General features: G+C 40.2%; 4 protein-coding genes and 2 long non-coding RNA genes across 7 annotated transcripts in view; 1 reads left to right on the top strand and 5 right to left on the bottom strand.

Moving 5' to 3' along the window:
• Nucleotides 1–21,770, bottom strand: part of bahd1 (bromo adjacent homology domain containing 1) — a 41,625-nt gene extending 19,855 nt beyond the window's left edge. The window contains exon 1 of one of the 2 annotated variants that reach the window (XM_034674254.1): nucleotides 21,349–21,770. The gene's annotated coding sequence lies outside the window, so the exon portion shown is untranslated. Of the gene's footprint in view, nucleotides 1–2,188; nucleotides 2,488–21,348 lie in introns of those variants that run through there. The other variant, XM_034674255.1, reaches the window with a different exon arrangement.
• Nucleotides 21,771–27,883: 6,113 nt separating this feature from the next.
• Nucleotides 27,884–36,392, bottom strand: ivd (isovaleryl-CoA dehydrogenase). The gene is made up of 12 exons (XM_034675440.1): nucleotides 36,074–36,392; nucleotides 34,348–34,437; nucleotides 34,103–34,154; nucleotides 33,843–34,012; nucleotides 33,095–33,188; nucleotides 31,661–31,791; nucleotides 31,418–31,514; nucleotides 31,195–31,288; nucleotides 30,504–30,585; nucleotides 30,305–30,409; nucleotides 29,947–30,019; nucleotides 27,884–28,929 (listed from the first exon to the last, which is right to left on the bottom strand). The coding sequence occupies exons 1-12, from the start codon at nucleotides 36,203–36,205 to the stop codon at nucleotides 28,796–28,798; spliced, it is 1,254 nt and encodes a 417-aa protein (XP_034531331.1). The 5' UTR covers nucleotides 36,206–36,392; the 3' UTR covers nucleotides 27,884–28,795.
• A 2,996-nt stretch (nucleotides 36,393–39,388) lies between these two features.
• Nucleotides 39,389–51,971, bottom strand: LOC117806498. Its single transcript, XR_004629674.1, has 3 exons — nucleotides 51,541–51,971; nucleotides 50,592–50,666; nucleotides 39,389–40,335 (listed from the first exon to the last, which is right to left on the bottom strand). It is a non-coding gene; the product is annotated as an uncharacterized LOC117806498 (long non-coding RNA).
• itpka (inositol-trisphosphate 3-kinase A) lies at nucleotides 39,717–54,376 on the top strand. Its single transcript, XM_034675451.1, has 7 exons — nucleotides 39,717–40,401; nucleotides 46,804–46,900; nucleotides 47,355–47,568; nucleotides 49,096–49,300; nucleotides 50,043–50,144; nucleotides 50,583–50,654; nucleotides 53,470–54,376. Exons 1-7 carry the CDS (start codon nucleotides 39,985–39,987, stop codon nucleotides 53,722–53,724), a joined length of 1,362 nt encoding a protein of 453 aa, XP_034531342.1. The 5' UTR covers nucleotides 39,717–39,984; the 3' UTR covers nucleotides 53,725–54,376.
• A 1,665-nt stretch (nucleotides 54,377–56,041) lies between these two features.
• ltk (leukocyte receptor tyrosine kinase) lies at nucleotides 56,042–93,952 on the bottom strand. Its single transcript, XM_034675442.1, is given in 30 exon segments — nucleotides 56,042–57,841; nucleotides 57,928–58,018; nucleotides 59,381–59,515; nucleotides 60,817–60,918; nucleotides 61,148–61,240; nucleotides 61,914–62,011; nucleotides 62,331–62,460; nucleotides 64,856–64,920; nucleotides 65,455–65,545; nucleotides 65,633–65,819; nucleotides 69,458–69,568; nucleotides 69,670–69,831; nucleotides 71,940–72,038; nucleotides 72,712–72,897; nucleotides 76,548–76,704; nucleotides 77,004–77,132; nucleotides 77,307–77,457; nucleotides 78,607–78,734; nucleotides 78,736–78,779; nucleotides 79,171–79,245; nucleotides 81,363–81,457; nucleotides 81,602–81,762; nucleotides 81,896–81,996; nucleotides 82,538–82,687; nucleotides 84,187–84,321; nucleotides 86,043–86,182; nucleotides 87,683–87,911; nucleotides 88,169–88,318; nucleotides 92,606–92,704; nucleotides 93,949–93,952. Coding segments are annotated over 30 exon segments (4,545 nt in total). The 3' UTR covers nucleotides 56,042–56,794.
• Nucleotides 93,953–127,820: 33,868 nt separating this feature from the next.
• LOC117806629 lies at nucleotides 127,821–129,577 on the bottom strand. The gene is made up of 2 exons (XR_004629710.1): nucleotides 128,098–129,577; nucleotides 127,821–128,006 (listed from the first exon to the last, which is right to left on the bottom strand). It is a non-coding gene; the product is annotated as an uncharacterized LOC117806629 (long non-coding RNA).
• Between the last annotated feature and the right edge of the window lie 14,602 nt (nucleotides 129,578–144,179).

The raw sequence follows: 144,179 nt of genomic DNA, 5'->3' as shown, positions 1-144,179 counted from the left end.
GCACTGATGGTGCGCACCCCTCCACCTCCCCATCTCCACCTGGTCTGTGCAAGTCTTCAATTCCTGGAATTCATCAACCACCACCACCAGTGTCTGGACTCTAGGGGGATTTCTTCTGCTGCCAAATTCACACATCCTACGCTCACAAAATGATCCCCATAGAGTCCTTACGCCAAAGATTTCTGTCAAGTTTCATTATTCATTAAGTTGTAATAAATAACATATATGTCAATATATGCTAATAACAATAGCAACATCACTTTCCAGGATTTTGGGGTGGCCATTCTCAATCCAAGGGGGCCATGGCCAACCCCTGGACCCGCCCCTGTGAGAGGGGAAAGCCATGTGAAACTTTAAAAACAAGAAAAATCCACTTAAGTTTGGAAACCATTAATGTTTCAAATGTTACATGACATTGCGGTGGAGATACAAAGTTCCCTCTTTAAAACTTTGACTGTGTTCTTGAAGTCTGAAACATGTAAGTCCCTATTCCAATTTCGAGCAACAACATGTAAATGTATGGTAAGTTTAACAAGCTTGCGTGCAGGAATGACGGCTCACATACGCTCAGAGTGCTGCTGACTACACTTGGAAATGTTGTGCTTTGTTTAGACTCGTTCTAGGTTTTCCATGAGCTGAAAGCACAGAAAAGTTATTCTGTATTTAGAAAGGAAACGGGGATATCACTTGATTTTGAGTGCAAGAAAGACACATTTAATTATCTTTAACCCTCCTGTTATGTTGCGGGTCAAATTGACCCTTTTTAAAGTCTATTTTAGGCAATATATGCTTTTCACACCAGCTAAATGCAGCATAAAAATCTGAGCAGCATGTGACAGAAGAGGTGTCGTGTTAATTTATCAACATCACTTCATAAAAAAAAAAATTCAAAATGTAAAATAAATCAAAAGAAATCTAAGTCATGTTAAACTACTGTATTTATATTTAGGGCTTTCCAATGTACATTGAAAAAGTTTTAACATTCATTTCAATGAAAAACAAGTGAGCTATCCTCATTGAACCACGGTCTGTGAGAATTAAAGAACACAAATGGACTAGATCTTGATTTAAATGATTAGTAACGGAGTCAAAAATTAGATTAAAAAAATGTGTATTGGGATTTTTTGGGGGTTCTGACACTTTTGGGTAATTGAATATGCCCCTGGTCAAATTGACCCAGGAACATTATTTCTGTTCCAGAGAAACGAACATAACAGGAAGGTTAATAATCTTGTCATCTTGAACATGTAGAGCTAAAAATGGAGAAAAGTTTGAAATATAACTAGAATTGTATTGACCAGAGATATATCCTTCTCCTTTAAATACTGTAATCCAGCATCCTTTTATTTCACACAGGAACCCCTGGACCCCGAGGTTAGGAGGTTCTGATGAGACCCATCTCCAGTTGTGAAAATGACAGAGGGAGTTACAGAATAACACATGCTGTAATATAAGGTAAGTGGAGCATAACTGACACATAAAAGCTACTTAATAATGACTGAGTGTGTGTCATGCACTCCTCTCTCTGATGGCACATTAAGTGACTGTAGTTTGATCTGAAGACAGAGGAGGAGGTGGCTGAGCTTCCTCTCTGTCACACACACTCGTTCAGAACAAGGACATGGTGTAGAGCTGTCATCATGAGGGAGAAAGCCCCGAGGCAGGAGCTCGGAGCTGCTGTGTGTAGCCTATGTGTGTGTACGTTTATGTGTGTGTTGCTTCACATATCACCAATAAGTCCACTTTGGATGAAGTAAATGACTAACCATCCTCCACCCCCAACACCTCCATTCACTTCCATGCAGGTTGAGGCGCAAACACACCCGCATCCACTCCTTCATGCAGAAAAGACAATTTTAGAAAGGCAGATTAACGCATGCATGCAGGAGAAGGAGACTCGCCTAGTGGAGCTTTTTAGTTGGCCATGGTGGTGTTGGTGTTGGTGGAGGATGTGTTAATCTGACAGCATGCCGGAGCAGGAGTGCTGTGCAGGCTGAGATATGAGAAGTAAAAAAGAGAGAGCTCCTCCGCAAAAACCTCCTATATCGTGCTCGATCAATCCGCTCCTTAATATCAATATGATCACAATTACTCGTGTTGCAGGCGAGTTGCACGAAACAGGCAACACACCGACCCCATCATCATCCCCCGACTGTGACGGGGATTACATTCGCGATTCAGCGTTTACCTTGTCGGAAAACAGACATCAAATCCATTGGAAATAGTCCCGCTTCGTTTGGTTCCTATAGTCCTTAGTTGGTCCTCGGTCGGGTAATGGATCTGGTGCACGATCCACGGACCGAGCAGCCCACTGTAGCCGGAGACATGGTGAACAAATCGGTGAGCGGTGACCTACTTCCGAAGTGGCATGCTGGAGATAATATTCATGCGCTGCCTGCATTCACATTCACATTCACACTGCACCGGGACATCCCCACAACACGCCAAATCACGGTGCATGTTCCAGTAGGGTCTCAACTGTGTCCACAATCTGCACCGGGGAATTTCTCCTCATTTCACGGATTATTTTTTTTAAACATGAATCTCTTGTAGCTGTGTGTGCACACGTAGTTTCTTCCTTTCACTTTAACACTGAAGTGCACGTACGGCTCTATATAAAGCCTGCAGTGTCTACAGCAGAAATATCCAACTACAAATGACCAAACTTCCTCCATCTGAGATCACCTCTTTAAATATAAAGTCAACAAGAAGTTATCACTGGAGGAAATGAGAAGGGAATTTCACTCTGAAATAAATAAGGAAAGTAAGGACAAGTGAGAAATGTGTGTGCTGTAAACACAGAGAAAAATAGTTCCTCAAAAACTGCATCAGGGCCAAATATCTGTAAACTCTCTTTGAAAAATTTGAAAAGTAAATATAGAAACAGGCTACTGCAGAAGCAAAGATAATAAAATATTGTTAGAAAACAAACTCAGCTATAGCTATAACTGTCATAATAAACGTATCTATAGTGCACCCGCAACATAAATATCATTAAAATCAATTGTCGACTCATAAATGAGCATTACAGCAAAGATATAGATCACTTACTGAATATTCTCATTGATTTTTTTATGTCAGAGGACTGAAAGCAATAACAAACCACCATTCTTCCCTCTTTATTTGACTTGATCCTTTCAACATTAAAGTAAATAGCCAGTAAACTTTAAAAAATACCAATAAAATCAATCAAATTTAAATCTGATGAAGGTAGACGGCATCTAATAGAAATCCTTGGTTTAGCCAATCTGGAGATCATTTGTTCAATCCCCAGCTTCTGACCATAGTCTGTGTTCTTGAGTGAGACACTGAACCCCAAAGTGCTCCTACAAACACAGCCATTGGTGTCTGAATGAGTGTGTGTAAGGTTTAGACTAGATCCTGATGGGCAGATCAGCAGCTTGCTCGTCAACCTCTGCCATCAGATGAGTCTAAAAGGGTTAAACCACTTAAGAGTGTTAGCAGACTGGGAATTTGTTTGATAAATGCAGTCAATTCCCAATTTAAAACAACACAACTCTTACCTTGCAGTGTATAAAACACACTGTGTCATTATTAATATAAAACATCTGAACTGAGCTCATTTAGTGCATTCTCTTCTCTCAATCAGGATGAAAAGGAAACACTCAGTAGTGTTTGATGATACATAGAAAGCTGACTACAACTGCAGGGGTGTGTCAGGATTTTTTTGACAGGGGTGGCCCAAATGGGGCACTGACTCATGCAGGGGTGGCATAAATTATGGATACACACACTTAAATGAAAAGCATGTATCTACCCTCTCTGTCTGCACAAATCAGAACTACTATAACTTACATGAATGCATACAGATGTTATATTCCTGTGACTGTGTATCATTTTTTAACCTGTTTATAGGAGTCTTCTAAGGTTGAGTCGTTGGATTTGAATTTATGGATTTAAGAGGGATTGAAAATTAGGACCAATATTTTATAAGAAAGATTAAGAAGTATAAAATCTGGTCAACATGTAATTTTCAGTCATTGCGCTACACTATGTAATAAGCACACACAGTCCCTCTACTGCAACAGAAACATAAATAAGTGATCAACTGTCAGCCTTAATGAGTGTACATCCATGATATGAATCCCTGAAGAAATATTCCAGTGATTTATTTCCGTCAGATTAATGACAGCAGAAAATAGGAGCATGTATCGCTCTTAATTAGTCTCATTTTCTGGATCCTGCTCTCTTAATGATACGTGGAATCTAATAATGAAGATGAGCGATCAGCCCGTGTTCATCATTCATTACACTACTTGTTAAGGAAACAGCGATACCATCAGCCTATTATAGGATGACTGATAAAACACATGTGGTCAGTAGTGACCGCTCTGCTGCTGGACATCGGTGGACGCTCATCAGAGGAAGACCTGAACACACGCACTGAAAAGCAGATTTAAAAGCTTAAAACCAAACTGATTGAATGCCACTGTGTTGTCAGGTTAACGCGTGGTCAGAATGGAAGCTCAATCAGAGTAAATGCTGATTGTCCTCATCAATATCAGCGTTGCAGTGTGTAATTAACATCTGTAAACAAGCTGAGTGTGTTGAGTTAATGAGGCGTGAGCACCAGGGAGAGCTGAGGGAGTATAGACTGCTGAGATCTGACCTGCGCTGTGATAAACACTCTGAAACACACGGCAGGGAGAGCCGTGACGCCGAGCAGGATGACTGGAGGCTCGGACCTAAATGCAGGGAAAACACACTCTTTCATTACGGGCAATAGGCATGTGAATGATTGAAGACATTCTTTAAATAACACACTCAGGATTACTAATTAAAAGTCTATCTAAAAGGTTGATTTTGAAGTTTTTTTTAATTAAAATGAATTTTTAACCTTGTCATTTTGAATCATTTCAAACCCTGAAAAAAGGCTCTTCAAAAGTGATTTTGAAAACATGAGCAGACTTTGTTGCATATTGACAAACTAACACTTGTATCCTGGTATGTTGGATGAGTTAAGCATTTCCAAAGCTTTTTAAAGCTCCAGTGAGGGACTTTCAGGTTGAGTCAATTTTGGTGCCCTTTGCGGTTGATGCAGTTCCCCTTATCTCTTTACTAATCTTGTCCTCTGCACATATGAGTGTAATCTCATCACGCTGTCTTTTAACAGACAAACATATGAATCATCGGGAATCTTTGCATTGAGTGATGCAATAGAAGAATAGATTGGGTGAATGGCTTTCACTGCTTGCCTTATCTGACGCCCACACTCTGACGCCAGAGGTTAAAGGCATTAAACATGACTATAATGACGATACAGGAATATAAATCATCTCACTATTGATCTCTCTTGCCTTCACAAGAAACATGAGAAGGATTCGTGTTTCAAGATATAAATGCTTGAAGAAGAAGAGGAGGTTACTTGGGAACTGGTGAACAAGTAGACTAGAGCGTGAGGGAACGAATGGCCTAGGGAACAAGGAAGAAGGAAGCATCAATGTGGGACAAGATGACTAGGGAACCAGGGAACTAGTGTACAAAAGAACTCGGGAATGAGTAAATCAAGTAAAAAAGCAAACTAGCGAACTGATGAGCTAGGGAACTAGTGAACTAGGATACAAGTGGACTAGTGAACAAAGTGGAATAATTCAACCAGTTAACGAAGGAACAAGGAAATGAGGGCACCAGGGAATGAGCATGTGAATGAATGAGTAATTAGGGAACTAGGAAACAAGTGAATGTGTGGAGGTGGAAAAAAGTAACATGAGAACAAGGAAATGAGAGAAACTAAGAAACTGGGCAACAATTGAACAAGAGAATGAGGAAACTAGGGAACTAGGGTATGAGCAAACTAGGCAGCAAATGTTTGAACATCAAAAGCAGGCAACAACCTCATCTAAGGGTGCATTCAAGTACCCTGCAGTATGTCTCTGATCTGATCAGAGGACATAGTGAACATGGAGCCAGTCTGTCTTGTTAGGAATCATACACCTGTCTGTACGTGAGGCGTCATATGACTTTAGACCAACAGTGCAGGGCTGTCTGCTGCTTCTTGGTGTGCTCAGACCATTTTCACCTCAGATATCTCTTAAGTGATCTACACTTTACTCTTATTTGACAAGATCTTGCCCCAGAAACTCTCACCTGAGGAGATATTTACTGAAGATGAAACATTTTTCATTCAGAGGCACAGAGATATCATCAGGCAGAGTGAAATAACACTGTAATACTTTATTGATCTCTCTCTGCTTGCTCCCGCCTGAAAAGTCAGAGCTCAGATTCTGCTACAGAGAGGCTGCATCCGAGCTGACTGAGCATCAGAGCACTGGAGACTGAAACAGGGAACTCAGCAGAGTCAGAGTTCAGGCAGGTGTGCTCAAGGGCATGGGGGGGGGGCAACAAGTGAGAACACCCTGCGACTGGTAAGGTGATCAACATTTGAAGAAATGGGCGCAAAATTAAGAACAAATCCGAAGTAGCATGCCAAATTAAGAAAGGGAAAAATTACACTGATGGAAACATAGTGTAAACGAAAAAAAATTGCAGCAGAGGGTCAAAAAAGAGCATTTACAGCAAACAGAAACACATTACAAATATTAAAGAAAAGTGCTGCAAGCTGCCGAAACAAAAGCATCATCAGCACAAATTAATTTATAACAAATCAACACATCTGGATGAAGTCTACTCAATCATAAAACTGTGCTGAATCGTAACCCTAAAAAACTTTGTATTGTATTTGTATTGTATTTGGACAGCCCCAACAGTTCGACCGGAGCACTCTCGGCCCTCTCGCAGCAAATGTTCACTTCTCTGTAAAGAGCCTTGGAGTTCACTTTGACAGTGCCTTCAAATTTAGGAAACAAATCTCTTCTGTGGTTCAGTCCAGCTTCTTCCAGCTGAGACTCATAGCGAAGGTGAAGGCATATCTCCCTCCTAAGGATCTAGAGAGAGTTGTACATGCCTTTATTACGGCTAGGCTTGATTATTGTAATTCTTTGTATGTCGGCTTAGACATGGCGTCTATTCAGCGCCTGCAGCTTGTACAGAATGCGGCAGCTCGCCTCCTGACTGGCAGGAAAAAGAGGGAGCACATCACACCTGTGCTGCGTGCTCTCCACTGGCTCCCAGTCCGTCACAGGATTGATTTTAAAGTTGCACTTTTAACATACAAGGCCCTAAATGGATTGGCACCATCCTACTTGGCTGATCTTCTCCATGCTCACAACCCAACCCGAGCACTGAGGTCAACAAACCAGCTGCTCCTGGATGTGCCTAAAAGTCGCCTTAAAACCCGGGGAGACCGAGCCTTTGCAGCAGCGGCCCCCAAGCTCTGGAATGGCTTGCCACTCCAATTAAGATCGGCCCCAACTGTTGAATGTTTTAAATCTTTGTTGAAGACCCATCTCTTCTCTTTGGCCTTCTACTCGTGAAGAGGACATTAATATCCTGTTATGTTGTTGTTTATTGTTGTCTTCATGTAATTTTTACTTTTTACCTTGTAAAGCACTTTGGCCAACACTGGTTGTTTTAAATGTGCTATACAAATAAAGTTGACTTGACTTGACTAAAAAACTTGACTAGAAGAGCTTATGAATGGAAGGCCTATTGTCAATTGTCATCTTGACAATGCAGTAAGAGAGGAAGTACTGTTCTGACTTTAAAGAAAATGTTTTAGATGTAGTGTTTAAAAAGTTATGCCAACTTAATTTCATCCACCAGTGATTGGACATGTCTTCTTATGAAGCCTCCAGTTTGGTGTTTTTACTGTCACTATCTTGGTTTTAAGAGCCAGAACTGACCATGTTTGGAAAAAAGGATGGATACCAAACGAGTAAAAAAAATGAGTGGAATTTGCTGAAGAGATGCCTCAGACAGCCAGCTGCATATGAATCACTCTAAGTGAACACGCCCTTTGTGTTTTACTCTAACCTTCAAAAAGGAAAATTACAAAAACCCTACAGTCCTGCAGAGTGAGCATTTTGATCGTGTGCACACAAGTTAGTTTATACAGAGTTAATTCCACACAAGATCATAATCTTGTGCGCACTTGAAAATAACTTATTCTGCAAAGAAAATTATTCTGAACGCATAAAAAATACTTATTCCAACAGGATATTTAGTTGGTGCACGCAAGATAATAACTTCTTCCTACAAGATAGTTATGTGCTACACACAAGATAATAACTTGTTCCAGCAAGATGGTTATGTGCTACACACAAGATAATAACTTGTTCCAGCAAGATGGTTATGTGGTGCGCACAAGATAAAAACTTGGTCCAACAAGGTTTTGCGCACAAGATATAACTTGTTCTCACAAGATAATTATCTTCTGAGCGCAAGATAATGATTATAACCTTCAGGAGCTCCCTAGAAAATGAGCTTTAGTCCGCAACACTGCTTGTTAGTACCAGGCTGTAAATGTGTATGTCTGTTGCAAATCTTACAAGGGGATTAACTTTAAACTGTAAAAGACGTGGATGCAGTTTCAGTGACATCACCCACTGGTGTCTGGAGAAGCATCATGAAGCCAAGAACAAGTCTTCGCCATTTTTCAAATGCTGACTCAACCTAACTTTTGATCCATCTGGGAGCAGGTGAATTGGTAGAGTTGAGACAGGACTTTCCTACTTTGACATTGGATGTAAGGGAATTTCAGATTTGTTCCCTCTGAAGCTTCGTCCTAGGATTAACTCTCCTCTGATGCCAGCCTTTGAAAGTGGCCATTCAAAGAACTGCAGTTTTTGGCACTTCAACCTTCTTTGTTACATCTCTAGAGTTTGCCGTTTGTTCCAGTGTAATTATCCGAACAGTATACACGTAAACAAGTGAAGTCGTTCAGTAGGAATCATTCCTTGGCAACATTTCAGCAATCTGTTGTCATACAACAGTCTGAATACTGTGTTGACCAAGTTGTTCTACAGAGTGTTGGAAAGAGAGGAATTTGTGTCATACATGGCTGGCAGCAACTGTGTGGGAAGTATCTGGTTTGTTTGCATGACAACAACCTTTTGTTTTGAGTTAATAAGGACGGGATATTAACTACAACTAAACTGCTTTTAGTAATATGACAATCAAAGTCAGTCTCATTCACTCAACATGTAGGGAAAGATCGTTCCAGTGATATTGATTTTTAAACATTGGAGACATCAGTGGTGTAAAAGTAGGTGAAAGTCAATATTCGTAGAGTCACTGAATCAGCAAAAGCACATTAGGAAGGCAAGCTCAAGTTTGCTGCTACACAACAGAACAGGTAGTGAGCTGTTATTTGTCAGCTCCAACGTGTAGCCTACAGATGTAGAGATGACAGTTCAGCACCAAAGAGCAGATACAGGACAGGAAGTGTAATTATCTGCTGCTACTGTTCCTCTTCAAAGAGACGGGGCAGGATGCCAGACAGCCTGACTGGCAAAGAGAGCGAGGATGGGGAGAGAGAAATAAAGACAAGGGAGCCAGATGAAGAGAGAAAGCGATGAAGACAGAATTTAAAAAGATCGAAGAGAGGAGTGAGGAAGAGGAGTGGGAATCTCGCACTTCAGCTTTCACTGAGAGGGAGAAAAGTCAAACTAAGTAGAAATCAGTGGGACCATTTTTCACATCCTCAGTCTTGCTTTTCTTTGCTTGACAGCTCCTCAGGGATACAGACGTTTGACACGGACTTTCTGAGAGAGCGAGGGAGAAGAGAAATTAGGAGAAAGTGTGAGAGACATCGACTGAAGGGTGGAAGGGGGGAGGAAGGGGGAGGTAAAAAGACAAGAGAGTGATGGATTGAGATAGCACAGAGAATGGAGACAGAGAGAGATTGTCATCATCATCGTGAACAATGACTCTCTGATAGAAGAGGCCTGTCGCTGGATTTTCTACCCAACTGAGAGGGAGGGAGCGAGGACCGGAGGGAGGGGTGGGGGGGCACCCGTCTGCCCACCTGCCAGTGCCTCAGTCATGCTTTTAAGCATCTGCCAAGCTGAAGGACGCTTGGTGCCATGTGCTTTTCACTGAAGGAGCCTGACGTTTGTCACTCACAGTGAGGGCTTCTGTTCTGTCCGGCCTCAGACAAACAAGGTTTAATGTCCTCCCTACATACAAACACACATTTACACACACAGACACACGCCATGTAAACAATCTAGTGTGTGTGAGAACAGAGCGAGACCCCCGCTCTGAGAGCTCCACATCCACTGCAGCTGTGGGCCGCCCGACAGCTGACGCCGGGGCCGCGGGTCTCTGCTCTCTTTTTGCTTCTTCCCCCTCTGACCCCGCCTCCTCTTCTTCTATGTTTCCATGAAACAGACCTGTAATTTTCACAGCTGTGTCTCAGGCATCGTGCCAGGGTGAGTCAGGGAAAGAGAGACAGAGAGAGAGAGAGAGACAGAGAGAGAGAGAGAGAAAGTGAGAGAGAGAGAGAGAGAGAAGGCTTGTCTAATGGCTTTTAGAGGAGTGCAGGCTTCAGCACAGCCTCACTTATCCAGAGACACTCAAGATTCAAACCAGAGAAAACTCAAACAACCAAACAAGATTAAGATCCGACTACAAAACTGATAAGCATCGTAAAAAGAGGACTTTTTGAAGGGTTATGAAACAGTGAATTCAATGTTCATGCCTCTATATTAGGGCTGCACAATGCTACTACAACTACTACTACAAAAAAAGACATTTTGATAGCTTTTTTTGTGACAAGGAAAAATGTAAGATATAACAGAGACATGTAGCATCTTTTTGTGTTAATGTGTACAGTTGACAACTTACAGTCTCTTTTCAGCTAACAGAACAAACCCTGTTCCCACTGATACCATACTTATTTGTCCGTCTGACAGAGAAAAGGGAAAGTCAAATAAAGAGAGAAGAGTGGAGCAACACATTTCTTAACAGCTTGTGTGACTACAACATCACCCGTGTGTAAAATATTCAAATGTATATTAGTCAGCTTTAACATTGCATGTTAAGGCTGCTGGATTATACCATAAATTATAATCTTGTACTGATGCATCAAATGTATTTACAGAAATGCAAACTCTTTAAAGCTTAGACCTTCTGAACACTTTGAAAAACATAACTGAATGAAGATAATGAAGTGAAAAAAATGTATTACCATTTCTTTTTACCAAAGCATGGCTGTCTATCTAACTGAATGATATCAATTAAAATATGTAATAAAACTGAAACAGCGTCAATTCATTACTCCACTTTAAGAGCTTGAGTTTAATTTTGATGATAATACTCACTAAATTAATTGCCATGGTTTAATTGTAGTCGAGTTTCTTTTACACTGTGTTATTAAAAACTGAAGGATCTGAGCTTTTCCATCACTAACATTTTAACACAGGGTGCAGATCTAACGTATCATTCTATCTTTTCAAGCCTTCATTGTTAAGATTAATGGATGTATTTTTTATGATACAGACTCACTGTTTAGTCTGGCTTTCGTAAGCTTGTTTGATCGCTACAGCCCCTCTCTTGTCATGCTCAAGGCTGATTTATACTTCTGCGTCTCCCCTACGCAGCAGGGGCTGACGCGGACATGAGCCCCACATACTTGTGCGTCGATGTGTCCGTGTCGCGCAGCAATTCTCCTCCGAAACGCCTGAGGGCAGTGCGGTCTCTCTGATAGCCGGTCACCTGCTTCCGGTCCTGCTACGATCTCTGTTTACTTTTCCACATCGATTCAGAGCGTGTTATGTTAATCTACAGCTGATACATGTTGCTGTTTATCATACAGACATGATTACATGAAGAAGAGAGAGGAGGAGATGAACTACACGGCCGATGTGTGGCCGATGTCCGGGATCCCGGCAGTGCTGTGAATGCGGGAAAGACAAAGCCGTCGAGCGGACCAATCACAGAGCTTGCGGTCCGCGTCGGCTCTACGCGTAGTTACATTTTGGAAGAGGTGCACGTCAGCTACGTGCGTAGGCCTCTGCGTAGGTACGGGAGCTACGCGGACCTACGGCATAGGCTACGCCGTCGATTCGACGCAGAAGTATAAATCAGCCTTAACGCCTCGTTTACACTTAGGCTAGCCATACACTAGGAAACTGTAGGCTCAATTTATGCCAGATTTGCAATTGCAATGATCGCGACCTGATTCTGGGGTTGTCGTAACTGATTATTTGTCCAAATCAACCTCCAGTGAGTCATGTCAATATGACTCTTTTACTGCTCCTGAATCCGAAATATCAAACATTTTTGATATTTACAATCCAAGGTCAGTCTGCCTCTGAAGGAATACCGGCAATAAGAAACAGGAGAAGCAGAGGGGGAGGAGTCACCAACTGGATGTTGTGTGTTTCCAACGAACGTAAACACAACTATACAGAGAGCCAGGGTAGTATTGAAACCATAGACTGTATAAATAATGTTCGTTGTATCCGTGACGTCACCCAAGCTGTTTTGAGGCCAATCGTTGGCGGCAGCCATATTGGAAATGTTGAACTCAACAGAACTGCTGTCAAGCGAGTGTGGCCTAAAGAGGCGGCATTTGAGCCTCCTAGCCAACAGCTACAGTGTTCCTGCCTGTCAATCAAGTCAGCTGTGCCTCTCGTAATGGAAAACTTGTAATCTTAATATCTTCGAAATTGCGGTGTTATGAAAAAATCCATCCCCCGTACAGCGTGTGCCAATCAAGAAATGAGCTATCCAGACTACACTCGTCTGGACACTCAACTGCAGTTTTTAACACTTTCGCAGTGGCTTCAAGCAGCCGAAGGTTGCCGCTTGATTGAAACATAAGACCAGCTTGTGGAATTATTCAGCCACTCTTCCCCTTCATTTTTTGTTAGCTGATGACATCAATCGTCCTCCATGTTTGTTTGTTTGTCCTCTGAAGTCACGTTTGATCTCACAAGTTTCTGTGAGATCTCTTGTCTGTGGAATCACCACTATCAAAATATACCACAGACATCAAGTGTGTGGTCTAGCTTTCTTATGGAAATGTCTAGTGTGTGTTCAGACAGAGAATTGTGTCCACGTGTCTGTGGTCTCCCTCTGTTTAAAAATCAGTGCAGATATAAAAAGTCGTCCAGTGTGTGGCCAGTTTTAGTAGAAACGTGGCATCACTCTGTTCCACACACACACACACACACACACACACCTGTCTCCTCCTGCTCGCCTCCTTTCTCTCCTCTCTCCATCTGTGGCTACATGATGGTTGAATGCTCCACAACGTGATACCACAACTTCTTCACACTCCCATTTTTATTGTGTGTTGATCTAGGCTCTTGGTGATTCAATTAAAGGGAGAGCTGTTAAGGGGAGGGGCAGAGCACATGACCTGCCATAAAGAATAAAGGGAGGGTGCGCTCTATTCACCACCTGGGACAGAACGAGCGCAACACGACATGAGGTACAGTAATTGCCATAATCATGAATGGAATTGAAATTTGGCCGTGTTCCTTCTGCAGGTGTAGCTGCTGTGAGTAAACATTGGCATGTGACAAGTCTGCTCCTCAATGTACCTGCCCACATCTGCAAATGCTGGGGCTGCACTGATTCAATATCAGACAGACTTTTCTAGTAACTTAATCAAGGAAGATGAGAAGGCTTTACATTGCGTGAAGTACTGAAAAAGTGACAAGTTGAAAGTTTTTCACACTGCACGTCCTGTGAAATGACTATGGCACGTGTTAGCATTGCAACTACAACAGTTAACACTTGACCAACAAAAACAAACAAGACAGGAATATGATCATTTCCACAGGGCAGGTGTACGACAGACAGTAGTGATAAGTATGTTTGACTGATAGAAAGAAGCATGAGATGAGACAACATGATTTATGCAGTAGGGATGGGCAATGTTTTTAAAATATTCAAATATTCGTTCACTTTGTACTGTCACTTTTCCTCGTTTTACCTGGTTGTAATACGGTATTCCCACCAGACGGTGGCTATAGAGCGTCTTAAAGCTGTTTGCTAACTGCATTAAGTAACACAAGAAGAAGAATGCTAACTGTATTAAATAGCAAAAGAAGAAAACTTTAGCTACAGTTACTGCGATTTTCTCCGTTTCTGAATCCTCCACCACTACACATATTTCCAGAGACTGAGCATGGCTGTAAAATGTAAACATACCTGCCACGCAGCATCACAGAAACACAGACATAAGGATCGAGACAGACGCTGGCACCTCGTCATGCTGCTGGTTAACGCAACTGCCACACAAACGGGACGTTAATGGGACAGGTGTGTGTGTGTGTGTGTGTGTGTGTGTGTGTGTGTGTGTGTGTGTGTGTGTGTGTGCGTGTGTGTGGGCTGATTATTTGAATAATCGTCAAATAGATGGCAATGATTATCGAATAGTTTTTGGCTCGAAATGCGCATCCCTATTATGCATGCACAGGAACAATCAGCAGAGTTAACAGGTACCACTTTGTCCACAGGGGGCGCTGAAATCAACACAAACTTAAAGTCACTCACTAGAGCTTCAAAGTACAACCTTTTAAAGTTGTTATCTGACACCTACCCCGCAACAGCTTTAATGATAAGATATAAATGATCATATCGCTGATGGTCTTGTGGCAGCAGTAGCTCAGTACATAGGGACTTGGCTTTGGAACTGGGACTTGGCTTGGGATCCGGATGGTCACCGGTTCAAGTCCCAGTATGGACAAAGTTTGGCATGTGGACTGGTGGCTGGAGAGGTGCTGGTAAACTTGCCTGGGCACTGCCTATGTTCCCTTGAGCAAGGCACCGAACCCCCAACTGCTCGGGGTGCGCTGGTTGATGGCAGCACCCTCACTCTGACATCTCTCCCTAAGTGCATGTCCATAGCATGTTTGTGCAGAAATTGTATGTATATATCAAACTATGTGTGTAGCATGATAAAAAATAGTATGAGTGGAAAAATTGAATTTCTCCCATGGGGATTAATAAAGTATGTTTCTTTCTTCTTGTTGTTTGCTTCAGTAGGTCATTAAGAGACATCAGTATTTATTTCAGTCTGCTTTATCACTGACTAAAAACTCCTCATAGGAGCTTTAACAATGTCAGAGGCCTTACTCAGTTACATAACTCAGATATACAACTGTGAGTAAGTGCACCCATAGAGAGGGTAAATTGCAAAAAATAAAATCTACTTTCACACAACTAAGTGTTTCAATGAGCTGAGATTCATGTTCACAACAGATAGTATGAGACTGTCTGTCCTTGCCTTCTTTCCTCCTCCAGCTAGCATTTGTATTGTTCCACCATTACCCCTGTTGGACATCTTTTTAGCAATGTCGCCATAATCCCAGATCCCCAGTAAGGCTGGATTAGGTTGAATTACAAGGGATATCTAGGTGGAGGCTCCACAACTCTCCAGGGTCAGGATTAAGTGTTGATACTCTGGGATTTAATTGTTTTTGGGCAAATTTTAAAGACACATGCAATAAAGGAGTCTGGCTGAGGATCCTGCTTCATGTGGTGTTAGAAAATCCACATGATGTGTAATCCTAACTCCAAGACAGGCATTCAACAGCATCAGTTAAAGGTCAAAAGTGAGGGGAAACTTGATTTAAATCAAATATGCACATTTTAAGAGAGAACTACATGAAAACATTAAGAGCCTGAGTGCTTGATTTAAACCCGGAGTAGTCCCAATTTGTCTCTCTCTGCTTGAATCACAACAACAAGGTATTTTGACTTGTATGTGGCCTGAGAGGCTCTTTTTCTGTTTTGTGCCTGTATGTTGCATAATCCATGAATGTGGGAATGGGAGGAATGGGGGGTCTGTCAGGGGCCCCAGCAGTTTGTTTTTGCCTCTGGGCCCCTCAGCAGGTTAATCCAGCCTCAATCTCAGTGCAGATCTTGTTATGAATTATGTCACAACCAACTGAAAAGATAGCTACAGGCTCAAGTTGTAATAATCCTGAATTATTCTTGGACTATTCAAAAGGATCCTCCGAGCAGCCACGTTTATATTCAGTGTGTGTCTGTCAGGAGCTCAGTGAACGACAGTAACAGGTTAAAAAGTAAAAGGTAGCTCGTGCTGAATGGCATCCAAAACAATCAAGCCTGCCGCGCTGCCCGAGTTCCTGATAGATAAGATTTGACGTCCCCCTGTGTGGCACAACAGCGTGACTAAGAGAGTGATTTGGAATAAAAGGGATGTGTGTGTGTCAGTGTACAAGGCGGGACGCTGTTGTCACTTTGAGAAAATATTTTCCTGTAATAAAACTGATTGGCATGCTTTTAATTTGCAAGATAGAGTGGGTGAAATCTTTATTTCATTATTTATTGACATCAATCGAAACATCCAACTCTTATGTACGCATATATCACAACCTGGGACAAAACCATATTCATTGCAGCACCTTTGCCCTCCATTGCTCAGTTATATATATATTTACATCCACAGACACATCATTATTTATAGTGTGTGTGTACACAAACCCAGACAATAAAGCTGATTCTGATATGACCGGCTATAACTCACATCCGGAATGGGAATCACTGGGTGACTCACAATACATATTACATGACCCATGACAAGACACCACCAGAGATCAGGAACCATTGTTCATGTATAGATTGAAAAATATATAAAATTGACTATCCTGATGTTTCTTAGAACTCTAGAAAAAAAACATGGGCAACAATTAAACAAGAGCTCAAGGATAACATGCATTTCACTTCTAAATGATGTTCTTAAAGCTATGGTAGGGAGTTTTTTTTGTGTACAAAAAAAGAGTGAAATTACAAAGATTTTCATTTTTACTGTAAATACATACTGGTCCTGAGTATTGGTTATCAATATTGGGATCTACTGATAATCAGTATCAGTACCAGCCCAGAAAACCAAGATCATTGTGATGCAGCCTCCCCAAAAACATTTTGAAGCTCTGGATTCAACTGAGAACTGTAAAGACAAACCTTCACACTGATGAACACTGTTTTCTAACATATCAATCTAAAAAATCCACACTCTTACTTTTTTAAGTTTCCACCTTTCTGATCAAACGTCGCACCGAACGGCCCATGTGGGAGCAAATTTATGTACACTCACAAAATAGCATCTGTTCTTTAGAGATGAGCTCAATTCAGTATCATAAGTTATAAACCCAAATATTTGTATTTAGGTGTGTTTTTCTGTTCACAATCTGAAAAGAAGCCAACTCTATTCTTGCTCTATCTGCTAACTCTGTTTCTTTTAAATCCTATCCCCAGATGCCCTTGTTTTCTCTCTGAGCACATGTGTCCGGTATCTGAGTAAGAAGTAGGTGTCTCCTGGGGGAGGAAAGTGTGTTTTAGGTGACAGGAGGCACTTCCTCCTCCCCCTCCTCCTCCTCCTCCTCCTCCACTTTCCTCCTCCTCCTCCTCCCCCCTCTACGTCCACAACAGGATACTTCTTCAGACATAATGGGATTATGTGCGGGATTGATATCCAGCTTTATGGCTCACGTGTGGGCACTGCACCTCTGTTCGACATGCTGCTATGACGGGCCTGTCAGAGTCGGTTGTGGAGAACAGGCTGGACACAAATCTACGCCGACCTCCAGAACTGAAGCTCTATTGTCAGGCTTTCTCTGTGCACAAGAGGCTTTACAAACACCATTATACTGAAGAACTCACTGGGTGACTTGTTCGTCATGCGTTATCACACTGATGTCACGTCAAAGCCTGTTCGGTTCAATGGGCCTCACAGCAGAGATAATCAGCCTTTCAAAAATAAAAAACCTCAAACTCACAATTCTCTCTTTTCAGGAATAAACTGATGATTATTTCCTTGATTCAACGATTAATCATGAATGTCATAAAAGGTGAAAAATGTCCTTAAAAAGTCGCAACTTAAAAGATGAAAATGCCTGATTTGTCCAAATAACAGGTGTAGAAGAAGAAAACTTTTACACTCCAGTTCTGGTGCTTTCACTAAGTTACTCTGTCTGCTGAGTCAGGAGCTCCCCAGGTTTGAGCGAAAAGAGGAAAAGAAGGAACAAGAGCTTACAGATTGTGTTACATAATTACAGTCTAAAGCTGTTGAAATGAAAAAGAGGTTCCTGCAAAAGGGGGCAACCCCACATCTTATGTATCTCACCTCAGGACATCAGAGATATTGAAAAGGATCCTCATCAGTAAAGAAAACAGGAGCTTACGCTGCTCTCCTTAGACCACTTTCTCTTCATTTTTCCTCAGCTGGCACTGGATGTCAAACAGACGTTCAAGTTTGGGTAAAAATGGAAATCGAACAGGGACTTCACATAAACCACCAACATGGTAGAAAGTCTTTCCTTTTAAATCTTAATTGGAAGTCCATTAAAGCTAAATGTTGGGTTGATATGGAGCTCCATTAGTGGACAAATGTTAACCAAAACCCAACTTTAGGTCCACATCCCAATGTCCACCCTGAACCCTCATTGACCGACATGACGTCAAGCGTGCAGTGTGTGAGTCCCTGAGAGCTCGAGGGGGTCTACGAGTGAAGAATGGAGCACACTATCATGGCATCACACGTTGCCTGGAAACAAGGTGCGCCATCAGATAGTAACAAAGAAAGCCAGTTTGTATTTATGTCTTACAGCACAGTGTTTCTATATTTAACCAACTGACACAAGTCAAAAGGAGAAATCTTTTATGAATATTGAACTGATAAACATAAAACAACTCTCTAAATGTGGAATAAACAACAACAAAAGAAACAAAAGTACATGTAGTAACTTACAAATAAACCTGTTCATGATTGCTCTGTGACTTTTTAATACTTCTGCAATTTATTAACATTTGATTACATTTGAGAGGGCCTGGATGATCACTTCCTTCATGTCACCAAGATCACAATAAATACTGGGTGAGACGCTCAATTAGTCTGCAGTAATGAAAACTCATGGCAAGTGTTTAAGCTTGCATTATAAAGTCTGCATCATGTACGCACTTGGTTATGCAGCAGTGGGATGCCAGTCAACACACAAGCGCTTACCCTGAATGCAGCTTAAAGACAGTGAGTAAGCGTGAGTGTGGAGTTGGGGATTGTGTTGTTGACCGTTAACGTTGATGGAAAGTGGATATCTGTCAAAATCCAGACATTGATCATCAATGTTGGAAAGACTTTTAATTTAGTTGAAAACATGAAAATGTTTCCGAAACCAATCCGTAACAAAACTTACTTTTAACACATTGCTCTCTTGTATTGTCCACACACCTCTTTACTCTCCTCTGTGCTGTTTAACACGCCAGTCACCAAACATCTTCCCCAGCGTGAAATCATCCACAGACTGAGCATGCCTCTGCAGAATCATTTCAGTTCAGTCACACAACCATACAACTCACTTCCCTGCATAGAGGAACTTTACATTCAAACTCTTACCACAGTTTAACCTCAAAGTCTGAATGAAGAGGGGAACTTGTCCTCCAATACGTGACACATGACGAATCCTGTTCCTGTACAGCTTGTACTTCAGTAACTTTAAGAGATAACTGTGGGATTATTTCACATCAGGATTGGCTTTGAAAACTCTCCCCTTTAGATCCAAGATCTAAATAAAACCCTCGCCTTACGTCTGTCACTGAAGAAGACAGAGACTTTTCTACCTTGGATTTATTGAAAGTAGTATTATACAAGCAATAAGTCTCATGATTGCTTTACACTTTATTGTTGCACAATTGTAACTGGGTAATTCATAAAAATGAGCATTTAAATCTTACATAAAGTCGACAGAGTGATAATTGAAATAATTGTGGATGACTACATGAACTGTGTAAATTGTCTCTCAGTTTATGCTCATTGTAGGTGTGTTTATAGACTTACTGAGCTTGAAAATCACTGAAGCTAAATGATGAGGGTGTGGGAGAAGTTCTTGAGAAGAGTTAAGCAGCATGAAACTGAAACTCTTCATTGAAGGAGAAGCACATGAGAGTGTATGTAAAGTCGATATGCAGAACATATTTGGGATTTTATCATAAAAAAACAGAAAAATCTACATTTTAAGAGTTTAGCAGTGAATTTAAAGTCTCATTACTAACTGGGGTAAGACTGGTCCCTAATGCTTGTTCTGTTTTGTTTGGTGTGCTTCCACCTCTGTCTATTCTTTCTCCAGCCAAGAAGGGCATGTTAGCCTTTACGACTTTGTTGGCCAGAAGGCTGATATTGTTGAATTGGAAGTCCTCTGACCCACCTGCCCATTTGAGCTGGATTAAGAGTGTACTTTATTTTCTCAAACTTGAAAAGATTAGGCTGACCCTGAGTGGCAAAGCTCATATCTTCAAAAAAAAATCTGGGATCCTTTTTTATCTCATGTCGATACCTCAGCTTGCTGTATGTCTTTAGATTGAGCATCACCATGGAGTGTCTTACTATGTTTAGATTATTGCTTTCATCTGTTTATTTTTATTAGACTTGCTTTTTGTCTTATGTTCTCCATTCTTGGAGTTCTATGTAGTTAATCTGGAGGGTGTATGTGTCGGGTGGGGGGGTTATTTGTTGTCTTGTATTTCGTATTTGACCCAGCACTTGGTACTTTGGTCATTATTGTGGTGAGGTTAATTGTTGATGAAGATAATGGAAGGTCTTAAATGGTTTGGTTGCTTCATTGTAGATGTTCCTTATTTTATTATTATTATTATTATAACAAAAAAAATAAGAATCCTTACTTACTTTTGTGGATTGCCTTTACACTGCTTGGCAGTACCTGCACCCTAATTGACTTGAAGTACTTTGTTACTCTTACTGATCTTGTTTCCTCTCGTCTAGATCTTTGCTTGTGTTGTTCTTGTTCTCGTATGTACGTCGCTTTGGATAAAAGCGTCTGCTAAATGACATTGTAACATTGTATGTCGTCTGTGTTGTTTCTTTGTTCAAAAAAAAGGGAAATGTACCAACCTCTAATTTTGGATGTGATTGTTTTTCTATGTGAAAATCAATAAACAAAGTTTAAAAAGTCTCATTGCTTCAGAAAGCACTACATGAACTCTTCATGTATCATCCAAACCTGATGTAGGTTACCATTCAGTAAAGTCAAAGACGAATCAGCTCATCATTCAACTCTAGTCCTAAAAAAAACAGTCAGAGAAACACCAGCAGGACCTTTTAGTGTCTCTCTCAGTTACAGGCCAAAGATTACACCAGCTCTGTACAGTAGCATAACACATCTTCTCGTGTCTTTCACTGTAGCAGTAATCCCACAAACTCTAACTCCGCAGCAGAGTCGAGCCTCCAAACTTGACTCTCTGGAGCTTGTGCGACATTTTCAGCGAACCCGAGCGCGACTCCAAAGCGAGCCTCTGCTGTTTACACGACATTAAAAGGATTGAGCCACCTGCACGAGAGAGAATGAGATGTGCAAAAGTTTCCCCAGCAAACGGAGGGATCTGTAGAAAGACACATTACGTGCCAAACAGCGAGCCCAGCTCTCATCGCTCCTGCCTGCTCGCTTTCACACTTTCAGTTTAGAACCAGACTTGATAAGAGCTGTTGTCACTTACCGCTTTGGTAGGCTGTTAAATAACTCCGCTTAGGTCTTCTTTAAAGAGAGAAAGATCACTTCCACAGGGCGAGAGAGAGATGCGTCAGGTGTAGGAAGAAAACGGAGCGGAGGACGACTCATGCTGGAAGCTCCTTTTCGTTAAACTCCAAACTGTGCCTGACGCGTAAAAATCACAATCCAAACACACTTTCAAACACAATGCTGCTTTAAAGAGACCAATCGAGCAGTGTTGAAGATCCAACGAGCTCCTGCAAACTACAGCTCCACTCCAGCGTGTTTTTACATAACAGCATCATCCGCTTTTTATGTTGACGCATCATGTAGCGAAAACATGGAGTTTCTTAAAGGGCCACGGACGCGCAGTCCACATGTCACCGTCCCCCAGCAGCCCCTGCTGCGGCGGACAGATGGCTTTCACCTAGTTAATGTCTGTAAGCCCTGCTCCTTTTGACACTTGTATTAACCCTGGCAGGCAGTGAGGGAGTGAGGGGCTGAGTGAGTGAATGAAGGATCTGTGGCCTGGCAGCTCTGGCTCGTGTCCAAAACCTGCTCTGACATGTGACTGCACGGTGCCTCCTCGAGCTCTGATGTGGAGGACTGTGTTGTCCATTTAATGTGACTTTGTGCAAGTGGAATTTTGTAAAGTGGAAATTGGATTGTGAAATATCAGGTTTCTTGGTTCAAAAAAAAGGTGGCTGTCATCTGTAACTTGCTCTGGTTTCCCTTTTATTTATTTCCTCTCAGCTGTCTAACCTAAAATAAAACAATGAAGAAAGTGGCAGAAAATAAAGATCAAAAATAAAGTGGAGGGACATTATTAATTTCCACATGCTTAAACCAACTCTAGTCAGTCTATATCAGGGAGCTGCTGAAGCCTCACAACCATAGGCGTTTCTAGCCCATCTTTGGGGGAGCTGAAGCCCCTCTAAATTGAATCCCAGCACCCCTAAAATTTGAGTGTTTTTTTTTTTTTTTTCTGGATGCCCTTTTTAACAAGCTGGAAAAGTTTCAAAACCATACAGTACATGGTTGAAACGTAGTATTTTAACAACAAAAATACAGCAGCTCCACCACGTTTTACATGTTGTGCTTTGCATTTCAAATGAAAGTCCAAAAAATAACTCCAATGTCAATTTTGGTATTTTTGGTACTCACTATAGGGGGCTGGTTTACTCCAGAAACATGCATACTGTTTATGTATATGTTGAGGAGCTGCTGAATCAAAATTAGATGTAATTCCCCAGAAATTAGGGTTGCCATATGTTTCTTTTATGATTTCAATCCATTTCTCTTTTGCTGTGGCTCAGCATTTAAATAACCTTTATCAGATTTGATGGTTTAGTCACAGACATTCCCAAAAAGTGTTATACTTTTCTTTCACAAATTTGGGAATTAAATTGCATTAAAATGTACAAATCAGTGAAATGTATCTTGCCCGGCTCAGCACCTCTAAACATCCGATCCTAGAATCGCCCCTGCTTATAACTCAAGCAGGACTCTGAGGTCCTCTGATCAGGATTTATTGGCTGTGCCTCGTACCAGGTTAAAAACTAAAGGGGACTGTGATTTCCAGGTTGTTGGTCCTAAACTCTGGAACAGTTTTCCTCTGGAACTCAGAACTGTGGACACTGTTGACAGGTTTGAAAAGCAGTTGAAGACCTATCTGTTTAGATTTGCCTTTGTTTAATCTGTCTGTTTTTATGTCATGTTTTTGTATGTACTTGCAATCGCTGTTTTGCCTTTTAATGTTTTTTTTATTGTTGTTGGAAAGCTCCTTGTGACCACTGTTCTTGAGAGGTGCTCTATAAATAAATCCAACTTACTTACTTACTTACTTACTAGTCTTAGACAGATGATGATTTTAAAAATGTCTGCATAAATTAACAGTTAGTCTTAGTGTGTAGCCCACACCTTCTGGCACTTCTACTTCCGATTACTAAAACATTCTTTAAAAGCAGTATTAATCATCATGCTACCATTTTATAACAAGTTGAAACTTTGAAAAAATTATAGATTAATACTTAAAAATCCTTAAATGTTATTTTAGGTCAGTTTTAAGCTATTAATACAGCAATTTGAGGCTTACACGTGTGAAATCATCTTCCTTTCTTTTGGTAATAACACTTTATTTATAAATGTGGGCAGTCCATCAGCATATGCATATGGGTTTCTCCCTTTATAACAAGCCCTCAGGTCTACACTAATAGACTGTACAATGATAGTTAAGCTAATAATGTTCATGGTGGATGTTAATAGTAATAGGTTGTTTTTAAAGTTGAGCAACCCAAAGTTATATCAAACAATGGTTCACAACTGATCAAGGGGTCATGAACAGAGTAAGCCACGAGAAAAACAGCTTTTGTTGTTTATAAATCATTTTAAGTGGTTGCTTCAAGACATAAGAACCATAGTTATAGATGTGTTAATTGGCAATATATCCGGGAAGCCATCTTAATGCAGAAGTAATTACAACTTGTGAGTTATGAGGACACATTTCCATTTATGTGCAATCATTTCACGCTTATTCCACTGTGTTTTTATCTTCTTTACTAATCCCACCCATGGTCTGTTTGACTCCGTATTGTTGTGAAAGAGTTTGTGGTACATCTATTAATAACTCCCTTAAGCTTCAGACTTGATGCTTATTAAAGAGGAAAACCTTCACTTGACAATGAGGCATTCAGTTTGTACGTCTCTCTGCAGGGAGGAGTCCTTCCTGCTCTATAAAGAGGCCGCACAGCTGAACAGACAAAGCACACAACACAGAGCGCATAACAGCCAGGTGATGGATCACAACCAGAGGTAGAGGAGTTGATTCACGTTTGTGTTATGATCATTTATCCTGCAAAGATTCAAATTAACCTTTTAGAAAGCTGCCAGTGAGAAGTTGTAATCCCTTTAAAAGCAGGAATCACGGCCAGTTGATAACAACAAAGACCTGTTTTTGATTTAAAAAGCCAACAGTAAAAATGTGCAAGCAAAATTAGACAAAATGACCTTTGTACCAGAATATTTACTGCAGTGGTGTGAAAAATTTAACATCTCAATCAGAACTTAAGTTTGATTTTGCAGCCCAAACTTTCAGAAATGTGTTCAGACAGTAAAGTACTTAAAGCTCCTTTAAGGCACTTTCAGTCTGTGTTGATTTTGGCGCCCCCTGTGGAGAGAGTAATACCTATTTTTTTCTAAGCATATTTTAAACTGTACGTATGTAAGAGGTGTATTAAAAAATCTCACCCTGCTTCTTTTTAGCATTACTCGCTGTGTAACCTGGTTGTACAAATGGAAACAGTGGCTGTTCTGGCAGCGTGCTATTAATTGCTTCTCCTGACACCTACCCTGCAGCAGTGTTTAAAGGCATTAAATATACCAAATTATACATAATCAGTCTTGTCGCGGGTGTTCTTGTATGTTCTTGTAGGAACTATAGAAGCTACGGTGTTATTTTCAGTCAGTTTTATTACCATCCAAAGATCCCCACAGGAGCTTTAAATACATTAACACAAATACAACTTTGAGGCATTTGTGCCAAACACATATTTCAACCTAATGCTACTTTATTTTTCTCCCTTTAGCAAATGAAACAAGTTAATATTGTGATTTTATTTCAACAAATCTTCTAATTAGTAATACATTTCTGTATATCCTTATAGATGGAGTGTGTGGTGCTCGTAGATAGAAGAATCTGGCGACCTAAAAGTGTTTGACACTCGAACAGTTAACACAATTCAACTAAAGTACCAGAACTTCTTAAATATTAAGTGTTTATAACGACACAGTTATATATGTAAATAGATAAATAAATACTTCACTCCTATTTCTAAGAGACTTTTTATTGAAGATGTGTAAAAACTTTTACTGACAGATCTACTTCATTGAGTCATTTTTTTCCACCACTTATCAGCAATAAATGTAAGTCAATAATTAGTCATTCATTAATTCTAGAAGCATTATATTCAGGGTTGTATCATGGGTTTTAAGAAGATAAGCTCCTACATGAATTAGTTTGAATACTCTCAATTTACTAACAACACCAGCTGTATGAGCAGTATAAGCGATTAAAACTTGTTTTCCATTGAGAGGAAATCCACCATGAAACAGAACTATCATTAAATGTACTGAAACAGCTCTATCACTGAGCGTCTCTCCTCCAGCTTTCTCAAAAACAATAAGATCAGAATGTTGAGTGACACAGAGACCATGTGATTATGTCTTCTTAACAATGTGTCTGTTATCTCAAAATATATTTCAGCCCATATGTGCATCCAGGACAATCACAGTCACATGTGATTACAGTCAAAAAGAGCAGTGATCAGAGGACTATCCTAAATGAACTGTCAATCTCCATCTGAGGGTTAGCAAATACAACAAGCTGTAAATCCTCACGCTCAGTGCAGAGTGCTTTTTTTTATCACAGAGTGACACACAGCTGAGCCGTATCAAAGTCCAACCACACCACCTTCTTCACATCAGTCAGCCTGAGTCACAGCGGCTGACACAGATGAAATAACTGAGGATGGATTAGAGGCAATAAACTGATGAACTGTCAACTGAGCAGCTGATGGACAGATGCGGCAGCAGCAGGTTACTGACGGAGAGAGAGAAAGGTGGAGGGATGACAAGAGGAGAAATCATTCATGTTTGAGAGAGAGAAAAGAGTACACTATTTTATTTCAGAGGCAAATTAGAACCTTTTCACTTCCCTTCATTTATTTAACCATTACAGATGACGGTGAATAGGAAGAAGAAAATATGAATGAGTAAGAATTTTCCTTTTCTCTGTCGTAGCCTCGAGTTCTGTGTTTTTAATCTCTGCTTTTCAAATGAAAAACAAATTCACCTGACTTTTTCCTGCACCTTAATATGATTACAGTGTGTCCACCAAAGTCTGTAATCAGAGCCGGAGCCCCCAGCGACGGTCTGTTCTTCTCATCAACAGCCTGCTATTGAGAAATAACAGACTATTGCTATGAAATGTTGCCAAGTAATGACCAATCACAATCAGCCGTGTAAAGTAACTATGCAATGTTGGAGGTGATTGAGCTGGTGCAGGAACAGAGCTGTTAGCAGTACATGATGAAGGATAGAGGAAATTATCCAAGCCGTTTCTCCACCAATTTTCCCCGACACAATTTCAGGGGACTCACAAAGACAGAGATTAAACTGGAAATGACTCAGTCATAAAAGAAAGGTGCCAGGTACCGTACATTTGATGTTTTATCTCTTACACAGGTCGTTCTCCAAATCACAGGAATGAACATTTCCTTTTATTGCACATGTTTTTGTTCCACTTATTCTCTGAGGTGAATTACCACTTCTTCAGAACTCCTGTCCCTGAACTCTCTGCTTTACTCTCATTGTTAGAAGCCTCAGTCGCTCTGTCAAGATGTTTCTAAAGGAATTTTTTCGACTGGAGGAACTAAGGACTTCACCCCAAAACTACATGCATTTCGACTGGAGGAACCAGGATCTAAATTTAGTTCAGGAGTAGTTAATCTCCCCCCTGAAAAGCCTCTGCTTGGGTGGTAGTACTTTTCAAAGGTCCCAGGACTTTTGGGAGCAGGGACTGCAATGCTGAGGTGTCTGATTGGTAGATTCCCTGTAGTGTTTTCATTCCGCCCGTCGTCCACAATAACATCACACACATGTGATTCACTTGATTTCTCTTTCTTTCATTTGTTTTTATTTGTTCTATCTGTTTTGTATGTGTGTGTACTTTTCAAAAGAAGAGGCTGTGATTCAATTGATTTAACAGCTCTGTAATAGTAGTCTTCTCTTAATCCATCGCGAATACATCTCTCCTGGTGTTACGGATTTTAAAGTGACCCTGTAAACTGGAGACCTTCAGCTAAACGTAACGGTGTTTGTGGAGTTTACACAGTTGTTGAAACACAGGAGGAGTTCTCGGGAATGCATCCTAGTTTAGTTTTTTATTAAGATTTCAAAAGATCCTCATCAGATAATTATTCAATGAACATCTTAAGACGTTTATGAGGGATGCATCTGGCTGAAAGTCGGCAGTTAAAGCTGGGGTTGGTAGTCACGGAAAACTAGCATGAATTTGAATGTAGCATTTCCTCAGGACTCAGTCTAACCCCTCCCCTCCTCCCCTTGGAGCTCCTCCAAAACGACGTGACTGATTCAAAACTGGTGCTCAGCACATCGTTTGTGTTTTGCACTGCGTCAACTCAAGTCTCACTCAGCGGTAAGAAAACACCAAAACATCATCATAGTGGACGGGATTTGATTGGTTTCATAATTTGGCTCCTGATGGCAGGGATTGGTTGGTGTTTTCCCAGGTTTACAACGGCTGTAGATAGCGGCTTTTTTCGCTCTTTTTTAAGAACACATTATGTATTGATTGCCATCGGGACATAAAGATCATTTTAACCAGTATAACAAAAAGTGTATCTAAATCTGACTACCAACCCCAGCTTTAACAGTGAGTTTTTTTGTTATTTGTTGAAACACCTGGGCAAAATCAACTCTGTTTATCTATTGAAGTAAATAAAAATGCACACAAATTCCGTGGATAGATTAGAAAAGTTGATTTTTATTTACTGCAAACAGAACTACAATACAGTATTTCATACAATTCCCAACCCGTCTACTTTCTGACACTAAAAGTCCACTGGACAGGAGAAGACAAACACGTTAGGAGGGCCTCTCCAGTCGGACTGTTCAGACAATCTATTTATAACAGTGGAATATGTTTGCTCACAGAAATGAGTAAACTTCTTTATAATGCTCATTCTCTGAAATCATCATTTTGGGGATCAGTTTGCATTCAGATATCCCGGCTTTGTTTATCATCAGGTGTGCTGTAGTGATTATTATTTCTGGATATCATCAGGTTTGATCAAAAACATAAGTGGCCCGCAGCACTGAGCCTCCATCTGCTCAGTTTCTAACCTTAAATACATCAGTGTGTGTTTTGTTCTTATGTACCAATAGTACGAAAATCTAAATCAATTCACTCATTTAACTCTCTGAAGCCAGCATGGTCTGTTGGAGGAGTGTTCAACGCGTCAAAGGGTGAGGAAATACAAAATATTTAGTGCATTAATAATTTCTAAGAGCCTATTTAACTTAATCACAAACGATCTGTGATTCTGCCTATTCACAAACTTTCAGTACATCATTTCATTGCGTGGCATTGAAGTGGTTATCCAGCTGCTACAGTTTACCTAATGTAACAAAGTGACATCAAGGCCATCAGATAAACAGATCAACAGATAATTTGATGTACAAGTAACATCTCTGAGTGATTTCATGTGTCTTCTATCTGCAGATATGAAGGATGACTATGATTCTCAACCATGTGATGATCCGTCTAACAGCAGAAGTAGTTCAAACAGTATAAGGCTCTGGGGTGAGAAGTAACTGTGTTCATCCACGGCAAACCACTCGTACAGTCTTTAGCATCACCTTTCTCTCACTTGTGTTTATTGGAACATGGAGTTGAAGGATCGCCCGATAATGAGTCGACGAATCTCGCTCGTGCCGGCGCCGATTTCGTACAGCTTTGCATCACGCAGGAATCGCCCCATGGGGTAGTCGTTGATGTAGCCGTTTCCACCTGTTAAGCGGAGACACAAGGGTTAAAAATAGAGTGAAGCAACAAAGCCGGTCGATGTGAAGTGCACTGCAGAAATAAAATGCACATTACTCCATTCATAAATAGAACAAAACAAGTCGATGAGTTTTATTCATCTTTGTCACTCGGTACCAATCAAACTTGTGTTGCATGGCTTCAAAATGAGTATTTATTACAACTAATTACCACCAATCTGCATAATAATGACTGATTATGAAAGAAGTCATCAACTATTCACACTGAAGGAACTTGATGTATCATTTTTCATCCCATTCTTTGTGAATAATGATAGAAATAAGGGCAAAATAAAGCGATGATGTTATCTACGGTCAGTTTCACAAAAGGCTGGCATCAAGGAGACAAAGTGTTAAAATGAATGACTGAGGATAATACTTTACAACGACGCAAACACAGCTTACAACAAAATCACTGTGAAGTGTCGGAGAAGCACTTTTTAAAGGCCAGGTCTCATTTGAAAGTCATCTTGTAAGCAAATCTATTTCCTCTCCTCTTCAATCAGTCTTCTGTAATTCATTACTCTCACTACTCCTCACTTCAATCCATTTCGTCCTAATACAGTAAAGTCCTCTTCAAGACTAAACTCTGGAAGTTTAACATGTAACTCCTCCTTTCACACTCCACCGCCGATAAGCTCCCCACAACTCATTTGTGGGTGTGCTATTTCCTGACCAAAGTTGCTGCACCTGAACGCCCCACTTCAACCCAACACTCTTTACACAAACAACAGGATGGCTGAGCAGGGCGTCATCACATTCACCTCATAGGAGGTACATCCCTTAATTCAGCCCAAACCTCAGAGTCTAATCTCTGTGTGACTCAACAAATGTTCTCATGTGTAAATGAGATTCAGCTGACTCAAGTAAAAGTAACTCGAGCAGTAAAGTTCTGCATCAACTCTGATTGGAATAAAAGCTCCTATACTAAAAAAGAAAAGATGAAACTTTACATTAAACTTTCATTTGAACCTCTGATTCTTACCCAGACACTGAATGCCATCCAGAGCGACCTGAGTGGCGTTCTCTGCACAGTACAGGATCACTCCAGCACAGTCCTGCAATGACAGCACAAGTCAGCACAGTCACTGCAAGCCGTGGTGGTGAATTAAATAACCTGGGGTTGTTGTAAGTACACTTCAGCAAACAGTAGAATGAGATGCAGACAGGAGGAAGGGCATTTATTTAAAGGATTAGAACATCTTCCTTTCTTTGTTCGATCCAGTAAATATAGCAGAATGTAAAAACACAACATAATTTAAGAGTATTATCTCTGTATGCACTGACATCTACTCTTTCTAAACACCTTGCAGAATTAGATCAATGATTTTAAATCCTCTCACCATGGCACTGAAGTGTCCTTTGTCACAAGCTCGGGCCACATTGTACAAATACTGCCGACAGGAGCTCAGCCTGGTGTACATGTCTGCCATCTTGCCTTGCATTAGCTGCAGACACATGGACATAAAGCATTGTGTTTATATGATGCTGTATGATTACTGGGACTTTATGATCTCTTGTATCAGGTGAAGAAGGTCAAACCTGAAAGTGTCCGATTTTCTGTCCGAACGCCTCTCTGACGTGAAGGTAGGGGACAGCGAAGTCAATGACAGACTGCATGATGCTGAAATGTAAAGAGGATGTTTAGACTGATGGGCAATTCAAATACGGCCTCATTGGGTCGCGGATGCAGCAGTCTGAACAACTCGACTCAGATATCCCTCTCCCAAGTAACATTCTCCAGCTCATCTTGGGGAAGCCTGAGGCATTCCCCGGCCAGATGGGATATGTAGTCCCTCCACTGAGTTCAACTTTAAACAGTTGAATCAACTTCTGATCTGAACTAGGGATTTACATTTAGTTGACTAAACAATTAAATGTTGTCACCATCGAAAGTCGGCACTAAAAGTTCTATTAGGTTAAATAAAATCATTAATACTATTATTATTTTAGGCCCAAAATGTCAGTTATATGTTGAGTCTAAGCTGAAGTGCAGCCACCCACCACCAGCCTGGCTGTAGCTCCAGTTAAAGGCCTTGGCTGTAATGCTATAATGCTCTACTACAAGGATGTAAACAAGCACAGATGACAGATGGGATACTTTAGTGTGATTTGTCAGTATTTTGATCTATGGAGATAAAGACCTTTAGATCATCTAATTAGTCACAATTTGAATTTCTGTTTGCATGAGAAGTAAATTAGTAGTTTGGGAACATTCCTTGTTTAAACTTACCCAACAGGTCCTGATGCCAGCACCAGCCTCTCCAGATCCAAGCCGCTCATCATGACATAAACGCCTTTGTTCAACGGGCCGAGGATGTTCTTCTCTACAGCAAACAGAGAGAAACGTTTAGACTAAAACAGGACACATGGGCAGTCCTGACAGGAGACAAAGAGATTAAAAGATCACTCGACACACATCCAGTGAACATTTGGCATTGTGCTTAAACACACACCTGAGATCTTGCAATCTTCAAAGATCAGCTCACAGGTGTTGGATCCCCTCATGCCTAGTTTGTCGAGCTTCTGTGCTGTTGAGAATCCTGGCATCCCCTGCATGATGAAAATACACGTGTACAAGCAAAGCCAGCTCTTATTTCTTTCCCATTACTCTGTTATTCGATAAACTGCAAGACTGATTACCAGAACAGATGGAAAAATGTAGCCCCGAGGTTCAGAACAGTAATTGACTGGATTACCTTTTCAACAATGAAAGCTGTGATCCCTCTCTGATTGGCTTCAGGATCTGTCTTTGCATAAACAATAAGGACGTCTGCATCAGGCCCGTTTGTGATCCAGAACTTATTGCCATTCAGGATGTAGTAGTCATCTGTAAAAATATACACGTTTAAACAGTTTATAACAACAGATTATCACAGCAGAATCACTAATTAATGAGCTTACTTTTGGATGAAATAGCTGTGTATTAATGAATGTGGTACAGCAGGTTTGAGTGTTAGCCTATGGCCTTAGTCACCATCTCATGATAAATTTAACCTGACTTGACATTTTTCTTATACTGGAACTCAAGTGGAAACACACTCCTCTGGTTTACCCCGAAAAAACAAACTAACAACAACACTATCATATATTAAATGTGCTTTAACATTAGTCTGTGTTTATCAGGCATGAAGTGAGGCACAGCAAAAGTGTTCACACCTTTGAGCTGATGGCACTCTGACACGTCTCACTCACTTAAGTGGTGTATTTATAGAACACCCGCCTCAGCTATACTATACTATTTGAAGGCCTGTGTAATCACAACAGGATACTTTGTATTTTCTGATTTGACCTTGTCAGTTATTAATGAATGATGAACACTGATAATGTCTGTTAAAATCAACTTAATGTTTTGGCCACATGGAGGCAGCAGAAATCATTACCCTTAAAATTGATGATGTTGACTTTAAATCAACCTCTTTAATACAAACATTTATTTGGTGGTCTGTAAACCGAGAACACATTTTCTAAAACTTGATTTTCTAAGGACATAAAGTTCAGAGAATAAACTAAATGCAGGTTTCCAAAAAAAAGTCAAATAACATTTGATTGTGGTACACTTCAGGTAGCAGACCAAAACTGTAAAAGTCAAAAATAGGGCTGTTTTCGAAACCACCTACTATACTAGCAGTATGTACTGATTTGGCCAAAATTCAGTATGTAGTAAGTAGTATGTGAACAAGAGCAAAATCTGCAGTATGCCAAAACTCCCTGGATGTCTATTGATTTTGGAAAATTTCACAGTATGCATCAGACCAGTCTGCCTTGCCTACTGTTCAGCACAATGCACAGCGCTCGTTCCGCTTTTTCTTTTCTCTTCTTTTTTGACAGGGGGAACTCAGTTTTTAGGTGCTGTGAAAATTATTAAATTCCATATAAACCACTTCTTAACTTTTTAAATCATAAGTGATGCTAAAGAAGCAGTTTGGCTATCAGCTTGTCCGTTGCTTACTTCCGCTTTTTGAAACCGGAAATCCAGTGACGTCTGGCTCAGCATACTGTTCGAACAGAACACTCAAACTACATATGACCTTGAAATACAGTATGTAGTTGGCAGTACCTACTGCCTACTACATTAGTAGGTAGTATGTAGCAGGCCGTTTCGAAAACAGCCAAGGTCTTTGGTTTCCTACCTTTCTTCTTAGCCTTCAGTTTCATCGATACGACATCAGAGCCAGCATTAGGCTCACTCATGGCGAGGGCTCCTACATGCTCTCCTGTCATCAACTGGAAACAGGATAAACAACTACAATCAAGTACTGGAATCATATTTACACATTTTTAAAGTTAAAGTGCAACTTGCACGTTGATCTATCTACAACATTAATAAATAACTTTGTCTGAAAAAAGCTGTTGCAAAAGTTAACAGTTGTTTTTATGTTTTACAAGACATAAGCATGCAAATTTAGAGGGAAAAGTAGTCATTTTCAGTGACACTACAAAAAAAAACCCTTTTTCTTCTACCCCCGTCACATTCAGGACTCAGGCTCTCCCACTCGGCCTCCTCTCAATTATTAGTAGTAGGAGGCTGAAAATACAGGCTGGCTTTCTGACTTTTTGCACGAGATGCAGTGTGGAAAATAATTATGGACTGAAGTCAAAATGAAATAAACTTTATTCATAAGTATAATGATTCTTCTGCAGTTTGACTATTTATCTCTTAACAATGAGGTCTAGGGGCGCTGTTGTCCTAGAGGTTTAAGTGCGCCCCATAGAGGTTATAGTCATTACCGCCTGGCTTCAACCATTTGCTGCAAGTCTTCCCTGACTCTCTTCAGATCCATGTTGTCATATCTTCACTGAGTTATTACAAACTAACGACCTGTGACACCTGCACGTTAAACTTTAATGATGTGAAGAAAGAGCCGCTTCGGTCCTCACCTTCGGCATGTACTTTTCCATCTGATCCTCGTTGCCGTGGCGGACCATCTGGTTGACACAGAGGTTAGAGTGGGCGCCATAACTGAGAGCAATGGCTGCTGACACTCGTGACATTTCCTCCATCACAATGACGTGGTCGAGGTAGCCCAGTCCCGTGCCCCCATGTTCCACTGGAGAAGACGTGTTGAGGAAAGTATAATTAATAATTAATTCATAAGAAATTGGTATTCAGTCCATGCTTAAATATAAACATGAGTAACCTGGAGCAGTGATGCCAAGAAGTCCCATATCTCCCATGTCTTTCCAAAATTCCTGATGGAGCAAAATTAAGATGTTGAAAAGACTGAAATCCTGTCCTAAGTATGATGTTAAATTCATCAATTCAAAGACACCCTCACAGATAAGATAAAGCATGCAAGGAGAGAGAATCATGTTCATAACAATATCTCTGCATCCCCTTTTTAACTCATTAATAGTACACTGTACCTTTAAGTGTTCAACTCACCCGCATTGTAGGAAACTCATTCTGCTTGTCGATCTCATCAGCATGAGGTGCAAGCTTCTCTGCCAAGAATTTACGAACAGTGTGCCTGAGCTGTGAAAACACAAACAAATTTACACATTACTCCATGTAAGTCATCAGGTCATCAAAATGCAACGAACCGATCAAAAGGACCTGTGGCTGATTGAGACAGTAATTGTATCTCAATGTGAAATAAGGATGCAACAATGTGATTTGAAATTCAGTAAATTTACTTGAATATATTTTTTGAGTATCTGTACTTTACTTGAGTATTATTTTTTGGGGAACTCATCCCTTTTACTCCACTACATTTGAAAGACAAATATAATACTTTTGACTCCACTACATTTCTATCAGTGCTCTAGTTACTCACTACTTTTGCTCTGAAGTCAGCTCATGAATTTTATTTTCTGAAATCCGATCCCAAAGATCGTTAACTGTTCGTGTACTTGTATTTGGTTTGTCTAAATGGTGTAGCCGTACCTCGGTTGAGCGTAGATCAAATGCAGATAAAACATTATTCAGATCAGTCCGTTCATTTAGTCGTGGTGATGATGGCTACAGCCGAGAAGGATGATGATTCTCTACCTGAGCACCATGGCCATATTTGAAACCCACATTTGAAGTTTTTAAATAAAGAATGATTCGTATTGTTGTAAATCTCTGATCTGTTTACCACACAAACTTCATCACAGCCTACAGAACATCACCATCTAACCTGAGAAAGCATGTGGAGGTCTGTAGATGACAAACCTGTTTTATTCCAGATGAACATTTTAAACTTGTCTGTATTTGTAGTAACTTAGTTTATATTTCAAGGTATACTTTTTATTAGATATGAATAATGCTTTCTAGATGTTCATTGCAGAATGTACACGCATGCATTCTTGACTGCTCTCATGCTTTGTGAAAATATGTTTTCGGATATTTAAAAAAGTACTTTGAATACTTTTTATAAAAGAAAGTACTCCAGAAATTTAACTCAAGACATAATCTGACTGAACTTTCACTTGTATTTGAGTAATGTTTGACCAGGAGGATCTACACTTTGATTTAAGTAATGAAAACATGTACTTTGTCTACTAATGCTTATATCTGACATTATTACAGATGTATGAATCTTCATCATATATCTTCATACAGCCCAGGAAATGAGAGCAGCCTCTATCATCCAATCAGATCCTTTATATGACCCCCCTCCCCCTGTCCTCCTCACAGCCTAACTATCTTTGAAGAAAACAACACTGACCTCATGCCACCTTGCCACATATTCATAAAAGTGACTGTAAAGTGTATTTTAAAGAGTCATAAGTCTCAAAAGCATCTACATGAAGATAGCAGAGCTGCTAACGTCAGCTAGCTAACAGGGCTAATGGTGCTAAAGCTGACTACAAAGCTGCTCGTGTGGGATTTAATAATGCTGTTTACTTTAGTAATAATGAATGCAAACTGAATTAAGTGGTAAATAAACTGCATTTACACAAAGGAGCTGTCAGGAGGGAGTAGAGTTAAGCTAGGTCGCCCAATATCAAGGTCTTCTCTTTGCTAATGTTATGTCATCACGTCCTTAAGTAACTGTTCCTCTCGTCTTCTGTTTAACTTAAAACTCTACTTTAATTTGTTTTATGTAACTATGGTTGTTGTTTTTCTGCTGTTTGCTTATCTACACTGATGTGTTAACTCTGTGCAGCTACCCTGCATGGCTAACCTGGATCTGCTCCTCTGTGAGTCCGTTCACAACATCGTCCACGGGGATCGAGGCTCCGGCGCATCCTCTCCTCGACACCGCGGGGATGGACAACCTGGAGCCGAGACGGAGAGCGTTTCTGACGGCGAACATGACTCTTCTTGGTGAGGGGGGAACGGTAAGGTGAGGAGAGATAAACCCAAAGGTGTCAGGGGTGGATGGATGTCAAACCCGGGGCTGGCTGCCCTTTAGAACAGTGGGAAAATAAGAGGTCTCACTCTGGTTCTATTTTCAAGGACCAGAAGCGTCACCAGCAAGTGTTGTAAGCGTCTTCTTCTGTCCTCTCATTGGCTCATCTTCTTCTTCTCTTGTTGTAATGGCTTAATTATAATGGTGCATACCGCCACCTACTGGGCTGGGTGTTTAACAACAGGGTTTTATACTTCAGGTCACATTCTACATAATGAAGACATGAAAACAAAAAACTAATCATAAAAGAAAATTAAGCAACTTAGTAATAAATAGTGATAAATAAATGAATACGTAAATACGAAAGAGGATTAGGGCCACTGAAAAAAAAAAAAATTAAGGTCAGATTTTTTTTCAAATTATTATTCTGAGATTCAAGTCAGAATTCTGAGAATAAAGTCAGAATTCTGACTTTTTTTCTCAGAATTCTGACTTTAATCTCAGAATTCTGACTTTTTTCTCAGAATAATAATTAAAAAATTGTTTTGACCTTAAATATATATTTTTTCAGTGGCCCTTGTCCTCTTCCGTACATAAATGAATGGTTAAATAAATAAATAAATAATAATACACTCATTGGTTCATTCGTGCCACTGAGTGGACTGGAGTATGTATTGATCAAATGCTTAATTGACTGTTATGTAACTGCATAAGATGAATGTAGCTCAGTTTATTTATGTCCCTTTCAACTTTTATTCTACAACATTTAAAGGAGATATACCTTCTATTTAAATAAATGTATCTGTAAGTGTGTGTGTGATATTTACCCACTAATATAACTGCTTCTGAATTCCCCATCAAATACAATTCGTTTTTCGCCTCTTTTCTCTATTTCTCTTCTTTCAAGCTCTCTGTGACCTGCTTGGCCAGGTGCACTCCTCGAGCAAGTTACAACTATGAAAAAATGAAAGCAATAGAACTAGGTCTCAATTACATTATCAGAGCAAAATTATTAGAGGCATCAACCTGAGTTACATTAAGTTGTGAGGCCTCCAGCAGCATTTCTGGGGTTTTTAACCTGTCCAAATCAAACTATAAAGGAGCTCCATGTGGCCTTGCATGAAGGCAATGCATCTATGTGAAAGGTGAGCCATGTGGGATTTCCACATGGGTCTCGTATAAATTAAAAACTTCATACTGAGTTTTTTTGTAAAGTTATTAAAGAAGCTTTTACATTTTTTTTTAAGTACCTGGGACACTTTTATGAATATGCCAGAAATGAGGACTTATGTGATTTATGTACTAGTGAATAGATAAGATCATTTTATTTGAGTTTGGGATTGGAAGATCACCTTGAAAGATCAGGCAAAAGTAGAGGGCGATACTCTGACCAACCACAGCACTCATATATCTGAAAGGTATCGAGTGTTTCTGACCCCAGGGGGCCTGTATGAGAAAAGGATCTTCATCCCTGATGGTTTGGACAATTTCACTGATCAACAGTTGGTGGCAGTAAAGAGACAAAAAACAGGATCTGGTTGTTTATATGGATGTAAAAATGTGAAAACAAACTAAGCTTTGAAATTGTTCCAGAGAGAAAATAAAAGGTCGAAAGGCTTCTCAAGGTTCAAGATTACTTGCTTGGGTGACAGATACCTAATGTAAGAACCCTGCGTTTGTACAAGCTTCATAACAACCATCGTTATCTTATTATGAGTGTTTTACTGTCCTGGAAAAATTAATCCCTATGCAAATAATTTCCTGTCTATATGACCATAGTGACCTTCAGCCAGAGACGTCACTTAGTTCAAATATCCTGTGTTTCATTAACACATTAAGCCGTTATCACAATGTATGCTCTCAGCGTCAACCATTGTTAGATCCCAAAGAATGGATTATGGTTTTAAAATATTTCCTCTCTAATCCAATCATTCCTCTGAAGACATTACATTCCCTAAATTCCATGAAGCCTTCAGAGAAAATAATGAAGATTTACTTGTCTTGACTGATAGTATGTATAACTATCTAAGATATGACTTCTAGTCTTTATTTTCTATTCTTTTTTTGGTTCAAAGCCAAAGTCAGCTGAGCCGGATTATCTGCAGCCACACTGGACGTCTTCAGCCGGGTTATGTCCGGGTCTCCACACAAAGAAAGCCTCTGTCTGCCTCTCTGCTGTTTGTAAGGAGGTTTGAGCATGCATGCAGTTTTTACAGACACTTGGTTAACTGATTCTCAAACACTTAAGTGTTGTTCATACATTTTGCCCTTATTTAAAAGAACATGCACACATTTAAAGATTTAATAAAAACAGCTGCAGAGTTTAAACCTCACTTTGATGGATTACAGAACTCCAACAAGTTTAAAAAATCTGCTGCAGACAATTTTCCTATATTAAACTTTAAAAATACATCAAACCCAAGGCTGTGAGTACTGGTGGAAGATACATTATTAGGACTTAACCTGTATAGTAAATATTGACCTTGTTCATCAGCAGGACATGTTTTCATAACACAGTGCTATTCTGTCTGAGTCAGCCTGTAGAGGAGTGTTAAACCCTGATTGCTGACTGACATGGCTGCCACTGTGTCTCTTCACTTTTCATCTATCATCACTGTGACTGTGAGTCCAACGCTTTATGACTTCTGTTGTGCAGTTTTACATTATACTTAAGTGTGTCAGACAACATTAGCTCACTGTAGCCTGCTTCATTTAAATGTAACATCTTATATAGATATTTATCTACAGAATAAGTCATGCCAGTGTAAATAAACACTCTTAAGATGTAAATATAGCTGATGGTAAACATTCAGTTTGCTGTTCTGTGAGAAAAGGATGTCAGTGATAACTAAATAAAATGTTGTCTTCTTAGTGTTGTAAGATATTCACTTATTTATGAAAACACAATAATTTTGTACACTAAAAATAGATATTCATTCTTATTTCAGAATTGCTGAGTCACCAGAATGACAGTAAGTGTGTTTTGTTCCTGGCTGACCTTTTCCTTGAACAAGTTTCAAAGTGATCATCCTCCCCACGCTGTTTCTTGTCAAGAAATGAAGCATGGAGAGTCATGAAGACGCACAGGAGCACCACCTCCTGGGTGATACCAGAGTTTAATAATAACCCTATGAAGAATGGCCAACGAATAACTATCTTTATTTGAATGTTCCCCATACTGTAATGGAGATTTAAAAAAATCAACTCGCATAACTGAAACGTTAAGGTTCTTTATTACTGCTGGTTTATTATGTTTTAATTCTAATTAAACTATTTTGTGTAATATCTCCACAGTTGATTGATTATGATTTATTTACTTTAAAACGGTGCAGGTTGGGCTCAGGTTTGTGTCTTGGACTACGAGTAAGATGAAAGTATATAACTTAAAAATGTAACCTGTCAGCTGGTTGAGTTTTCAGTCAGGAAGCTGAGGAGTCAATGCGGAAGATAGTAAGTGTGTACAGTTTGGTGTGAAGGAGTGCGCCGGCGCGCGTGTGTGAAGCGCGTAGAAGCCACGCCACCTCCTGAGAGGGGTTCCCTTTTCCAACAGTACGCAAAGAGCAGAGAGGCTGACGGAGCTCTTTTAATGTCTGCAAACTCGCACAACAAACAACAAGGAAGTCCCGCAGAGGATCGGCTGGAAACCTGAACTCAGAGTGCGGTTCTGAAAGTGAAATGACCAGATTTGAAGGGTGATTTGAGCCGTTTTTGCGCCTCTCGTGCGCTCTCTCGTCGGATCTCCAATGCCCAAAGAGTACAAGAGAAAGTCCTCAAAAGACTTGGGGATAACTGGAACCCCTTTAAACGAGGGGTCACGTTCAGAGAGAAGAACAGCCGGAAAGTCCTCTCAGATCTGCGATGATCTGCTGCAGAAAGCCTCTCTGCACTGCGCTTCATCAGCAACAGGAGAGCCGCTTGTGATGGATGCTCGCCAGGTACCGCAGGTGACCATCACCCCGGAGGGAGGCGGTTCCTCACGGGAGATGCAGCAGGAGGACTTGGAGGATCCGGTGGAGGGTACCCTGCGCAGGAAACTGTCCAACTCTTCCATCTCCTCCACGGGCTCCTCTATTGCGGAGTCCGAGGATGATTTACTGAGTGACAACGAGAGCAAAAGCAAAGGCATCGTCACGTTAGAGCCTCTGGTGGACACTGGAGAGGTGAGGAAACTTCTAAACCCAATTAATTTCATGCTGAGTTTTTCAAAGTGATATTCATGTAGTTCCACAGGTGGAGGTTTCTCGGATCAATGACAGGTTTTCAGAGAGTTTAGAGGCAAATATTGCACAGCTCTACAGACTGTATAAAATGCAAAAACACTGATGTACTCACAGTGAATGCATTGATGAATAAGCTTAAGTCTGTCCACATAAAGCATCCCAGGGGAGAAACAATCGTTAGCCCTGACCTCCCTTATGTCATTTCGAATCTGCCTCCTCTTTAACTCTCATGTTACAGGAAAGTGCTGATGTTCAGAGATCATGCAACAGTGAAGCACAGCAGCACACAGACAGCAGCACAGAAACAGCAATTAGCAAACAGTTTTACTCCCTCGCAAAAAACCACTGGGATCTCTTTGAGCGCAGAGAGGATGCAAAGAGCAGAGTTTAATTTATTTTTTTAAAAGGCCGATAAACACTCAGTGAGCTTTACAGAACACATCATGCAGTGGGAATTAGTTATGTTTACAATTTGTACTCCTGTAGCTGTGCAGTTTTGAAATATTGGACCTTTCAATCCTAAGATGGTTCTTTCGGTTAAAGTCCTGTAAAAGAAGAACCTGCAGATTGCAGGGTCAGCAAAACAGCTCAATGTGAAAATAGATTTTTCCTATTTGAAATCACTCCTCGTGTTTCAAGGTTCACAAAAGCTTCTCATATCACCTAAATGATCCGATAACAGTCTGGAATCTGAGCCAACATGAAGTCAATGAATAAGCTTCACAAATCAAAAACACCAGCAGCCGTTTTTGTTTTCATGGTGGTGTTTCTGTTTGAATAATCTCTTTGTGACTTCTTTTCCTATGCAGGTTATTCCTGAAATTAATGTTAATAAAATGTATCGGTTGCATGCTAAATGTAAGATCCATGATGGGTTTGATTCTATGTTTTGGAGCTGTTCTCTCCAACCTTGAACGCTGTGTGTGTCCCTCCTTCAGCACACACTAGTTTTGAGGGATTGGCCTTTAATTCATTGAACTTTGAGGGTGGAAATTTGTTTGCCTTTGACATTCTTCGCTGACAAAGCTTACTCAGTAATAACACGCACACAATAGGTTTTTACATGCCTTCTCCCAAGCACAAACTCTGACAGTGTGATTCTAGATTTGGGCTTGATCACTTTTTCTGCTTGTGATTTGCGGGGAAGTTGTGTGTGATCGCAGTGAGTCACCTCTTGTTTTGCCTGGTTGACAAGCATAATCTGCTTTTTGTCGACACTACCACCACCACATCACCCTCAGTCTTTTAGCCTTTCCTGCTCTCTTTGCTTTCTCCATACAAGGGCTGTAGCTGTCACTTTCCTTTAAACACACAATACACATTGCCCATTAAACCTGTGTAAGTGTGTGTGTGAGAGAGAAGGAAAGAGAGAGGATGATATTTCCAGTGTTCGCTCAACGTCACATTGTCCACTCATGAGGCTAGTACAAAGTCACTTTTTGTTCCTAAAAGGCACCGTAACCTTTGTGGAAATGTGTTTTTACCTCTCTGAAGATCTCCCCTTCAGACCACACACCCACGTACACACAAAAAGTTCAGCACAGGCCAACATGTCATTGTGTAATAGTGTTTTTTTGTGGCTAATTCGAGCCCTGGCCTTTGACATTTAACAAAGAGGCACTTCAGGAAGTCAGAAACACTTGTGCTCCAGTACTTGCGGGTTGTCAGCTCACACTTGAATACATGTTTGATAGAGATTCAGCTTTAAGACAGCAGAGGAGAAAGCAGGCTCAGAATTTCATCAGGATTCATGTAACAATCTTACAGTGGATTGAATTATCACTGCGAGGTGACAGCACACATTTACATGGAAGGAATAAATTGTGACTGTAGGCCAATAACACCTGGCAGAGTGACTCACACCATCTCACTGTCACCAGAAATTAACTGCTGGAGAATTGGAGGATTTCAGTATCGTGGCTGCTCTGACTGCCTAGATCAGCATGTGTCAGTGTGTCACACAGACACACACACAGATACACATACAGCCCAGTGATACAACAAAAAGGTGTGTCAGAGGAGGCAGAGAGTGTTTAACAAAACCAACCAGCAAGCAAACATTAGCCTAATCCTAATAATAACTATTGATTCATGAGGGTAAACAAAACTTTATTGGCTTTACATTTATTGTTTTTTCTTGTGATCGAGCAGTCCGAACAAGAAATACAAGTATTTCAGTTTACTCAAGTTCTGCTGTTGAGCTCAATGTTTGGGACCTGTGTCATTTTTTTCTCTACTAATTAGAGGGAAATGTAGTATTTATTGTTTACTTTTATATCTCTTACTGCTTTAGTGACTTAAACATTAAGATTTATTGTAAATGACATAATGAATTCTGTCATATAAAACCTTTTTGTTTAACCTTTTGGCATCTGATGACTGAAACAAGTAAAGAGTCACTGAGTTTCAGGTCATCTATAGGTTAGAGGTAAAACATCCAACAGAAATATTTTTCTTCTTATTTTCTTCCCAATTTATTTTCTCACATCAAGAACCGTCTGATTTTTTAGTTACTCTTTTTGGCTAGATCTTGATGCTGGATCTGATGTAGATATACACGATGTGTACAGTATAGCTCCTGACCAGTCAAACCCACATGGTACTCCAGAATCATCATGTCATACATTTTAATGAATCCATCAGTTGAGTCATTTTTTTGCAGAACATGTAAATTCATTTTGATACTCTGAGCACATTTTGTAGGGGATGCTGTTGTGTATTAATTTCACTAGGGTTTTGAATGCATGTCTTTTACTTTTAAAACAGTATCTTGATACAGTTGTATTATAGCTGTAGAGCCACAATGATGAAGTAAGGGCCTGTGTCTACTGCTGGCTTTTTTCCATAGGCAGAGCTTTTTTTCTGTACAAAACCAAAGCAGTACAGTGCTCAGTGTGCTAAGAGCAAAAACCACCTCATTGAACATTTTAAAACAGACTTAACAGTCAGTAATAAGGAAAGCAGAAGTGCCGTGAGACGACTTTTGGAGCTTGGCAACAGTAAACCATCAAGAAGGTCTGAAATTTAGGTCATGGGCACTGCTAACACAAAACACAGCAGGACATATTTTTTAAGGGCCTGTGTCCACAAACAAATTTTTTTTGTATCAGCAGTGTCATTTTCCAAATAAAATCAACATAAGCTACGTTTTTCTGCACTCAGTGTCAAAAGCACAATACAGTCCTTGTTTTCTGCTTGTTTTGTGTTGTTTTGCTCAAAGCGCTCTCGGATAACATATTTCAACTTTTGGAACATGTCTGCGCTCAGCAATTTCACTTCTTTTTCAATGAGCAATCAAAATCAAGAGGGAGTTCTTCCGGCATTTACTTTGTCAACAACAACTTACTCATCGCCTTCTTTGCAAATTCTTCTTTAACAGAAGCAGATACAAAGCATAGTAAGCAATTTAAAACAGATCAGGCGTAGAAAACGTTTCACAACTCTCGTAATGTCACAATGGTTAGAGCGAGGAGAAGTGCTCTGAAATTGGGGTCATGGTTGCTGCTGGTGCAAAAAATGGCGTCAATGGATACAGGGTCTAATAGACCAATTAACAGAATTAAAAGCACTCGGCTAACAAAGATTATTGTAGTTGTTCTTTAAGCAAAAAAAACACTCTTTCACAACTTTCTGACTAAACAATTAATCCAATAATCTTACAGTTTATTAGAAGATTAAATGACTTCAAAAATAATCATTAGGAGAGGTCCTAACTGGTACTTCCTTCAATATTTGAAGACAGCCTCTGATGATCTGTACTGTCTTAAAAGTAACTTATAAGCAGAGCTGATTTTAAAAGAGTGACAGAAATGTTATCAGTACAAACTCAGAGTCGTGTCTGTCAGTCAGTCCATGTGTAAAGTGTAAATACAGGAGAACCAGCGGGGTCTTTCTGTTTATGTCAAAACTCTGAGTTTCCGTTCCCTCTCTGTCTGAGAACAAAGCGTTACACCACATAACCCCAGACTTCATATCAAACATAATTCAACCAAACATTAACATTGGGAGAATGTTTATTAGAAGAAAGTCTCCATGTTTTCTGTCTGCATTAAGAGACAAGCCCGAGAGCTAACTACACAGCACGTTAGTGGAAGTGGAACACCTCCACTGTGTGATATTATCAGTAAACAAGCAGCAGCACATTAAGTGAAGCAAATCAGCTGACATTTAACAGAGAGCGTCTGTTGCTGCAGAGTTGTGTTATTACTGAGGAGGTGAAGACACTGGAGCGTGAGAGTCCCCGTTTCATTTCCTGTTTCAATCTGAACAGACAATAAGATGACCTCTCCAAAGCCCGTAGATAAGACCAGAGAGATTGTGTGATTTTTCCTTTCCAACACTTTTGGAGTTTATTTACTTTTCCTTTGATTATCCTGAAGATGGTTGTGTAGAAATATGATCCTCTCAGTGTTTGACTGTTTTAAGAGATTTCAACGGTTTCGTGAAAAAGAGAAAACAAGCAGATCGTCGCAAGTGTGAAGAACTGCAGTGTTTCTGTGAAATATGCAAGCTGTTACTGTGTTTTCTTTTGGTGCGTGTGTGTGTGTGTGTGTGTGTGTGTGTGTGTGTGTGTGTGTGGTGTGTGTGTGCATAGTGACAGACAGAGAAAGAAGGAGAAATGACGGCAGTAGGAGTAGAGTCCTTTGACAAACAACCGTGAAAAAAGTCAACATGTCTGCCAAGAGAAGATAATTCACCTATCAGTCATTTTTAAAAATTCATTTCTTTATTTATTTTGCTTTGTTTGGGATTCAGCGCATACATTGTTGTGTTGCAAACAGTCACATGACACCCAAAAAATTCAGACACCACTAACAAGTGAGTGGGAGTAACGGCTAGTCCCCTGCAAGTATTTGGCGTTAGAGCTGCTGATTCTCCCTCCAAATGTGACAAACTATGCATGTTTTATTAAGTGTGAAGTCTGAAATGCGTCTTGAATATAAACGTAATGAACCTGCACGGTATCTTTAGTTTAATGTCTGTGATTTTAGAAGGATTTGGATCGTGAATTAGAGTCACAGCATGTAAAGCTGGAGATGCTGAATAGAGATGTTGAGCTCAGATAAAAGTTTCCACAGAAATGGCATTTAAGTGACCTAGATGTGAGGTTTCACGAAGTAGAAAACAAAGCCTGGCATCAGATTTACTCTTTAAAGCTGCTCGTATTATCAGATTTTTGTCAGGTAGGCTGGAGTTGACCAAAGAGTTGGGTCTTTATAGCGGTTCTTCTTGTTATCAGATCGGTAATCTGCACCAAAAATAGACGCAAAACTACCGCTGCAACTAAAGATGAAAACAAGGTATTGGTCAAAAGGTAATTCCAGTTTTCTTATCAATGTACATGTGGGTCGGATTAGCATTTAACTTCCCATTTCATTCACGTTAAAGTCTTAAGAACAGCCCGCTTTACTGTTATTATAAACATTAAGTCTGAACATAAGTGTTTTTAAAAAAATGTCCTCCATGTTGTCTACTAGTGCTATTGGAAACAAACATTGCCACATTGTCAACAGGAAGAGGTGAAATCCTACTCTACAGAAACATGCCAGACTCCTCCAGATTGATTTGATGTGGCGTGCGTGATCCGGCCGTCCCTGGTGTCGCTCTTGTTAAGAATCATTAACCATTTTTAAAGGGTTTTGACCAATCAGAATCAAGCATTCAACTCAGCTGGGCGATTAGTAAGAACGCTTTGTAACAATTCTTTTCTCCATAGGCATTTCTAGCCCATTTGTGTGGGTGCTGAAGCCCCTCTACATTGAATCCCAGCACCCCTAAAATTTGAGTGATTTTTTTTTTTTTTCTGTATGTCCTTTTTAACAAGCTGGAAAAGTTTCAAAACCATACAGTACTTGGTTGAAACGTAATATTTTAACAACAAAAGCAGCTCCACAGCGTTTTACATGTTGTGCTTTGCATTTCAAATGAAGTCCAAAAAATAACTCCAATGTCAATTTTTGGTATTTTTGGTACTCACTATAGGGGGCTGTTTTACTCCAGAAACATGCATACTGTTGAGGAGCTGCTGTATCAAAATGAGATGTCTCTCCCCAGAAATTAGTGTTACCATGTGTTTTTTTTATGATTCCAATCAATTTCTCCTTTGCTGTGGCTCAGCATTTAAATGACCTTTATCAAATTTGATGGTTTAGTCACAGACTTTCCCAAAAAGTGTTATACTTTTCTTTCACGAATGTGGGAATTAAATTGCATTAAAATGTACAAAACAGTGAAATGTATCTTGCCCGGCTCAGCACCTCTAAACATCCGATCCTGGAATCGCTCCTGCTGTTCTCCATTACTATTTTCACATCTGTTTGTTTTCTTGTATTTCTTCTCCAGGCCAAGCCGTGGTGGAAGTTAAAGACAGTCGTCTCCTGGCCCTTTGGTGCTACCCAGAGGAGGAAACTGAACTGGGTTCAGCTGGCCGGGCATAAAGGTAGACAAATAATGGGACAACAAATGATGCTTATATCTGTGCACATCCCTGGCTGGGGCCTCTGATGTCCTTTTTTGTGCTTTTTTGACACAAAGTGAAGTCTGTTTTTGTGCAGTCTTTGACACAAGATTTGACTCTTAAGTGTCGTCACACAGTTTCTTCCCTGCAGCTCTTTGTGAGAGGAAAAAGAGACTCAGTCACAGTTAAAACACTTCAGCAGAGCAGAAACTTTCTGTCATGAATGATTGAAGTGGTCTTCTTTAAACACTGTTTCCCTGCTGCAGACAAACACAATGAATTCAAAAGGGCCGACCCAGCCATGTGAACCACTGAAAGAATCGTATCCAGTGTCAAGACAAGCACCAAAGTGTGCCCTAACATTCCCGTCAGAGACTGCACCCTCTGATCCCTTCAGTTTGTGAAATCCAAAGTCTCGTTTTTTATCTCGTCTCAGGAAACTTCAAAGCGGCAGACGAGGGCACCATCCTGAAGAAGTTCTCTGAGAACGAGATGCAGTGTTTCGAGAAGCTGAAGGAGGACGTGCTGCTTCCGTTTGTGCCTGGTTACCATGGCGTTGTGGAAAAAGATGGAGAGTCCTTCCTTCATATGACTGACCTGCTGGCGAACTTTGACCTCCCGAATGTCATGGACTGCAAGATGGGTGTGAGGTAAGGAAGTGAGCTAATTATTATAATGTGTGTGTGTGTGTGTGTGTGTGTGTGTGTGTGTGTGTGTGTGTGTGTGTGTGTGTGTGTGTGTGTGTGTGTGTGTGTGTGTGTGTGTGTGTTTATGTTGAGATATTTTACGTGTTCTGGTATCAGTATGTGTTGCCTGCAGTGTTTGTGCTGTAAAGGGAACACCTGTTATAACTGCAGGCTACATGCTGGCTTCCTGCCACTGCGGGCGGGGTGCCTCACTGTATCATGTGCACAGGCGCAGACACACACACACACACACACACACACACACACACACACACACACACACACACACACACACACACACACACACACACACACACACACACACACCAAAACAGATTGCACATACATATATATGCATGAATGCACACATGAATGTAAACATGCATGTGTTGGTGCATGCATGGACGTGCAGGTGAAGACCTTCACTGCTCAGAGGAGAGCTTCTGGTTCGACACACGACTAAACACGCACAAACGCATGCATGCCACCCACACACTCACAGGGTCACTGAACTCTCATACACACATAGTGACACACTTCAAGATAAACAATTTAACCTTTTTACTTTGTGTCTGTGTTTGCGTGTGTAGAATGTTTGTGTTTCTGAGTCTTAACACACGCAGAGACGTGTACAAACACACACTCAGGGTGTCCCTGGAGACTCCCCTCTGTCAAAAACACTCTCAACCACAAAGCTGCAAAAACCACTTACTTAGACTTGTGCGCACACACACACAGTCTCTCACACAATTGCACTCAGCGCTGGAGTCTCCTCTCAGCTTCCCCCTTTCGCACAGAGAGGAAGTGCACATTCACAAACTGAAACTGAAATTCAAATCTTTTTGGATGTAACCGACTCTGGTGTGAGTAAGCCAAGTGTGAACATGCTTCTGCGCACCAGCAGAATTTGATACTCAGACAGAAGGCTGCTCTCAGATGTGCAGATCAGTGATGGCAACTTTTTGCATCATTCATCTATCTGGAAGAGTGAACATCTTTTAAAAAGAGCTGGTCTGACTTTAGTCCAGCAAGAGAACATTGAGAAAGGTCTGACTGAAAGGTCATACTGCAAATACATGTGTAATATCTAAAACAACTAAAATTGAAACGTTAGTCCCTGTCTGTGACTAACCCTCATGACTTTAAAACTCTTCTTTCCAGCAGGCCAAATGTAGTTTGCAAAAACTTTCTACATAAAATGTTTCACCAAAATCCACTCAGTGCCCCCTGCAGGCCTGGAGCACTGCGGCTGGGTTTTCTAGGTTTGCATGTTTTTGACTTTACATCATTTGTTGCAGTTGTTTTAGATGACTTTTGTTTCCTAATTTGCAACCTCCTCTCCTTAAGGGGATCTTTTTGGGCTGCTTCAAGTATTTTTGTACTGTATGACTATTTGTCATTACTTATTTTTGTACAAAGAACATCTAAAAACTATCTGTAAACATGCTGCTCCAACAGGCTCTGAAGTATTTCTTCTGCCTTCTCTTTCAGGACGTATTTGGAGGATGAGCTGGTCCGAGCGAGGGAGCGACCTAAGCCAAGAGAAGACCTGTACAAGAAGATGGTGGAGGTGGACAGTGATGGGCCAACTCCTCAGGAACACACCCAACAAGGAGTCACCAAACCTCGCTACATGCAGTGGAGGGAGAGCATGAGCTCCACCAACACAATGGGCTTCAGGATAGAGGGGATCAAGGTAGAGGGAGCCGGTGATGACACTATCAGCGTGTCATTTACAGGATTGTCTTAGCGGGGAAGGCATGACTAAAACTATAACTGCCATGAATCTTTAGATCAGTTGTTAAAATGTGGAGGTGAAACAGACATAGTTCCGTATAATGAGCAGCCTCCACGTAATTACATTTGTGAGGTACCAAATATACGCTAGACACGTGTATGGTGAAAAACGGATGCTGGTTGAGCTGAGGAGCTGGACTGGAGGTGACTCGGGTGGAGGAAGGATGCAATGATTGAACTGAAACAACGACTGAAAGCGGAACAGAGAAGAACAGTATTGAACTTTTGGCAGCAGGATGATTGGTCAGCTGACCACCAGAACAGGAAGAGAGAGATTTGTAGAGGGACTGACATTAATAGATGATCATTTAAGAATGAATGAAGAAGCTAACCTTGTAGAGATATCCCCATGAAGTATTATCTCACCACACTGCCATCACCTTTCGCTCTATGCCGCGTTTTAGCACCTATCCGCTCATGTTTTGATAAATATATGGTTGTTGAAGTTAGCCTTGTATCTATTGTTGACAGGTTGTATCGCCTCTCCTCCGAAACTGAGTCACTAAATTATGGCAGGTTTAAAAAACTAAAATAATTTTTGTCCAATCATACCTTAAAAAAATAATATAAACATATGTAACAAGAAATGTCTACCAACATCCAGATCGAACCATACATTAATGTCTTTTCCTCTCTTTCAGAAATGTGACGGCACATGTCGAACTGACTTCAAGAAAACCCGATCGAAGCAGGATGTCATCCAGGTGTTCAGGGACTTTGTCAAAGGAAATGTAGACATCATAGTACGTGGCAACTTTATTTTTTCTGCACATATGCATAGTCACGTGTTTAATGAAGGACACACACAAACAGGCTGTGCATATACACAAAGCAACCCCGCAGGCATTACTTAAAAGACTACATAAACGAACAGAGCAGTCGGTTAAGCTCCAACATCCGTGTTCAATGTTTGAACAAATGTAAATTATTTTGTAGACACAGTCTGAAAAAGTTGTTCAAAGAAAACAGCCTTAAAGTGTTTGAATTGGAGAAAGCATATATTTACTCTGTCACGCTGTTTGAGTTTTCTATTATGAAAAAAGGTTCCCAGGTATACACACTGGCTACACTTGGTTACACCTTCATCATCTCATGTATGGTTATGGATTAAAAAAATGAAGAAATTAAATCAAGGTCTTACGGTGTTTAATGATGCGCGCTCTCTGTTTTATGAAACACAGGAGTCTTACCTCAGCAGACTGACAGACATCGAGCAGGCCCTGAAGACATCCGACTTCTTCAGGCAACACGAGGTGATGACTGATCTAAAGATGAGTGACATGTTAAAGCTAAACAAACCTTCAGTCCCAAAAAACACTTTAAAGTAAACTCTTCTCTAAAGATGAATCCATTTTCCCGATATATATTTTTGTAGGCTACTTTGTCATTCGTGATGTGGTGGTGTTTGATCTCAACCCAACATAACGCCTTTGGGTGTTATGTTTGGTTGAGACCTGTCAACCTACTTTTCAGTCGTGCCAAGCTGTTTACCTTCTATAAGCAGATGGTCAAATTTGCATTTGTACTGCTGTTGGAAGTGATGAAGGTGACAACTCAAACATTTAGCTAACAACACCTCAGCCAGTATTTCAGCCTGTCTGTTTCAGCTCTTTATTTTGTAGAATGATCTAGAGTTTCTATCCATCAGCAACTTTAGCCATCTCCCCTTCTGTTTTGATTCTAGTCTATGCTAATTATCTTTTACTTTGAGATTAGCTAACGACTTTATCTTTTACATTTTAGTTTTTTAAGCTATTTATTCCTCAGTTTCTACCAAGTCATCTACTTTAACTTTGTCCAATTCTATATATTATCCATGTATACAGACTATTGCAATTATTTTTCCTTAACTTGTAGCTAACTATTGGAACTTTTGCAACGTTTACAATGCTAATACAATACTTTAGCTAAGTCAGGTATTTTGTCCTTAATGTTTATTCAACTACTTATCTACAAGCCTACTTTTGACAAGCTAAGCTCTCAAATGTTTACTTTTAACCTAGCTAGCAATACTAATTTATGGTCTAACTGCTACAACCAGCTTACCTTTACTTCAAGTGAACCATCAGACTTTTTGCATTACTTCTGACCTGAAAATGACTTGACAAGTTTAGCGAGGTTCCCTTCTCATTAACTCACGTTTCGAAAAACACATAGGCGTAGTCGGAAAATTGAAGTGATTATTTATTGGTGCCGGCCTCAGTGCAATATATTTACAAAGAACAAAAAACTCAAAAGACGATTTACAAAAGAAACAATCAAAAACAGGGTCAGTGGACAGTAGTGATGTTAGAGATGTGCAGAAGCTTCAAAGCGTGTGTCAAGTATTTGATGGGGCGTTTCCGCGAAGCGCGTATCGAGGCTTGCTTCATTGAGGGGAGGGGCTGAAAAATGATGACGTTCAAAGCCTCGCGAGCCGCCTGTACTAAGTGACTGATTCAGGAACCAGTTCGCGGGTTTGGTGCGCGATTCGAAATATAAGGGGCAGCGCACAATCACAATCTTATCCCCAATTTGTTTCCACTTTCCCTTTTGAACCGGCCATTGTATCATAAAGACAGACACCTTATTAAGAAGTTCATTATTTATGTGTTGGCATCACAAACATCATTCACTTGTTCAATTCAAAGCTTCACACACCAAAGGGAATTGTTGAGCCGCATTTTGTAATAACGGTGCATTTTGTAATAAACGTCCAAAATGTAATAACTTTTTCATTTCATTTTGTAATAAGCCGCATTTTGTAATAAACTGCCGCATTTTGTAATAAACTGCCCCAACGCATTTTGTAATAAATTTTGCCGCATTATGTAATAAGTTATTACATTTTGAGAAGATTATTACAAAATGCGGCTTTATTACAAAATGAAATGAAAAAGTTTTTACATTTTGGACGTTTATTACAAAATGCACCGTTATTACAAAATGCGGCTCAACAGGGATGGTGTCATTATAATCACTGCGCTTATTTTAAATGTATTGTCCACTTTATGGCGCAGTAGAGCAAATGGAGCACCATGAAGCTTCGGCCTATGAGTGAACCAATTGGATGGAAAGCCTCAATACTTCAAGAAGCTTCATCTCGCCATCACTAGTGGACAGACACTGCTCAAGAAGCCACCTCCTTCTCTTACCAGGCGAAAGACAAACTGCCCCCAGGGAACTCAACACAGCCCTCTTATATATTGTTGACTCCTCCCACTGGGCGTCACTAATTATCAAATGATTTCTACAAACATTACTTTCTAACAATTAATACAACTGTAAAACAAACAATAATACAAACCCCAACAACAATATGTTTATCACAATCTTTGGCAGTACTTTAGCTTACCCTTAACTACCTTTTCAGGGGGTAAAATATACCAACAAACAAACAATTTATTTCCACACCCATGTGGCACTTTTCGCCCCCCATAGACCCTACTTAATCCCCGCACCCAGGCGGTAGGTGATGCAATATGTGCTGTGGTGTTTGAGTGCTGAGTGTATGCGTAATAAAACAATAGGCCTTCAGGTGTGCACCCCCGGCGACGCTACGTAACGGAGAGGGACAGCGGACTGCTGGAGTGGGTGAGAAGAGGGAAACTGACGGGAGGGAAAGTTTGGTGTGTGAGTGTGTGTGTGTGTTTGTGTGTGTGTGTTTGTGTGTGTGTGTGTGTGTGTGTGTGTGTGTGTGTGTGTGTGTGTGTTTGTCGGCTTGTGTGCCAGTGTGTCTCTGCGCACACTGCGCTCCATTCAGTGACGGTGCCGCTCTGTCACAACAAGATAATTTATTTTTCAGCTATTTCAACAGGTTTATTTCTAGCTAAAATGTTTCAACATTTATGAGTGTCACCGTCTAAGTCCTGTTTTTGCTTACAACAAGTTTTCAAACATTCTCAGTCCTAACAATTGTTACGAGTGCAACTTACTTTGTAAAGTTGATTTACTTAACAATTTTCCTCTGACCTCCAGGAGTTAAATCATGCCTGTTGGGAATCTTTTCAGATGTAAGATTGATAGATGAATAAAAAGCAGAAGACAGAAACGCAAACACTAACATGAAACCCTTTCTGTTTGTCATAGGTCATTGGCAGCTCTCTGCTCTTTCTCCATGACCACAAGGGCAAAGCCCAGGTCTGGATTATTGACTTCGGAAAGACCACAGCGTTACCAGAAGGCCAGACACTGACCCACAACATTCCCTGGCAGGAAGGCAACCGAGAGGATGGCTACCTGTGGGGACTGGAAAACCTCATCCAAACACTGAAGTCTGTGAGAAGTGAAGGGACTAGTGGAGAAACATGTTGCTCAGTTACCAAAGAAACAGATGGTCAGTGACCTTTGACTTAAGATGGGTGAAGGGAACTGACTATTTTAGTGGACATCATGAAGGAGATGTTTAGTGTAGCTCAGATAGAGCTTTATAAAACCACTGACAATAAAGATACAATAGACACTGAACAGAGAGGAGAATGTGTCACTAGTTTCTGAATGATTTAGCAAATAAACTGACACTAATTCAACTTTGTACGTGATGAACAGAAGTGAAAGTTTAGAGATTCTGTGTTTCAGGAATGGGATATTACATGTGAAGAAATACGAATTTAATCAATGAGACAGTTTAGTTTAAGTTGATGCATGACCGGGCCAGAGACCTCATAGTCATTTGACTGCTGCACATAACACATTGTCATTATAGAAATACATATTGTATAAGGATTTCAAAATATTATCACTCACTGTGAGGAGAAACGGTCTTTATTGTATAACAGTTTCAGTTCTTCCACAGATTTTTTTTGTTCCCTGTAATCAAACTTTAATTTAAACTTAAAAATTACATTTTAATCACTTTTATTTCATGGGCCGTTACAAAATGTGTAGGATCTGTACACTGCACTGTTTGTTCTAGCACAATCTTTGGTTGGTCTTGGGTTGAGATGTAAATGAGTGAGAATGTAAATGGAATTAAAAAGGGAAAATGTTATTTAAATTGTGACGTTTGTCGGACTGATTTAACATTTTTTGACACCATTTTGAGCAACTGACCACAAGAATACAATCAATATATATGTGTATTTATTCAGGGCACAGTAAGGTTAGATGAAAGTGTGGGATACAGTATATTGCATAGAGTGCATTTTTGGTTGAGGTGTGTAACATCCTCCACTTTATATAAAGAATGCAGAGAAACTTTTTAGGGGGTGTGAAATAAATACAGCAGGTAAAAAACTACAGGGATGTTTCCAAAGTATCTTTGTATAGAAAACAAAGTGAGCCTTTTCTAACGATGCTAATGTCTGTTGACCACTGAAGAACCAAGACACAAGAACAAATGAACGCATTTCACGTTAGGCTCAAAAAAGAATAAAAAACATATCTGCCCAACAGATTAAATAAGAATACACAATAACATAAATACTGAGTATATATTCATAACAACTGAATTTGAACTGTTTGAACTGAGATACCTGCAGCAGCATGTTTCTATATCAAAGCTGAATACCTCCCTCTGCTGAGTAAACATAGGAACTACCAGTACTGCATGAGCAGCTGCAGTGTAGAGGTATCAAACGGCAGTGATCAACTACAAATACAAATCCATCAATAACATAATTGCATACAAATGAAACAGCTACAAATACAATGGGTTAGTCCAGTGTATGAAGGTAAGTACAAAAATAGCAAATACTTTCACAGCTGCATGGTCATCAGCAAACTCTACAAGCTTATATGTTCATGAGGCCTCCCATCAGACGAGCAAATATTGAGACATCAGGAAAGAGATTAAGGATCTTATAAAGAATATGAAAAGCTCAATGAAGTGAAGTGTGATCCCTGATTACTCACAGAACACACAGACAGTAATTTAAAAGAGTAAGCTATTACCACAAAGTAGACAAAACCTTAATCCACCAGGACAACATTTAGGAACATGTTGTTTGAAGACAACATTTTAAGAAGCCACCTCCAGTGTGATGCATAGGTGTTTCTAGACAATTTTTTGGGGGTGCTGAAGCCCCTCTAAATTGAATCCCAGCACCCTTAAAATTTGAGAGATTTTTTTTTATTACTGTATGTCCTTTTTAACAAGATAGAAAAGTTTCAAAACCATACAGTACTTGGTTGAAATGAAATGTAATGACTATAGGGGGCTGGTTTACTCCCTAAACATACGTACTGTTTATGTATATGTTGAGGAGCAGCTGTATCAAAATGAGTTGTCTTTCCCCAGAAATATGTTTCTTTTATGATTCCAATCCATTTCTCTTTTGCTGTGGCTCAGCATTTAAATGACCTTCATCAGATTTGATGGTTTAGTCGCAGACTTTCACAAAGAGTGTGATACTTTTCTTTCACAAATGTGAGAATGAAATTGCATTAAAATGTACAAAACAGTGAAATTTATCTTGCCTGGCTCAGCACCTCTAAACATCCGATCCTAGAATCGCCCCTGGTGTGATATTTCCAGGAAACCAGCTACAACTCTTTAAACATGGACCAAGACCAGCAGCATCAACCTGGCAGAGCTCAGAGTGACCTAAAGAAATGAAAAAAATCAGGTTCTGCGTTCTCACTATGCTGATAAAGACTTTGTGTCCAAGATGTCAAAAAGAGGAAACTGGTACTCAAAGATAAGGAAATAAAGTAGGTTGTGTATTTTTGAGATTTTATTTTGTGCATGTGTTATAGCCTAGCTTTCGTAAATACCTTTTGTTTCAGTATATTTAAGTGTATGTGTTTCACATTATCTAGGTTGAAAGGAGATTAGAGTTATGGAAGCTTACCTGGCTGTACCATTGGTAACTTAAAAATGAATAAAATAATTAATGTTCACAGAAACTTTGCAGAAACGTTGACCTGAAAAAACATGCTTTTAGATTATCTTCCCAATGGCTCAATGTTTTCCTGCTTGTTCCGGTCAAACTGTACACTACAAACTAAACCAAATCATTATCAAGATGCAACAAAAAAAAAAACATACTGCCAAAGCATTCATGAAAACAACAAATCTAACCTAAAAGGTAGAAAAAAAGGGAGTCAAACTATACATCAGTTATTCATGTCAGCAGGTGCCAACATTGTGGTCAATGAGAGAGTGCACGGCCTCATGATGCCCTGCGTTTCAGCTTCACTGTTCAGCTACCAGTGTACCAGAAGCCCTGAACGGTGCTCTGAGTCCAGCGTTGTATCACAGTGCAGAGGAGCGTTTGTGACATGTGAGTGTTTCCAGCATTCCAGGAGCTCTAATGATTTGATGTTGTGGCTCTCAGACCTTGGTGAGGGAACATTGTGTTTGTACTTGTTGTTCCAGAAATCCAAAACTCATGTCATGGGTTCTGAAGAAAGGGGCTCCATCTGAGATTTAATTCTATTATCATTTAGAGTCCCTGTTACAGTCGTTTGTTATTCAGAAGGGAGTTACACTGAGGTCTTCAGACAGAGAAAAGCCTGAGTCTCGATCCCGGGTGGGTTTCTCAGCTTTGGTGTGTCTCCTCACGTCCTCATGTCCGTAGCTGGCGTGGCGTTTCAGCAGCAGTTTTGGCATACAGGAAGAGGAGGTGTGGAGGCCGAACGTCAGTCCCAGACTGGTTCCTGAGGAGACACTGGGGGCCGAGCTGGTGTTGGTGATGGTTTCTGAAGCTTTGGGGTTAACCAGGGGCAGACTTTCTGCCTCGTAGCTTTGCTCATCATAGGCGTAGTTGACGTTGCCACAAGGGAAACTCTGCAGTTTAGCCAGGTCCATACCAGCCTTACTGCTACCACCTACTGGGGCTTTATGGGTGGACAAGCTCATGGCAGCTTGAGCCTGGCAAGATGGGGATGGAGTCGAAGGAGGGCAGAGGCTGGGGGGGCTGTCACATCCAGCGTCGTGGTTCTCTGAAGCCAGGCTGCAGGTCTGAGGTGCCTGAGTGCTGGAGGTACTGGTAGGCGAGCTTGAGAGCGGCATGGACTGAGTGTGAGAGAGTGTTTTCTTCCCTCTGAAGTTTTCTAAAACCCAGGAGCCATATGTGGGGTTCCACAGGTTCTTCGTCTTGTTCTTCAGCCTCTGGCTCCCCGAAGAGGAGCTGTTCCTGGAGCAGGGTCGGTGATGAGGAGGCTCAGGGTGGAACCAGTGGCCTCCTGCGCACATGCCTGCTGTTGACAAGCCAGGAGCAGGGACAGACTCGGCCCAGGACGGCTCCAGAGTCTCACGACATGACGTCACTTCCTGTTGGACAGGTTGGGTTCTCTGGAGAAGCAGACGGGGCTTTGTGGGCTGTGGGGGCAGAGGGCTGGAACCCAAGCCAAGAGAGGAAAGACCAAGCTGGGAGGAATCCTGGGTAACAGGATGGGACACCAGGAGTGGGGTGAGGCTGGAGGAGGTGTGGTCAGAGGGACGGATTATTAAACCACCATCATCCTCTGAATTGGGGGTGTATTCCACAGGCAGGGGTGTGTTGATCACGTCTGGGTCCTGAATTAGGAAGAACATAAAAAACAATATTAAGAAAACAGAAACACACAGAATATCATAGATCTACAGATGAATGGGAATCATACCTGAGAGCAGTAATTTATTCTCTCCAGGATGGAAGAAAAGTTTGGTCGGTGCTCGGGACAATGCTGCCAACACTGAGTCATGATTCGATAGCTGCACAGACACAAATTCAACATGTCAGTCATTTTTTTCATAGAGATGAAAGTGTTTTTTTTCCTCATCTCTGTACAATTCTCAAACATATCTATCAGTCAGTGCCACCGCCCATCATACCTTTATTAATGAAGACAGCACAGCAACCATTACACTAGCAGTACAGATTACATCCATGTGATCCAGCAGCAAAAACACTTAATGATTTACAGCTTACCTTTCTTTGAAGTCAAGCACACGGGACATTAGTTATCAATAAATCTAGTCTTATACTGACGACTTGTCCTGTGTTTTTAATAATAAATGAAGTCATGCTGCTGTGCCTCGTGCTTTGATGTTCACATGTCTCTGTTTCTTTGGGAAGTTGTTTTCATTTCCGCTGTGCAGAGGGATTGTTTCGGTGAACATAATCAACTTCACATCACGCACAGAGAAGAGAAGTGCTTGTGCCAGGTCTGCTTAAGTAATAGAGGTTAAATCTGCTGTAACTAGTAATGAGAGAAGACACTCTGGTTGGTTTGACTCATCCAAACACATCTTGGAATAATCAAGGGACTTAATCCAACCCTTTAGAGGCTAGAATGTGCGCTGCTTCATAGCAAAACATAGTTGGACAGGCCCCAATTCACTTTGTGACATGTGCTTTCCACGTTTTTGATCATTTAAATAAGACATTAAGTCTCTTTGCTGATCTTGTGAGTAGGAAGTGTTCCCCGACAAAAAAATCTCACTATGCTTTCCCTCATCAGTCATGTGTATCACTCATGGTTATTACTTGTGGTTGAGAATGTAAAAGACGTCTGTTTCTTCAGCATGCTTTTAATAGATAGATAATTAACCTTACTGATGGTCACATTTTCTGTTGCTGTTCATAAATTACACCAGTATTGATTTCAGCCCATCTTGATCACTGAACAATATCCTGTACTCTGTGCAATAACTGTACAATAACCATGCAACACACTGTGCAATATCCCTGCCACTTTAACATCCATGTATATATCTTATTTCATTCCCAGCCTTTTTATACATAGCTAACTCTAACTATTCTGTATATACTTTATGATTATATTATTTTATTTGTATTTAGATCTTATCTTTATTTGATCTTATTTTATTTGTATTTATATCTTATTTTATTCCTTCTTCTATTATTATCTAACTTCCTTACATACTGTTTATAAGAGCTCTGTAATTACTGAATTTCCCTCCCCGGGATAAATAAAGTATTTCTGATTCTGATTCTAACCATCAACCAAGAACTCCTCAAAGGGGCTTCAAGTTTGAGGCGACTTACTGATAACCCAGAAACCGTGAACTTAACATATCCACATCTCTTTACTGGACTCTGTCAGTACTCACACAGGCCCAGGACAGCTCTTAGGAGGATCCATCCTGCCTCCACTGGTAACAAACTCCAGCACCTCTTGGTTGGTTTTGCAGGGATACGGCATGTAACCCAGGGAGAAGATCTCCCATAGCAGCACTCCGAACGACCTGCAGGGGGGGAGAGAGCTCAACAGCTGAGTTCACTCCATAATGTGAATCACATATTGAACCTTCCCTGTTTTCATCCTCATCAGACTGATGATAGCAGAGTCAATACTATATATTTCTCCAAAGAATACTTCAGCCAGATAGAGATGTAATCACACGTTGGAAGGAAGCCAGGACTGAATTAGAGAAAGCTTTTAGCTGCTTTGCAACAAACTACGAACCTCCCAAGCTGTCTTTAGAGTAACGTGTTCTCTTCTCTACACTGTTTTTGCAGCTTGGTCTCAATTACTGTATTTTAAAAAGCAGTGTGCACCTGAGAGGACAGCCAGAGTAGATTATTACTTTATTACTCTGTTGACCTCCCTAAACGTACAGTTCCCCACATGGTGGTCTCGGTTCTAGTAATTGAGTAGTAAACCACAGAAGTCAGCACTCTTTTTTAGAAATTGTTCTCTGGAAAACATTCCTCTTCCAAAACAACCTCAAGCAAGAATTTGCCTCTTCTGAGTTTAATTATACTTATGTGGTGAATTGCAACTGATCCTGCCCATAATCCCAGCCCCATGTTTGACTGTGAGTCTTTATGGACTGCTGTATAAATCCACAGTCTACACATTGTTTGATTTGTGACTATAAACTTAAGACTTTTTCAGACTTTATCCAAAACAAACACTTCCTCTGTTCTGCAAAGATAAAGATTCAATGGTATTGGTCCATGCTGAATATCTTTCTCTCTGGTCATTGGAGAAGTGGTTTAGACACTTATTCCCCAATTTGCCCGTTGTATTAAACCATACCAAAGCTCACAGAACAGGGTGTTGTTTGCTCAGTTGGAGCTGTGTCTTGAACACAGATGCTGTTTTGTCCTCACAGATGCTCGCTTTATATTCCACTCTTTAGATGATGAGTCCTCTGTAGGTCTGTCTGGTTGTGTTTAGGAATAAAAATGCCTTGTTTTGTAAAAGTTCCTTTAAGCTTGTGTTGTAATGATCACTTTGGAATTAGCTGGGACGAGTTGTTGGGATACTTTTTACCACTTAAGAGGAGGACTCAGCGCTTTGGCATCATTATGTGTGAAAAATCAAATTTTCACTCCACCATGTGGTGTGAGCTGTATGTTGTTAACATTTACATATGCATGTTGTTACTATGGATGTGAAAGATGTAGTGTAAGCCAAATGGTATTCATTAAAATGCAAAGGAATGAGTGTCCACCAATCAATTAAATGCAGATCTTCCTTGTAGATAAATTCCTTCTGGGCCATCACGTGCGGTACATATTGTGTGTTTAGTATTCATACCATGTATCAGTCTTGCAGGTGAAGATTCCCTCCATGAAGGCCTCTGGTGGCATCCATTTGACCGGCAGCATTGCACGACCACCTTTCCTGTAATAGCTTGCTCTGGGGGAGGAAAATAAATCTGTTTTCACAGCTTCCATCTATCACTACTTTAGAAGAAAAAGAACACAGCGCAAGGCTGCTAACTCTGTTAGGGACAATAGAGTAGCTTCATAAATTGCTCTCTATTAAACACATTTACTTATGCTCCTGCAACGGAAATATCAGCATGAGTTATCTTGTGTACTTTGCTATGTTGACTGCTGGTGTGATGACGATTCAGCATACAGACCTGTAAATATCTCGTGCCATGCCAAAGTCTCCTATTTTGGCAACTCTGTCTGGTCCAGGGCAAGTAAGCAGGCAATTTCTAGCAGCGATGTCTCTGAAAAACACAAGATCTGTTATGAAATGTAGCTTCATGATTTCACTTAAGTCTCTTAACTCTTAATGGTAATAACAGATTAGGCCCAGAACTCAATGTTTTCCCCAATATTAATCAAATAAATCATTTAATAACAAGGTTGACATGATTATGGGACTGGTAATTTAAATCGAATTTACAGTAAATGAAATGTCAAAACGACAGTATTTCCTCGTCCCGTCTTGTGCGATAGTTATCATGTTTGGTACCAAACATTCGGCACAAGATTTTGTATTCTTCAGTTAAATAGATATCGTGATGTTTCATTGTATGATTGTCTTGCAATTGATCAATTATCTAGAATCGCTGTCTTATGATGTTATCATGGGTTACATGCTGTATATCAAATCAATTTGGGTCACACCCTGCATTTTCCACCCATACTTAGCAAGAATATGTTGATCAGTTTATGATTAAAAAAGAAGCCTCTCAGATTATTGCCTTTCAAGAGTGTTTGTTGAATGAAAGGGCATTTTTATAGATCAAAACATCCTTCCTACCACTGCTCTTAAATGTTACAGCAGCCACTTTTTCCATGTAGCTCTAATGAGTAAACACAAAAAAGAGTACAGCATGTATTGCTCCCTCTGTATTTAGAGCTCTCAGTGAGAGTAACTGTGTGTGGATCTGAAACCTGTGTATAAAGTGGTTCTCCTCCAGGTAGCGACACCCAAAGGCGATGTCTCTGGCCATCTGCAGCAGGTCCCGCATGGTGAGACAAGAGGTCTGACCCTGGAGACAGCACAGCTCAATTTAGATAACCACACAAACACACTCTCCTTAGACAGACACACAGACACACACACAGACACAGACACAGACACAGACACAGACACAGACACAGACACAGACACAGACACAGACACACAGACACACACACAGACCCACACACCCACACAGACCCAGACACACACACACACACACACACACACACACACACACACACACACACACACACACACACACACACACACACACACACACACACACACACACACACACACACACACACACACACACACACACACACACACACGTAGAGCAGACTTACAGCTCGTGGCCTGTTCTGTCTCAGGAAGCTCTTCATGTCTCCTCCGGTCATCAGCTCCAGCAGGATGAAACGTGGCAGGATATTCAAACTGACACCGATGCAGCGGACTATGTTATCATGGCTGAACTTACTGCACAGACAAAATAACAACATTTGGGTCAGCAGGCCTGAACATGATAGTGCTAATCATGTATCAAAAATATCATGGGTTTGTTTGCTGTGGCAATGTATGCATACCGAGAACAACTTGGTAAACATGACTAAAAGCGAGTATGTCACATTGATTGCAGCAACAATTACAAAAAGTAACATGCAATGGAACGAGTTAAGAAATCTTGACGTATCTCAGTAAGAATCCCTGTAAATGTCACAAATGCATCCTTAATCTCATTGATTTAGATTTTACTCAAAATATGATTATTACACTGCTCTTTAACTAATCACCAAGCTGTGCAGAATGCTTGATTCTGATTGGTCAAAAACATATATGAAGAATTAATAACGCTGAATAGCAACAGAGCATCGTAAGGAACAGGTAGATCCCACATGTCACATCAAATCAATCTGAGTGTGGCAAATTTATACTATTGTAACAGTCTTTTTAGCTGCCTGCACAAAAAATCCCTTGAACGTCTCCACACTGTACAGAACTCAGCTGCCAGAGTTTTAACCAGAACCAAATAATTGGACCACATCTCTCCGGTTTTAGCTTCCCTGCACTGGCTCCCTGTATATTTTAGAATTCATTTTAAGATTTTACTAATAACTTTTAAAGCGCTACATGGACTTACTCTGAGCTATATAGCAGACCTTTTAGTACCTTAGTAGCCCACGCGGGCAGTGAGATCCTCGGGCAGAGGTTTACTGTGAATTCAAAATACAAAACTGAAAACAAAAGGGGACAGGGCGTTCGCAGTAAGGGGTCTGACGCTCTGGAACCATCTGCCCGAGGAGATCAGGTCTGCTGAGCTCTTTTAAATCTCCTCTGAAAACATTCTTTTATTGTAGAGCCTTCCCAGATTTTATATGAATTTAATCTAATTTAGTTTTATTTTATTTTCACCATCTTCAGAAATATATTTTAAAAGAATTGTATCCCTTTAGAGTCATTTCAGGGGAATTTTATGTCTTTTAAAATATGTTTTATTTCTTGACTTGTGTGATTTTATGAACTGCCTGTTTTATTTTGCTGCCCATTTAAAGCACTTGCTTTTTGAAAAGTGCTCTACAAATAAATTATCATTAATAAATTTTTTTTTTTATAATGTTTATGATTTCACCTGTTCCGGTTAACAATGTGGCAAAAATGTTAACTAGAATTATCAAAATGATATGTTAAATGTGATTTATAACAGTACAGCTGTAAAGACTTGAACTTGAAAATGATACGTTTGATGTTAATTTAACCGGCAAGTTGGCTGTTAAGAAAATAGTTGCCATAGATGCACGACTGTCTACAACCCTAGAACCTGAAGGACTATTTTTTAGCTGCATAAATAAATAATTTTAAAAGAATAAAACAATCTTTAAATAAAAGTTTAGAGTTAACCTGTGTTTATCTTCATGTGGTAAGCTAGTAATAAGTGGGATAATTAGTGAGCAGGTGATTATGCGAGACAAGAGCCCTCTGCTTCATGTCGGTGTCTTGTCTCACCCTGTCAGGCATCCATTTCACATAACCACCTGTTCACTTTACACTATCCCGTACATAAGGAAGAGCAAAGGGACATTATTGTCAGTGCAGATTAAGGTTTGAGTTATTTGTTTGTGCATGCTTAGTTTGAAACATCCTCCTCAATCTGTTAATGTGTTTTGATTCAAATGTTTTGAAAATATGGAATCAGTGACATTTTTCAGGAGACAGGTTCAGTCTTATCTTAGTTTAGGGTAACAGTTATTGCAGCTGATACCTTTGGACCAATTTAAAGTCTAAAAGGGTTCTTAAAAGTCAACATAAAAAGGACGCCATGCTGCTTTCTGTCCTGGCTTAATATTTCCAGTGACTTTAATACGTATGTGACCTGAGTGTGAGCTCAGTTCTAATGTTTCTCTGGGTTGAAGTTGTACACATGCACAGAAAGCTCCCTTCCTTGATCCTAATCAAATGCTAACTTGATAAAAACATTGGAAAAAAGTAAAACAGATGTTTGTAAGGGAGACTTAACATTATTCAGGTCAAAATTTATCTAGCATGTAGTTATTTCACTCTGATCAAAGCACATCTATTCATGCTTAATTGTCCATTACAAATTTCCTTCTGATATAATTAGATGACAAGCAACAAGAAAATGATAGAGGAGGGTATGTGTGCTACAATTATAGCGTTTGGATTTCAACGAGAGCAGATCCAGCAGTTATCTCCTCTAACAGGAACATATTTAAAGCATAAAGCAAAGCTGGTCGTTGGCTGCTGAAGCAAGAATTCTTAAGTAAGGTTGACATGCCAGGTGAGCAGTTAAGAAGAATGCATTTGGGGAATCAAAGTGTGATGTGCACAGCAAGCCAACAGCTGTAGATCGGTGCACCTCATAATCAGAGCCTCCATCAGGAAATCCATTTCATCCTGTTCAGAGCAGATTTCTGGAAGAGTCTGCGGAGTAGAAAGAGACAGAGAGGCTGTTTGAGGGGTGTGTGTGTGTGTGTGTGTGTGTGTGTGTGTGTCCTTGTAAAAAGGAAAGACATCATTAGACCTAATCAGCAGACCATTGAGAAGCAGGCGAACCCATGTGGAGCTCACTCAGCTTTTTTCTTTTTAGCTGTGAGTGGTTTCTGAGCCAGTTATCTCAGGGCATAGCCTGACCGTCTTCCCATTTCTCTCGCTTACAGCCATCTATCAATCTGTGCAGTAATGATGATTTTGCAGTAAGTAATTTTTCAGTTACAAAACAAACCACTCCATTATATATATTTATCATGAAGTCATTCAAATAACCCTTCTTTAGATAAACGTGCTACAGAAGCCTGTCTTTTGAATTCCTTAACCCTCTTCCAACCTTTAGATCTCAGAGGTAAGTGAGCTGTTGCTGAGTTGATTACACGTGATTAACATAACTCCTGATGAGGTGCTATCATCAAACATTTAGGTGCAGCATGTTTTCAAGTGCCACACAGAGTGGGATCTGACCTTTATCGCCACCTGCATTGGACTGTTGTCAGCACTCATTCCCAAAACTTGTCCTTCATACACCTCCCCAAACGCACCATGGCCGAGAGCTCTGAAACAGAAATACAAAAGAGCTGAAGTGACACCACCATCAGAACCTCAGACTGACTTTCTGAAAATGAATCCTAGCGTGCAGTACCTGAGAAGTGTGATGTTCTTGCGCGGTACTTCCTTCAGTTCATTGAGTGACGCAGCTTTCCCTGCAAAGCAGTAGTTTGGGTTGTAGTCCGTCATGATGGTGGAGGAGCGAATCTTACTCAGCTTGTACTCTGGACTCTGCAGACGTCCCCTCACTGCATGCAGGTCGTTCTTCCTGCGGTACCACACTAAAGACAAAGACGGGATAAAGACAAGTTTGTTAAACTTCAAAGTCTTAAAGAGTGTTTTTAACACTTATAATCCTAACTGGACCCCACACTTGCATGTAAGTGGAAGAAGCAACCTCCTGACCTATCTGCAAACTTTAGGAGCAGTTACACAAGGAGGGGTCACGCCATAGCTCAGTCAAATCGACATCTTTCTTAACAGCAGAAAAATGTTGCAAAAAAAATCTGACTGCTTGCAAAAAGTTGGCCAATTTTGTCTTTAAATGAGATCTCCAATGATTTAGTATTCCACCTCTGAAACATCGGTGAATTCAGTGGAAACCTTCTTCTACGTTAAACTTTGACTTCTACTTTAACCTCAATGCAACCTGACCTCTGAAAGTCCTGCCAAGGATCCAGAGATGTTATGCTGATAATCGCTAGAGTTGCTAAACCAAAGCAGAGATTTGGCACAGTAACGAAGCTCACTTCTCCAAATCGAAAATAACATTTTGGTCAAAACTTGGAGGCTGACTCAAGTGACATCAGTCGAGGTAATTGATAAAGCTTTGCACAACTCCCACTTGTGCCACAAAGGCTTTTTGCTTATTAAATAATGCAGTAGAACCTCCAAAGCGCAGTAAACACTTCGATGTTGGATATTGGTGGAGTTCTCCTTTAAGATGACAAATCCTTTTAAGCACAAGCTTTATGTTTACACACAAACTCCATGTGGGATGTCCTCTCCTTGGTTACTGCTCCTAGTCTGTCTGTTTCCAGTGAGTTTGGACTCACCCGCCATGGAGGCAGCCCATGTCCCCGATGCAGGTTGGTAGTCTGCCAGGGAGGGGGGTGTTGCGTGCAGGTAAGAGGTGCCGTCGAGCCATCGCCCGGTGCAGGTGCTAGTGACTCAGAGGGGGAAGGTTGGGGTGAGGAGTGGGTTGAGGAGGAGAATTAGGAGGAAGGGGAGTAGGAGGATGGGGAGGAGGAGATGGTGCGCCCAGGGGAACAGACTACCTCCCTGCATGGGGGAGATCTCAGGTGAAGAGACACTTTAACCTGAAGTGTGTGGGTGTTTTCAGTGGAAAGCAACATCTATGTATGCACATGAGTGTTGTGTTTTTGTTTAGTATTTGGTTTATTCAGTTTCATATTCACACATTTCCACACAATGCAGTTAGTGAAAAAGTCAGAGAGTTTTCATAAAATAGATTTTGTTTGGTATTTACAGGAGTACAGTGTCATGCAGTTTAGACCACAGCTGTTTGTTCATCTCTGTTTATAATCAGCACAACAACCCTCTCATCTGCAGTTTATATCTGTCTGATTATTCTCTGATTACACAGAGTGCATGTATGTTTATGTTGAGCCACACCAAACCAGACTCAAACTTTTATCATCATAGCTTCAAATACAAACACATGTATGTCACACTTTCACAACACCATTTATCTGATGACCTGACTAACCTCTCCACATTAATGCATTTCCCACCGCTTAAATCTATAAGATATCAACTGTTTGCCTACTTTTCCACATTCCTCAACTCCTGAACTCACAGTACTCCCTCATAATCTCATTTTGATCACATTTTTCTCAACCCCTCATCATTCTGTTCACGGTGTTCTGCAAAAGTTTCCTTCCATCAAGTGATTCACACTCACATCAACTCATTTAAAGTTGCAATATTAATCTCACACGTAATACACAAAGCAAACAACAAGCTGATGACACTGAAGTCTTTGAAGCCAAAGCACCACCATTGAAGCTTTAGAAGTGTCCGCTTAGAAAAGGGAATTGTCCTCTGGGAGGAAGAATGTGAATTGCATATCTTTCTGATCTGCTGATTCACTTTAATTTCCTGTGCAAAACACAAACGTAACGGTACTTTCTCAATAAAACTCCCTACAAGCGCTCTGTCCTCTCAGGTCATTAGGTATTTTTATGATTGGCAGGAAAACTGACATGTCCTCGCTCGCTTCCAGTGGGATATGTTAGTTATTGCTCCTTAATGGTCTTTGTACATATTCCTTCTTCCAAAAACCAAAGCTGCTTTTTTTAAATGCCCGCGTTTCTTATGAAATGGCATCTGAGTGCAAAGAGCTGGAAATATGATTGCTGCTTTTGATGAAGTCAGTGTGGCGCCGTTCTTTCTCAGAAGCCTTTACAAAAAGCACAGACTCGCTTAAGCTCACTGTGGGAAAGAGAGAGCGAGCAAGTTTTCAACTGTTGAGCTTCATTTTTAATTCCGCACTTTCAGCGAGGTTATGGAGAGGACATGAGAGGGAGTGTGTCTGCTATATTTCAACACCTCCAACGGCCCATGATGGAGGATTAGCAGTGTCGACTGAACTGTCACGATTCCCTTCCTAGTTTTCTGCAGCAGACGGTCGTCAAAAAGGTGACAAAGGTGCAAAAAAAAAAGTGTTAATAGCAAATAATCCCTCACTGTCCTATACTATAGCAAAGTGAATGTGTAGTATGTTATTGTAACGACTGTGAACAGACTGTATTAAGTTGTTTCTGCAGCATGAGTAGAGATTTAGTACATTAGTCAATATTAAAAAGTACAACTTGCATAGCAGCTTTTGACACCATGTAAAACACAAATGCGTCATTATTAATAGTAATAGTTAATGCCAAATATTAGATCCTGGTTGTTTGTATCTCCAATCCTTCATTGCCAATGAATAGTCAAATTAAAACTACAAAAATGTTAATTCCCTAATTGTTCTCATTTTAAAGCACATGTTTGAGAATCATCAGTAAAGCATGTTGCAGCATGTCCGGCTGTCAGATTGTCTAAAAAAAAAAACCAAAGTGATTATATCTTCATTCCAAAACAGACGCCTGGCCTCTGCCTAATACCCCACATCATAGGACTTTGTGTGCCAGGTTTTTTGGCCATGTCTTGGTACTCTTACATTAAGAGTCAATGCCCGGGTGTTGATTCAGACTTCACATTCTCCATCACTCTGCGCCTCTCAGAGTGGCTGGAGGGCAAATCTTTTATCACAGCTCTATTTTCCCTCAACGTTCAAATCTTCACGTCTATACTGTAAAATCATGAGTGTTCATTTTATTCAGATGAGTCATAACGCTTGACATTTACTGCTATCAAATTTTACTCATCAGTGCACTTCTTCAACTTATAAAAACTTCCTTGTTAAATGTCAAACCTTTCTCCAAACATGTGTTTTATATCAAAGACACACAAAAGAGAAGCTTATTTCATCTCTACTGTTTCATGCTTCTTTGAGAATAATCAGTCAGTAATAAATATATTAATGCGGTATTCAACTGCAGTCCCCCTTGTTATCTCACTTTTCATCTTGAGTGAACCTTAAGACATGATTGTATTTACATACAGCCAGGAAAAGTAGAGCGTCCTCTGACATAAGTGCTTATAATCAATTAAAGTGTCCGTATGTGCTCACTTCCTTTTGTTTCAGCAATGTGTAAATCAAAGCCAAATCTCTCTGCAGCTCCTGTCATCATCTGGCGCCCAACCAGAGGAGGACTTTTAAACCAAAATCTATCAGAGATGTTCGTGTTTCTGTTGCCAGTAACATCTGGAAGCGTCTGTATGAGCAGCTGTGCTCACAGCCGGTGGAAGGTGGCGGGCACAGACTGTACACAAAACTGGAAGCATCTCTTACTGAGGATGACGCCGGCGCAGATCAGAGCAACGCCGCTCGTGATGGTGGAGACCACGACTGCCAGAATCAAAGTCGATGACAACTGGCCCTGTGGAGCTGGGCCCTGAGAACCTGCTCGGAGACAGATGAGGAGACAGTCAAAGACTTTAAAAATGGGCTTTGTTTTGATGCATTGTCTCTTCAGGTGTATTTTTTCTTGGGTAATTACATACCCACAATGCGGATACATGTCACATTGTCACTGGCCAGAACTTCGTCCTCTTCACAGAGGCAGAGAATGAGGTGTGTGTCTTCTTCTCGTTTGCAGCTCTGTGTCAGACAGTGGCTGCAGTTCAGCTTTACTTTGATCTCACACTCGCCGTGGCTCTCCATGGCTGGAGGGAACAAGGTGAATTTATTTCGACTCATGCTGCAAAAAAACACCAGACTCAAACTCTAGACTGCAAGAAGCCCTGGAGAGTGTATAAAAAGAATATGTGTTTTATCATGAGTGTAAAACAAACAGTTAGCACCTCTTGTAACTATTTATGTGCTGCATTTAACTGTCACTTTTAGCCTTCCCACATTATCACATTAACAGTCTTACTCTTTGAGGTGATCATGAATCTGCTACCTGAACAGAGCTTCTTTGTTTCTTCATTCAAACTATGACACAGGCTTGTGCCATGTGAGAAATATATTTAACCTCATACTTTACTTAAAGACGAGTTGACCATTTGACAAGATTACACAAGAAAAACCTATTTCTCCTCAAAATGAAATTATGACCATTTAATTTGATTTCTTTGTTTTTATCATTCTGTTTGAACACTGCAGAGGCGTTCATTGTGTTTTATAGCAGCGTCTGGCAGTGCGCACAGCAACGGCAACAACAGCGTCTTTCACATGAGAGTGGAGGACTGTCTGTTGGCGCCGATGGCAACAGGCAACATGAGGCTGTAAATTAGTCAACTGCCTCTCTGTTCCTCCCGCTGCATAATGAGAATCAGATGGCCAGTATTCTCAAGAAAAGGAGAAAAAAACACACTCTGAATATGCATATGAATGTGCAAGAGGCCTTCAGGGATGAGACAGATAGAAGAGCACAAACAGGTATAAGGACAAACACGCATGCACACACAGGTCTACTCTGAGGCTCTGACGTGATCGATCGCTTGTGCGTCCAGAAAGCCAAGAGCTAAGGATTTAACCTTTACCAGTGCCCCTGCTCTGAGATCAAGCATGTTTAGCATCAGCTGGTCCTGTAGTGACTCTTAACAGTGATGCAGTCATATGTCACACAACTTCTGATTGGTCAAGACCCTGTAGCAACAGTGTTTTATTTCTCTTCAGCAAAGTGTTGGCAGAAACAACCTGATCACACATGTCAAATCATTCTGCAGAGAGGAGTACATTAGTACATTTCAACTCTGCCCGTTGACACTGTGGCAAAAATGTTAGTTCCTGTTAGCATTCTATATCTGTACACAAGATGGAGGATAATTTTCACATTAATTTCAATTTATCAGGATAGCACAATACTTTAGATTGTTGGGTAACAGCTGATCTGTCAGCAGCAAAGAAAAGAAGAGGAACAGCATTGAAAGAGTCAGATTTAACGTGTTCAAAAGCAGTAAATAAATAAAATGTATAATTACCATTATTATTAAAAAACATGGAGCTAGATAAAAGAGTTGAACACTGCACAGAGCTAGGCTTTTCAGAATAATTTATTTGTTTTTCATCAGTGTTAGAACAATTAATCTTTTCATTGTATTATTTTATGTTATATGAAAATATTGGTCCAACTTTTCTCTTTTTTTTTTTTGACATTTCAATTATTGCCAGGTAGTTTTTCTCTTAGCTCAATGGACATTCAAAATTAAAACAACATATCATCTCCATCTGCTGATTTGCACCTTACTGCCTACTTTATTCAAATGTTTTTTTTATTCAAATTTAGTATTTCGACTGCATCTCAAAGCTCTCGTTGGTAAATCTGTTCTAATCAACAGGTTACAGTCCGCTCTGCTACATTCTATCCTATCTGTATCTAGCGAAAATAACAATCCTCAGTCGTCTTTGACTTGAGATGCTTTTCAATCTCCTTTTCGTTAAAACCTGCTCCTTACTACAATTAATCCTATTTTATTTGAAGCAACCTTTACTCAAGGTTCTTTTAGAAGCTTTTCCAGAGTTTTTAATTGCTTCTTCTGGTCTTCATCATAAGTTGCTGGTTATTCCAATTGTCTCTCAATTATTTTTTGACTCTAGTCATGTTTAATTTTCTGTACTCTGTTGTAATCTAGTTTGACAAAAGAAAAGACCAACTCAAGCTCCACTTGCTGTATATTCAGTAGCTTTTAATAGTCCACAGTCACGAGTCTGCTCTTCATTTCTTAGTACTCCTCTATTTTCTCTGCTTCACTCTGGCAGACTTACGATCTGATTCAGTATCGCTGTCTTCGTTTAACAATAATGTGATGAGCTGGGTCAATCTCACCTGCCAGGGGCTGAAGGAAAATCTCTCCCGTCGGGTGAATAAACGAGATCCCATTCTGACCGTCGGCTGTGAGCTCATCTGTCAGCGCAGCGTCACCTCCTGTCATGAAATGAATGTTGTGGTCATCCCTATCAGACAGCTTTATGAACTTAGTCAGTACCATATAAGTGTTTTCAGCACATTTGCAAGTTTCTGCTCCACATTAAACAATATGTATCACAACAAACAGTTTTTTTTTTACCACAGCGACATAAAGTTTTCACTCTAATTAGATTAGAGTGATTTAAAATTAACCTCCGGCTGCTGGTAGGCTGTTATGTAATTCAAAGATGAAAGCATGGACTTAAACAAAAAGAAGATACATTACTGCTATGTGTTATTACAACGGCAACAAACTATGAAACCATAATAAGAGCTATAGACACTTTTTATGGTACTCCTTGGCATCACAAACAATGTTGAAAACTGTTACAGTTATGCAAAAAACTGTTGCTGTATAATTTGTGAAATTTCTGTAAAGAATCAAGTGTAGAGAGCTGCCAGACAGGAATAATTTATGCTTTAAACTGAGACACAAATCACATTAAATACTTAAGAGGAAGACAGTTATGTCACATGAATGATGACTCTTCCTTCTTGGGGAGTTTAGTGACTGAGAAGAAGTGACGAGATTGAGCGGGACAGGAGAAGAGACATCAAAGTAGTTTTGGTTTGTAGAGCAGAGTTAAAGATGGTAAAGCAGTATCTTGGTTGGGTGACAGAATATTTGTACCTTTGTAACCTCCTCCACCGCCTCCAACCGTGCAGGCCCCACCACCACCTCCAAAGCCTCCATAGGTAGACCAGCCGAGCTTAGACACGGCCAGGGGGCATGATGACCCTCCCTCAGCGCCCTCTACTAGAGACTTTCCTGCCCTCAGGTTAGGATTGGGACTGTCTTTCCAGCCTCCACCTCCACCTTCAGGGAAGTAAAGACAAAATACATATGAGGTTACACATTAACATACTGTTTTGCATGGAAATCCTGTTGGGGAAATAAATATTAAAGCTGAAGGGGGGAAAATGTTGATTGTTTGAAGTGAAAGCGAAGCGTTCTTCCTCAGAACATTGAGCGGTGATGCTTCTGTTCTTCTAAACTCAAGTTCACCTTTTTTTTTTTTGTACTGCTCAAGGATGAAGAGAGGTTATTGCCTGGTAGAGTGGACACATCTCAAAAGATTGTGCTTGAGATTCTGAAAACAAACCTGTAGAGCCCTCAATATTGACTGTACTCTAAACTAAAGTATGTTCTGAATATCACCCTGGCTGGAGGCCCTGTGCACACATGCACTGATGAAGTTCACAAGTAGTATTCTATTATTTTCACCCTTTGTTACTGGAGCTCATACCCAGTCTATGGGGAAGATTTTTTCCTCTACAAAATACCAGAAACTTTGTGATAGACTTGTGATTCTCCAGAGCCACAGAGGACACTACACAGCTGTTTCCACAGGCTAATAAGTTCATCCCGTGACTCAAAAACTGATCTTTATGAGTAAAGGCTGAGGAATCTCCCAAAAGCTCTACCAAGGAACATGGCAGTTCAACTGGATGTGTTTATTACATTGGAAAAGCCTCATCATTGGTAGTGACTTCTGACTGATGTTAGGCTGCAGCTACTCACCTCTTACCGGAGGCTGTTTATCTGAAAGAGCACTTTGTATTAGCTGCAGAATTATACAGCAGGACTAGTTGTTCAGACTGAAAAAAATGCTGAACTGTGTGCCAGGACCTACCAAGAAGCCCCAATAAGATGGTAATTTAAGTAAATAGCTGTGTGTAGTTAAGACTAAAGTGTACTACATGGGAAGACCTCGAGGCACAGATTTAAGTGAAACAGGCAGAGATTCCTGCTGAAACAAGACAGCTATTTTTCTGTCCACCAGTTTTTGTCTTTCTCTCAGTGGTCACAGGCATCTGGTGGGAAGACTCGAGAGGGTCAGCCACTTAATTCCCATGAAAGAGATTTTTTTGCAATTGCCTTTTGTTTATCACTTTTACACCCACACACAGCCACACTTCACATTGTTACATTGATGCTTCTTTGTATTCATGTATTGAAACTTCCCCGCTGCTCTTTCTACCATAAAACAAAATGTATAAGTGAACAAGTGATGTTTGTCTCTGTCTGTATTTTCTAATTATAATATAATATAATAATAAACTTTATTTATATAGCACTTTTCTTAACATGGTTAAAAAGTGCTTCACAGAAGAAAAGCAGAGAATTACAAAGCATAAAACACGATGCAAATAAGGGGAAGAAAAAAGACAGAAGTAAAACAAGACATCTGAATGCAGAGCAAATTCATGAATTAGGGTTTGAGAAATGCCTTCTTATATAAAAATGTTTTTAGTGAGGATTTAAAAGCAGGTAAGGTTGTGGACTGTCTAATTGTCAGTGGAAGGGAGTTCCACAAACTTGGAGCTGTGATTGAAAAGGCCCGGTCGCCTTTTGTTTTAAGGCGGGATCTTGGCACAACCAGCAGAGATGCATCCACAGACCTGAGGGCCCGCCCAGGCACATAGGGGGTTAAAAGGTCTCTTAAATAGTTTGGAGCCTGTCCATTTAAAATTTTAAAAGTAATCGATAAAATCTTTAAATAGACACGATAAAAAAACTGGCAGCCAACGTAAGCTGGCAAGGACAGGAGTGATGTGTTGATATTTTGCTGTGCCTGTTAAAATCTGAGCGGCTGCATTTTGAACTAGTTGGAGTCTGTGGAGGGAGCTCTGACTGATACCTGTTATAGGTGCATTACAATAATCAAGATGAGAAAAAATAAAAGCATGGATGAATTTGGACAGATCGGAGGGGGAAAGGAAAGATCTTATTTTGGAGATTTGTTTGAGGTGGAAAAAAAACAGGATTTCACAGTAAATTTACATGAGTGTCAAAGCAAAGATCTGTGTCAAATGTCACTCTTAATTCTCTTGTTTTAGACATTTCATAGTGTAAATCGTTGTGCAGTGGTGTGGAGCTCCCTGTCAACATTCAACAGGTGGGAGTAACAGAAAATGTAAAGGGACCAAGTGAACCGCTCTCTCTCTGTTGTTCACTCAGTGAACAACATTGTTTAGCAATACTGTGTCTGTGACAGAGGGGAGAGAGACACAGACACAGACACAGACACAGACACACAGACACACACAGACACACACACACACACACACACACACACACACACACACACACACACACACACACACACACACACACACACACACCACACACACACACACACACACACACACACACACACACACACACACACACACACACAGCAGGTGGGCAGTGGCTTCAACAGCAAACAAACTCAATCTGGCTCCTTCTTGCACATCTGGGCAAAGGTGAGGTGCTCTCCTCATTTTGCCTGTATGCAACACAACCATCCCTGTCTCTTTCTCTCTCTCTCTTTCTCTCTCTCTCTTTCTGTGGCAGCTTTGGGTTACAAATAAATCAATAGATCATTTTATTACCCTAACCTTCGGTACTTTACGGTACTACCTAACACAAAAGTGATGGAGATTCTATCGTTTTAAAGCCAGTGGTATTGAAAAGTGTCAATGTATTGAAATTATGAGAACCAAAGATTAGATAAAGGCAGATTTTAAATATGCTACACGTGTCTGGCAGGTTTTCACAAGTGCTAAGAAATACTACTTTATCAATTCAAGTCTCATGTGATGGCAGAAAGATCAGTTTCAGAAATGCCAGACACAGTTTGACATCCTGCTCAAAGACAGAGCCACACAAACACGCATACACATACCTCTGTACTCACTACTCATAGCTGCATTTTTTGCCTGACACTCAGATCTTTATCTCAACAGTTGCACAGAGGTTTCAATATGATGAGCTGATAAACGATCTGTGTTGGTCGGAGGGGATTTACTGAGAATGTTCCAGCAGGCTTTTCAAAAAACAGAGAAAAACTGCTCAGCCATATATGTCCACCTTTAAAGGTTAAGAACTGTCAGGAAAACCCGAACTATGATCCAGAAAGATCCCATTAGCCACAGGTCAAATCCATCCTGCTGTGTGAGAGCAAGTGCATGCCAGCCCATGCCGCTTCAAGCGTTTGTATACAAATCATCTAGTGGGTTTCAGCGAGCACCATTGCCTTTTAGAGGAATGAAAAACATGCTTGCCGTCGTATAGAGCTCAATGTACTTCATCAAATGAGTAGAAAATTAAAAGCTTACAGTTACCTTGGGATCCCTGTGATCACGAAGGTCTTATTTGAGCTTGTAGCCAAAAAATCCAGAACAAAAACAGCTAATTCAATCATCATCATGAGTTCATTCCAGTAAGAAGGGTCCTTAAAAATGTCCCAAAAAACAATTCATGTTCTTGTTACCAAAAATCAATATAAGACATCACTTATGAACCTTTGATGTGATGAAAGAATGACATTAGCCCCTCCCTCCTGTAAATTGTTGGGATCAATGAGAACTCTGCTTTATTATGTGAAATTCCTTTCAGCCTCGTTGTATGAGGGTGGAGGGAGTAACCTCGAACACAGATTATTTTTCAAAAGCTGAGAACATAAATAATACAAAATGTACCTGCAGCGCCAGTTTGACCATTGGTACTTGAAGCAGTGGTGCTGTTTTCATACTGCTCCAGTGGAATCTGATCCAGACTGGAATCTGGGTCCTCCATGTAGGCATTTCCTCCTCCACCAGCCGCAATCAGCAAGGGAACTAGCTCCCCTCCCTCCATCTAAAAAGGAAGCATCACTGATAATCTGACTCATTCACAAGATTATTACACATGGTAGAGCACAACAGAGAATCAATAAAAATCATCCTTTTAATGTTTCATGATACACAGGCTTTACAACCTGTAGAGTGTACAAATCTATATTCACAATCATTTAAAATTGTGAGCACCTGCTAAACTGTCAACTATGTTTACTGTTATTTTAATCACTATCAATATGTACTCTTACTACCAATAAGGTATCAAACAAACCAACAAAAGGACAAAAGATACTGACAACACAAAGTATTTTCCATCACCTTAAAGATATAAGTGGCTCCCCCTCCTCCGCCTCCTCCCCCAGCACACTCTGCACCAGCCCCTCCCCTGAAGTTGTCTTCAATCACAGATGACTCTCCCAGGCAGATTTTCTGGGTGAGGGGATTTCTCTGGAACAAGAAAGGGAGGAGGAATTTCAACTGCAGGAGTATGAATCACAAAGTATGACGCCAGCAGGCGAGATTTCTTTAATCTAAGCCAGACTTTTGTCTCCCTAAAAAAAAACATATCCTAAGGGAATCACCCACAAATCCTCAGTTTGTCCTTGTGCTCACCCTACTCACCCCCGGGCATGCGTCCTCTCCCTGGTGGCCCACTAAGATATGAATTACGTCTCCTTTCTCCAGAGGAAATATAGCAGATATGAAGACTCCATGGTTGCGCTTGTTGTGGTTTTTTGCTCCTTTGCCTCCTGCAGCCCCGTAAGCAGAGATCCTGAGGGGAAATCATTGCACCACAGGGAATTAAATACTGTGACTGAAATAAATTGCTTTCTTTTTCAAGCTTCACAGTGCATACTGAGTTATACAAATAGACTGCACAACACAAGATCTAACATCTTTAGATGTCAGTCAAATAAGTAGGCACAACACATGTTGTTATATAGATTTCCTTTTGGAAACAGACATTCTGTGATGGTGTTGGCATGAACTGCAGCTGTGCGTATTTAGCTCAGAACCCGTAAATCCATTGCCACTTTCTTGGGGCCTTTTCTTATGTCACTGGTGTGATAATGAGGTCCCATGACTGGCTGTAGAAAGACAATCAAATTGCTAGATGTCTTGATCTGGCCATGACAACAATCAGTTATACTCAGCATAGCCAGAATAATTTAGTCTCACAGCATGCATTCATGCCTTTGAATTTTCACCAAGCCAAGCTAGCTATAAACTCATTATTAATACATGTGGAGGAATATGATCTTTTCAATAAGCTCCTGGAAACAGGTCAGGGGCGAACTGATGCCCTTCCGGGACAAGACTGGCTCTTTCCATAGTTTTTGTTGTCATCATTGCTGTTATATCAATAAAACCCACTCCTCTGAAATCAACATGTCAGTCATTTCTGAAGTATTTGGATTATGTGGCTTACAACCTGTTGCTCCTTAAATCCTATTGAATATAATGTATTTTCAAAGCTCTAAGAGGGACTTCTAGTTTGTATGATCTTGGAGCCCTGGGTGGACTAATCAGTACATCTTTTGTCTTTGCTGACCTCATCCTGAACATGCATTTTTTTCTGTCAAATAGAAAAAATCACATCTTCTTTTCGGTCAACACTTAAACTCATAAATATTTGCTGTGGAAAATGAAATAGGAGAAAAATGTTTTTCAGCTTGTGACTTTGTGGATGCGATTACTGCTGTTTAAAATAGCTATACAGAAATGCAATCTTGTGGCTGATGGTCTCGTTTACTTTGGTGGTTAATAGAAAGGAGTCAGTATTAGACTGTTTCAAAACTCCTTTTAAATGTGTGGTAGACATTGATTTGAATTTTAAAAATGTGTTGTTTTTGTCATTTATTGGATTTGTTTGCAGTGAGCTAACAGACCTTCCACCTTAAATATCCCCTTTATCACTTACAGGTATCTGTTAGTAGCAGGTACCCTCCATATCTGAACGCCTTTCAAGGATCCTTCCTTCCCCACAGTAACACTGACGTTTTTGTTCCTGTAGGTGTTGTCACACTGGGCCTGGGTTGGACCGTGGGGGACCGCTGGCACCACATGAGTTAAACCACCACGTCATCAAGAAACCTCTACAGAAATCCAGAATAAGAAGAAGGGAAACCTTTCATGAGGTGGAATGAGATTAATGAAGTTACTGATATGAGGAGAAAAACACTAGCAATTTAAGTGTGTGAGACTTACATTAATTGTTAACAAATAGGACAGAACACCAACACAATATAGCAAAACACTGAGTTGAGTCAGAGGAAATTGCATTAGCTGTTTGGTATCTAAAAAAATAAATGAAGATTGTAGTCGGCTGACATGGTATACAAAAAGGCAAGACTTAATAGCACTTTAAGGAGCACACATCACCACCTGCTTTGTAAACTCTGCATGAAAAAGTGGATTAAAAAGAGACAAGGAACAATCTGGAAATATATATAAAGTGTCAAAGGAGACAGCTGAAACTGCATGCTACCTGAGGCTGAAGGCTCAGGAAGGGGGCTTAAGAAATCCTCCAAGTCTGCCATGGTCAGCAGAGAGTTGAGATCTGAGGAGAGGCAGGAAGCCAAGATGGAGAATGGTGGGAGGACAGGGAAAAATTGAGTTACTGGCATCCATCTCAAGCATAAATTCTACTTAGACAGAAAGCCACATGGATAGAAAAAACAAAACAATTCAGGTAAAGGTATTATGGTAAGATACCATGACATTTCCTCAGACTCATCTGAGGAGGAAACATTTTGAATACCTTCATGTCTTAGTCCTTTCCATCTGTTCGAATAAACAAACGTATCACATGTTGTCTGTTTTCATCATTTTGCACTTTGTTCCAGTGAGTGTTTTAGATTTCAAAAGGAGAGTATAATTTACAATTTGCATAAACAGAAACGTCCCTTGAAAGGATTGTCCCTGAATCATATGTATAATCTATGACTTTGCTTCCTGGTCCTGTTTCAAGATACAAAGACTCTCCAGCATGTAAAGATCCCAGCACAGAGCAGTCTTAGATGTGATGGTGGGAACCACCAGCCTGAGCTGCAGTTTACGATTCTCCAGGGTCTTGAAGTGACCATGGTATCATCAATTGTTCCACTGATTCACAACTGGAGCTTAGTAATACTTTCAACATTCTTTTACCTGGGTCACGCACCAACAAAAACAGACATATTCCTTCCATCTATTGCACGAAAACTCAAATCTTACATCTGAGTATTAGTTGTAGTATCATGTCAGCAATACAAGTTATCCACATATAGGTATGCACCGATCCGATCCTGGTATCGGATATCGGCTTGATTGGGCTCAAAAAGCTAGATAGATATTGTTGACAAGGGGGCCGATATATAGTGCCGATCCATATGGCAGATCTATCATCTCAGTTATACTTTTCTGTGTTTACAACAGCCATGTGCGTCTCCTGTGTCATCAGCGCCGGCTGGTCTGTGCATTTTTACCTAGCAGAGCAGGATGGAGGATAACTACAGTGGCTCTGCAGTTTAGGTGCATGCTTCTTTTGCTAACAACTCGCGGGAAACTTGTAACATGTGCAGCGGAAATGTTTTGACAGATGGCAGTCGCGCTGACAAATATAATTGGAGCCCAAAGGAAGAAGTTTACGTCAGCTTTAGCCTACTGCAAAGAAGCAAGAAACCTTCTATTAATGGATTCAAAGTGTGAAAAAACATACAGGTTATTGGATTAATTGTTCTGGATCCTTGAAATTAAGGGATTCCAGCCTCTGGTTTAGCACTTGGAATCCAGGTACAGTTCACCATCAAGTCAGAAAAGCCTGAAGTTTGCCAAAACATGATTCTATCCTCACATTAAGGAATAGAGATTGTTAAATCAATACCGGGATCGATCGGCTAGTATCGGTATCGCAGAGATACCAAAGCCCAGGTATCAATATCAGTATCAGGACCTAAAAAGTGGGATCGGTGCATCACTAATCACATACCATATCAGTAGAGAGGAAATGATCCTTTTAAAAGGCTTCTCTCATGATGCTTCAAATAAATGATCAAAGCCCAAACAAATATTGACACAGCACAGCAATTGCAAAAGAGCGGTCAATATTCCTTTCCCTCTATAACAAACATTGGAGTGTTGCATCAAACATGCGACTGAGGGTCTGCACAGCTCAGAGCAAAAGGCAGCAGACAAACAGTCTGAGTTAACAGTTAAGTCCCTGCACTCTCTGGCTCTCCATTTTTACTCTAAAACAGTCTGATTTCATGGACTAAAAGATGATCTTAAGAGTAAGAAGGAGAAGAAAAAAAAAGCGGGGAAGCTGCTAAAAGAGATGTATTGTTCTTTGGGGCATCATTAGCAGTCTAGTTTAATAAACCATAAAGCAGCCTGAGAGTATGACATTTGCTGAGAAGTGGTCTCTGTGGCCACAAGTGCCCTGCAGGAGTTCTCTTGTAAAAGTTGTGTTTATATTTAGTTTCCCTGACCAAAACAAATTGTGTGTATCTTTGAGGCTGAATGGATTCCCTTCCTCATGAAACAAAGCCATTTTCTAACTGTTTAAACATGTGTACTGCTTAAATCCATGTTTATTGGTTTTCAGTCTTCTTGCAGTTGATATACACTCCTGAACTTCTATGAGCTTGTCTGTTACGGTCCATAGCATTTAATGAAGGAATGTTAGTAAGAGTGTACCTTTGTTGAAGCAGGCTGCTCCAATCGCAATGTCATCAAGAGCAACATCAGCACTCGAGCCTTCCCCCCACACAGCTGTCACCTTCACATGAAACCTGAAGCACAGCACATACCATACATGTCTTTAGAGACTTCCAATTCTTGTCTTCAATAAAGGAACAGGAATTTAATTCCAACATCTGTACAAAGAGGTTCGTCATAAGAAATAAGTGAAAGCAATTCCTGTTTCCATCATGTACCCGTAATGAAGGCCAGTAAGCTGCAGGGCAACATCTTCCCAGTCATCTGTCCACTGTCCATTTCTCTCCCACACCAGGGGTGCAGTGGTGGTCCCATTCTCCTCAATTGCCACCAGCAACGAACCATTAAAGTCACCGTACAGGTAGAGAGAGAAACGCATCTGCACAGAGGAACGGACAGATTTAAGAATAGAAGGGATATTCACAAAATCTTTTGTTGCAAATAGACTCATGAAAAAGGGGATAAAAGTAACAATAAACTAAAACAGTACTGTATCTGCGTAAACGACTGACCTGACAGTCAGTAGAAGACACTGGGGCAGGAAAGGATGAGCTCTGAATGGATGCCTCTCGCAGGATATTATTTTCCCTCACCTGCAGAAACAGAAAGTGCCCTGTGGCACACAATGACTGTTACACATCAGACTGAACCAACCATGACCCGCAAGTGCAAACCATGTCATGGATAACTTTGGTCAAAATTATGGAAATTGGGATACCATAACAGTTGTCAAAGTATTCTTTAAAGCTGCTATTTGAACCAGATTTATGGCTGAATATGACCTGCAGGCCTTTAAAATAAAAAACATGCTGAGAAGCATGAAAATGTTTGCAACGGTGAGTTAAATATAGAGTCTGAAAGTTCTGCTAAATTACCCGTATGAATTGAACGCAGTCATATGCAGAACCTTCATATGGTAGTAATCTACTGTAACATAGCAGTGCTATCAATAGCTTGGCCTGGAAAGAAGTAAAAATAAAGCAGCTCGTCTGACAGAAATAAAGGGCTCAGACACCAAGTATTGGAATATCTGTAGTTAAAAATAATTAGGAACATGTTGAAGCTTTAACTTCCGTCTCTTAACACCAGAATAATTTATTTGCATGGAACAAAACTTTACAAACACGACCCACACCCACAGAGAGATTGCCCACCTGGTGTATGCTGCAGAGTGACACCCTTCATGTCTTCATCCTCCAGAAACTGGTCTCCAGTGACCCGTCTCCAGGCCGAGCGATTGTTGGACACAGACCAGCCGCACGCGTCCAGCTCAAAAGAACAATGTGAGCCGAAGAGAAGAGCTCCTGAGGAAGAGGTGGATAGTAACTCATAAATCTCCAGATGACCACATTCAAGACATAAATGCAAGCAACACTGTTTTCAGGGAATTACAGTTTATGGTTATAGTGAGGTAAAAATGTACTATCCAAGTATTTCTGTGCAGAGGACGGTGGGGATCTTTTTTTATGTTTAGGTGATTCAATATTTTTTCTTGCCATCTGTTTTTTCTGCAAAGCTAGTTTAAACAACTACAGCTCTGTGCTTACGAGAAACACAGAAAACATCAGTATTGTTATTCTCAGCTCACTTTCATAAAAAGGAGATCACAACACAAGTTTTCCAGAATAAACCTTTCCCTTAATCTCAGAATGTGTACTGAAATGAGAAAGGTCCCTTTGGCACGGCTAGACCAAGTCCTTCTCTTTCTAGTGCATACTGAACACATCACTTCTCTCAGCAGAACACAAAGATAAAACATTTATCAAAATTTGGATTTCTCTGATCTTGATAACAAAACAAACATTAATGAAATGTCAGGATAAGTGCTGCATGTGAATGTCATAAGCACTCAAACAGGATATATTTGCTGCCAGTAAAAAAGAAGCCTGCCACTGTGACCCAGCTCCTTTCCCCAAGGGATCCACAACTCAGGGCTGTAAATAACCCTGATTCATTGATTTTTATCCGTGACTGAAGCAAGGCTGGTTGGTTCTCAGTGTGGTGAAGTGTTTTTTTTCTTTTTCTGGACTAAATGATTGATGTTTCAAATAGAAAAGGGAAGCTTGTTGTTTTTGAAGTTGGAGGACATGACCAGCAATGTCTGACTAAAAAACACATTTTTCTGTAGCATATTTTTCAAATCTGAGATTTCAAAAGACAAATAAATCCACAGAGGATGTCTCATATTATGATTAATTGTTGAATGTTGCATGCTTTGACATTTTCAAAGGCGTACATTTATGATGAAAACTTTGTGGTTAAAGAGAAAAAAGGGGAACCCTACAAGCTGATGAGAATATTTTGAATCGTCTGAGGACAGAAGCACAGTCAGATGTTCATATACGAGTTACTTCCTGCACTTTAAATCTTGTGAAGAGGCTCTTGGCATGGAATAATCTTACACATACAGTCAAATGATTAACAATTATGCTTTGAGACTTTAATAAAGCTAATGCAAATCAATTAACATCTGCTATTATCCTCTCATACTGCTAAAGGACTCCTGTACTGTCTGCTGGCCTCACTTAACTCTATACCTGCAACCACACAAAGTGAAGCACATGCACAGCTTTACTTTCCATGATGTTTTCACACTCCCACACAGACTTAGTTTGGCGGTGCAGATCAAGTCAATGGAAGATGATTCATCAGTGCACAAGGGAAAACCTTTTAGCCAACTGCAAATATACTTTTTGAAGTCTGACTGATAAAAATCAAAAGCCACAGTTTCCTGCAAAGCACCCTCCTGTTCTGCCCTGTGACTTTATCAACCAAAAAACATAAAAAATATATAAAACCTCACCACAGATGAAGCCCTCATCCTCTCCAAAAGGACAGTCAGTGTGAAAGTTGCACACTTGGCTCTGGTCGATGCAGCCTCCTGAGTTTCCACAGTGGAAAGATTCCCCACATGCTGCGTCCAGATCAGTGATCTGATCTGCATCCCAGAAACCACAGAGACGATTTACAAAAAGGAAACACACATCCAGACATGGACAACAAAGACTAACCCTTAACAAAAATATTTTAAGGATCATTTTACTTTGAGATCGGGGACATGTTTTGAAGTAGTAACATTTTGGGAATTACACTTTCTAAGATTCTCTTTTTGGCACAGCATCAGATGGGCAGATCAGCACTGCATTAGTATCTGAGTCAGCAAATGAGCATGAAAACAGGGAAGAAGCTTTTCAAGGGTAAAAACATCTCACTAGCAGAGACAGCACCTTAGTAGTGACAACTTAGCTAGACCTGTACAGTCTAAATTCAATAAGAGTTTTTATTTTGATAAAAGTAGTTTAAGGCTGAAAAATTTAGAGATTATCTGTTTTATTTCAACAATTGGAAAAAAAGGGATGATGACAACATAAATCTTAACATTGTGAGTTCTATAAGTAGCATTTATGGCTTAAAGGCTGTATTAGAAAGGATGAAGCTGCTTTTTAACCAGTGCAAATGAGAGACAAAGGTGCCATCTAACTCATCAAACTAACGCAAAGGGTTAAATACATCACAAACTCTAACTGCAGATCAAGTGTTGGCTCTGTGTGCCACTTCTGTTTCTGTGAATTTAAATGAGACATCATACTTTACATTTGGTGCAATATTAGCCCCTCTATATGCAAATGAACCTCATAGCTAAAAACATAAGGAACACCGTGCTGACAGCCACGTGCTGCTGGAGTGTTATTTTCACCATCTGCTCAAAGCTGGTGGTGATTGTGCTACCGTATTTATGAAGGATGTCAAGCTCGCACTTTTTTTTATCAATCAACAACCTGTTATTATCCCAAAATTAATATTACGTTAATGAAGCATGCCAATATGACTTTAAAATTGTCTTTATTGTTATAAGTGGGAGTTAAATCTGTCAGGCAGGGGTTGTCTGTGACACAACCCAATTTGTGCAAGTGCACTTTTTCACACAAGTGGTGATAGAGCAGTTATGCACAACATGTTTTTCTTATCTGAATGAGCTGCTTTTAATGACAAGATCCAAGAAAGGCACTGTCATAAGTTGTGAAATTTATGACACATCTGTCGTGAATCAACTCCAAGATATACTGGTGAGAAGTGTCCACTCCCCCGTTCATGTCATCTCCTTGTGGGCAGATTTGAGCTTGAATAAGAGCGCAGTTCTGCACAGCGGGTGGTAGAGATGTGGACAGCTCACCACCACAGTTAGATGAAAAAAACTAGAGGGAACTCAATGGACATGAAAAACTTTGAGTATTTTTTTGCATTTGAATATCATTAGTCCAATATGCTTTGTGAAATGGACCTCGATACAGAGCAGATAGTGGGGGAAAATTAAGCTCAATTCTTAGAGCTATAAGTTGTCACATTCAATATTTATAAATCACTCCTTTGGTGTGCATAGTGTGTACTTTTTAGTAGTTAATGTTAGACTGACATGAATGGGATTTTGGCCCTCATCATGGTCATCCTGGGCCACACATGTGACAGATGAGTTCTTTAAAAACTAAAAGGTTGATATGGTTTTAAACCATTATGACGGATTTATTTTCTGAGTGTAAACTAACTCTGCAACTGGTCATTTCTATTAGCTGTGTTAAGCAAAGATGATTATCAGAGGTAAGACAACAAAGCATGGTTGAGCCAGTAAATCACAGGTCCAACAGAACACAATGAACTCACCTGAATCACAGTCAATGAGCTCCAGAGAGTCCAGAGCCACTGTCACTCTGTTATCGCCCTGACAGGAAGTGTACAGCAGAGTCACCTGAAAGGGCTCCTCCATCTGGCCAATCAAAGTCTCTAGAACCTCCCACTCGCCCCTGCATCAACCAATCATAGAGAAATGCTTTTTAGAGTCATCTGCAGGAATTCATAAAACCCTTTCTCTGCTTAGATGTCTTAATTCCAAGATATAGCATTACACAACAAGCCATCAGGGAGGCTTAAACAATCTGCTTGTACTTTACACAACATTTTACAAGTTTTCATAAAATGGTATAATGTGGCACTAAGGTTGCCCTGTGGCAGTTTCTCAAGGATAAAGAATTTGATTAATCCTTCATTTCATTGAAATGCACAAGGAAGGCCTCGGCAACATCTTGAATCCATTATCTCTCTCATAAAACCTTTGCAATAGCATTTGGACTTGCTCGTTATTTATGTCAGTTTGCATCCTTCACCCTTACTCGTCCATTTGCACTTTGCTACCTTTAAAAGACAATAAAGCAACCTTTCCCCAGATGCAGTAAGCTACAGCGTCATAAGAGTGCCTTGAAAGAGAAGTTACTGCCAATGCCACAAGCAGAGAGCACAGCCGATGACACTGTACTTTTTCATCTCCAATTTTTTACCTCAGTCTTTAGACCTAAACTCCTAACATAATGGCACCTTTACTTAGCTTTCAGGTATATCTCTCAAATATGCCATGCTGTCACAGCTGCAAAAGTACATTACATCAAACAGAGAGGGTGAGAACAGCTTTAACAGAGAAAATCAGTAAAGTAAAGATAATGCATACAATATAGGTGGCAATTTTACGAGGCATTAAGCCTTGCTTTTGAAGCAAAATGTTTAATGAGTTGTTTACTCCTGAGAACAGTCAGTACAGGGGAAAGCTCACACTACACACAGCACTGTAGTAAAGAACACATGATGTAGGATGAAAAATGTACCCAGAATAGAGTGCATCTATGAGTAAAATCTACAGGTAAGTGGGAGTTGAGTTGTGGGCTGGATAAATGAAAGTGCTGTATGAGTGTGTGTCTCTCATAATGAAATTGCTTGGTCCATTACTCCAGTGACACAAACAAAGCCAACGCACAAACTTATTGCATATGCCCATCCATCCCTCGTCTGTCATAACCAATTATATATGACTTCATTTGCAGAGCCTGCATGTATAGAATGGATGCTCTTAAGGTGGCTGTATTTCAGCATCAGATCAAATGGAAATACCTGTCCCCTTTGAGCAGCAATACACAAGGGGCAGCTGACCTCTCACTATTGTAGAGATTGTCCCACATGATAGATAAGAGGCATTTTCTGCCTTTAACTCCAGTACCACAGTAGTTTAAGATATTACTTTCTGTGCCCTTGCTTGGATTGAAAGCCTCTGTCAGCTTTCATTGCAGTGATTCTAAGCTCCCTTTAGTTATTTAATAAGCTGGACCTGTACTGAACAAGCATTTCAATCAGGAAAGATGCAGGCTTCTGCTATTTGACACTAATTAGATGAACATGAGCTGCATAAATAACGAGTACATCAACATATCAATAAATATTCTGCTGCTCAAGTGGCATCACAGAGTTTGTTGTCTGACCTGTGCTCCTCGTGTCTCCTGTCGTTCAAAACCACCGAGTGAACAGCTGAACCTGAGAGGACGGGCTTGATCAGGACTGTGAGGTTCCCCCACACTGGACCGGTCTCGTACAGAGCCACCTGTAGCGTACAGAACCGTCCGCTCACAGGCAGAACTGGGCTGGTTAAGTGGTACTCACATCTCCTGGAGGCCTCTGCAGCAGGAGAGGAGCTTAGGTGAAGGAAGTGCCCTGAGGTAATGAAACAGAGTAGAAAATTCAGTTTTATTGCTGCTTCAAGGTACAGTCAAGCTTTTGACAAATGCTTCAACATCAGGGTGGATACGGGACTGTGCGTTATAGGAAATCACGCACAAAATAAAACTAATGTCTTACCAGATGCTCTGACTCACCGAGCTCTGAGTCACTCCTAAGATCTATTACTGTTATTTTCTAGCCCCTAAATAAGTTTCATGTAGTCTCTCCTTAGTGAACCTCTACACTCTTACCATCAGAGCTTCCCACTGAGTGGTCGGTCACAGGCATCATCCCAGCCTCAGCACCTCCGGATTGCTGTGGCGACACCACCAACCAATCACTCTGATCGGTGTGATTTGATAAAGTCCAGAGGCATGATGACTCAAAATCGCAGGAGGCAACTGAAAGATAGAAATATGGAGTATAGCTTGTGAACTGAGAGTTTGTTTGGGTAAATATTGGCAGATACAGGTAGTTAACTGAACATCAGAAGAAGAAAAAAACCCTCAAATAGACAAGGATTTGAGAAACACAATTAATACACAGCTTTAGTACTTCTTTTATATAAGTCCTTTAACTACAAATGTCTGTTCAAAGTCGGTTTAGCAGCACAAAACCAGTCATTGAAAACCCTGCATATCCTTGGATGAGTGAACATCAATCATAAAGAAGGACAAACAGCATCTGTTCTTCACCCAAAATGAGCTTAGAATGATTTTATTATGCCAGTTAGGGTGAGGATAAAAGATGTTATTACTTTGTGTTTGGGATCACGAGAATCGTATTTCATGCTTTCAGTGCCACAGCTGTTTTACTTGAGATTATGCAATCTTCCATAAGTAATGACATGAGGTCGTTGATTTCAGATTTCAAGAACCCCAAAGTGTGTAAGGCAAGGCAAGGCAAGGCAACTTTATTTGTATAGCGCATTTCATACACGAGGGCAACTCAATGTGCTTTACATTAAAACATTAAAAGCATTGGAGACATTCAGACAAGCATAAAAGAACACAATTAAAATGACAAATATGATAAAACAGAAAAGAAAAGGAAAATTAGAAATATATTAAAAATTACATTAAAATTAAATTTAAAGTGAGTTAAAATGAGCTAAGATAGGAAGGCAGTGGCAAATAAGAAAGTCTTAGTCTTTGATTTAAAAGAGGTGAGAGTTGGAGCAGACCTACAGCTTTCAGGGAGTGTGTTCCAGATATATGGTGCATAATGACTAAACGCTGCTTCACCATGTTTCGTTCTGACTCTAGGGACTGAAAGCAGACCAGTACCTGACGATCTCAGAGGTCGAGATGGTTCATAAAGTAGCAGCAGATCAGCAATGTATTTTGGGCCTAAACCATTCAGTGCTTTATAAACCATCAGCAGGATTTTAAAGTCTATTCTCTGACAGACAGGAAGCCAGTGTAGAGATATTAGAACTGGAGTGATGTGGTCTACTTTTTTGGTCCTTGTTAGGACTCGAGCAGCAGCATTCTGTATGAGCTGCAGCCATCTGATGGACTTTTTAGGGAGTCCTGTAAAGACCCCGTTACAGTAGTCTAGTCTGCTAAAGATAAATGCATGGACCAGTTATTCTGAAAACATACACTGAAAGAATAATCAGTCTGATAACTGTTGTGCAGTAAGGGCACTTCAAAAAGCAGCATTAGAAACTACATTTCTTGGTAGCTTGATGGTAGTGTAGCTTTTTCGTAGCTTTACGGTTTTGTTGATCTAGTAGTGCTGTAGCATCTACAAAATAACAGATGAGTGATCTGAAGTCAAGCCACAAGATACATAGTTGCCAACCAAAGACCGTTTACTAATGGACGTAGTATCATTCCTGACATCACCCATCTGTTCCTGAGCGCTGTTTTGAAGCCAATTGTTGGCGGGAGCCATATTGGAAATGCTGAACTCAACCACACTTAGTGTGAGGTAAAGAGGCGGGCTTTGAGCCTCCTAGCCAACAGCTATGTGTTCCTGCCCGTCAGTCAGTCAGTCATGTCCTAACATGGGCAAAACTAGTAATCTTAATATCTTCTGAATTGTCACGTTAGAAAAAATTCACCCCCGTACAGTGTGTGCCGATAGAGAAATGAGCTACGTAGAGCCAATCCAGTTTTTGAACCAGGCTGTAAACATGTTTATTAATGCTGCAAAGACCGTCTTTTTTGAATGGTTGTGTATGTGGTTTCCGGTGTTTCTGCAGCCAGCCTCAAGCGGATGCTCGATGAATTGCAGTTTATAACACTTCCACATATTTTGAGACCGGAGGTTGCCGCTTGTGTAGCGTCTACAAAAGCGCAGACGAGTGTTCTGAAGTCAAACCACAAGATACGTAGTTGATAATACACTGACATGTTTGAGTCACAGGCTGTCTACTTGGTATGAAGGAAGATGTGCCGACACACAAGCATGGCCTCAACTAACAGGGGCCACATATGTAAGTGATTTAAGATGATTCTAACTTAACCCACTCTTAGGCTACGTTCACACTGCAAGGCTTAATGCTCATTATCGATTTTTTGCTCAGATCTGATTTTTTGTTTGCCTGTTCACATTACCATCTATAATGTGACCTGTATCAGATTCCAGTGTGAACTGTTTGCAGCTCCAAACTGCCCCGCATGCGCAAAAGAACAGTAACAATGACGTCACATGCAGCTGGTTCACAAATGTAAACATGGAGGAAGTCAGCATTTTCGCCTTTGTTACAAAGTTTTTGTGAGTTTGGGAGCCGCAGAATGAATGACCAGGTGTAGAGGAGGTCAAGTATAAATAAAAAGAGAGCCAAATTGCTTGATTCGGCTTTTTGCAGAGCTGTGGCCACAAATACGATTGAAAGGTCTATGTGGATGCGGACACGGAGTCAGGAGTGGTGGACAGAGTTTATTCAAAACTTCCAGATGTCAAGGGCAACTTTCAATTACATCTGTCAGCCGCTCTCCCCAAGACTCCTTCGGCTTTTGCAAGTGTGTTGCTATAAAGTGACGTGCAAGTATCATATGCGCATCAATTCTGCCTTGGCTGTTCACACTTTTTCACACAAAAATCTGATCTGTATCTGATTCAGGACCACATACGGAAGTGGTCTAAATCTGATTTGAAATAATCTGATTTGGGTCAGATTTCAGTGTTCACACTGCCTCTAAAAAATCTGACCTGGTCACTTGACCCCCAAAAAAATCTGATTTGGGCCACTTTTGCCTGCAGTGTGAACATAGCCTGAGTAAGTTTAAATGTTGTTAGAGAAGTTGAAAATTTGATTTAGGGGAAGTGGGACAACTTGACAGTTGAAAGGCAAGTATGCATATTTTTGTCAAGTGACCATGCATGCAAGAACACAGCATTTAAATCATGCTTCGATGAAGAGTGGCATGTAGGAAAAGTTATTTGCCTTAATTGTGCTCGAGTGATTGTTTTGACAGTCACGGAAACATTTCATCATTTTAAAGAACATTTGGACAGAGATGACCAAATAAACATGATAAAAAAACACTGACTCAATTATTTGTGATAATGAAAAAAAGCTCATGCTACTTCAGCTCCAACCTGCCTGTGACCTTTGCCACAGACTAATAATTATTTGGTTCACGGCCCAAATTTTATCTTAATCTAAATTTAAATGGCTCAATAACCCAACAAAAAGGCCTTTTGTAGAAACTGAGTGATTGCATGTCTGTCTGTGAGGGACGAGGGAGCTGATGAACAAGATGAAAAAAGAAAGCGGAGGCTTCTCAGACATCATGTGATGGCTGAAGAGGAAACTGACACTACTGCTAAATGAGTAAACAGCCGTAGGACATCCTCTGAGGATGAAGGAGAAAAAGAGAGGTACATTATTATCGAATCATTATGTCATTGAAAGCCACTTTAATAACGATCTGTAATAAAACGCCAAATTACTAAATATTTGTTTGGTGTTTTTCATCAGAGGATCTCTTCCTGTTCGTCGCTCTTTCATTTTTATCCTTTAAAACATCTGTGTTCTTACTTCTCCAGTCAAACCTACAATTGGACTTTCTATTGAGCAGTGTGTTAATCATCCTTCTTGCGGTGGATAATTGGCAATGTAATCATCTCTGACCTTAAAAGAAAATTTAAGCTTTCAAGTGCTGTACATTCCCTGATGAAAGTCTCATCTCTGAAATGAGCCTTCAAACTGAGCAATGTTCCTCTCAGAGCAGTGATTACTGAGGTTAATCAGGTTAATCATTGCCACTGCATTGCTGTAATATGACGAGGGTATTGTACATTCAGAAGACGTTTTATATGTACTGAAGCACAGACTTTTAATTTGAAAGACGGAGGTAAATATTTCCACTTATACGTGCTTTATGTTCTTTAAAGCTCCCGTGAGGAACTTTAGTTTGTGTTGCTTTTGGCTCCTTCTGTAGACAAAGCAGTGCAAGATAATTATCATTATACAATAGAGTGTAAAGTTTGGGCTGTTAAATGACTCTAACCATGGTGTTGAATTGTCACAGTTACATAACAGCAGTTGGTTGTTGTGGCAGCTGTTGAGGATAAATGTCTAAACAACACTTCTGAAAAGCACGTCTCAACTTTTCACATCCAATTAACCCGAATCAGACCCACAATCCAGGCTATTATAACATAGACCCTGGTGATCATGGAGTCTTGTTTTCTTTTTTTAAAGTGTGCAGATGTGTTCACATAAGTCTTACTTTGGCTGTCCTCTTCCAAACCCAGATGATGAGGGAACAGCTGATCTGAGTAGCTCTCCTCCAGAAAGCGGTCCAGCAGAGCCTGGCAGGTGCTGCTAGCTGCAGAGAGGAAGCAGATCATAAAGGGTGGTTACGGTGGTTGATTTTCTACTGAGGCTGGCTCTTGGATTGTACACAATGTACTCCAAGCTGCAACACGATGTTTTTTCTGCACCTAATCGACCCAATAGCCCTATTTTGTGTTGAAATGTGCAGCTCCATTGAGTTTGAAAATGTGTTGGAGAATAACACGGATATATGGAGAGAGTTACTGTTACGACAACACACTCTGCAGAAAGAGAATTTGACAACCCAACCTTAGAAAAATGAAAACACATGTAAAAGCACAAACAGGTTAGGTGAAAAGCCATTGGAGGAGGTGTGACCGTGAGTGTGGATGATTGTTTGTCGATATGTGTCAGTTCTTTCAACTCAAAGCCAGTTCAGGGTGTGAAGTGCTTCCACTGGGAATCACTTTTCAAAAACCTCTTACTTGTATTTTTTACCAACTGAAATCTCCAAACAGTCATCCTTCTGCCATGATCCTGAGTGAGGCTGTAAATCAAACTATAAATCTTAACTCTTTCACATCCCAGTATCTGCTGGCAGCTGTACGTTTTATAAGGAGAACCACATAAAGTGTCAAAACTCAGGCTGCAGGCCCTATAGGTATCAGTGTGCTCTTACAGACTCCAGTTTATTTAACTTTCCACAACAGTCATTCTGACATTTATGCCCATGTGGGCAAAATCCAATAAAAGACTTTGACCTGACAAGTTCTTATCAGTGGATATATTCTCTGAGTGTTTGCAAGAGAAATGTTCAGAATCACACAGATACAGTGTCTGTGAAATCTGTCACGGTCAGACAGAAAGCTTAGTGGAGCTGGCAAATTGTTTAGACAAAACAGGATTATATGTATCATTTCACTGGCATACTGACAGTAACTGACCTTAAGTACAGATAGAGAGTTCAACAAGTACCAATCTTTCAGAAATTACACCTCCAAGGCTGTTTGCAGTAAAATTCAATGCAGCTTGTATTACTGTATTACAGAGCTTAAGAAATATCCACCTCACCCAAGAGGAGGAGGAGGAGGAGGAGGAGGAGGAGGAGGATCATTTTCCTTTTAAAACTAAATTTTTTTTAAGTATATAAGAGTACTAGTATTATTATTTTTAACCAAAAGGACAACAGAGGGTTACATGACGTGATACGATGGAGAAAATGATGAATAAAAAAAGAAAGATGAATAAGAATACCGGACGTTGAAGAAAGAGAATAGCTTCGAGGTGTCTGCACACCCATTGTACTAGACATACAAATGCAAGTTATGTCATCCTAGTGAAAGATGCTGTTGCTTTGTCTGCCATCATGTTATATAATAGTTACACTGTAGTTTCTGCAGCCAGCTCTTTATGCTCTGTCCTGCCTATTGAGACTCATTTGCTGCCCCACCTCCCCATCTCCATCTGGCAGGAAAGACTTCACACTGTGAGGGACGTGTGAAGAAGTAACTTTGAAAAATTTCCGTGGGCTAAAACAATTTTCAGGAATACATACAGTAAATAAAAGAGGATTGGTTACGTTTAATTAAGTTAAAGAAAGAATATGTGGGAGTCAACTCAAGTATTCATTATTCAACAATTTACAGATCATAACATTTATGTAAAATGTTAAGACAGCAAACAGATTAAAATGTTTAGATGTTATGGATTGAGCTGCCCCAACATCCATTATATGAGCGACCAAAACCAAACCTCCACTCTTGTTTGTCTGCCTTTATCCCTTGGACCAGATACGGATGGCTAACCTGTCTAATGAGCACCATACCTCAGCCCTCCGCATGTTTACGCTGGCTTCTGTTCTGGTTATAGACAAATGAACCACAGAGCTGTTCCAGAAATAGATGCCATGTTGTTTAAGAGGCAGTACACTTCACACGTGACATGACATTCAACATCCTAACCAGCATGACCAGTGAGCCGAGAGGGGGTTGATCATACTGCAGTGGGTCATGGCCACTCAACCCCTGAAGTTGCCTTTGGACAGTGACCTTACTGTTTTCTGGAGCCTGTAAGGCGAGGTCAAAGAGGCCAGGCAGGACAAATTGATTATTTAAAGGACAGTTTATAGAAGCAGTTATTCCTGATAATGACGTAGGGTGACGGCAACCACAAGCAGCTTTTCATTGGAAATTATGGAACAAAAGCAGCTAAGGATAGATTCCTGAACATGGAAAACAGAACGCTTGAACGGTCCATAAAGAGGGGGATTCATCCAGAGAAAAATATCAACACGTTATCGTAAAAAGGATTTTTAGGGAATCCCCAAACTTCCTGTCATTGCCACTTTCTTGTTGCCATGTTTCAACTTAAAAATGAAAGAAAGGAAGAAGGGAAGCATGACAGGGTTCCCTTTGATGACATGAAAAGGAGTAAAGTATTTGTTGTATCCTAAACCAGCAAACAGATAATTACTTTGATGATTGCGACATTGAACAAACTGTGACTTTGAATATGGTCACGTCCTCAGAAAGCAAAAGCTGAATCTCTGTACTCTCTTTGAACCAAGGTTGCCGAGGAAGCAGAGTTTCAGAGACTTCAAACACTTTCTTGCCCTAAAAGCGGTTGTTGGCTGTAATTACTTTCAAGAGCGAGGCACTGTGCTGGATGTTGAGACTCTTGAGCACCCAGAGAAGTCACCTTCTGTGATGTTGTTCTCCACAAAAGCAGCAAAATAGCGGCGGACACCTTGCCACTCAAAGACATGAGTCCATGAGTCACCTTGCTCTTCCCCTCTCACAGCAGCCCACAATGTAATTTTCAGTTTTCTTCACAGCTTTCTGGAAAAAAAAGAAGCTGTTCTGGGAGTAGAGGTGGCCTATCAGGTAAAATAACACAGAAAGAAGGTCAACATTCTTGTGATAAGGTCCTGCGTTTCCTTTTTATCTTTGTTTAGGAAGTTTTTTTGTTTTTTTTTACACTTTTATGAGAAGTGATAAGACAGTGGATAGAGTTAGAAACAAGGATCAGAGAGGGGGGCAGTGACATTCGACGGCCTCCTGCTGTGGACGTTCCAGACTCGAGGTGATACAGACGTGCTGGACTCCAGCGGCAACAGCTACTACTACTATCTCTCGTTTTATCACTATCAGCACTCTCTCTCTCTCCTATTCACCTCTATCCCTCTTCCCAACCCAACTCGGTCGAGGCAGATGGCTGTCTAACATGAATTTAGTTCTGCTCGAGGTTTCCACCTGTTAAAAGGAAGTTTGTCCTCGCCGCTGTAACTAGCTAAATACTGCAAGGTGCAATGCTCATGGGTGATTAAGATGAGATAAGACTGAGTCTTATCCTGTCTTGAAGTTGGGTCTCTGTTAACAATTTAACAGAGTACAATGTAGACCTGCTATGTTTGTAAAAGCGTCTTGAGATAACGTTTGTTTTGATTTGGCACTATACAAATAAAGATTGATTGGTTGATGATTGATTGACAGAAGGCCACAAGCTGGGAACAAACCCGGGCCGCCTGCTTCGAGGACAGCAGCCTCTATGGGGTGAGCGATTTAACGCCAAGTCAAACTGGCGCCCTTTACAATCACTCATTTTTTCTGGTCCTTCTGCTCTGTATCTGTAAACTGATACATGTTTACCCTGCAGGAAACATGAATGGTGAAAACAAATTTCATGGCTATGGAGACATTTGACTCAAAACCACAAATGTCATCTGCTTGGTTATACAATCAACAGAATTAACCAGAGGCTTGGGGTTTTAATAATCTTGTGAATACATTTCATGGCGATCCATCAAATTATGGCAGAGACACTCTGTGGCACGCTAGATCTGCTTATTCATGATGGATTCCTCAAAATAATGCCTGCATAATTAGCACTCAACAAGATCTAACCTGGATCCTTTACAGCAGCACTACAACTCACCATACCGGGCAAAACTTCACAAGGAGTCCAAAAGGCTTCATATTTCTGCTTACTAAAGCTCTGAGCCCCCAAAGTCCCTCACAAGTCTTATCCCTTATTCCTACTCAGAGGAGCCGTAATCTGACAACTTCCCTGCAGCAAGTGTGAACACGAGCTTAGAGGAGCCTTTATTGACAGGGAATAAAACAAAAGTGCTCCTGAGAGGAGATTCAAAGGCTTAAAAGTCGTAAACAGTTTGGCATTTTTAGATTATCGATTAAGTGTGTTTTGTTTTTGTCATTTCCTGGAAGTGTGCCACTTCAACCACATCCAAATGTTTATCCATCCTGAACTTTTTATGAGGATGTGTGCGTAAGAACACACCAGTATGAAGCACGAATATCAGTGTCACAAACTGAGTCACTGTTTAAGCTGACATCCCTGCAGACAATACAGACCTGATCCTGAATGTTTTTTTTCACAGCACTGGCGACAGACCCTATGCAACACATCCGAGGTTGCATAGGGTCTGCCGGAGCAACCCCCACTCTAATCAGCGTAGATACACCCCTCCAGGCTACCATGAGGACAAAGTCACAAAGAGTCAGTGTGAATAGCTCATCTTAGCTATCTTTTCCTCTTCTCTGAACACCAAAATTCCAGCCAGAGCCAGTTTTCCAAAGCTGTCAGAGACATGAAGTCAATGAGATGTCTGAAGATATGCAGGGGGGAGTTTTGTGACTGAACAACAAGTGGTGACAGGATGAGGAGAGTGCTTAGTGTGAGAGGGACGGTGTAGCAGTGACACTGATGGGACAAATAACTGCCTGTAGAATTACAGCAGCAGTGTTCTTCCATCCACCGCTGCCAGGGATGCAAATTCTATGTATATTATCATTAATCAGTCTTTGGGAATGTTTACCATTAATCATTAATTACTTGTTGGAAAAAAAACGTACCATGAAAAACAAACACAAACAAGATCATTAATACGTTTTTTTCCACAGCAGAATTATACATGTAACTGCACCATTGAACAGGGATTAGATAACACAGGTTCATACACAGAATGTCTATTTTTACATGACTGATTGCATATAAAGTCTGTCACAAAGCTTGGTTGAGCTTTGACGGTATTTATGAAATTGCTCATGACTCATGTAGAACTCATATTACAGTGTTTCTCCCTTTTTCATCTGGTGTTATATCTGATAAAAATGTCTGCATAAGAAAGATGACTGAATCAAAGTTGAGAGGAGCTGGAGATACTGAGACTTTTAAACAAACTAAAAACAGATTTATTCAGTCTGGCTTTTAAGTAGGGTTTAACAATTTAATGTTTTATTATTTGAACCATTTGTTTTTTATTTATCTACGTAGTTTTATTGATATTTTTAGCCTTCATTTTATTTTCAACTCTTATCCTTACCCCTTTTTTCATTATTTATTTAAACTATTTACATTCTTAATGTTCATTTGATCCTTAACTCATTTTAACTACTCATATCTTATTGTTGTTGGCGTGCATTAGTCTGTATTTAAAATCTTTTTTTTTGTTTTTTTAATACGTCTTGCCATTATTTCATTTCTACCTCTGTCTTGTTTCCAATCTCTGCTATATAAATTAAGCTTGATTGGTTGATTAAAAGTTATTACCATAAAAGGTCTGTAAAGTAAAAGTTTGATAGTTTGAAGAGTTTAATGTGAGGATTGATTTCATTCATGTGTCTGTGCAACTAAATTAAACTGCAACCACAACTTTTCTCAGCCTATCCAGCCATGTCAGACGGTTGTTCAGCCCGAGTCTGGTTCTGCCTTTATCTGCATACAGTTTACAAGACTCCTCCAAATCTGAACTGAAAATGATATCCGTCCTTTGTTGTGAAAACCATCTGGTTAAGGTTCAATTTGGTCTGGCACAAAAATGTCTTAGTGGAGGAAGAGAGAGAGGGAGGGTGGGAAATCATGTTTTGGTAAAGAAACCAAAAGTGACCTTGGATTATTCAGAAACTGAGCAGAGCAAATGGATTTCATTTAAAAATAATTTTTTAAAAAGGAATTTCTTGGCAGGAATCTGGACTTCAAACAATAAACCCCTGAACTTTTATCACTGTAAAGAAAGCTCTCCAAGTGAAAGAGCCTGGATGAATACATTTTGGAAACTACTGCCACAGTTTAGAGAGCTTTTCTTCATCTGTCACTGGGAAATCTGTTTAGAATTAATATGTCAGCATCAGTTTAACTGAAGTGTACGCATGTTAAATCCAAGCAAGCCAATTTCTTGGTTTAAGATGTCTGTCGTTTTGCCTTATAAAAAAAGAGATCTTAGAGATCTTATTATCTGAGACATATGACAAAGAAATACACCAAATCTTTTAGTTTTAGAACCGCAGTAAAAAAATAAACAAAATGTTACTTTGGAAATTGCTGAAATAATAAGTCTTATCAAGATTAATTCGTTTGTGGTTTGTTGCACAATAAACAGAGACTGGAAACATCTAATGCTGCACACAATGTGTCAAACTGTATGCAAAGTATTCCTAACATTTAGCTCTGCGTCTTGCAGTAATCTCGTTTCCTCATACAGACAAATGGCTACATTACACTTTGGTGTAAATACTATGACAAGTAATAAACAGCAATATGAAAGAGTCCAACACTTCAAGAAAAATTAACAGCAAGACTTAACCCCAAATCTGATGCCAGGTCTGACTGTGCTGTACTAACTCAATATTCATGCTTTGCAAATCAGATTAACCCGTCAGTTCTTTATGGACTAAGTTATTTCGAGAAACATATTTTTCAAATTTGCAGCTTTAACAGTCTCTGTATGTATTTACCATTATTTGCCACATTTGACCGCAAAGCACACTGTATGGCTTTTATGTTGTAATGATAATTCAGTCTTAATCTAATTTCCTCTCTGAGCTCAGCAAAGTTCAAAATGCTCTAATTCAATTTGGTACATGCATACTGCGAGTTATTTGTTATAAGTGAGCTTGTTCTTATTGAATTCAGGACCAGATGTTAGAAAAAGACAAAAAGAAGAAACATTTCAAAGAAAACAACGGTTGAAAGGAAGCCATGCTTTTGAACTTCTACATTGCAATACTCTTATCTTGTTTAATTGAAATGATAATTTTCAGTCATTTCATTCACTCTGCGTTCTTTTATGTGAGGGGCAACAGCTAAATGTAAAGAAGCTTTAACAGTGCTGTCATCACTACGAAAGGACACTGTATTACAAAATCAGATGCTACACAAGGACAGAGTTGCTGGTGGACATGTTACTGAAGAGATTCTGATGTTTTGTAAGCAGCAAAAGTAATCTGAACAGTATTTTATCCTCTTGAAAATGTATCTACTTTACAAGTTTGATGCATTAATGTCAGTGTTTCACGTTTGCCTCATTGGGTTTTACAACCCGAGCAGCCTGCAGCCTTGTCCTTTAAGGAGGATTCTCAATCTCATCCACATGGATTACTTTTAACAATGAGCATTTCAAGCCTCAAAACTATTCTGACTATGACTCATATTTACCCCTACCCCCCAGCACCTGCAAACACACACACACACACACACACACACACACACACACACACACACACACACACACACACACCACACACACACACACACACACACACACACACACACACACACACACACACACACACACACACACACACACACTGGGGTTCAACAACAATGAATTAAGCTGATATTACACCAGATAAATACCATTTGTTTGTGCACATTAATATCATTGCAATCATATGTGTCTTTCTTTGAGTTCTTAAGTCTGTTTATACTGCATGCAGCCCTCTGACAGCAGCTCTGACAGGAGAAGTAGAAACAACAATGACTCACACAACTTAACTCATGTGTGCAGCAGGTGCAGAAACTAAAAGTAAACAATCTGCAAGACACACGTTCCATTACCGGCCTGCTTTTATAGCATTGGCATCATGCTGAGGTGCTGCTGACAGCCGGCGCTAGCAGACACAATTGAGTGTCGGTCCAGGCCTACATGCTGGTGTTTCTGTGACGCAGCAGAGTGGCATGCATGTTTACAGTTTGCATGTAGACTATACATGCACAGTATTTACATGTTTCTCCAGTTCAAATCTCACACTACACCCATATTTCCAACAACTGTCATTTAAACTTTCTTCTTCTTTTTATTTTGTTGCAGTTAGCAAACAGCTTGTCTGTGTGCTACAGCCACAGCCTGATGGAAGCACTGCATTAACATCAGACATGGGTTAAAACCATAGACTGTATAAATAATGGACATAGTATCCCTGACGTCACCCATCTATTTCTGAAGTGCTGTTTTGAGGCCAATCATCGGCGGCAGCCATATTGGAAATGCTGAACTTTGTCCGAGCTAGTGCGAAGTAAAGAGGCGGGCTTTGACCCTCCTAGCCAACAGCTACAGTGTTCCCGCCTGTCAATCAATTGAGTCATGTTCTTACATGGGCAAAACTCGTAATCTTAATATCTTCTGAACCGTCGTGTTATAAACCCCCCATACAGTGTGTGTCGATAGAGAAATTAGCTGTTCAGACCTAATCCGTTTTTTTAACCAGGCTGTTAACATGGTTATTATTGCTGTAAAGATCGTCTTATTTGATTGGTGTCTATGTGGTTTCCGGTGTTTCTGCAGCCAGCCTCAAGTGGACGCTTGATGAACTGCAGTTTTTAACACTTCACATCGCTTGGTTAAAACAGTGGAAACATTAATTTGCAAGATGAGAAATAGTTGCATTACCGTATCAATTCTGAACATTCAAAAGTTGTGGCCAGTCGCTAATTACTGTACATGCAGAATGATGTATAAAAGTGAAATCTTATACAATGATGTCTGAAAAAGCATGAATTTGTTCTCAAATACCGCATAACATGTGCCTCCAACTCTTAACTTTGGCAAATGAAAGAAGGAATAATCCAAACAAGTACAGAGCTTTGTTAAACCCGATGAGATTTTTGCTAATGTCGGATGCTCAATGAGTAGCTCATAGGACATCAGTCTTTCTTCAAGCAGGGGAACAGCTTGTTTATTCTGGTGTTTGATAAATGATTATTCAAAAAGCCTCATGCTGTAAAAACATTTGTGTGCTCATTTCAGACCGTGGTTTTATTTTTTCAATGCAATGCGTAGCCATTTCAAACTGAACCGAGCCTTAACCAAAACTTTGTGAATATTGTTTCTTCATTTCTTATTCAATCTATCATCAACCTGTCACACACACAATACACATCAGGGTTTTGTCTACACTCAGAGGCTCGTCCAAGAGAAGCAAACACTGCTATCAACTCCCCAAAAGCTCATCTGTTAAGCTCCACACACACACAACACACACGCATTTGGAAACCACTTGAACATACCAGTGTAACTGAAGCATAAATTACTTTGTAGTCTAATCTAATGTCAGTTTTGTGCAATTTCATTAGAAACAGAGGTGCAAGACACGTAGAGCCAACTCAAAATTCTCCCAAGGCCTCTGAATTAACCTCCGTCCCTCAGATCTGTCATGAGGACAAACAGAAAACTACTGTTTAGGCAACATGGGAATAATTTCTGACAGCTTTCATCACTACTGTAAATTCAGAAAAGTAATTATTCTTTGCTAATGGCTGTGTTCACTTTTGTTTTTATTAGGTTAGTGTTTTTACTAAAACTTGACATCTTACATCACTGATTTATTTGAGGCTAAGGAGAGACTATACCTCTAAGATTAAATACTGCAAAGCAGAATAAGATCATAAGCTCAAGTCTTTTTATGTGTCACAGAATATTTTATTTTTATTTTTACATATTTTAAATTTTTAGAATGAAGTAAAAACACCACAATTTGAAGATAATTAGATTTCTCAGCGTAAAAAAAAAAACTTACCCTCCTCTCTGTAGGAGAAACCACAATTTTTAGAAGTAATCCCTCCTGCATATTCTAGGTCCAAACTGGGGTCTCCTCCCCATTGCATATGCATCGAAAAACCTCCAAATGAAGGCACAGAGGGTGCTCTCCTCTGAGAACCAACTCAGCTGGCTCCTTCCAAAGCCAAGGAATAAAAGGCTCAACTCCGAGATGCCAGAGCAATTTACTCCATCTCCAAGACAAACCTGCTGCCTAACTCACAGAGGGAACACATTTTGGTAGATTCTTCTTTTGGGAAAGGCCCCAAAGATGATCAACTCCAGAGGCTTTGCCTCAGCTTCATTTTTACCATCAGCTCCATATGTATTATCAACAAGACTGATTATTACACTCACACGACCCACCATTTCTAGACTCCCATGTTATGAAACCAATGACTTATTCAATTACAAAATAATGCAAATAATGTTTAGAGCAAAATCCAAATCACTTCCACACTCCCTACAAACGTTATTTTGTGAATACCTTCGTGTATGTCACTTTAAATTGTCTGGGGTTTAATTGGGCGCCAGACTGTCCAACAAGTTCGTCTTTCGAAAAAACCTCAGGTCACGAACAGTCCATAAAACAGAACAAAAACCACGCCACAAAAGGATGATCGTTTATAATCAATCTGTAGCACTTAAATTCAGGACAAAAGAAAATAGTCAAAACATGTCAAATAAAGATTCCAATGTCCCACCAACAGTCTTAAACAAAATGAAACCCAAAGTCATGAAATGAAAATCACTGTGTGAAGGCTTGTTGGTGTAGGGGTGTGAGAAGAGAGAGCAGAGGGAGAAAGTGAGCAAGACTTGCGTTTTCAGAGGGCCAGTAGTGAAATCATCCGGGAGGCAGACCATCAGCCTGTTCCTGGAGTTCGGCTTCAGAAGCATTGTTGCTGATGAAAGGGATGAATGGGGATGGTAGTGCCAGAAATCCAAAGAAGTCCCAATCAGGTGAGGAGTTTTCCAGAGCAAAAGAAGGCAGCTTAATCTCCGCCCGCTCCAATTGATTTATCCAAACTTCCATATTTATTTATTTGATCCACACTCCATCTGCATGCTCCACTTCCCTTCACTTCCAAACGTGTCTCCTCTTTGTTCTCCTTTTTCCCACATACACAGGCCACAGGTGTCAGTAATCACCTGATCACCTTCTCTCCTCTGCTGAGCCACACTCACTCCCTCCAAAAAAAAAAAGCACTTCTCTGCTGCTGAGAAAAGGAGCATTCAGCCTCTCCTCTGGATGATTGCACCAGTCAATATGATTTGAGAGGGTGTTTATAAATTTACTGTTTAAAAAGCTAAAAAAGGTAAGAAGATGTTTTTCTGTTGTTGGGGTTAAACTGTGGAATGATGCCAGTATAATCTAAAACTTGTGCCTCACTTTTTGCTTTAAAAAATTGTTTGCAACGCAGTTTTTCAGGCTATAAGTGTTCATAATTTACCTGTTGCTTTTTTTCCTGCTACTACTATATAAGAACCTGAACTACCACTGACACCAACCTACCCTTCTGTGGATCTCGCCCCCTTCCATCAACCCCATTCGAGAACAAGACCTCAAATACTCAAGGTCTTTCCTTGAGGGAGGGACTCACTGCCAACTCAGCGAGAGCAATTCTCGATGCTCAAGTCTCCAGCAAAGAACCATGGCCTCAGACTTGAAGGTGCAGTCTTTCTTGAAGGTCACTTCACATAGAGCCTTATGTGAAGTGACCTGCAAGAAAGAACCACCCCATAGCGTGCTAAAGGTCATGGTGTCAGGAAGCAAACAAAACTACATGATATGTAAAGACAGTAGGGGGATGTAATGATACACTCAACTCAGGATCTATGCAAACTCCCATGGCCATCCTGAAACCCTGCAAATAGAGCTGCTATACTTTTTCACATCCATTGTACCTCATGTATCCTCCTTTCAACACCTCCCTGCAGCCCAAAAGTGTCCACACTCTCAAGCATCTCAGGGCCAATCTCATCCTCACCTGGCGCCTTGCCACAAAGGAGTTTCTTGGGCGAATCTTGAACTACCAGGGAAAATGTGAACAAACAGACGCACATAAATTGGTTCTTATAAAGAGATGAAAGAACCCTTAAGAGATCTCTTATTTCTAAATACTGATTTAATTAATTATTGTAAAAATAAATCCTCAACTGTAAAGCTTGAAGCACTTCTGCGCTCTTATACGAATTTATGAATGAAAAGAGGAAAAAAAACCTGTTCACTATATTAAACTCATCCCAGAAAGAGATGTTGTGGTAAATCACTTGTAACAATGGTTCAGGTCCCCTGAGGTGAACAGTAGAAATTCAAGTTATTTGTTCACAGCTTGAAAATAACACAGATCTTCTTCCTGGACATTTTAACATATTTGTTCTCAGTCAATAAAATTACATTACAGATTGGGGATGATCTCTGCGTGTGTTTTTTTGATGGCAGCCAGGGTATTCTTGAAAACCCTAAAATATATTTTATGTTACTGTTGTTGGACTTGCGGACGGGAACACATAGCTGTTGGCTAGGAGGCTATAACCCACCTCTTTACTTCACACAATGCCTGGTTGAGTTCCGCATTTCCAATATGGCTGCCGCCGCCGAATTGGCTTCAAAACAGCGCTCAGGAACAGATGGTGACGTCACGGATACTATGTCCATTATTTATGCATGTTACAATCAATGCATCTTAGCCGTAACACAAGTGTCTGTCTGCACCCAGCCGCACTACTGAATGACCCATTCATGTGTAGAAAATCAGGCTTTCCCTAGTTCCAAAAAAGAATTAAGTTCCATAACTCAATTTGTGATTAAATTGGTTGCAGCTTGGCTTCAATTTGCCGGCTTATTGTACGGGTAGCAGTTTCTTCTCAGAGGTGCCAAAATGCTTAGAAACAGAAGGTCTGTTTTATCTGAACACCAGATATGAATATGGAGATAAAAGACATGATACATATAAGTTAATAAGAATATAATTCAAGGTGAGCGAGGACAAGGTAGCTGACATGGAAAGAGAACATGTGATTTTCATAGATGCTGCATGGACTAAGAGATTAGTGGTAATGGTGAAAAGCTTTCAGTGCATTACTCTGATGTGTTTTGTCAGTGAAATGTTTCTGTAGTTCATTAATGTCATGGCACATCTCATGTTTTGAAATGCCAAACTCTGCAGGATCAAGCCTTGCATGCTACAACGGTCCACTTCTCCTACATGTATACATTTTCCTTTCGCTGTATGGTACTATCCATAAGGGAAATGAAATAACCAAATTCAGACTGATATAACAAAAAAGTAAAATGCAGGTTGTTGAATTTAGTGAAATAAAAGAGAGTTTAAGGTGTTCACATTTTACGATATCAAAACTGATCCAGCACCAAAAAGACAAACTTTTGAAGTACAGCCTAATCCTGCAGTGGTGAGCTCTTGCCCAAACAGGCTTCCCACTCTGGCTCTGCCCTTCCTGTCCTCTCTCAAGCATCTCTCTACACATTTTCTCTCTGTTCTCCTCTCTGCCCTCAGTAGGCTGGGGGAGTAGAGGGGAGGCTGAGGCACACAGCCTAACCCCGCAGGGGTGAGCTCTAGCCCTAATAGGCTTCTGCCCCTCTGCCTTCTCTTCAACATCTCGCTACAGGCTTCTCTCTTTTCCCTCTTGTAAAAGGTGAAGTAGACAGAGGTGAAGTGTACAGGCTAACCTGGCAGGGGTGAATCTAGCCTTACAAACTCCTCACCCTGGCTCTGTCTTCTCTGCCCTCTTTCTAACATCTCTCTTAGGGACGTGCGCGTTCATACAACTGCAAGATTAAACGGCATCAACCTCAGTTGACACCAGAATTACAAGCCGGTTAAACAAGTCACTAATATTTCAATAATGCAGGCATGAAATTGGGGGCATATGTTGGTGTCTGAGCTGTAGCTCTGGTCGATGACGACTGCAAACGTTTGTAAACAATCACAGATGACAGGAGGCATCTCTTGGCGCACTGTGTTTGGCATAGTTTGATATTGGATTAACAAAACTGACTGAAATTTTCTTTTTTGCCTTTAGACTAGGTGGCTAGTCAGAATCTTAATTTCCATTTCAACAACTAGAAAATGAGTCGCTTGGGAACATCCATAATCCCTCTACATACTGTTCTTTCTGTTTTTTCTCTTCTCTATTTTGTTGAGTGGGTGTGGGGGGAGGTGTGAGTTAGCATTGTGGGGAGCAAACCGCTAAGCCTTCCTGAGGTGCTGTGAGACTAACTTAATAAAACACCATGCAGTGAAGGGAGCTGCCTACTTGATAGCCCCAGATGGAAATAGATGCTGGCTCTTGATGCCCATCTATCTCCATCTATTTCATCCTTCAGGGTTAGGGGACATTAGAGGATATGCAATTTAACGGTTGAGTATAAATGTTGGAGTGAGGGAGCACTTATCCTTTACGTTGAGGATTAAACAGATGTTTTCTTTCAGCTTGTGAGACTTGAACACTGAACAATCTCAATCATGCACCCTGTGATTTTGGCCATATCATAGTGTAGAAAAATATACATCATACACCCTAATCATCAACAATTAGAAAATAAAGCTTATTTATGCTGTTTACATCATACACGGTGGGTGATATTCAAGTATTCGTTCACTTTGTAAAAATTGAAGAGTTACTTTAAAAGTACAATTTTTCATCGTTTTGACCAGTGCCTGGTTGTATAATTGTAATTTATAATTGTAATTGTAATACGGTACTCCTGCCAGACAGTGGCTATAGAGCGTCTTAAAGATGTTTGCTAACCGCATTAAGTTACAGAAGAAGAATGCTAACTGCATTAAATAGCAAAAGAAGAAAACATAAGCGACAGTCGCAGGGATTTTCTCCGTTTCTTAATCTCACACTACTACACACGTATTCCAGAGACTGAGCATGGCTGTAAAATGTAAACACACAGGCCAGGCTGCGTCACAGAAACACAGACATAAAGATCGAGACAGACGCTACAGTGCCCACTACTAGCAGCACCTCGTCATGCTGCTGATATAGATGCCAATGATTATCGAATAGTATTTTGGCTTGAAATGCCCATCCCTAGTGGTGACGTATTCTTTTGACAAGTGGCTATCAATGACTGTTGTCTGGCTGGAGTACACATAGATAGCATTTGGTTATGAGCTGAGCCAGAAGGCAAAGCTCTCAATCTACTGGCCAATCTATGTTCCAACCCTCACCTATGGTCACAAGCTGTGGGTAGTGAATGAAAGAACAAAATCGCAAATACAAGTGGCTGAAATTACTTTTCTCCACAGGGTGGCTGGGCTCAGTCTTAGAGATAGGGTCAGGAGCTCAGACATCCTCAATGTAGAGCCGCAGCTCCTCCGCATTGAGAGGAGCCAGATGAGGTGGTTTGGGCATCTGGTCAGATGAGTCCTGGACGCCGCTCTGGGGAGGCATTTCGGGCATGCCTGTCTGGGAGGAGGCCACGGGGAAGACCACAGCTGGCCTGGAAACGCCTTGGTTATCCTCCCAGAGGAGCTGGTGGCAGTGGCCCGGGGAGTAGAGTGTCTGGGCTTCCCTGCTGAGACTGCTGCCCCCGCGACCCGAACCCGGATAAGTGGAGGAAGATTGAGGGATGGACGGAATTGATTATGGATCAAAAATATGATGCTACCGACCACATATGATGCTAAAATGAACAGCAATCAGCTTTTTACTTCAGTTTTGCACAGATTACACAAGCAAGGTAAAGTATCACTATTAATGAGCTGTTTTTGGAAGTGGTGGCAAAATTCACATGTTGGAAAGTTCACTGCCCCCCCATTTTTCTTTCTAGGCTAGATACTCTCTGGTAAACTTGCTTCTTAGCTGCCACATTATACTTGTTCGTTGCATTGTACTTGCTCAGATGAGTGCTGTTTTTTTCATAGCAGCATGCCACCCTTTTCAACAAAAGAAGCTTTAAACCCCCCCTGTGCATTACTCACTCAGCACAGAGAACAGCAGACAGGCACAGTAAGAGACAAGGTAGTAAAAGCAGTCAGACATTAAGCTGCATGGAAATGGGGGATATTTCCTTGAACTGTTAGTAGAGATAAAAGAGAGAGACTACAGTAGCTGAAATGGAAGGTGGCCAGTTCAAGTCCCTGTCTCGACCAAAGTATGGATGTGGGACTGGTTTCTGCATGGTGCCACTTTAACTCCCAGGTACTGCAGAGGAACAGGTAAGCAAAGCACCGAAGCCCTAACTGCTTGATGAGAGCAACCATCTCACGCTGATATCTCTACATTAACGCATATTCATACAGTCCTGTTTGTGCATCTGGATCGTTTTAAAAAAGTGCTGCTAACACTGTCTTCAACAACTTTAAAACTGATCACAAGACAGTTTTTAGAGCTTGTTTTTTTTTAGAGCTTTAGAGGTTAAGATGAGAAGTGCTATGTGGCCATTTTTTTAAACTTAGGTTACAATGACTTTGAGATGCAGTGGAAGACTTTGTGCTGACATAAAAGCACCAGATCAAAGAGAGAACAAACATTCTTTTGTGACATAACTTGACATTTTTCTCCATCATCTGAATTCTCCAGATGCAATAAAAATGAAGCCTTGCAGAGCATTATTAACAAATCACTGCCTTCAATGAAAACCACATTTTTCTCACTTGGTATTTAGTGAAAGCACTACTTGACACAGCAGGAGGACAAATAAATTAAAAATTGCATCCATAGATGAATAACCCGAGGCATTAATAATGTAACAAATTACTACAAGTAGTTTATATTTTCTACAAACTACGCCTGACATCTGATGAGTTAGGGTAATGAAGGGACTAAAGCAGTCCTTCTCATCTCCAACCACAAAGTCCAACTCCCACTCAGTCTGAACGGGGCGCTGAGCTGACCTTCCTTCACAGAGATCAAACAGCGGCGTCGATAAAAGTGAGGCCCACTTCAGTCGTGAGCTAACTCTTTGACATATGAACCGCCAGAACCAGTGCTGTCTTCTTTATGACTCACTGTTGTGCTTTGCAGGATATGAATGAATATCTGCTGCAGAGATATTTTGCTCGAGATGTTTACTGCAATGTGTTTAAAAAAAGGAAAACACAAGGCTAGTCATATCTACGGCTTCCTGGCAACCACATGTTTTTCAGCTCAAGAAAAGGATCACTACAGGAGTACAGGAGTACAATGGCCTTAAAGCCCTCTGTCTGTGACTTCATGGACAGACCGGCAGACAAAAAGAAGTCTGGGTCAATCACTGTTCCTGTAAATCTTTATGACAAGCCTAAAAATATAACAAAATTTCAACCTTCATTGCTGCAGCCAGGAGTCAAGATGTGGTGTGACAGAAGAATGGCCACTGATTTCTCCAGAATGCTGGAAAACATAAAAGTCTTGTGAAAAAAAACAACAACCCAGAAACATGTGACTTCAAGACTCTGTTGTTCTGTTTTCTGCTTGTGATTCCCCTGACAGCAGTCTGTTCACATTTAACAAAATCAAGTCATTCCCAAGTTATTCACCACATGGAGGTCGAGGACGCTGACATTCCAAATCACCTTCATGTCGAGAGAATAAAATAATAAAACTCTGTGTCACGTCATGAATGAAAGGAAAAGAAAATCTGTGGAGGACGGTTGTGCTGCTGTTGAAAATGAAGTCTGCAGAGACTCGAAAAAAGAAGCCTGACTTCTTCTTGTAATACAAAGCAGGCCTGCCAGGATCCTCAGAGGCTGGTATGACTGTTAACAACTCTGGCACAGCTGAGCAGTGTCAATAAGCCTCCTACTTATCAGTTTTTAACATCAGAAAAAAATACTAAAATGGTTCAAAACTCAGTATTTCATAATTTATCAACAACTTAACTCATCCTAAATAGGAACAATTAGTAGAGTTTGGTGAATAACTGAGAACCAATGATAAATAGTATAAAATAGTTTCAACAACATAAGATATGTCGTTAGAAATTATTCAAATACTAACTTTTATTAGATAAAAGTGACAAAACTATGAAGCTGCATGAAACAGTTTTGAACCACTTGTTAAATATAAGCAGCCTATCTTTAAGTAAAAAATTCAGGTCTTTTAAGCACATGCATGATAAAAAAAATGATATAAAGGAAAATCATTTTGCCATATGCTTATTCTAAGGCTGTAAACATTGATGCATTAAAGCAAACTAGAGTAATTTAACCCGTAAAGAGACATTTAATGATGATATCAAACCCTGATACAGACTCAGTAGAGAAAGGGAGACCAGAGCTTGTGTCTGCTCTGTGTGAGCTTGTGATGACATGATATAAAACTTTGTAAGATCGTGAAGCCCGATGTTTCTCTCCAGTAAAATGGAGCTGTGAAATAAGAGCTGCTCTACAGTCTCCACTCCCTTTTCACTGTGAAAAACAGACAAAGGTTCAGCGTTATTAACTCACAGATTCAAGCTATCAAACATCTGTCTCCTCACTTTGCTGCAAAACACTCACAACTCCCTATTGTGTCATTCACAGCATGTCATCACATATCTTCCATTATAAGGAGGTGTTCTGACTTCAAAACCTGAAGAGATAATGAACGCCCATGTCAGACAAAAAACTGGCACCCTTTGTTGCACTAAGTAAGCCATCAATTGTCTTTGTGCTAATATGCTCAAGTTGGCATGCGTGGCATCATGGGCTAAAATTGTCCAATAACTGCAAACTTAGCTGTCTGAGTGGTTACAATTTTGCATAAAAATGTTGTGCACCGTGATGGTGTGCACAAAGAGCTGGAGGAGCTCCATGACATCACCCATCTCTAACTGAAGCGTTGTTTTGAAGCCGATCGTTTGCGGGATCCATACTCGTTATCTTAATATATTTGAAATTGCAGCGTTATGAAAAAAAATCACTGCCTGTACAGTGTGTGCCGGTAGAAGTGGACACTTGAGGAACTACAGTTTTTAACACTTCCACATTGGTTTCCATTCTCATGGCCACAGGTTGCCACTTGGTTGCAACACACGGATTGTAGCTTTTGCTGCATTTCAGTGGGGGACACTTGGATCACTTAACATTTTGAAAGCAGATCAAGTACTTTAAAATTGTGATTAATCCTGATTAAATGTCTTGATCAATTGGCAGCACTAGTTTACTAACATGCAATCAAGTTGTCTAATCTGGTGATCTAACCCAGTGTTATTCAAAAACATCACCAGTTCAGTTTTGAAAACTATATGAGAATTCAAAACATCCAACCTGCAAACTTGAAAATGACTGAATTTATCATCAATCTGTCAATCCATATATTGATGAACTGATCATTTCTAACTCTTAAATGTACGCTTTTATCACAAGAGTTTTATTTAACGAAACATTCAATGATAATGATGAAAAACTGTCATCCTGTGGTTCAATTATTCTGGAAAATACTGTCTTTAATGCTTCAGACTGCCTGTGGATGGGAAACAATTTCTGCGTGTTTACAAAATTAATCATAACAAATAACTGAAAGTATCCAAAACTCTCAATGCATTTGTTGTCCATTAAATCAGATGAGAAATAATTTTCCATCTGCTCTTTTCTGAAGAAGCACAGCGCACATAGCAGCTTCTTTTCATCAGATGGAAAACAGTTTAATGAACTGACAGATTGACACAATCTGTTTTTCTGATTTGGCTTTCCAAGTTCCTGCAGTGTTACTGGTAGTTTTTATTTTTCAGTTCCATTTCTTCATCCGGACCTTGTGATTTACCAAAGTCCAACATATGTGTGCAGATCTCCAGAGTAAACAACCACAAGACTGTTTCTGTACTATTAAAGCAGAAGGACAGGATGTACACAAATGTCTAGTTCTGTCTGTATGAATTCATCTTTTTTTGTTTAAGGAGTTTGGTAATTGAGCTAACTCCTTTCCAAAGAAGCAATATTGGGAACCAGTCTACCAACAGGTCGTCTGCACATTTTCTGTTTTTAATATCACACCTATAAAACACACAAGCTTCAGGAGAATGCTTGTATGTTTTTTATGTTAGCTATCTGTGAGGTTAAGTGTGACGCTTGTACTTGCAAGAGTCAGAGAAGCCATTTTTACTTCCTGTTTTGGCTTCACCTGCAGAAAATAGTGCACCTTTAACATTTCATGCAAGTCAACATCTCATTCTTGGTTCGATGACATTCCACTTTGTAGTCATGTTAATCTCTGAATGTTAATGTGGTGAAATGTATCCCCTACTCCTTTTTTCTCTTCTATTTCTGATGAAAAGATTAAAGAAATGAAAACTCAAAACACCTCACAGTTTTTGCCCTTACACATAAGAGATACACAGATGCCTAATCATCTGTCTGTTATCCAGTCGGCAGGGTGATGCTACAGAGGCTCAGCTTGATGTGCTCTCTCTCTCCCTCTCCCCTCTCTCTCTCTCCCTCTCAGACACAGCTGCTAAAATATCCTTAAACTCTTACTTCATCTGAGTAACAGGTGACTCTCATCCAGCAACATAGCTAAAAGGACATGGCACAGAACACTGTCCCTTTGTGTTGGTGGTTAAGGAGGAAAAAACAATCAAACACAAAGGACTCAAGAAAAAAGGAGAATGAGTGGGTCCATCCTGCAACCTTGCCAAAGAAAATCTGAAAGGTTTAGAGAGAGGAAATACGGTATTTTGCATGGAAAAGAAAAATATTCTGATTCAAAAGGGATTTATTTTGCTCCCTCAGGAAAGGCTTCACCCAGCGATCAGAGTCACAGAAAAGCCGGTTATTTGACTCCTGAGGTATTTCACTGAACTAGCACCCAATTCCCAAACAGAGTCAAAGGAATCAATTTACACCTTAGCCCGGCTTCTGGGATCAAGCTGTGGTCAACCTTCTAACGTTTTGTATGCTGTGACCAAAAAGACAAACCAAATGAGTTTCTGCCATTTTCCTGCAGCGAAAGAATAACAAAGACGAAGCTAATGGATGGGATAAGTTCTCGTCGGGCCTCATGTGATTACCGGAAGCCAGGAGCAACACTAGCAAGCGTGCCACATTGTCCGCCATCGTTGTTAGTGTGAGGGAAATTTTGCGCTGCTGGGAAAAGCGGTCACGTAGAAATGACGTCATGGCATGGCTCTTCCACGGGCTTGAGCGGGTGGCAAACAAACTGGTACCGAGTTGGTTCACAAGCTGAATCAGCTCCGAACCAGTGCGAGCATTAGCCCAGAACTAGAACCAGCATTGCGTTGGTCGACAAGAAGACCCCGTCTCTCTTTGGCTGTCCTCAGAATTCAGTAAAGGCTTAAATGCACCAAACAGTAAAAGACTACAAAATAAAACTCTTGTACAAGTCTCAGTGACATCACCCATTGGTCTTTGAAAGGGTATCATGAAGACCACAGATAGTGGTCTCCATATTGGAAACTCAAGACCCGCAAAGAAGTAGAGATGAGGCCACAGCCTTTCCACCCAGCTAGTGCATAACTCTTGGCCTTGATATCATAAAAAGGGATGAGTTTGAACAAAGTTCACTTTTCATACAGGTGTTACACATAAAGACATGAGATACAGAGACCACAACTATTTTTAGTACCAGGTTGTAAACATGTTTAACATCTTTCTACTAGCTTTCAAGAAGTTTGGTGCCAGCCTCAAGACAACACTAGAGAACCTGCACATTTTTTTCACATTGGTTTCATTTTCAAACATCAGAGGTTGCACCTTATCACCTGGCTCAAAGCTATTTTTACCTTACGTAACATAACTGCCTTGCAAGTGTCCTTAAAAACTTCTAGGTTCACTGAAGTAACCCAGGGTCTGTTTCAGTAAGCCTATATTTCACAAAGATTAAATTAAAACCAGGACCTGAACTGGAATCAAAGGATGCAAATCACATGGTTTGTGTTATTAAAGACAGGAAACAGGACAGAAAACTGCACAGCAGTATTTCCAATCTCTGTTTTGGGAGAATTCAGCAGAGCCTTTGTAATTATTTGGAGAAATGATGGCATGAGTCAGTCTCAAAAGCACCTCTGTCTCTCAAAGACTAATGCATCTTTGCAGTTTGGCCGTGCATTCCTCAGTGTCTTTTATGAATTGAGCTTTTAGGTTGTAAGCGAAAAGGCTGAAATAGAGATGTCCCAATCAGCTTTTTGAATGCTGATATTTGCAGACACCGAGTCCCGATCTGATACTTGTGTTTGCCTAGATAATAGTTTCACAAGAGATAAGAGAGTTGAGTCGCAGTGTTTTTTATTCTTTAAAAAAAAAAAGTAATCAAAAAAATAATTAAAACATGTCTTATGTTTATTCCATTTAACTTAATCCAGCTAGCATGTTGTAACATTTATAAGCTGTTTTACAAGCTCTGCTGTATGAGACCCACGAAACTTGTGTCCATTCATTACAGCACGCTTAATCCAAGGCTGCTCTGAAGCAATTCTCACGAGACGTGCGTGATTCACAACGGCAGCATCCGGCTGCGAGATGGAGAACGTAAACATTGGGAGTGACAGCAAGATCAAAACCATAGACTATAAAATATGGACGTAGTATCTGTGACGTCACCCATCTGTTCCTGAGAGCTGTTTTGAAGCAAATCGACGGCAGCAGCCATATTGGAAATGGGGAACTCAACCAGGCAGAGTGTGACGTAGTGTGAGCCTCCTACCAATAGCAATGGTGTTCCCGACCGGGAGTCACATCAGTCATGTCCCCTCATTTGGGCAAAACTGGTAATCTTAATATCTTCTTAACCGTCACGTTAGAAAAAAATTCACCCCCGTACAGTGTGTGCGATAGAGAGATTAGCGTCGTAGGCCAAGCCGTTTTTGAACAAGGCTGTAAATATGTTTATTAATGCGCAAAGATTGTCTTTTCCCATTCATTTCTATGTGGTTTCCGGTGTTTCTGCAGCCAGCCTCAAGCGGATTTTAGATGTATTGCAGTTTATAACACTTCACATTGGCTTCATCGTTTGAGACCGGAGGTTGCCGCTTGATCGAAACACGCCCGGTTGCATACCACTAGCTGTGTCTGGCGGTGCACATGTGAGATCTACAATATTCTACAAATTTCTATTGCTCATCATCAGTCAGCATGGTGTGTGTAAAAAGCCAGAACACACCACAGCATGGGCAACTGGAAACACACGTTGCTGTACTCCACATCCCACCAGCTCTGTTTCTGTGAGCCAAGAGGTCGAAGTGAACCACAAAGTGAGCAACGTTTTATAATTTCATAATAAACTGTAAAAACAATGAATGTTTGTCCCATACAGCCAGCAGATATATCAACAGGAGACAGAGGTTGGGAGATTGTGGTTTTTACATGAATATTAATAAAGTAAACATGGTGTGTCTTGTGCTTCAAGTCAAAAACAACTTATTCAATATTTTGCAAAAAGCACACATTTACTAAACCTTAACCAATTGCTGTGAGTGCCCAATAAAACCATGAAAGAAGTCAAATAATACTTCTATTGATACCAGCAGACGAACTGGGGAGGCTAAAGTGGATTAAAATGCAGCAGATAACTTCAGTGTGAACATTTGTGCCTTCTCATTAATAAAGATTGTATTTCGTTATATATAGAAACATTTTTTAAAAACTGTGAATATATAAGTAGTGATGCAAGTATACGTTTTATATTCATAGATCATTTAGGATAACTCTATAACACATCTAAATGCAGTATGAGAGAAATGTCCCTCACTTGCTGCTCAGCCACACCGCATTCTGGACCACATTTCAGGGACCGGAAAGGGAGGGGGGCTTGACATAATACTGTGAGTTTTGGCACAGATCGCAGTATCTGGGTTTCTCCTGTCACTGAGATTGACTGCAGTAAGACAGAACCACTTAAGCTGGTCCAGCCTCTGTGGCTACTACAGCCAATTGAAGATTAGACAAGCCAAGAAACCAGCTCCTTCTGCCTCACTCTGTTAGTTAAACGAGGGAGATGGTGCGCCTGATGGTATGCCAAATAAACTTTCATGAGAGCAATATTCAACAGATACCATGACATGTGGCTCTCCACACTGGAGAGGAGAACCCAGATTTGAACCACACAAACTGTCTGGCACTGGCATGAAAGTTGGTGGGCGATCAGAGAATACAAATCCGGCCTTAACATCCTAAAGGTGAACTAATGTGCTCCGTGAGACATTTAAAACCAGATGAGTCACAGTAATGCAATAATACTACTCCACTGAATCTAAGTCAGCTCATCATAGTTTCTCCCACATGACATGCATCTGTGCTTCTGCTGGACCCCGACACTCAGTCCATTCACACAGGGAATTAAGCCTGGTCAGATTTAAGAAGCAAGAAATGCAGAAATGTTATTCTTTTAGTAATCTGTTTTTTTCATTTATTCTTTATTTTGAAAAGTGAAGAAAATTCCATCTGGTATAATTCAGCTGCTCAACTCTTACATGAACTATGAATGGATGGTTTTGAGAATATACAAGAACTCCACTGATTGTTTGATAGCCCACTTCTTGCCAAGTCCCGCCGTGCTTGCAGTTATAATGAATGTAAATCAATTCCTCTGTAGTGTGCTTCAAAAGAATATGACACCTCAACTCCACACGTTTTTCAAAGTGGATGAGGAAACACCTCTGGTCTAAATGTGATCTGGAAATGAGTGGGCGAGTGAGTTTGGGTGATCATTCAGAGACACTACAACCGATTTAATTAAACAAGAGAAGGCTCAGCCTGGATACTGGAATGCATAATAAATTGTGGGTCAATTTAAACAAGTCTGGCGCAATGAATGAATAACTATTGAGCGTTTTTTAACTGTTTTTCAACATTTTCATTTAGCTGCATCTTCTCAGCGAAATAGCGCCACCTACTGTTCATGTCGAGGAACTAACTCCTATGTTATCATAATACGGTTAAAAAAACACGCATACCGGGGATAGACATTTACTTTCGCTATTATCTAGTTAAAAAATTGGACATAATTGAAAAAAATTACTTTGCTTTTCATTCAACTTGCCCATTCAATTTTTTTTACATTAAAAATACCTACCAAAGGGCTGAAGAGGAAAACTTTAAGTGCACTTTCAACATTTTGTGTTGCTTTAGCTTTAACATTTATAGAAGTAAACTGAAATTTTGTACTCACTTATCAAATGACGATGGAGAGATAAGTACTGGTGATGTTTAATATAATCCATGGCTTTCTTGTCGGCAAATCCACAGAGATTTCTTGTACTTTGTGGCACCTTTAGGTCTTCATGAATGCGTTTCGAGGTCCGCTGCAAACCGGCTCCTGAAGCCCACAGTTAACGCACACTTCACACAAGCACGCGCTCCTCCTCGTAGTGTAGTTGTTCTCCAAGTTGCGCACTGTTACTCATTCCAGTGATGCTGATGCTGCTGCCAGCACCCTGTGACGACAACCCCCCCTCTCCCCCCTCTCTCACTCTATCTCCCCCCTTTACTTTCTCTCTCTCTCTAGTCACCAGTCATGACGTCTCCTGGTCCTAGAGAGATTCATATTTCCAGGTCTCTCTCTCTCTTGCTGGGGGGACGTGTCTTCAGATTTGACTCTCAGAAGTCTTTGATCTCTTTGTTCCGGCTGCAGGTGGTAACACGAATGTCTCCATAAAGAAATGAAAAAAGCATAATGAAAATGATGAAACAGAAATTTTATTTTATGAAATGAAAAAACCCTTTGAAATGATCAAAGACCCAGAGAAATCTTATACAGTGGTGGTAAAAGTTGTCAGTGTAAAAGTGGTCTTGACGTATTGATTGAGAAGATATCATGGTGTTGAAAAGTGATGTAACCCAAAGCAGACATGCATCCATTCATTTTCATTTCTTTTCTTTTTTTAAAAATATTTTACATGTAACTTTTTAATATATTAACAAGTAGAAACAAATACAATCAAACAAAGGGCTCAGACATGAATAAAATTAATAGTAACAAAATGGAATGAATAAAATAAACAGATAAATAAATTAAGCTGCTGTTGGTAGGAATGGTGTAAAATATACTTTTTTCTGCTGGGTTTGGAGAAAAGGTCATAATACCCATCGACACTCATTGGTAAGTGGAGTAATTTGAGGTTATGGCGAAATCTCTGTGTTTTCTAATGCCTTTGTATCAAGCAATATTATTATTCCCCTCTTTCCCGTTATCACGGACCAATCAGAGCTACTCCCCGACCCTCTGTCGCCCTGGTTGGCTGGGAAGCCACTTTTTCCTCATAGAATGCGAGCAACAATCTTTGTGGGCAGGGTTACTGAAGCAGAGAGGGGAGGGGGAAATGAGTGAGAGGAAATCTGGTGTTAAGGGGTAGTGTTAACATTCAAAATCTCTCTCTGAACTGATGTTCATATCACGACTACCAACAGCAGCTCTAATAGAAAACATGTGAAGAAAGATTTCAATGAAAAATGACTTCAAATGAAAAAATAAGTGAAAAGAAAAAAAATATATACACATACATACATGCACATACACACAAACATATACACACATACATACACACACACACACACACACATACGGATCCATTCATTTCTAAACTCTGTTTCCCTGTGATAAGCAGAATTATTTCCAGTTATTTTCTTATTGTCTGGGCGTATTTATCTTGATATCTTAACATTGCAACGCTGGTTTTCAAGTAATGAGTAATTCTAAATTAAGATCTCAACTTATTTTTCCCATTATCTTGAGATATCTGGGCTGTTGATGGGATTTCCTTTTTAGGCGATCTAGACAAATAAAAAAAGAAGGATAGATGAAAAATGCTGGATTACAAGGAGTCAGACTGCCGTAATCAGAAGTGTTAAACTAACAACTGAGTGCATGTTATTTTTTCAAATACATGTTTTGTGGGTTTAAAGCTTTGATGAGCTTTTTTAATTGCAAAGTGTGTATAATTTAGCAGCATTTTTATCCCAAAAGATCTGATAGTAATGGAATATAATATTCACAAGTAATTGAATGTGTACTTGTATCACTTGTACGGTGGCCCTGAAGGACAAACACAACAATTACTTTTTTCCACTTATTTTGTTGATTTTCACTGATTTGTTTTCTTCATTGCTTTTGGTCTTCCCTGCCCGTACTTACAGTAATCCAATTTTCTTGTACCATATAAATCAAAGTGTCTGAGCAGTTTCCAGAAGGAACCATTTTATATACAGATCCTCTAATTAACAGTTTTACGATACATGTTCCAAGTTACATTTCTGGTGTTTTGTACTCATAAAAAGTCAACTGCATATAGGAGATCACAAGAGACAATTTTGAATTCTGTCCTTGGCTATTTGTAATTTGTGACCTATCTATAGTGAGAGGCTGCAGAAATGCAGAATTGATTCAAGCAGCGTGGGCACACAGATTCTATTAAGAGGATGAAGAAAGATAGAAGCCCCCTGTAGGGTGGCCTCATATGAAAAAAAATTCTTTAGACAGACTAATAGGATGAATGATTTTCTTTTAAAGTGGAAGAGTTACCAGATCTTTATTATCACCTAACAAGGGCACTGTATGAAATTGTATTAACATGGTTTTTTTGGGGGGGGTTTTGTATGTATTTGTGCTTTTGTGTATTTTCATTATCAGTATTTTGTTGCAATTTTATTTGTCTGTTTATTCTTTTTTTCCCCCCCTTTTTTCTGTTTCTTGATTGAAGCAGATACACAATTGTTTTCTTTTTTTTTTACATTTATGAATATCTGTAAACATATGAATGTTGCAAAAAGATGAAAAAAGCAATAAAATTGTAAATAAATAAAAAAAAAAAGCTTAGACCAATGAGCACACATCTCCTGTAGGGGTGTTCACTCTTTGCTGAAGAAGGATCGCAGAGACGTATTGTTGTCACTGTGGATTTTTGGTAAAAGCCAAAGACAGTGTGGATCCATTGGAAACATATTTTGGCTCACAATGCAAATGCTAGCTAGCCATTCAAACAATCAAGCTAAAACAAGCAAATGCCAAAAGTATAGATTGCATGATTCTTGTATTCAAACATGTAGTACTAATACAGTCTATTTGAACACACAACAGCAGTGTTTGAGTACAAAGAAAAGTTCCAGACTGACAGAATGAGAAAATGCATGAATCTACATCAAGCAGAATTTCAGATGCTTCCATGTTGCATTTTTCATTTATTTTGATTGAGAGCAAATCATACATTCAGTTCTGAAGTTTGTCATAATGTTCTCCTTGAAAAGCAAAAACAAATACAATATGAATGTTCCCTTTGTGTTTCTTCCTGCACAGACTCTGTGTCAGTGTTTTCTTCCTCTCTATGCTCAAAAGAAAGCAGCATGTTGTTGATATGCCCAAAAAAGAAAGCAGACCACCATCTTCTCTATTTCTGTGTGACAAGAATGCAAATCCATACTTCTATATTGTTTTCTACATAGTTATGCTGCTTCACACCGAAGTGCCTTTGTGTCCTTTAGATGCAGGTAGTTCAGTCAACACAGTGTGCATCATCAACCTCTGCCAGAGAGTACCTTCATGTTCATCAGTGAACCTGTCAATCAAATGGTGTTGTTTTTCAGAGCGCTACACACTTCAGATTCCCACGGCGGAGAGAAATAGTATCAGGATCAGGGAACATGGAGTGGGTGGAGTAGGGGGGTTAAAATGTTTTTGCGGTCGCTGTGGTTACTGGGAAGAGGGATCCTCTCAAAAACGTGAAGAGCTTACCTGGTGGATGCGGGGACATTTATCCTCTGCTGAAGGATGCCACATGTGCTACAGGGTCATTGAAATACGTCTCCATATTCAGAGACATGAGCAGTTGAATTGATGAAACTTGTTATAAATGCAGCAACGCATGAGCACAACAGGTTGAGCACACCACTGAGGTCATGGGTTAACCTCTTAAAAGGCTTTTAACTGAAGTTATTACCCGGCTTTCTTACTGATTTTCTGGTTGCGTAAGAAGCTTGATTCTGATTGGTCAAAACCCCTTGACAGCGGTTATTAACATTCACTAACATGAGCAACACCAGAGTCAAACTGATCACACGTATTCATGTCAAAACAATCCACTGAAAAGAGTTCGATCACATTTAACAGGCAGATAAGAATCCATAACGTGGAAAGTGTAAACATAATCATTTTAAATCTATAAAATAATATTTTAATCAATGTTTTTGACAACGTGTTTGTATTTTAAGTTAGTGGCCGGGTAATAAGCAGGATAATAAGCAGGATAATGTATGGTTAGCAGGTTGTTATGCAAAAAAGAATCCCAACAGGGTGAGACAAGACACCAACGCAAAGCCATACATTATCCCTTACATAAAGAATGTTTGGTAACCTCAACCTGAGCTTTTCACTGGCAAGTATTTGTTATACAATTTTGACTATCACATGACCCAACCTGTCTTTAATGAAATAAGATTAGAGCGTAGTTTTTCTCCTCTGTAAACTGAAAAATCAACCCAAATTCAACAATATCAGCATCAGCAGTCTATCACTGGTCTTGATTGTTTCTTTTGTACTGTTGCATGACAGTTACTGGATCTTATCATATGAGACAAACAGCTATTGAATGTGCCAATTGAAGCAAAATGAAATACTTACTAATTCCAAGCATGACTTACTGTAAGAGCTGCCAAACACTCAGACCCCTCCAACCCCCTCTCCTATCAATAGAGATGAAAATGCCTTCTTTATGTGTTGTTTTTCATGATGCTGATATAATCTTATAAATAAATTTACCTTTTTTTATTGTTACTAATTCCACATTTACGCAATATTTTGCTCAAGACTGTGCTGTAGTACTTTAGTTCTTGATATCAGCACGGCAAGTTTTTTGTGTAAGTTTATCATTGATTGTGTGCTGCAGTAAGGACAGCTCTCCTGTATCTCCTCCCACTGAGAGATGTGAAGCCAAAATACTGCCTGACTGCTGACACACTGCGCTGGTGGAGCCAAGGGACTGACAAAACACCCCTTCTGCAAACCAAAACATTTCATTAAATGTTCCTCAGAAAGGTACATTCCACAGCAGAACATAGTCACATTTTTTCCCAGTTATAATTTGGGGTATATTTTGCCTTTTTAAAAAGACAGAAGAAGAGAGACAGGACATGTGGGGAGTAAAAAGTTAAGAAAGACATATAGCAATGGGTCGTGGCTGAGAATTGAATCAGTGACTGCTGTGACGAGGACTACAGCCTCCACTGATGAGGCGTGCACTTAAAGCTGGGGTTGGTAATCAGATTTAGATACACTTTTTGTTATACTGGTTAAAATGATCTTTATGTCCCAATGGCAATCAATACATAATGTGTTCTTAAAAAAGAACGAAAAAAAGCTGCTATCTACAGCCGGAGTAAACCTGGGAAAACACCAACCAATCACCGTTTTTGGGGTCCAAAATTTTAAATTAATCAAATCCTGTCCTGCCGCTCTGCCCGCCTCCTGCGCGTACATTTCCCCAGCGTTCACTTCCCGTCCCAAGCCTCTGCTTCCCCTGCCTCTACTGACTGCCCCTCTCGCTCGACCTCGGGCCTGTCCCCTCTGACCCGATGAGGTGCTTTGCTCAGGACTGTAGTCTGGATCAGAGTCTGAAAAGCTCTAACCACGGGGGCTCTGACAAGCAGAAGAATTAATGACATTCAGTAAGTCCTACAGAAAATGTAGATGTATTGTAGCATCCGATTCGTGAACACGTTGAGCTTTAATAACCGGTCACTGTCGGCCGTGATCACGCCAACCAACAAAGCAACAACCAATGTTTGAATGAATGAAAAACTTCTCCTCTTGTCTCTCCTTTCTCCCGCTCGCACACGCTACACCTCTCCTGATGCCTTCACTAACTGTCAACACTGTAGGAATTAAGAACATCTACACTGAACACGTTTAAAAAACAGTAGAGCTGTTACAGTATTATATATGTGTTATAACTTTTCTCCTGATATCGTGTCGCCGGTACAGCTAGATAATGCTAGAATGACAGTTTGAGTACTAACAGCAGCCATGTTTATTTGTGTTTTTAACTTTCACTATGGTAATGTTTTGGTGAGGACCGGTTTTGAATCAGTCACGATCATATGGTCGCAAATCAGTGGAGCTTGTGCATGTGAGCGGGGGGGGGGGGGCGACATTTTGGAGGAGCTCTGAGGGGAGGGGGGGAGGGGTTAGACGGAGTCATGAGGACATGCTACATTCAAATTCATGCTAGTTTTCCGAGACTACCAACCCTAGCTTTAAACCACAAGGCCAACCAGCGCCCCATCACAACCAAGCGGCAACCTCCGGTCTCAAAATGTAAAGCCCATGTGGAAGTATCAACTGCAATTCATGGAGAATCAGCTTGAGGCTGGCAGCAGAAACACTGGAAACCACATACACACCAAATAAAAAGACGATCTTTGCAGCATTAATAAACATGTTTACAGCCTGGTTCAAAGAACAGCTTGGGTCTACGTAGCTAATTCGGCACACACTGTACAGGGGGTGAATTTTTTTCTAACGCTATGGTTGAGAAGATATTAAGATTAAGATTTTTTGCCCAAATAAGGACATGACTGACTTGACTGACAGGCGGGAACACATAGCTGTTGGCTAAGAGGCTCAAAGCCCGCCTCTTTACCTCACACTAAGTTTGTTTTTTTGTTTTGGTTGACTTCAGCATTACCAATATGGCTCCCGCTGACAATTAGCCTTAAAAACAGCACTCAGGAACAGATGGGTGACGTTGCGGATACTATGTCCATTATTTATACATGGTCTATGGTCACAACAGACACTCACAGCTATGGAAAGTTCAATGACTTACGTTTTATAGTTGGACCATGTTCCATCTGTTGTAATGAAGGATGGTGGGTTGATGACTTTTATTGCAATGAGTCACTAGGGGGAGCTCAAGAAATTCTGGCCTCGCTCTGGATGGCTGTTTATTCTGACCATGTTTTATTCAGTATATGATCTTTGTGCAGGAAGGCTACTTTGCACTTTGTAAATCTATCTATATGTTTCAATTCAAATCATGCAACTGATAAAAGAGCATGTCAATCACTTGAGTTCATGTTTGTTTCTGAGGAATCATCTTGATAATTTGAAACACCTGTTGTGACTTTAACAGTATTTAGAACACCTGTTGCAGAGTGCATGTGTTGTTTTCCCATATTTGTTAGCTAGCTGTTAGACCCAAGACTAAATAAAAGGTGGACTGAATTAAACTGAATGATGCAGATATATAAAATGAGGAAATATACAAATCATTAAAACATATTTCAATGACGTAATTTTATGAATTTGTTTTTAATGTGACCTGCTGTATGCAATCAGCTCTACTGGTTTAAAGAGAACCAGCTAGCTTACATGCTTTTAAACTTTGACTGACGTCTCACCGGGAAGATTGTTTGGGAAGTCTGATATATTGTTATTGTTGTGTTTTAACTTTTTAAAATATGATTACTCACAAGAAAGTTGTATGATTTTTATGGTGCAATGAAGTTTTTTGGCTTCTCTGAAATATTCTAAATGTGCACATGCTAATGACACAATACTTTATAATTGGTTATACGAGTTATTCTTCTTTTAATCAGTTTGAATGATGAGAGAAAAGAAGGGGAGTGTCCATTCAGCCAAACAAGGACAAGATGCAAAGTCCTGCAGTTCCAACAAACAGCCCACATTTGTTTTAGATGGAGGGTGGGGGACTGAAACTAAACAGACCACAATGTCTGCCAGGATTACCCTCTTCTCTCTCCATCCCCCTGGCACTAAGTAGACAACCCAATGTGAGGATAAAACAACTTCTTTCCCCTGCTTCAGTCATGTTGCCACCACATCTGAGAAGTATCTGACACACAGAGTTAGTTTCAATATTTAGTTCACTTTTCTTGGGCATGAATCTTCAAGAAGATATGGTTTCATGGTCTCTACAGCTGCAGAGCTGACCTGTTTTAAGTTAGCAGACAATCAAAGATGGCCCAAACACAAAATCTCTCCCCTGTGCTTTGAGGGTCTCTTCTGCCACTATCATTTTGCTTAAAGAAAAAAAGATTCTCCAAAGGAGGATTTTGCCACAGCTCAATCAGTGCAAACCACTTATTTTGATGGTCTGTCTCATTTTGTTCTACAAGTTTTCCCCATCATTTCATCAGTCGAAGCCTCCGGCCGACAAATCTGACCATTAAATCAAACTCAACATGTGTTTTTATTAAAGAGAATTCCCCATGTTAGAATTAACTGACAGCTACGGTTCACTTGCAGTATCCAGCGTCCTCACATCTTTTTATCTTTACATTTGAATCCAAAGTAAACACCGATGGACATGTTCTAACAAGACTGTGTTCTATGAAGACTGTGAATGATGTCCAAAAGTAATACAGGAACTCCCACCTCTGCTGGTCAGACTGCTATTGTCATGAATCACGGATAAATTGTGAATCAGTCACAGGGAAGTGGTATCAGACTTGGCCAGGAAAACCATCTCTGTGTCTGGAAGACTTTTAAGGAAGAGAAATCAAATCGGCTGCCTCTCACATGGAGACACAATACATGCAGCAAAAGATCCAAATTATGACTTTGTCTCTTCTTTATCTGCGCCAAAATGTGTATAGTTTCATGACAATTTAAGGTCCAGAGAACAGCATAATGAATGTGGGTATGTGACAATTATACAAGAGGCTGATGTTGACAAAAATCTTGTCTGCAGCAGATTCAAGTAAAAAAAAAAGTGACAAATTTGAGATGTGACCTCTCCTTTGTCTGAGGTAAACCATACAATTTGTCATAATTTCATGCATCATAAGCTGAGACTGGATACCGACTTACACTATGGATGCCATTGAAGAAGATAAAGACAGTTCTGTGGAAGGGAATGTGCAGAGTAACGCCTGGCTCAGGAACAAGGCGAACTCCGGTGATGGAGAAAACATACTAAAAAGGGAATGATTCATTGAGAGATAAATTACTCTGACATCAAAAGGTCACAGCCGCCTACATCACTCAAGCAACTAAACATTACAGATTCATGAAACTTACTATCATGCTGTTAGGGTTAAGGTTTTTCTTGTTTTTGTGGTAACTGCGGAAACAGAGAAAACACATCCTTCTGCTGATATCAAGAAGAATTCGTTTTCACAATCTGAAACATCCTGAATCTGAGGTTTCAGTTTCTGCACCACAAAACCCTGAGCAGGAGTTTCCAGATAAATAGAGCAGTGTGCAGTGCAGCTAAACTCACAGGTGATCTTTTCTTGTGTAGGTGCTTTACAGGATTTAGACAAACAAAGGAAGCCACAAGCTAACTCTGAGAGAGATTGCAGAGTTCAGGAGAAGGTGAAGTTGATTCAAATACTTAGCCAAGAAATAATAACTGAAATCTCATGAGCATTAGAGACAGATGATATCTCATTTAGTCAAATTACACAGGGCGGGATTCAACTGGAATGTGTCAGCTCCACTGGGCTGTTGATCTTATAGAAACTAAATGGACTCAGGTCAAAGCAACAAGGCTTCTTCATCCATTCTGATCAATGAATGTCAGACGACAGCAGTTCACAATTTTCAGCTTCGTCTCAAAAACTAAAAGCAGCTGCACAGATTTTTTTTATGTAACAATAAAGAATGAAATGACACTTTATCAGAAAGGAATTTATAGAATTATTACCATATCTGCAGTTTCCCACATATTTTCAGCATCTTTAATCTCCCTTATTTCGGTTTTCCGTGCCTGGAACTTGTTTATTTTACTTTTCATTATCTCTATGATTCAGTCTGAGAGCTGTGTTTTTGTATTCAGCCACAGTAGGGAGCTCATATTTAAGAAAATACTTACTAATCACAAAAAAAGCATCAACACCAAGAAGATGAACACAGCAGAGCTTTTCGCAATAGAATCACAACACTAATATTTCCTTCAGGAGTTGAACATCCAAACAGAGAAAGGGAAAAAAAGTTAATACAGGAATAACAATCATCAGGTGGCTGGAAGGCTTCCTGCAAACTATTACTAATGTTTGTGCAAATGAGACAATATTACCTAACAAGGTGTGTTAACAGTTATGCTGCTTTGAGCTTGACACTTAACACGCCAATTTCTTTCTCTTCCTCTGTCTCTCAGTTATTGCTTATCTGTAATTATTCTCATCCCTTCTGTGCGTCTTACTAACTTCATATCCAGGAGTTTTTGGTTTCCCTTGTCTCCTTGGTTTTCTGCGGATCACCGATGTGGACCACAGACCTGCTTCAGCAGCTAAAATGATTACAATTGGTCCCACTTACGGTCCTAAAGTTGTTATCCCTCCTATTGGTCATATTTCAATTAATATTAAATGATTAAGATAAGTGCTTGTTTCCTTTTAGTCACTTGTTGATGTGTGTATCATGTGGTCAGTATCAGTAAGTCAGTCTTCTGTTCTAAATTTCTACAGTTACAAAAGACACCTGAAGGTTTTGCTGATTTCCACAACATGTATTCATTGAAAAGCCTTCAGTCTGTCACACAAACAAATAACTTCTGCATCCCTGGTGGAAAGGAGTCATCAGGGGCTTCACTGGAGGACTTAACCAGAGAGCGATGAAAGCGAGTTGACTCCACTTCCATCACAAAACAAAAACAGACATGGATAGGAGAGGAGAGTGGCTGTAAGAGAAAAAGGTAGAAAAGGATTTAGCTATGACTGTGGTGATAGATTCAGAGAGGAAATGACATAACAAGGTGAATTCATTCAGACCTGTGTCATCATCCAGCTCTGCTTCAGTTCCTGTCCTCTTTGTGCCCTTTTCCAGTCAGAGACTTGGGAGGTAGCATTAACTTGACTTGACTTGCCGTTGCAAACAGAATGAGCATCATGATGTAATGTCCACATGAGGATGCGAGCGTCACACAGTGCGCCATGGGTAACGTATTTTGGTTGCCGGTAAGAATCGCCAAGAGGAACTGTTGTATGAAGAGGACAGGAAAGGGTACTAGCAGCTGGCAGGAAGTCCTGGTACACCGGTAAGAGTCCCAGTACGCCAAGGAGTTGAATTTAGAAGTGGCCATATTGCGTACCAGAGTGTTCTGGACAACTTGCAGCACTGATAAGTCCTTATTTTCTTGTGATTATTTTTGTCTGTATATCTCTCTGTCTGTCAGGGTGTATGTTTTTTGTAACACACCCAGTCACGGCAGATGGCTGTTCAACCATGAGCCTGGTTCTGCTCAAGGTTTCTGCGTGTTAAGAGACTTTTTCCTTGCCACTGTTACCAAGTGCTTCCTCATGGAGCGAATGTGTCTCTCTCTCTATCTCAAAACTACAACTGTATATTCCTGGGAGTTTTGAGTGAGGGAGTTAGTGATAAAATACGTCTGCCCCAGACTTCTTCTAACCTGTGCTGCCTGTATTTGCAGTCTGACTAGCAACTTGTGAAGCAAGAACTGGATTTGAGTTAAGAGGTGAAGTCTAAAAGCAGACTGTTAGTACCACTTGCAAGCAGATGTCTGTTTAACGTATTTGATAAAAAGCCATATCACTGTCAGATCAAGGATCCAGTCCACCGCTTTTGCTCTCCATTTAAACAATTGTACTACTAACAGTATCTGAAAACATTTGCAATACCCAAGAGCGTGTCAACTGCCTGCAAAATTCACAATTTGAAGCAGAATCTTTGAATGAGGTCATTATGAATAATAGAACAAGGAGTACAGTCTGGACCTTCTCTCAAATAACAGCAGGCTTTGGTTTAAGCAGGAAAAACAGCCTGTGTTGGGAGCAAAAGCAGGCTGAACACAATCCACTGTAACAACATTCCAGCTCCCACATCAGCAGCAATCTGACAACAATTGATTTATCACTTTACACTGATTTCTGTGTGCAAGTGCAGCTAACAATCCCATCTAGATAAAACATATTTCAACTTGAGCAACAAATCTGCTTGATACTGTGCAGCAAAAGCCAATCAGGGTTTAGATTTCAGATGTCCTTAAATGTGCCAAAAGAGCTCAATTCAACCTCAATCAACTAACACTAGCATTGTGAAAGATTATCTTCTCTTGGGGGAAACCTGAAAAGGCTGACAAATTTTTACCTTTCACAAATCTGAATCATGAAGTTGCTCTTTTGGCAAACTTAAGACTCATCATTAGAAAGTAAAACAGTTTATCTTTTCATACTACTAAAGTCAGCCAGAGAGGCGCCTCAGTGTAACTACAGCAAAACTGAGAGTTGCCATGAGCAGATGACGAGGCAGCGGATTTAATTAACAAAGAAATGATGGCGTTTATTTTGCAGACTTATCCTCAAGGGTTAAATTTAACGTCACCTTTAACGTGAACACAGTTGCTTCACAAGTTACTGATTGGACTGTAAACAATAATGCAGCAAATGCATTCAAGGATGTCTTTTCTGGAAGTTGTTTAACTACCTGCTGGCTACACTAAGACGTTGCACATTGTTCCCAGAGGTATATCTTGTCATCAGATAATGGCCGAGATTGTGGAGTGTTAAACTTGTGATTAACTGGTTTATAGCAGCTGTTTGCTCAAAGCCTATCAGGGGTGTTTTGCTCAAGACATTATAATGAGTTATGTCATGCCTCCATCTTAGACATTTCATGGCACACCAAAGAGACCAAGCTCCAGTAGTCCAGTGTTAATTCACCTAGCTGTCATCTCCCTATCAACATATTCCCCTGACCTTTGTCTGACTACGTAAAACATCTCTCAGGATAATCTCAGATCTAATCAAGACAATTCAATTAGAAGAAACTCATTACTTTGAATGGCCTGCAGAAGTAAGCCTTTGTCTAAGCTTTCATTTCATGACATTTCTTCTTCCACGAACTGAGTCTGGTTTGTTGGCAGGAGTGGGGGACACAGGATGAGATGCAGGGAGAAGGGGGCTCTATATTATGAGGAATCAAGCTCACCAATCTTTATTAAATTCATCAAGAAAGTTTCGTCGTCAGTGTCGTTTGTTTTTCTGTTCAACAGCAGGTTTATGGAAAACTACTGACCTGATTTTCATGGAACTTGGTGCAATGGTGTAGCATTGGCCTTGGAAGTGAATTGTTGATTTAATTCTTTTTGACAGTGTTAGCTTGTTTAACCAGACAGCAATCCAACATAAATTGTTAGTTATTTTTCTGTCTGTGTTTGTTTAAAACAAGAGTTGCATTGCTGACAACCAACATGTGGTTAGAACTTTTCTGCAGGTCTTATTTGATTAGCTTGCTGAAAAATGGAAAGAGAGATTGTTCTTGGTTTATTGTTCAGCCTGGAAACAGACTCATCTTTTGGGACAGACTTGGACCTTTGAAGGAATGCGCTGCCTGCCAAAAAGAGAAACACACTGATTGAAACAGAGCTTTGTGGTGTTGTTGCTAACATCACTGTCTACTTTTACTTTAGTGTTGACAGGTATGGTACATAACTCAAGATGAATATTTGTGCGTGCACTTTTATTTAATCAGCAAATTCAAATTCTTTCTTCTTGCAAACACTGGTATGTTTGAGAGCGGAATTGATCGCATCTTTATTGAAGTTATATGTTTTGCTCAAGGACACCTTAAACATACCGAATACCAACAGATGCAACTCCTTGAACTCTGATTCAGTGATTACGCAGCAGCCAAGTGCATCTGCACTACAGTGCAGTGGATCTAGTAGATTTTATGTTGCTTGAGGGAAAGTTCAATGCCAGATTTTTACATAAAATCTGACTAGAGCCACTTGGAAATTGTTTTTTCTTGTGGTATTAATCATGTATGTTGCCTTAACATTTAATATTTATGAAGCAATTTACATACTAAAGATTAATTCAGCTGATGACATAAGCAAAACTCAGTTGCTCAAGAAAGTTCATGAATGTAGGGAATGACCTAAATGTTCAAAATTTCACTTGGTAAGAAAAATTGAATCTCATTGAGCTTATTAATAAATATATATGTATTGTTTTTGTGGTCAAATGTGATCCAGACTTAGCACTTTTACTTCTGCTTTATCTGTGTACCTAAAAAGAAATGGGGATAAAAATATCAGGGCCATGAAACCATATGTAAATCCTTTTCCTTTTCACCTTATCGCTTTGAAGATTTACAACTTAGTCTTCTCTGCTTAGCATCCGTTCATAGCTTATAAAACTCAGTCTTGGATAACAGACTGACAGGTGTTTTCATGCAGCGTAGTGTATGTTGTTTACCTCCACAGCCGACAGGAAGCAACTTTCTCTTGAGGAGTAATCTAATAAATGTGAAATACGGAGCTATCTGGGTCTGACAGGATGTGTTTCCTCTGCCTTTACTGTGTTTTTCTGTGTCTGCACAGTCTTATCATGGCCCATCAGAAAGTGTCTCCACATTTATTGTGTTCCAGATACTCTAAACAGTCTCCCCTTACAGTGCACAGATGCTAAAATGGTTCCTCTGCAGTGGCTTAACATGACAGTTTGTGGAGCAAAAACACCTCATATATTATCCAGTCAGACTAAAAGATGTGGTCAAATGAGAGTTTTCCTCTTTTTCCCTCTCGTTCTGGGTTTGTCTTGCTGTCTCCACGGCCCTAAATGTCAAATGTGTTGACAGAACAGTTAACACCAAGCAGATCAGGTTTCTTTGTCTGCGCAGATTTGCACAGGAACCACGTCTAAGGCAAAACATATCTCATTTCCCAGTTGATGTTTATACTCTTTAGCTCAAGGCCAGCTGACTTAAACTTTTTGTGGGACCCAAAAGCAATCTGAAATATGTCTGAGAGTAGGGAGAAGAATTTAAATTGTTTTATCATAGTTTATATGTAATTTCACTAAGCTCATGCATATTTCAGAATTATAGATATTCTTTACAGAAAACCTTGTTTTTGACATGAGGGTATTATCTCTGACTATATTTAATTCCCTTCCCTCGGACATAACATTAAATCCTATGGGAAATTTTTGGAAGTTTAGTCAAGGACGTTGATACTAAGCAGACTATGAGGAGATGCTGTTACAGATGGGAAAGCACAGAATGGCCAAGGGCTGCATTAGGTGGAAAACTGGAGAATACCCCTGAGAAGATTATAGGGAATGGAGATGAAAAGTGACTGAGAAAGAAAAATAAAGTACAGTACAAAATATTATCCTGAACTAAACTTTGAATTAAAAAAGATTGCATTGAAATTTCAGTCATACATGAATAGTTTGATAAGTATGAAAACTTCAACTGGGGAAATCAAAATCAGTGAGAAAATCCAAGGAAAACAGAACCGAGGAAAAAGGTGAAAAGTGACATGAAGAAGCAAATCAAGACAAAACAAAGGAAGACATTTTTGTCATGGAGACAATTTCATGGACCCCCTGACACCCAGCAAGAGCAATAATATGCAGGACAGCACAGTGACAGAAAGTACATGGCACTCTGCACAGTCTGTGTGCTGACGCTATACATTTAGTTTTGGGAACATATTAATTTGTTTTCTTACAAAGAGTGAGATGAGATGATCATTTGCATTTAATTGAGGCTACATGTTGGTTTAGCATGAAACTAGAGCCAAGGAGGGGAAAGCTCAGCCTCAGCAAACAAGTTGGCTACTTGGTCAGAGGTCATTCAAATACAAAGCCCCATCCGATTGGAATAATCTACCCCCTTCTCTTAAATCCATCACCTCCATCCACTGCTTTAAATCAAATTTGTTTTATTATTTAAAAACAAGCTGTTCCTGTTTTTGACGTACTTTTGTGATGCCTTTTTGTTGTGTTGATGCTGTCTATTTTCAAGGTTTTGTTTGATGATGGGGTGCTGGTTGGGTCCAGGAGTGAGTAAGGGTGAGGGAGAGCTGTCTGTGTTTGTGTTTTTGTGTTTGTTGTGATTTACTGTTTTGTGTGTATTCATTTGCTTTGTGTTTTATTGGGACCCCCTTGAAATTGAGATGCTGCATCTCAAGGGGCTATCCTATAATAAATAAATTCCAAATAAATTCCAATTCCAAACTTCATGTTTTAAGCTTCTCACATAATAACAGCAGAGTTTCAATAGAGTCAAGAAAGCTGTTCCTATTGTCAGAATGTATGCTAGTCGCCTCGCAAAATCTTTATAAGCATCTCTAATCTTAATACTAACTAAAGCGCTAGCAAACCTATCAGTGCACTTCTGTTTCCCTTGTTTTTGCTAGCTAACACAAGTTCAGACGCAAAAAGAATTAAATTAAACATCATAACAAACAAACAAACATAAAACTGGAAAACGGGAAAACTGTAGCTGTTGGCTAGGAGGCTCAGAGCCCGCCTCTTTACGTCACAATCTCTCGACAGCAGCAATATGTCTGCCGTCGACGATTGGCATCAAAACAGCGCTTCAGAAACAGATGTGTGACGTCACGGATACTACGTCCATATTTTATACAGTCTATGGTTACATATGAGGCTGGTGCATGCAGCATTCTAGCCTAGCTTTCTAGGCTTGCTAGTCTGGCAGCTTAAAGATAGATAGATATACCTTTATTGTCCTTAACATGAGCATTTGTTACCTGTCGGTACAAGCATACGCAGAAAACATTAATACCTAACATCCACCGTGCATGACAACCATACAGTGCACACGAACCCACATATCCTACATGAACCCACATACACTCGGGACAGCTACCAGGGTGTTTTGTTGATTAGTGTGATGGCAGATGGGACAAAGATCCTGCCAAACCAAGATCGTTTCCAGACCAGGGATCTGTATCTAAGGCCAGATGGGATCAGTGTGAGGAAAGAGTCGAGGGGGTGCCTGGGGTCGAGTGCTATCGTGCGTGCTATGCGTATAATGGCTCTGATGTTGAGGTCAGACAGGTTGGATATGGAGAAGCGGATCATTTTGGTGTTTCCGTTTATGGTTTCCTTTGGTTATAAAGGAAACTATTAAAGTTGCTTTTGGTATAAGTTCATTCAAACCTGTCATGTACAGTGAGCTCCAAAGAAACTGGTAGGCAGATATTGCTTTGAGAGTGGTGAGCTAACTTCAACAGCCTCCTGGCTAGTATTTCAAACAAAATTATAGGCAGTAACCTTATTTTCTTTGTTGGTGTGAGGGGAGGATTGCATTACTCATGCAAATGTTAAATCACAGCTCGAATACTGTTGGCATAACTTTGCATGGAAACTGGAACTGCTGTCATCTCTTAAGTTCCAGGGAAAGAAAAAACATGGAAAACAGATATGTGCGTATTTATTTCGATACAAAGTATTATCAGCATGTGTTCTTCTTTGAGGTTTCATAAGGTGCAGAAAAGTAGAATGGTGTTGTTTTTAGTGGAGATAAGATAATCCCTTTTGGCTGATAGCTGTTGCAGCCTGATAATCACACTTGCTGTAACCCTTAGAGAAAAGCAAACAAGATTTTATAGGGGAATGTTTTCAAGTCCTTTCATAGTTTTAAATGTCATGAAGACAAACCTGAGCAAGAAATGATTTCCATATTAGGAAGCCATGATGTAAGATAAGCCAGACAAACACAGTAATAGGCTCCTTTTTGAACCAGCTAAAAGACAGATCTCTACTGTGTGTTTGCCAAGATGTATGCAGTCCAAGACTATGCAGACATATTCCATGCCAAACATTAATCTCCGCTCATATCTTCATTTAGCCATGACATATTACAGGAGGAGGTCCCTGATTGTTTAATCCATTGCCCATCATAAAACGAGTGCATGTGTATGTTTGTGATTACCTGTACTTTGACTGAAGCTCTCAGCAGACTAAACTGTTTTTCCCAGCAGCATATCCACTACAGAAATTAACATAATAACAGACACATGTAGGCGCTGATTCTTGTGATTACTGAAAGCAGCATACTTTCCCTTTCTCTCAGGTACACTATGTGCACATACCATTTCAAATATTTATACACACTGGATGTGTTGAGCGCTGGAATGGTAATCAGGCATTCCAGGAATTTTTCTGTCCCTATGCAACAAGGTTCATTGTAAGTATTCAGTCCATTTGCTGTTTTTAGCACAACTTGTGCTTTCTATCTAGAAAACCAACAGATGTAATGGTAGAATGATTCTAATAGCACAATAAGCAGTAAAACAAATGACAAGAATTCTAGCTTTAAAAGTTGGACTGATATCAGTTCTGGCTGTTAAAAGTGACCAATAAAATAGCCAGATGACATTTCTGAACAATAAGAACCATCAACACCATCAGTGAGTAATGGTATAATGCTGACTGTCAGCATATCTTACAACTATTTATATAGTACAGATGAAATTCTGTAACTCAACAAAAATCGGTGCAGTTTTGGAAAGACATCATAACTAAGCAAGGGTACCTTTCTTCACACTCTACTCCATGTGTTGAGTGTTACTCTCCTACATGCATGGAACAACTCTTCAACTGCCTTTTATCCCAATGTGTTGAGATGCAAAAAGAGATTGTTGCTCTCCAAGGCTTGTGAAGCACAAGCACCACACTGTAGGGCCCAAATAAAAAACAGGGCAAGCTACTTTTAAAAGATCAGTTTCACTATGGAAAGATAAGCCTCTGCCTCGGGGGGGCAGAGTATAGTGTTATCTGCACTGATCTATAATTGCATGGGGATGTTCATCTTCCTGGGACAAGAGATTGCCAGCAAACACTAGAGGACTGCATTCAAATCAAAACCTGCTGCACATGGATTCACTCTCTCCAAAGCTGAAAATTGGGCACATTCCTTCCTTTGCCAAACATTTGAACATCGCTAAAGTGAAAGTTATTTCTGCCATAAACTGTCATTAATTTGAACAATTTCCACAACTCACAGCAGCTGGCTGCACAGACAACACATCTGTCACAACAACATAAAAAATTAATAGACATTTGGTTGACATCTGAGTATTTTGTCAAAGACTGAACAACTTATATATGCAAAATGAACTCTAACCTCCACTACTTGTGTCATTCTGAAACATGGATTACTCCATCAATAAGATAATGCTGCTGTGCAAACTAAACTTGAGATTCTGATTCCTGTTCAATTATTTTCTAGGAAATTCCCAGTTAAGTCATTTTAAAAGGGTAGTTCAGTTTTTTTAAGTGGGCTTGTATAAGGCACTTATGCTTGTTTGTCAATAGCTGAACTTACCAGCATCTCCCGTGCGTAATACACCTTTCATATCTGTCAAGTATCTCAGACAACCCCACTTCAAAAACAGGAACAACCCCTTTAAGTCTGTGTCTTTTGCCAAATTACTTGAGAAAATGGTCATTGGGCGGACACTGATGAGAAAACCAATGCATTTGAGTTGTTGAGTCAAAAAACACACACACACACACACACACGCACACGCGCGCGCACACACACACACACACACACATAATATACATTATTAAAAATAGTCTCTTGGGTACACATTCACCTAAAACAATTGAAGACATTTACTTTGGCATAGTAGAACCATGTCTTTAATGTAGCTTATGACAGATCCATTCTATTTTGCTGGAAGAGTATCCTCTATCCCACTGCAGCAACTATTGTAACCATGAAGTATAGTATGTAATAAAGATGCTTTCATTTTCCTTAAATCTATTGCCATTCAGCGTCTATCTAACATGAATCTGGCTTAATGCTTGTAACACACTGTTCCAGCCCTCACTCATGCACAGACTCCAACCGAGGGGTTTGAATGATCAGATTTTGTGCCAGTAAAGTGTTCACTTCAACAACTTCACATGATTCCCATCAGAGCTGGGATTTGAAATGCCGTTATCACACTCCTTTCATCCAGGTGTGGTAAGACAGAGGTTGAGCTTTCTATCTGTGACACTCACAAACAGCATGGGATTCAAACAGGGCTCACAGTCATTATCCAGGAAGTTCAGGGCATGCAGCCAGGCTTCACCCAGGCCTATAACACGACCTGCCTCAAATAAAGTAGACTGCAGGTTGTGTCTGTGGCGTTATGAGCGGAATGATATCGAGAGCGGGAAACGGAGGTGACGCAGATAGTCTGCTGTGTGCTGTGGAACGTCAAGTGTTTTTTTAATATTCTGCAAAGGACCCCTAAGTGATTCTCTTCAGTAATGACAGAGCAGTGTTTGTAATCTCTGAAATAAAGTATCAACAGAATGAAATCCATTTGATAGAGAACCACAGCTTTGTTGATTACATCAAAAGCAATATTGGAATAGTGATAATTAACTTCCCACTGTCATATTCCTGAGCGCAATACACAATCTGGGAGCTATTTTTATGCTTTCAATTAGTAGAGATGAGTCAGCGTGCGTAAGGCAGCATTGTGGGGAAGTGATTTATGAATTAAACCGTTCAACTGAGGTTGCAGTACACTAATTTCTTTGCTTTGATGATTGCTTGGTTTTGTCATATTTTAATTGTCAAGTGTAGCACTGTTCACACCAATAGCACAAGAGATTTTGACAGTCGTGACTTGTTTCTCAGGAGATGTTTTTTCCTGTGATAAATATCAAGTAAGGAAATAAAATGTGGTGTGACGGTTTTTAAACGCTGTGCCTACAACTTAGAATATAATAGAAAGCTTAAACAAAGTACAAAAAATATCAGGAAATGCTTTAAGTGCACGATACTCAATCATCAACGGTGAAATAACAAAAATGTTTTGGGGGTTTTCTTGGGGGCGGGTTCTTTGTTTTTCAACCTTGACACAACGGGATTATTCAGTAATCTTTTAAACAACTACAGCCAAATTTTTAACCTCTACTCTCAGCAGCAAATCAGGAAAATATAAATATAAAACTTACTTCGATCTGTGTAGACAACAGTGCACAAATAGTTGACCTTGTCCGGGAATCTAATGTACTTTAAATACTGCTCGCAAAAAGGTAAGGAAAATTTATGAATGGCTTTACATTGTCAGTGGTGTAAAAAGTGTTACCAGCCTCTTTTACATAAATTCTTTAGCATTCAATAACAACATTTAAAAAATTCGGCAGGTAAATAAACATTTGTTAGAATTAAGCCTCTGTACAGACTTTAAGCCAGCACTCACTATTTACCAGACCCACAAACTGGCAATGTGATTCTTGGTCAATAGCAAATCCACACTGCCATTTCCTTTCCAACCTTTGACATAATTAAACACAGGTCAAATAAGCTAAAAAGCCTGGCAGGCAATTTGCAGCAAACAGTTCAATTAAAACATCAATAGGGGGACATGCAGGCGCTTTACTGCTTTATTAAGGTCCTTATAACCACACCAGTGTGGCTTTAGCTGTGCAACACAACCCACAACACTGTTCTACCTCAGAGACATTAAATATGGTTAAATAATGAAGTTTCAGTGTTGGAACGCCAAGATTAGTAGCCTATCAAATGTTTTAGTGATCATTATAAGTGATCATCATTACATATTTGATGTTACAATTGAATTTTAACAAGAGTAGAAGAGATATCAAAATAGAGTTGATCTTCCAACTACTGTGCCCCCACACCAGCAACACTTTTCAGCTCATCCTGGGGAATTCCAAGGCATTCCCATGCCAGACAGGATATTTAAGTCCCTCAGTGCGTTCTGGGTCTACCCTCAGAACCACCTTAACTGGCTACTTTCAATGCCAAGGAGCAGTGGTTCTATACTGCAGGCTACCCCCAAATATCCAAAGTCAAGGCCCTGTCTCTAAGACTGAGAACAGCCTCTCATCAGAGGAAACTCGTTCACCTAAGGACTGAGTGCCCACCTGGAGAGAACAATCCACTGTTTTCCATTACAGAATTGTTGGTTTGGACTCAGAGGTGCTGACCCTCATCCCAGCCATTTCACATTCAGCTGAAAACTGCCCCAGCTGCCATAGTAGGCACAGTACAACCTTACAGAGCCGCTGTAGCTGCTGCAGACTCTTAATCTTGTTCCACAGAGTAAAACATTTGAAAATAATTGTTTGATCAATGAATACTTCCTTTTATTTTTGTATTTTTGGGGGCATTTTTGCCTTTGTTGACAGGACAACTGAAGAAAGACAGGAAATGTGGGGAGTAGAGAGTTGGGTTAAACTGCTGTGCCAATGGTGCCCCATCAGTGAAAGCATTAAAGTTGCAGTTACTCAAATTCAGCATCCAAGAATTGACGAATAGAAAGTTAGATTGTTTTGGACTGGATGATTTGCAGGGGGATTATATGTTTTAAACAATCTAAAGCACTGGACGAATAAAATATTATCATGGTTAGAGACAAGCTTCTGTGATTCGTAAGCACAGCGCTGTGATGAAAAACAGACACCGACAGAAAATGTGTCGACCATCAACATCCAAACCACTGCGTAGTAAACACATCGGGGTAAAAAAAAACACTCCGGAGGGCTGACGATGTTGTTTCCTCACAAGAGAGCAGATGATTTATCTGCACTCCTAAAACTGTAGTCACCCAATGTAGTTTACAGTTGAAAACAAACAGCTGGGGCCAAAAAGATGTTAGAAAGTAGGCCATTGCTGTTTAAACCATCACAGAGTTCATAATGGGAGCATCAGAGTCCAGCAGTTAAAAAGTTGGTGTTGGAGACAGGCTGTACCTTGGAAACTAATATACACACTGTTCAGACTGCTAGCTTACCAAAGATGGTATTAAGACGTGGAAAAAGGTACTGTTATGTCATCTATTGGTTCTTCGACTACCTTTTAAACGCCTCTATTTGTGTGGATCTTTTGCCTGGGATGAGATACCACTGTAGAGTCTTTAAAGCAAATGTTAAGCTACCACTACCTCCTGATAATATTAGCTTAGCCCATGAAAACAGAAAGTCTGGCTCTGTTCAAAGGAAGTAAAAACACTGTTCATGCTTTATCTGGTGGTTTCATAGAGTGTTAAACTTAGCTGAAATTAGCTATGCTAAGTTAACATGTTGCTGATACTAGCTATTGATGTTTGTCCTTGTCCTAGAGGCATGCAACGCAAGCAACAAAATCACATTGTAATGTCCTAGTTGCTGGCAACGCGATGGGATGTGCCAATTTAACTCCAACGCCCTTTTTCTGTGTTAATCTTATTAATTATTATGGATATGAACAAGGAGCGGTTAACACATTAAGTTTACTGGAGTTACTAGTTTACCCTGATCACTTCACTACAAAAACAATAAAGTAAAACCTGCTGGAGAGAGATCACCAAGGCACTGGGAGTACTCTATAAACATGTTGACCTTAGAGCTTGTTAGCTTGTTTATAAGAGCGGAGCACTAATGATATCGGAAGTTAGAAAGTACTCTTCCATCTTGGACCTCTCCAGCTGGTCTCCTGTGCACATCGGTAGCAATGTAGTTGTTTACATGACGTACATTGATGCAGCGTGAACAGTAAAGTCTGATTTATACTTCTGCGTTGAATCAACGGCGTACCCTACGCCGGGGGTCAGCGTAGCTCCCGTACCTACGCCGAGGCCTACGCACGTAGCTGACGTGCACCTCCTCCAAAATGTAACTCCCCGTAGAGCCGACGCGGACCGCAAGCTCTGTGATTGGTCCGCTCGGCGGCTTTGTCTTTCCCGCATTGACAGCACTTCCGGGATCCCGGACATCGGCCGTGTATTTCATCTCCTCCTCTCTATTCTTCATGTAATCATGTCTGTATGATAAACAGCAACATGTATCAGCTTTAGATTAACAGAACACGCTCTGAATCGATGTGGAAAAGTACACAGAGATCGTAGCGGGACCGGAAGCAGGCGGCCGGCTATCAGAGAGACCACACTGCCCTCAGGCGTTTCGGCGGAGAATAGCTGTGCGACACCATAGACTGTAAATAAAAACACGGACACACCGACGCACAAGTATGTGGTGCTCATGTCTGCGTCAGCCCCTGCTGCGTAGGGGAGACACAGAAGTATAAATCAGCCTTAAGCGTCCACAGTCATGCAAAGTGACCTCTGACCATTCACAGTGACGTACTGACGCAACCAACGTGTCAATCTCTTTCTTTGTTTGTTTAAAATAATTGACAACATGAAAGCTGTTCTGAAGTGAAGCCAAACAATTTGGAGCTCCTCCTATGGTCTGGCTCTGAAATAATTAATAAAGCCTGCCTCCTCCATGTAAACAGATGGGACATGAGTCAAACTATAAAATCAAAACATGTCAAATACATGTTTCTCGAACATGGTTTCTGTCGTTTAAATTAGTTCCCATCATACAGATTTATGTGCAAGTGTTTATTTTTCAGAGAAGTTTAGTTTTTATTAGTTATTTGATGCAATAAAAATAGGGGATGATGCCAGTATTCACAACTCTGTTGATAAGGCACCTGATTAGCGGAGTTATGAAGAAAAGGCGAGAAGAAAATGTAGCCAACACTGACACAAAGATTTTTTTACTTTACTTTGTGAAGGCTTTGTTCAAACCAACACAAGGAGCTGTTGCCCTGTGGACTGTCTGACCTCAGGTATCTTTACTTAAATATGTGTTTTTGGTTTGGAGGAGGGGCTCCACCAGTTAATGTCCACTGTCCAAAGCATTGTCACAGCAAGGTGTCAGTGTCCATTGCTGCTCATTTAATATCCGTGAGTTGAAGTATCTCATTTTCAGCATAAAAGCAGCCAAAGCGTGTGTAGGGTTACTAATTCAGAAATGCTGACTGTCTGTTTTCTTTCCATTCAAAAAGCAGGTGCGCAGCAGGAATGATAACGAGGGCTGTGTGAATGCAGGCTAAAAGAGTGACCTGTTTCTCCTTCACCTTGTCAAACTCTCACCCCTCAGGGATTTGGCTTTTGATCAGAGCAGAGGCAGCCAAAAAACATCTGATTCAAACGATCAAAGATACTGCTTATGCTGCTGCCTCTGCTGATTCTCTTGAGTCAACACAAACTCTGGAGTGTGTGTGACTAAGTGTGTATGTTTATGCAACTGCTCATGCTATAACGAGATACCGGTAAGGCGGGCACTATTTCATGTTTCCAATCTGTTTGGCACAATTTGTGGTTAAATCCTGTCCTGCCCGTAAACACAGAGTTTTGCGTTTGTCTCATGGATTTATGATGTCTCTCCTTGTATTCATGATGATTCAATTAATTGTTCCAAAACTTAACGAGTGGCATGTTTTGTGGTCTATAAAGTTTGTCAAATAGGACACATGCATGTTAGTAATTTGTTTTGTTTTGAGTGGTTAGCTTAAGCTTTGACTTCGATCTGGTCTGTCAGTGTCATAAAGACGGAGCAGATGTTTGGTGTCCGAGGTCAAACTGTAATAAATATGTTTGTCACATTTGGTTCATATTTACAGGGATTACATGAGGATAGAGACTTGTGCTATATCATACTACACGTGTAAACAGTTAATTAGCATGACATTTCATTTAATGTCATATTTATGTCTGCTCCAGTTCACTTAAATTGCTGCTCTCTTTCATTTTAATGTGACAGCAATAAAAGACCTGATGCTACATGGTTTCCATTTGAGCTTATATTCAAATGTTTACTTTTCAGGAAGTATGAATAAAGAGGAAATCAAAAACTACAAATAAAAATTGCTGCAGTTCAAAGAAATCACTTAACACCACAGAGCACTAAAAAGCTCTATCCTCACATCTGATGAGTTCATGTCAACTGATTTTCGATTTTTATTTAACACTTGAAATTGCCTTATTACCAAAGCTGTTTTCCATACAAAATAACTGCTGTTACTGTAACAAAGAAGGACACAACATGTCCCAATGACAGTCACCAGATGAGGTCTTATATATTCAGACTGTTCAGGATATATACATTTGTTTACTTTATAAAATCAAAGTCCCTGAGTTTTTTGCATAGTTCAACCAAGATAAAACATTACAAGGCAGATGGCTGTCTAACATGAGTCTGGTTCTGCTGGAGGTTTCTGCCTGTTAAAGGAAGTTTGTCCTTGACGCTGTAACTTGCTAAATGCTGCAAAGTGCTCTGCTCATGGTGGATTACGATGAGATCAGACTGAGTCCTGTCTGTAAGATGGGACTGGATTTTATCCTGACTTGATGTTGGGTCTTTGTTAATAATTTAACATAGAGTACGGCCTAGACCTGCTCTGTTTGTAAAGAGTCTGGAGATAACATTTGTTGTGATTTGGTGCTATATAAATAAAGATTGATTGATTGAATTAGGAAAACAAAATAAGACATCAAAATAATACAAAATTAAATCAGAATAAAGAAAATGACAATCGTAAAAACGGGAAGACATGTTGAAGATTGAATGCTATGTAACATATTAAAGCTCCTGTAGGGAATTTTTGGTTTGCATTGATTTTAGAGACCGGTGCACCTTTAATATCGGGCTGATCTTGTCCTGTTCATGCATTAATGGCATCATCTGACACCTACCCACAGTGTTTACATGCATCAAAAATGACAACAGTAAAAAAAATCAATCCTAACTGTGATGATAACTTTTGCTTTTGTACGTCATGCTGAGTTTTTAGTATCAATGTCATTCTGTTTCATAACCACCTTAAACTTCTTTCAGGAGCATTTAAAAAGCTTTTGTGGAAGAAATTGTGATGAGTCATTTATAAAGTGTTGATTACGCAACCTTATTGTTCGGCAGAAATTTCAAAAGCTGCCAGGAAAAGCTGGAACAATGCAATAAGTATTTTGTTTTTTGCTGGGGTATCATAAAAATGTTTATTCTTCAATTGGGAAACAGATTTGTGTGTCATCCAAGTATTAATGATCCTGAATTTGGGTGTTTACTTGTCTCAGTGGCAGAATTCATAAACAGAACAACAGCAAGGTTTAATCAGGCTACAGGATCAGAGGGACTGATTCAACATTTATGTTAAGACTGTATTTCACAATTCAGCATTAACTGCCATTTTCAAGCTGTTTCTCATGCATACAGTCCAGCACGCATCCCCATCAGCCATCCAAGTCATGCAGTATCTCATCGATCATCTTCCATTCAGA

This window comes from Notolabrus celidotus, chromosome 22 (genome assembly GCF_009762535.1).
Source record: "Notolabrus celidotus isolate fNotCel1 chromosome 22, fNotCel1.pri, whole genome shotgun sequence".
Taxonomy (NCBI): Eukaryota; Metazoa; Chordata; class Actinopteri; order Labriformes; family Labridae; genus Notolabrus; species Notolabrus celidotus.
This window is presented reverse-complemented; position numbering and strand designations above follow the sequence as displayed.

Bases quoted from the DNA above. Each gene is read 5' to 3' on its own strand.
- ivd (XM_034675440.1), bottom strand. From the start codon at position 36,205: ATGTTCGCCGTCAGAAACGCTCTCCGTCTCGGCTCCAGGTTGTCCATC. The intron at 34,155-34,347 runs GTGAGTTGAACA...TTGCTCCATCAG, and splicing joins ATGAGTTTCCTACAATGCGG to GAATTTTGGAAAGACATGGG. The intron at 30,020-30,304 runs GTGAGAGGATTT...CTGTCATTGCAG, and splicing joins AAGGACACTTCAGTGCCATG to GACTGTGCTGGAGTGATCCT.
- itpka (XM_034675451.1), top strand. From the start codon at position 39,985: ATGCCCAAAGAGTACAAGAGAAAGTCCTCAAAAGACTTGGGGATAACT. The intron at 40,402-46,803 runs GTGAGGAAACTT...TTTCTTCTCCAG, and splicing joins CTCTGGTGGACACTGGAGAG to GCCAAGCCGTGGTGGAAGTT. The intron at 46,901-47,354 runs GTAGACAAATAA...ATCTCGTCTCAG, and splicing joins TCAGCTGGCCGGGCATAAAG to GAAACTTCAAAGCGGCAGAC.